At 41.3% G+C, this 128,261-nt stretch overlaps 1 protein-coding gene and 1 pseudogene across 8 annotated transcripts; both read left to right on the top strand.

The window, feature by feature from the left end:
* The first annotated feature begins 37,490 nt into the window (after positions 1-37,490).
* Positions 37,491-115,795, top strand: PHC3 (polyhomeotic homolog 3). Of its 8 annotated transcripts, none has more exons than XM_075547010.1 (17): positions 37,491-37,537; positions 40,403-40,568; positions 44,796-44,951; positions 46,900-46,977; positions 52,310-52,387; positions 68,045-68,203; positions 70,148-70,246; positions 75,943-76,189; positions 80,316-81,187; positions 81,475-81,522; positions 86,106-86,256; positions 89,792-90,045; positions 93,243-93,402; positions 100,903-101,017; positions 108,246-108,378; positions 108,470-108,701; positions 113,856-115,795. In XM_075547010.1, exons 1-17 carry the CDS (start codon positions 37,524-37,526, stop codon positions 114,008-114,010), a joined length of 3,117 nt encoding a protein of 1,038 aa, XP_075403125.1. In that variant the 5' UTR covers positions 37,491-37,523; the 3' UTR covers positions 114,011-115,795. The 8 variants fall into 8 exon arrangements, with proteins under 8 accessions (XP_075403125.1, XP_075403128.1, XP_075403129.1 ...); XM_075547011.1 differs by lacking the exon at positions 37,491-37,537 and adding an exon at positions 37,622-37,774; XM_075547013.1 differs by lacking the exon at positions 52,310-52,387.
* Positions 115,796-122,830: 7,035 nt separating this feature from the next.
* Positions 122,831-123,634, top strand: LOC142446116 (DNA polymerase eta-like; annotated as a pseudogene).
* The last annotated feature ends 4,627 nt before the right edge of the window (positions 123,635-128,261 follow it).

Here is a 128,261-nt window from a genome sequence, read left to right as displayed (position 1 = left end):
TCTGGAAGAAAAACAACGGGACTGAGAGTTCCGGGGGGACATGGGATAGGGGAAGGTGGGGGAAAAGGGAATGGTGTTAACAAGCCCAGGGACAAGGGAACAACAAGTGATCCAAATTGGTGGTGAGGTGGGTGTGGCGAGCATGGTAGGGCATGATCAAGGGTAATGTAACTGAGAGGTATAGCTGAAACCCAGGTGGAGACGGAGCATGATGGTGGGACAGGAGGAAAGTCTAGGGAAATAGAGGAAAGAGCTGGGAGGCAAAGGGCATTTATAGAGATCTAGATAAAGACATGTACGTATGCAAATATATATGAGGTTGGGGAAATAGATCTATGTGCCTATATTTATAGGTTTAGTATTAAGGTGGCGGAAGGACATTGGGCCTCCACTCAAGTACTCCCTCAATGCAAGAACACTTTCTTCTATTAAATTGACATTCTATGATGCTCACCGTCCCAACACAACCGCTGAAGACAAAGCGGGTGAACAAGCAAATGTGGTAAAGATATAGCGTCTGGGGTCTTAAAGGCTTGAAGGTAAACAAGTGGCCATCTAGCTCAGAAGCAACAAAGCCCACATGGAAGAACACACCAGTCTGTGTGATCACATGGTTCTGAAGGGATCAGTTGTCAGGCATCAAAGAACAAAAATTCAAATCATTGGGTGCACACCTCCAGGATACGATTGCTGAAGACAAACGGGTGCATAAGCAAATGTGGCGAAGAAAGCTGATGGTACCTAGCTATCCAAACATATAGCATCTGTGTCTTAAAGGCTTGAAGGTAAACAAGCGGCCATCTAGCTCAGAAGCAACAAAGCCCACATGGAAGAAGCACACCAGCCTGTGCAATCATGAGGTGTCAAAGGGATCAGGTAAAAGGCATCATAAGAACAAAAAAAATCTTACCATAATGAATGAAGGGGGAAGTGCAGAGTGGAGACCCAAAGCCCATTTGTCGGCCACTGGAGATCCCCTTGCAGAGGGGTCTAGGGGAGGAGATGAGTCAGTCAGGGTGCGATGTAGCACCGATGAAGAATACAGCTTTCCTCCAGTTCCTAAATGCTTCCTCGCCCCGGCCCCCCAATTACCATGATCCTAATTTTCCCTTGCAAATCTGGATCGAGCAGAGGATGTACACTGGTGCAGATAGGAGCTGGAGGCACAGGGAATCCAGGGTGGATGATTCCTTCAGGACGAGGGGTAGAGGGAGAGTGGGTTGGAAAGAGGGAACTGATTACAAGGATCTCCGAGTGACCTCCTCCCTGGGGGACAGACAACACAAAAGTGGGTGAAGGGAGACATCAGACAGGGCAAAATATGACAAAATAATAATTTATAAATTATCAAGGGCTCATGAGGGAGGGGGAATGGGGAGGGAGGGGGAGAAAAAGAGGACCTGATGCAAATGCTTTGAAAATGATGAGGGCAAAGAATGTATAGATGTGCTTTACACAATTGATGTATGTATGGATTGTGATAGAGTCGTAGGAGCCCCTAATAAAATGTTTGTTTTTTTTTTTTTGAGGGAAGTACATTTTATTGGAACCCTTAATAAAATGTTTTTAAAAAATTAAAAACAAGTTCATGAAAGCAAAAAATATGACCTTAAGTAAAAAACAAACAAATAAACCCCCTCATTTCTCTCTGGTTAATTCTGACTCATAGTGATGCCTAGGGCAGAGGAGAACTGCCTCTTTGGGTTTCTGAGGCTGTAAATCTTTCTCCTATGGCGGTTTCAAACTGCTGACCTTGTGGTTAGCAGCCCAGTAAATAGCCCTCTACACCACCAGAGCTCCTTAATGACTTTAAGTATATACCCCACCTAAATTTAGAGATTATCTCAAAAAGATTTGACATTACCAAAGCCTAAATTTGTTGTGGGATGACATCAAGAACATACATGAAGAAGGCAAAAGATCATTTTAAAAAGACCAAAATGGGTGTCAGAGAGAAACTGAAGCTCGTTCTTCAATACAGAGCATGTAAAGTGAATGGAAGAAAGGATGAAGTAAAAGAGCTGAATAAAAGGTTTAAGAGGGTGTCTTGAAACGACAGAGTATTGTTATAATGAAATGTGCACAGACCTTGAGTTAGAAAACCCAAAGGGAAGATCATATTTAGCATTCCTCAATCTGAAAACACTGGTAAAAATTCAACTCTCAAGTTTCAATATTGAAGGATTCTATGCATAAAATATTGACCATCAGAGAAGATGGAAGGAATACACAGAGTCCTTGTAGAAAAACAAAGGTCAGTGTTCGGGCTTTTCAAGAGCTAGATGTGATCAAGAATCAATGGTATTGAAAGAAGTTAAAGCTGCACAGACATTTTAAAAATAATTTTTACCTTTAATAGTTGTTTCACTGGTTAGAAGGTTTGTGGAGTTCCTCATGCCTTCATTCTGAAGTACTGCTTTTAGTTAACTTAAAAGATAAAATATGACAGAGCTTCAAAAAGTTTATGGAAAATGGAATTTCCCATGAACTTTTAAAAGCTCCCTCTTAGATATAAAACATAAACTTTAATAAGCATTATCTGGAGAATAGGATGAAGACTTCACGCAGAAAAAAGCCAAACATTTTTACACATCTTCTCATAGCTTTTATTTATGTCTTTTATTCATTTGGGGGAAATTCTAAGCCATTATCACTTCAAGTATTCGTTCTAACTCAATGCATATTAACATGCATGCTAGGTTATTTGAATGTGTTCTGAATATCTCTTGTATGCTGCCCTATTCTGTCTAGTTTTTAAATCTTTTTTTATTTTTATTTATCAAAAAATTCACTGCCATCAAGTCAGTTCTTTTTTTTTTGGTCAATTCTCACTCATAGCAATCCTATTGGACGAGGTAGAATTGGGCCCTGCCATCGATTCACTGCTGACTCATAGTTTACCCACTGTGGGTTTCTGAAACTATAACTGTTTACAGGAGTAGTAAGCCTCGCCTGTCTTCCTTGAAGCTATTGGTGGTTTCGAACTACTACCCATGAGGATTGCAGCCCAACGCATAACCACCAAGGCCCCTTTTATTTTGTTTATACATTGTATAATATACCATGATCCGTGCTTGTGAAAGGGATCTAAGCTTGAGTTTTCCACTACTTAAATAGCAAAGTTAGGCGGGGGGGGGGGGGGGGGGGAATCTGCTCCGTGCTTATAACTTTGCTTGATTGTTGAACTGAAAATCCAATTTGAAAAAACTTGTGCTGGCTGAGAGTGAGTCACGTGTCTTATCTCGCAGTGGACACAAAGGGGTGACAGTTCAGTCTAAGCACGGCTCTAACGTAGACAACATGGAGCGCTTGTATTATTATGTTAAAACATTTGTCTTTGTGGGTTTGTTGGTGCCTTGTTTGCGTAAAATATCGTAATCACAGCTCCAAAGCAAGTAAAGCTAAGAGGAACCTTGTGAGAACCACAAGAGTGTTAAAGAAGAAAATAAATTGTGAAATAAATATATATATAAAGAAAAAAGAAATTGTGAAATTTGAATCAGGTCACTGCATGTCTGATTTGGAGGCTTAAGACAACGGGGCTAAGTCAACATTATCAACACTTTTATTTAAGGCGGTTAAAGCGGCTAATATGATGCAGGTGTGAGATCATCAACCACGAAACAAAGAACTCAGATCATGGAAGAGTTTGGAAATTTACTATTAATTTGGACAAATCAGAAACAACAATGGTGATAGTGCATCTGAGACAATGGTATGCAAGAAGGCCAACGCCTTCATAGTGAATTTATAAGTGTAATTTGGGGGCCTCAGAACCAATTCATTGGTTTACTATTATTTTTCATGGGAAAAATATGTTCGGTTCTTGAACTTTTGGGTGTTTGAACACGAATCTGGAAAGAATTGAGGTATCACTGTGTGCTAGTTACATAATCTAGTGTCAACTTGTGAAGGGGTGGAGTCAAGCCTGTCAATCAGGTTGCAGCTTGATGACCTGATGTGGAGGCGCCAAGGAGGCCAGGTACACTCACTTCCTGCAAGACATTACTGAGGACTAGCCCGCCTGATGGAGCTACTCTGATGCAGCCACAGTCCTGGAGCTAGAGGAGCCTCGTGGAGACCAATGCCAGCGCTGAGATGCTTCTATCACCACTGGATCCACAAGAATGTCCATCCACTGACCTGTGATCTTCCTGCATTTGGCATCATTGCCTGTGTTTTGTGAGTCTGAAGAGGAATTTATAGATTGGTATTGGACATATGGGCTAATATTGGAATTATGGACTCAATCTGGAGTGGGTTGGGATGTTTTCGCAATACTCAATTGCTCTTCTATATAAAGCTCTTTTTTATACACATATGAATGTCTCTGGATATGTTTCTCTAGCCAACCCAGACTGACACACGCTGTATATAGTTTTAATGATCAGTTTTCAAGTTTCCCATCTTCTGTGTTTAGGCTGCTATTAAAATACACTTGATACAAATATTGTATTTTTTCAATTCCAGAATGTCCATAGATGCTCAAATTGTTTGCACCTTCACCCTTATATTTTCTTCTAAAAGGTGAATGGGTTTAGTTGTTACATTGGTTATTGTGGTGTCGGTGGTGGTGGTTAGCTGTCATTGAGTCAATTCTGATGCACAGAGACCAACAGGGAAAATACTGTAAACTAACCTCCTACAGTCCTTGTTCTTCTATTTTACTTTAAATAGTATTTACTAATACCCCCAAAGGACTCCTGGTGGCCCAGTGGTTCTGCATTAGGCTGCTAACTGCAAGGACAGCAGTTCAAGACAACCAGCCACTTAAGGAGAAAGACGAGGCTTTCTACTCTGGTAAAGAATTATAGTCTCACACCCCAGCCAGGGGAAAGAACAACAGAAACCAGAGGGGAAGGCAGACAGTGATTGATGTGAGATTTGAAAATAATTAACAATCTACTAGGGGATCACGAGGGTTGGGGGTGGGTGGGTGAAGAGGAGCTGATGACAAGGGCTCAAGGAAAGTAAATGTCTAGAAAAGAACGATGATATGTATGAATATGTCGGATAAAATTGATGTACGGTTTGTAACAAGAGTTGTAAGAGCCCCCAATAAAATGATTAAAAAAAAAGAATTACAGTCTCAGAAACCCACAGGGACAGTTGTACCTTGCTCTATCAGTTCAATAAGAGTTGGAATCATTTTGTTGCTTGGTTTTGCTCTGTCTTGTTTTTGTGCATGTTATTATCTCCACAGGTCTGTCTAAATAAGATAGGCTGGATGAACACTCTGGAGGAGACAACAACGGGTCCGACAGTTCCAGGGGGACATGGGAGAGGGGGAGGAGGGGGTAAGGGGCATGGTGTAAACAAACTCAGGGACAAAGGAACAACAAGTGATCCAAATCGGTGGTGAGGAGGGTGTAGGAGGCCTGTTAGGGCATGATTAAGGGTAATGTAACCAAGATGAATTGCTGAAACCCAAATGAAAACTAAGCATGATAGAGGGACAATAGGAAAGTCAAAGGAAATAGAGGAAAGAGCTAGGAGGCAAAGGGCATTTAGAGAGGTCTAAATAAAGGCATATACATATGCAAATATATTTATATATGAGGATGGAAATAGATCTATGTGCATATATTTATAGGTTTATTATTAAGGTAGCAGAAGGACATTGGGCCTCCACTCAAGTACTCCCTCAATGCAAGAATACTTTCTTTTGTTAAATTGACATTCTATGATATTCACCTTCCCAACACAACCGCTGAAGACAAAGCGGGTGCATAAGCAAATGTGGTGAAGAAAGCTGATGGTGCCCAGCTATCAAAAGATATAGCATTTGGGTCTTAAAGGCTTGAAGGTAAACAAGTGGCCATCTAGCTCAGAAGCAAAAAAAACCCACATGGAGGAAGTATATAAACCTGTGAGATCACGAGGTGTCGAAGGAATCAGGTATCGGGCATCATCAGAACAAAAAATCTTATCATAGTGAATGAGGGAGGGGGTGCGGAGTGGGAACCCAAAGCCCATTTGTAGGTCACTGGACATCCCCTTACAGAGGGTCTCAGGGAGGAGACCAGCCAGTCAGAGTGCAGTGCAGCAACGATGAAACAGACAACTTTCCTCTAGTTCCTAAATGCTTCCTCCTACCCCACTATCATGATCCCAATTCCACCTTACAAATCTGGCTAGACTAGAGGATATACAGATGGGAACTGTAAATGCAGGGAATCCAGGGCAGATGATTCCTTCAGGACCAGTGGTGTGAGTGGCAATACTGGGAGGGTAGAGGGAGGGTGGGTTGGAAAGGGGGAACCGATTACAAGGAACTACATGTGACCTCCTCCCTGGGGGATGGACAACAGAAAAGTGGGTGAAGGGAGATGTCAGACAGGGCAAGATATGACAAAATAATAATTTATAAATTATCAAGGGTTCATGAGGGAGCGGGGAGTGGGGAGGGAAGGGAAAACTGAGGAGCTGATGCCAGGGGCTTAGGTGGAGAGCAAATGTTTTGAGAATGATGAGGGCAATGAATGCACAAATGTGCTTTACACAATTGATGTATGTATGGATTGTGATAAGGGTTGTATGAGCCCCTAATAAAATGATTTTTTAAAAAACTTGGTTGCTAACCTGAAAATCGGTGGTTTAAACTCACTAGCCATGCCGTGGAGAAAGATGTGGTGGTTTGCTTCCACAAAGATCCACAGATTTGGAAGCCCTCTGAGGTACAGTCTGCTTCGTCCTGCAGGGCTGCTATGCTTCGGAATCCATGCCTCTACTTGTCCACAGTCTTGCATATTCTCCTCAAGTGCATTGTGAACTTTTGTCATTGCTTTTCTCTTGTTTGAATAAAAGGCATGTGTCAGGGGAAAAAAAAGAGTTGGAATCATGATAGTGGGGGCTGCGGGTGGGTGGGAAGAAGCATTAAAGAACTAGAGGAAAGTTTCATGTTTCATGGTTGCTACATCGCACCCTGACTGGCTCGTCTCCTCCCCATGACCCTTCTGTGAGGGGATGGCCAGTTGCCTACAGATAGACACTCCACACTCCCCCTCATTCACAGTGATATGATTTTTTGTTCTTTGATGTCCCACTATCATGGTCCCAATTCCACCTTACAAATCTGGTGAGACCAGAAGATATACACTGGTACAGATAGGAACTGGAAACACAGGGAATCCAGGACAGATGATCCCTTCAGGATCAGTAGTGAGAGTGATCATACTGGGAGGGTGGAGGGAAGGGGGAGTAGAAAGGGGGAACCGATCACAGGATCTACATATAACCCCCTCCCTGGGGGACAGACAACAGAAAAGTGGGTGAAGGGTAATGTTGGGCAGTGTGAGACATGACAAAATAATTTATGAATTATGAAGGGTTCATGAGGGATGGGGGAAAATGAGCTGATAACAAAGGCTCAAGTAGAAAGCAAATGTTTTGAGAATGATGTGGCAACAAATGTACACATGCGATTGACGCAATGGATAGATGGATGGATTGTGATTAGAGTTGGCAGTGAGATGAGGAAACCCTCACTTTGCCTCCCCTGCCACCTTCCTTCCACCCAGAGCCCTTAGCAGCTACACTGAGCACGTGATCATCTCAGCATACTGAAGGAGAGAAAAGTGTTTAAACTATGAGACTTGATCATTTGGAAGGGCTGTGACCTGTGGAGATAAGCGCTGGGCACTAGACTTAATTATACTTGCCCTTGACTTATCTCAGTACATTTAAAAGGAGAGAATTAATTAATGCTCCATTTCACCGACTTAATGATTTTAAAAGATTTGAGGGCAACTGCTCTCATTTTGTGATCATCAGAGAGCTTGTCCCAATGTGGAGCAAAGAAATCAGCTGCTTGGGGAATACCGAATGAGAGCATAAATAATAGAAGGCAATTGTTCGGTGTGACTGTTTCCTAATATCACATTCTTTATTATACTTAATCTTCAAGAGCAACAGCAATGACCCAAATCCTGGACTGGAGACCTCATCAGTCCAAGTTAGTGCCAGAGGCTAATATTTATTTGATTGGTCCTCTTACTACTTAGTATAGATAGCAAACAGTGTCCGCACAGTTTCTCCTGTTCCCCCCTCCTCCCCCTCCCCCCTTTCTCCTTTGAGACTTCCCCCTCCCATTCATCCGTAGGTTCTCCTTTCATTCCCTTCTGACAAGACATACTTGCATTCTCCTTCCCCAAGCTCACTGCCACATTACCCTATAGGGACACTGTGAGCTTTAATCTTGCTTCACTTTGAATTTTAAATAATTTAAAAATGAATGTTTTCTAATAATCATGGAAGGGGAACTCGGGGGTAAAGAAAGAGAGAGAGAGAGAGAGAGAGAGAGAGAGAGAGAGAGAGAGAGAGAGAGAGAGAGAGAGAGAGAGAGACTTATTTATTTATTTATTTATTTATTTATTTATTTATTTATTTATGTCCTCTGCTCAGTCTGAAGGCTCCCTGTGGCTGGAGTGGTTACATGTTAGGCTGCTAACTGCAAGTCGTCCATTTGAAAACACCAGCTGGTCTGTGGCAGAATGACCTCAGCTCTGCCCTGTCCTGTAGTGTCCGTACAATTCAGCCTGGACTCGGTAGTAATAACTGAGTGTGAGTGAAATGATTCCCTAACTCAGACCCACCTTCCCTGGCTGACTTACACCCTGCTGCTGTAGAAACGAAAAGCTAAATTACAAACCCACCGGGCCGTGAGATCCCCACTCTGTGCCCTCGCCGTAATCCAGTCACGGCGCTTAGTGCACCGTGTCATAGTGGTGCGCTTTTTCACTGGCATGTTTTAAAGACTGGAACTGTGATTTGCCCACCACTGTGTCCCCTTCACCCAGCACATAGTAGGGGCTCCGTCATGTCTGTGGAAACGACTGTGCAGTTGACCACATTGCTTCCTTTTCCTTATCTGTGCAACAAGAATAGTAAAGGTGAGTTACTTGGAAGAGGTTTGCAGAAGTTGTACTGTGTATTTATTTCCCGACTCATAGCAACCCCATGTACAACCAGAGGAGACACTGCCGGGTCCTGTCCTTCTGTTTGAGCCCATTCTTGCAGATATTGTGTCTGTCCATCTTGGGGAGGGCTCTCCTCTTTTCCATTCTTCGTCTATTCTGCCAAGTGTGATGTCCTTCTCCAGGGACCGGTCTCTCTTGAGAACATGTCCAAGGTAAGTGTGATGAGGCCTGGCCCTCCTTGCCTCCAAGGGGCATCCTGGCCATGCTTCTAATACGTAGATTTGTTTCTTGTGTTGGCAGTTCACGGTACTTTCAATATGCTTTGTCAGGACCATAATTCAGATGCACCGATTCTTCTTCGGCCTTCCATACTCAATGTGCAACTTTCACACGCCTCGGAAGCGATTGAAAATGCCATGGCTTGAGTGAGGGACACTCCAGTCCTCAGAGTAACCATCTTTCTGTTCAACACTTTAAAGGTGGCAGTGGATTGACCCAGTGCTATGTGTCCTTTGAGCTCTTGACTCCTGCTTCCCTGAGCATTGGTTGTGGACTCAAACAAGATGACATCCTTGGCAACTTCTCTCCATTCATCATGACGTGACCTCCTGTTCCACTTGTGAGGATTTTGAGTCGCCATCCACACTAAAGGCTGCCACCCTCGATCTTCATCAGCAAGGGCTTCAAGTCCTCCGCATTTTCAGCAACACGGTTGTGTCATCTGCACCATGCATAGGTAATAAGCCTTCCTCCAACTTGAAACCGCATTCCCTTTACTATAACCCAGCTGCTCTGATCTACTCAGCATACAGGCTGAATGAGTATGGTGGCAGGATACGGTGGTGGTGCCCACTGCTCCTGATTTCAGCCATGCAGTAGTCCCTCGATTCATGGAAAGCACAGGGAGACCTAAGCTGAACAAAAATAAGTGAAGGAAGGGGGTAATGTCGTAATTATTATTATTGTGACAAAAGAAGATTTTTGATGAACCATAAATGAAGAGCATTAAGAAAAAAAATATAAAACATTTAGTTAAACCGAGGTCGGAGCAAACTCACTATAATGATCTTCCCTGGAGTTAATTGGTGCCTGGCACCACACCTTCTCCTTCGGTCTTCACTATCTAGTGCTGCTACAACAGAAACACCCCCGCTGGCAGCACCACTCACAACAGTAAAATGATGGAAACAACCTCACTGTGGAAGAATGGATAATTAAATGCCACTGGGCACGCGTGCACACACGATGGAGTATTATGTGACATTAAAGAATAGCGTTGACTCTTTGAAGCACCTCATACTATGGCTGAACCAGAGGGACGTTTATGCTGCCTGAAATTAGTCCATCACAAAAGGACAGATGTTGTATGAGACCATTATTATAGAAAGTCAAGAAAAGGTTTTCACACTAAAAGAAACACTCTTTAATGGCTATTAGGCATGACAGGGGGAGGAAAGGAGGGCAAGCCATGGGCTAGCGTTAACCTGGGTGAAGGGGAGGCAACACACAAAAAGCGGAAGGTTAGGAAAAAGTGATGGAGGCAGTAGGAGACACTGGGCTGTATGCGAGAGTTGACGGCAAGACACACATACTGTTAACTATGATCCTGCAGTAATGGTAATGTGTCAGCTAAAAAACACAAAGGTTGATGGGTGTGGAAGGGAGAGTGAAAGTATACCCACAAGTATATTTACAGGTTTGATGGGGAATATTTGCATATGTGTACTTACATTTGCTAGAAATAGGTCTATGAATGTGGTGGGTGCTACAGGGGCAACGTTATGCCTACTTCTCAGACATCATCAGGCATGTGGGAAGAATGGGTTGCTGGGCCTTGGATAGTAGGACCTTTGTCTCAGGGATGCTGAGGCAACTGACATAACGGAGTTCCCAAGACAATGTTCCACATCCTACTTTGGTGATCAGTGACTGGGACATAAACGCTTCTGAGCAGCCATCTAAAGTCCAGCTATTGCTCTCTCTGCACATGGAGAGCAGAAGACTGATGAAAACCGAAAGACGCGTGGGACTAACAAATCCAACGGGCAAATGGACCACACCAATAGTAGTCTCACAACCCTTAGTCCAGAAGAACTTGAGGTACCCGGCTACCACTAGCAACTGCTAGAAAAAGGATCACATTAGAAAGTTCTGAAAAGAGGGGGGCGGGGATATGGAACAGAAATCCAACTCATATAAAAGCCCAGGCCTACTGGTTGAACAGAGACTAGTGAGACCCTGAAATGATGGCCCTTAGTCTCTGTTCAGTTCTTGCCCTGCCATCCTCCCATCCCCGTTAGAAAAACCAGCATTCAGATAAAAAAGGCAGCGCTTACCAAGGATAAAGTTCAGAGGGTTCAGAGAGAAGGAAGCATGTCAACAGGTGACACAGGGCGGAAGAGAGGAAGGGATGATACATGGGGGTGGGGGGGCGGTGACTGAGCTGGAAGACAATGGGTGTGAACTGTGGAATGTGAAACGGGTGATACGCTCTATAAACCTTCATCTGATTCACCCCGACTATTTAAAAGAATTCCACAAGTGAATGGCTTTAACAAACAAATTATTTCTCAGTTCAGGATGCTAGAAGTCTGAATTCAGGATGTGGCTCTAGGGAAAGGCTTTTTCTCTGTCTGCCCTCTTTTGAGCTTCTCAACCTGGGTTGCTTGCGTTTCTGTTCCTCATCTCCTTCTCTCGCTGTGTAATCTCTTTTGTGTGGTGAAAGAGACTTGACTGCAAGCACACCCTACGCGAATCTTGTCTCCTTAATTTAACAAAGACAGCCCAGTCCCTAACGAATTATAACCATTAAAGATAGAGGTTAGGGTTTCCAACACACATTTTAGGGGGTGGGTCACAATTAAATCCATATACCAGCCTTTATGTCACAGGCATATACCTCTGACGTTCATATATGTAAAGTAGTGCTAGCTATGTGTCAGTAAATGACAGAGAAAAATATCTATAACACATGACTACTCATCTTCTTGGGAAACCGGAAGAGTCCATTAGGATTGCTCCAGACTGAAAAGGTCAGCAGTTCAAAACCACGAGCAGCTGTACTAGAGGAAGACTGGGCTTTCCACTCCAATAAATAGTTACAGTCTCAGAAACCCCCAGGGGTCCGAAGGGTGAGCATTGACCGATGGCGGGGAGTGAGACTGGAAAGCAAAACAATGTTGCCTAGGAAAACGGCACATATGTTGAAATAGACTTCATTAGAACCTTTCATTTAAAAGTATCCTTGCTTAATGATGTGTGGACACCAACTATTCTGCCACTCAGAATAATCTGCCATTCCGTGTAAACTACCTTCCCATTTTAAAATGTAAGCCTGTTCTTTGATCGGCGTACTCACTGGGAAATACTCGCGTTCCCAATGGGATCTCCTTGCTCTGAGGGTCCCCCCACCAGCCTTGGCCTCATTCAGCGACTTAGTTCTTTCCCCACATCCAGTTCCTCCTCTTCCGAGTATGTTTCTCCCTCCTCCACAGGGTCGCTGACTCCTTTCCATTCCTCCCTTCCCTTAGAGACTAGCTCCTTTTCTCCACCGACTCCCTTTCCTTCCTACTAGACTCAAAATCTTTTCATACTGAGATCTGCTGACCTTGAATTAAACCATCTCCTCCTGGGAGAGCCACAGAGAAGTCCAGGAGAAAGGCAGAGCTCCTGGGCCATGGCGATTTCTGCTTGCTTAATCACGTGCAGAATGTCAGGGGAGCAGTGCTCCAGAGATAGACTCTGGCAGTTCACCTGCACACCGCGCTTTGCAGCACGCGATGTTCTACTGGGTGCAGAATGGCTTCCTGTGCTGCATAATCACAAATTATGCAGCATCCTATAATTAAATCAACACAGGACTCCTGACTCAGAGCCTACGAAAGTACGAACCTTCTCTTCGGGAGGGGCCTGTTGAAAGCAGGGATCTTGCCTCTGTTTTGGCCCTGTAAAACATTGTAAGGATTCAATAAACGTTAAATGTGCCCACGGTTTATGTCTACATGAGTACGAAAATTATTCTCAGTGTGATGGGAAGGAGGCTGCTGACACCAGCAAGCGGAGCGAGTCTGTCTTTCACACTTCCTTCCCTTCTCAAAAGCTGTGTCCTGAGAAGTTAGTGGAGCTGGTTCAGCAGTCTGTTTTCTCAAACCAAACCCAACTCCCAGGCGAGTGGCTGTCATTGTGCCTACCTTGGACTCTTCCCACTGGATTTGTGGATGGTAGAAGTTATAGCTGTACGTTATTTGCCATATCATCTAGGTCTGTCTTCTCAAAACTTAATATGTGTATCAGTTCAGTTGAGCTGTAGATTCTAACTCAGAAAGTCTAGGTTGGGGCCCCAGAGCCTGCATTCCTAACTAGTTCTCACGTGCTGCTCCTGCTGCGGGCCCACCCAGGACAGTTGGAAGAGCAACATCTGGAGGCCGACTCCCTAGAGAAGGGAAATGGCTTTGTCATTTTATAATTGTTTTCATTCTTTAGCATAGTTTTAAAATAGCACAAATCTGAAACCTGAACCAGTATGTTAAATTAAAATAATTATATTAAAATAGCATCCTCTCTGGTAGATGAAGAAAAAATTCTGTAACTCCATAAAATTCTTCAATTTCTGCCCACCCCCACCATGATGGAACCACATCTTAAATTGCTATTTATGTTCACTGCTAATAAGGGTATATATAGTATTTGGGGTAAGAGTTTGCACAGAAAATTAAGTGCCTCTTTTAGCCATTTTTATACAAATTATTCTGCTCCATGGGTGACATTTTTTACAATGTGTCAGCATTCTTCTTATTTCCTGACTATTATTTTGTTTCCATTGATCTGGCTTCCCTTCCTCTCCTTGCCTTCTCTTCTTAGCTTCAGGGTGCATGTTGACCATTGGTTTCATATAGTTGATTATTTAAGGAAACACATTCTCATGAGTGATAGTGTTTGTTTTATAAGCCAATCCATTAGCTGGTTGAAGTGTAATCTGCTGAGATAGCTTGCTTCATTTCTAAGTTCAAAGGCTATTTTAGGGTAATCTCAGGACTATTCCTATCAGTCTAGAAACAACAGATGATTTCAGTTCACATGAAGAAGCAAGACAAAGCAGGTCAAACAAGTGACCAAAACACAGAGTTAGAAGACCTTTCTCAGGAAGAAATAGCATTGGAACTACCCGTTAGGGAATTTAAAAGAATGAGAAAGAGAAATGAAGCAAAGAAAATACGTGGAAAAAAATCTTCAGAAGAATTCAGAAAAACACCATAAGAACTGAAATATATATATATATATATAGTTGAAAATTAAAAGCTTTAAAAGATAGCAAATATAAATCCAAATGATTGATATTAAGATTTCAGAAACAGATAAAACTTTGACAGAGTAAAGAAGTAGAATTTAATCAATGGAAGGCTGAAGTAGTGAACTTGAAGATGGACGAATCTCACAATACTAATTTGCTAGAGGCCCATACAAGGGAGTACTTCCCCCCTATCCCCCCAAAAATGGAAGAAGAAGAAAAGCTCCACTAGGCGGAGCTTTCAGAGTGCGCATTTTCCCCACTAGGGAAGCATCAAGCAATTGGCTCTGAGTTAGTGCACACCCAGTAGTGTCACCTGGGAAGGTTCTCTCTGGTCTCAGTGAATTTTTTTCATAAAAGCAGTTTCACTAGAACCTCTTTTTTGGGGGGATGGCTGATTTAAGAGAATAGTGTGCAACTGTGAAATAGTTTCCTGCTCAGAAAAAATGCTGCAGAAACTGTTGTGATGTTGAACACAACTTACAAGGACAGAACTGTGGGAACAACTCAAGTATACGAGTTACTTTCTCATTTTATTTTATTTTATTTTTTAACGTTTTATTAGGGGCTCATACAACTCTTATCACAATCCATTCATATACATACATCAATTGTATAAAGCACATCTGTACATTCTTTGCCCTAATCATTTTCTTTTCTTTTTTTACATTTTATTAGGGGCTCATACAACTCTTATCACAATCCACACATATACATACATCAATTGTATAAAGCACATCCATACATTCTTTGCCCTAATCACTCTCAAAGCATTTGCTCTCCACTTAAGCCCTCTGCATCAGGTCCTCTTTTTTATTTTTTCTTTCTCATTTTAAAAGAGGTGAAATGTCGATTGATGACAAACCTCATCTGGATGCCCGTCAACTTCTGGAATGGATGAAAATGTCGACAAAATTTGTGCATTTGGGCTTGAAGACTGACAAAGGGCCATTGAAGAGCTGGGACGTTATCTGCACTACCTTGGAGCTCAGTGAATTTTAATGGACAATATTGGAATGAGAAGAGTTGTTGTGAAATGTGTGCCTTGGGTTCTGACTGACCGGGAAAAAGAACGTCAACTGGAAACATGCCATGCTTTGAAAGAACAGCTCCAAAGTGACCCAGACTTTTCCCCAAGGTCCTTACTGGTGAGAAACATGGTGCTATTCTTACCACCTAGAAAGCAAACATCAATGAAGCCAGTGGAAGATGCCATTGTCACTGCCCCCCCAAAAAAAGCTCAAGTAAAATCAAAGATCAAGATGATGCCCATTTGTTTTTTTGATATGAGGGGGATAGTACATTTGGAGCTCGATCACCACCAGGTCAGACGGTTAATCAAGCTTTCTATTTAGAGGTTCTGAAAAGATTGCGCAGCAATGTGCCACCAAAAAAGGCCTGATTTGTGCCAGACAGGAGACTGGTTTGGCCACCACGACAAGGCACCTGCTCATTCAGCCATCTCAGTGCACCAGTCTTTTGGGCAAAAACTGGCATGCCTCTCTTGTCCCATGCACCTTACTCACCTGACTTTGCTCCATGGAACTTCTTTTTGTTTCTGCAAATGCAGAGGAACATGAAAGGACAGAGATTTGACAACATAGAAGAGATGAAGAAAAAATGAGGAGGTGCTGGCAGCCATCCAAACAGATGAGTTTGAAAAATGTTTTCCAAGAATGGAGTCACAGATTTGACAGATGTATTAAGGGTAATAGAGAGTACTTTGAAGTTGATAAGTTTGTTTGCTTAAAAAAAACTAAATACATAGCTTTGGGGGAAAATTCCATTTGGGGGTGTACCCCCTCATATATAAAATTCTGTACTTGATCTTAGCCAAAAGGCCAAGAAGTGATTCATATATAAAACTCTGAAAGAAAAAAATTTACCAACCAAAGATCATGTATCTAGCAAAAGTGTCCCTCAAATATTATAGGAAAATTAGGGAATTTCCAGATGAACAGGAATTAAAAAAAAAACATATTACCTTTACAAAAGGGAATTCTTTGGACAGGGAATTAACAGCAGACAGCAACCTGAGATTATCAGACATGACACCCCCATTCAGAAGTCAACTCGGATATGGACGTGTCCAAAGCAAACCCTACAAGACTCAAAATAGGGAACCAGAGATCATCAATTTTAATGAAGACAATTTATGAAGTAAAAAGAGGAAATAGAAAAAAACGGGGGGGCGGGGAATGGTATTGTTATACTACTTACTGCCATCAAGTAGATGCCAACTCATAGTGACACTGTAGAACAGGGTAGAACTGGCCCCTGTGATTTTCCAAGACTGTAATTCTTTATGGGAATTGAAAGCCCCATCTTCCTCCCACGTGACTGGTATTAAGACGCTGACCTGACAGCAGCCCAATGCATAGCCATGGCACCACCAGGGCTTCTAATATAAACTGTTAAGGTGTGAATGCAGGTCTAGCATGTTCTTATTGGAACAGAGCTTCCAAATGGAGAAAAAGTCAAGTAGATTTTATAAGCTTGGTAAATATGAAAAAATAACAATAATTTATAAATTATCAAGGGTTCATGAGTGAGGGAGGAGGAAGGAGCGAGGGAAAAAAGTGAGCTGATTCCAGGAGCCCAGGTGGAAAGCAAATGTTTTGAGAAGGATGAGGGCAACGAATGTACAAACGTGCTTTACACAATTGATGTATGTATAGATTGCGATAAGAGTTGTATGCGCCCCCAATAAAATGATGTTAAAAAAGGTTGGTAAGAAGGAGAATAATATTCAACTAAAGGGAGCTTGGCAAAGAATGAAAGAAGCGTGGAAAAAGTGCTAGAGTTAAAGGCAACAGAGGTAAATGGTGCTATATGCAGTCCCGCCATAATGGTGATCTATAAGTAGATGCATGACTGAGTGGGTGTAGAAGGCAGAATGGAGTATAAGTGTGTTTGTGTATGTGTCGTGCACATGCATGTCCGTGCATACGCAGTGGATATTGCTACATGAATATTTACCTTTGCTGCAAATTTATGCATGGATATGGTAGAATATACGGGGACCCAAGTTAAGAAAATTCTACAGACATAATCAAGCACCTTGGAGGAGTAAGCCACTGGACCTGGGACCTCAGAACCATAGTCTCAAGGGACACCAAGGAAAATTGGCATAACATAATTTACGAAGTCTATATCTTACTTTGGTGGGTAGTGACTGGGGTCTTCAAAGCGTTGAGCAGCCATCTAAGGTACAACAATTGGTTTCTCCCTCTGCATAGGAGAAAAGAGTGAGGAAACTCAAAAGACACATGCAATCTATTACTTCCATAGCAGACTGATGGAGCACACAAGCATCGGTCTCCATAACCCAGAAGAGCTGGTTGGTGCTCAGCTACTCCTACCAACTCCTCTGAAGGGCAGGTCCTGGATAGAGTGGGAGAAAGATGTAGAACAAACCTCAAAATCATGAAGGAGACAGGCTTGCTGGTCAGATAGAGAGCGGTGAAACCTCTGTTACCATGGTCCTTGGTCACTCTTGAGTCTGAGACTGACCTTTCTCTCTCATTCAATTGTCAGACAAACAATATGTGCACACGGTAAGATAATTGATCATTTGAGATCAAGATGCAGCTTTTACCCAAGGACAAAAGCTCAGAAGCATTAGCAAGGAGGGTGGAAGGAAGACAGGAAACACAAGAAGGAGATGGGACAGATGATGTTACATTGAAAAGATTGCAGTGAATTAGATAAAATAGAATAAGTATGAATTACTGAATGTAAACCTTTACCCAATTCACAATAAAAATAAAATAATGGATTTTTCCCCATGAACTTTTAGAAAAAATACAATAAACATATTTTATATGAGCAATTTCATAAACATCTTTAATGTCAATCATGTATAATAACTTATATGTTGTCTTATTTTATTTATTTTCAACAGTTTTATTGACAAGTTATTTCCATATCTTACAATTCAATAGTTCAGTCATCCAATCATATCTCAGAGAATTGTGCCATCATCCCCCACATCAGTTTTAGAGCTTTGCTCTTCTTCATGGTTAAATCACCTTTAAGATGATTTATGCAAGCACAATCATTCTAGTGTCCCTAGTTCTTTACTAGTGAACATTTGTTAAATATTGCTTTAAAAATGCCTTTACCTAAGGAAATACTACATTGAACATCTTTCTGTTAAAAGCTTTATTTCTAGAATTCAGGCCAGGAGGAGCAGCTCCCAGAACTCCCCCAGTGCCATTGGGGAGAGAGTCATAAAGGTCAGCGGACAGACCTGGAATTATGTGTTTTTTCTCCTTTTCTTTTTTAAATCTTTTGTTTTCTTTTTGTTTAGTTTATGTCATTGTCGGTTTGCCTACTTATATAAGAGAGGCATGTGAAAGCAAGCTGGAGGTGTAAGTAACAGAACCTACGGTCCAGGAGGGACTTGGGGGGAGAAGGTGGCAGGGGAGGGGTGCAGTGAGCAAACACGCCATAGACAGGGGAACAACTAGGGAATTAAAATGAACAACAAGGAAGAGAGAGATCCTGGGGGTGTCAGAGCAACAGTAAACCAGCTAGGAGAAAGTACTAAGAGGCGGAAATAAGGGGAATGTGATGGTGGGGCAGGAGGAAAATTAAAGGAAACAAAGGAAGGATCGAGGTCAGTGGTTCTCAACCTGTGGGTCGTGATGCCTTTGGGAGTCGATCGACACTTTCACAGGGGTTGTCTGATCCATAACAGTAGCAAAATTACAGTTATGAAGTAGCAACGAAAATAATTTTATGGTTGGGGGTCACCACAGCATGAGGTGCTATATTAAAGAGTGGTGGCATTAGGAAGGTTGAGAATCTTTGATCTAAGAAGTAAAGCAGTGAGTAGAGGTATAAGCATAGGTGTGTATATATGTAAATACATTAATCCAGAAAAATAGAGGTATTGGCCTATGTACATATATTTATATGGCAATACACTGAGGTAGTGGATGGACTTTGGGCCTCTGCTCACACCCTCCCTCAATACAAGAACACTTTGTTCAAACAAATTGGCATTCTGAGATGCTCCCCTCCCCAGTACAATCGTTGAAGACAAAATGGGTGCATAAGCAAATGTGTTGAAGAAGGCAGATGGTGCCTGGCTATTAAAATACAGCATCTGGGTCTTAAAGGATTGAAGTTAAACAAGTGGCCATCCAGCAGAGAAGCAACAAGCCTACATGGAAGAAGCATACTGCCGATGTGATCGTGGTGTCACCGGACTGGGTAACACCCATCAGAAAACCCCCTAGGAAATAAGCGAACAAAAACATATTGTTGAGAACGAGGGGGGTTGGAGCAGAGACCCAAAACCCATCTGCAGACAATGGAACATTGCCTCACAGAGGGGCCACAGGGAAGGGACGAGTCAACCAAGGTGCAGTAAAGCATTGATGAAACGCACAGTATTCCTCTGATTCCTTGAGGCTTCTTCATCCCCCACTACCATGACCCTAGTGCTGCTTCTCAATTCAGACTAGACTGGAGCATGTACACAGCTACACATAGATAAGAGATGGGAGCTCAAGACACACAGAATCCAGGAACGGGAGTAGGAATAGCGATCCCAGAAGGGTAGGGGGAAGTGAGGGAGAGGATGGGAGAGAGGGGGAAGCGATCACAATGACTGACACATCACCATACACCGCCCCCCTTCCAGGGGGAAGAACAACAGAAAACATGGGGGAAGGGAGACAGCGGTCGGTGTGAGGGATGAACATAATAATTTATAATTTATGAAGGGGTCATGACGGTGGGGGGGCAGAGGGACGGAAATAAAAGAGAAGCTGAAGACAAGGGCTCCAAAGAAAGCAAATGTCTAGAAAAGAATGGTGGCAACAGATGTACAAACATGCCTGATGCAATCGATGTATGGATTGTAATAAGAATTGTAAGAGCTCCCGGTAAAATGATCTTTTAATAACAAATAAAAAATAAATAGAAGCTTTATTTCCTACCTTAGGCATTTTTACTTTGCATACATTTATACAAGACTTATTGAGTCAAAGAAAAGTGTACAATAAGGCTCTTGATAAAAGTCACAAATGTTTTATTCAGAATAATTTGTCTTACATATTTCATGAGCTTTGAATAAGTGCATAAATGCATGCAGTAACATTAAAAATGAATTGAGTTCACAAATAATATCAAGTCATAGATGCTGTGTAACTACTGAATGCAAACCTTTGTATTTCATTTAATAAAATGTAAAAACCTATTTCTGCCCCAGAGTCTAGTTGGGGCAGACTGGTCAGGGAGACCACACAAACAACAATCCAAGCATGCACAATAACTCAAGCAACTGAGCAGTAAAAAACAAAATTGCCATTTTGCAGAAGAGCAAGTAAGTTCTATGGAAACCCAGATAAAGGAGTCATTATATACAAGTTAGGGCGGAGGAAGTTTTTTGAAAGAAAACCTTTTGATATCAGTTATCTCTGAAGATAAGTGTGGTATGAAACAGAAACAGTGCCTTTCATCTGGAAAGGACTTTATCTCGGGCTAACTGAAACAGGCTTCATCAAGGTCTAACTGGAAAAAATCCTTTGTGAATGCAGGCTGAAATTTCAGAGAGAGAGAGAGCTGGGACCCTCTGGCCTGGACCTGGACTATGTTTGCATGAGAAAGGTTGCTATTGGATTTGGGATTGTCTGCTTCTCCGCACGCATCAACCAGGGGTTGATGATCTCCAAGATTCATGCCAGTCTAGCCCTGTAAAGTGCTAGGACCCTGGAAAACTGACAGTTTAAGGCATTTAATAGATTGTGAGCCTTTTGTATAGAACTCCAGCAATTAGCAGAATCCCTGGCACTTGGTATGTGCTTGTTTTAAGCACATAATTCATGTAATTCACAAACCATACAATTCAATAATTCTACCATATTAAGAAGAGTTGTGCAATCATCACCACGATCAATCTTAGAGCATTTTTTTTCACTCTTACACTCATCATTATTAGCTCTCTATTTTCTCCCAACCTCCCCTGTCAGATCTCCAAGGGACCCTTAACCCAGATATTGTCTGTGTATATTTACCCATCCGGAGTTCCATACACAGGAAAACATTAAAACAAAAACTAACAAACACAACAACGTAAAACAGAGAAAAACCTCCGCTGAAAATAAAGCAGAACATACTAAAAACTAGAACAAATGTACAATGTGTCAAAAGGGAGATCAAGTGATAGGGTGTTCAATTTTAACCTGACTGCAACTGCAATAATCCACTTTCCAATGTTTTCTGCATGACAGCAAGGTTATTCCCAGCCCTGGTCTGTGGTCAGAGGGGGTTCACCAGAACCTTAATCCATGGGTATTTCCCCTTTACTTCTTTAAAAAACTGAAACAAAATGGATCAAAAGGGAGATCAAAGTATAAAATAAAACATTCTAACTATGTCTTCCACAAATGACTTTACAAGGTTCTTTATCTACTAACGAGGTTTTTCATATCCCTCAACTATGACCAAAAGAGACTCACCAAAGGCTTAATCCGTGTGTGGACCCTGAAAATGGATTTTGGGTTTCCATTGTCAGCCCATAGCCTTCTGCAAACCAGGTGTTCACAAATTAAATCCTGATACCATTCCCTCCTTTGGATTTGTTTTTGTTTTTTAATTTACAAACTTTGGATCACACCAGCTGGTGTGCTTCTTCCCTGTGGACATAGGTGATGTATCACTTAGATGGCTGCTTGTTTGAAGGCAAGCCTTTAAGATCCCAAATGCTATTCATTGTGATAGCAGAGCACCATCTAGTTTCTTCAACACTCTTTGCCCTAGCACTGATATCTTCAGTGATCTCTTTGTGAAGGTGAGCATCAAGCAGAGCCAGGTCATAAGAACAAATTATCCTTAGATTGGGGCTAGAATTAGTCACTTGCTATTTGTAATTTTCAATCAGTTGTTCAATCATGAAATGCGTTTGTTGAAAGTTTACTCTGTCACAGTCCTGATGCCAAGTAGGAAGAAAAATCCTTGCTTTTAAGTAGGCCACGGTAGCAGAAATTGTCAGCGTTTGTATGAAAACACACAGTAAGGGCCAACACAATTCAAAGGGAGAAAGAATAGCCTTTTTAACAAATAGTGCTGGGAATGAAGTTGGACTTTTATTTCAAACCATAAACAAAGATGAAGTCAAGATGATCAAAATACTAAGTGTAAGAGCTTAAATTCTAGAACTCTTAGAAGAAAATATAATAGGGAATTCTTGGGACCTACTATTAGGTAATGGTTTCTTATATACAACACCAAAACCACAAATTTCAAAAAAAAGAAATGGTAAGTCAGATTTCAAGAAAATGAAATTATTGTGCTTCATAAGACACAACGAAGAAAGCAAAAGAATGCATAGAATGGAGGAGAGCATTTATAAATCATTTATTTGATAAAGAACCAGTATCCAGAATATTAAACAACTCTTACAACTCAGCAATAAAGACAAACAACTGAATTCATCTTTGTAGGCAAAATATTTGAATAAACAGTTCTCAAAAAACATATGCAAATTGTCAATAAGCACACAAAAGATATTCTCACATATCATTTACAAACAAAACCAAAATAAATAAATAAATAAACCCGAAAACAAAACAAAAAAACTAATTGTCATTGTCTTTTCCAACTTCTAGGGTGCCTATCACTAGGGAACGCAGATCAAAACCATGGTGAAATACCTCTGCACATGCACTGGGTTGGCTATAGTAAAGGACAAATAACAACACATGTTGGCAGATTTGCAGAAATGGAGACCCTCCTACTTTGCTGGCGAGGTGTAAAGTGATCTGGTTGCAATGGAAAGTGGTTTGGCAGTTCCTTAAGAACAGTGAGTTACCATATGACTCAGCAATTCTACTCCTAGATATACATCCAAGAGAAATAAGAACATATGTCCACCCAAAAGCTTGGGTACAAATTCTCAGAACTAAAAAGTGGAAACTCCCTAAATGTCTATCAACTGTGGAAGACATAGGTTAGACATACTTATGAGTTTTCTGTGCAAATAGGATGAAATAAGATATGTAGAGCAGTCAATAAGTAGTCAGTGTATAATAACTTCTTTTCCCCCAGAACTACTTCTTACTATTTTATGCATAATTAATGATACTACAAAGAATTTTCAAAGAAAGGTGAGCCAACAAAAGTGGGAATTATTGAACAATATAATTAATATCATACGCAAGCAAAATTTTGCTGGAAGTAATTGGACATATAGCCCACCCCCAAGGGGATGAATAACAGAAATGTGGGTGAAGGGAGACCACAGACAGTGTAAGACAGGAAATAACAGCAATAATATATAATTGATCAAGGATTCAGGACAGGGAGGGAGGGGGAAAAAAGAGGAGCTGATACCAAGGCCTCAAGTAGAAAGAAAATGTTTTGGAAATGTTGATGACAACGTATTTGCAAGTGTGCTTAATACAATTGAATGACAGATTGTCCTGAGATTTGTAACAGTCCACCAATAAAATGGCAAATATTAATAAAAAAATAATGGCTTTAGAAGTACCTCAAAAAGAACTGCCCGAAACTGAAGCTGGATTCAAAAGAGGACATTGTGAATGTCAGCTGGATCTCACCTGAAAGCAGCGACAGCCAGAATGATGTTTACCTGAGTACACCCGACTGTGCAGATCATAAAACTTAAGGATAACGGTGGAAAAAAGCCAACGGGAATTCCAGAACCCTTAGTTGCCCTAATGCAGGACCTGTACATAGAGCAAGATGCAGCCATTCAAACACAATGAGAGGACACTGGACAGGTTGTAATCTGGAAATGTGTGCTTCGGAATTTTATCCTTTTACTATATTCATTTAGTCTTTATGCTGAGGAAGGAATCTGAGAGACGGGACCAGATGAAGCGGCATGTGGTATGGAGCCTGGAGGACGACTCCAAGCACTTGTGCTATGCAAAGGGCACACCTGCCGTGCTAAAGCAATGAGGACTTGAAGCCCCGAGGAAGCTCAAAGACTGCAGTCTTCAGTGTGGACTGCATCTCCACATAAAGAAAACAGGTCTCACAGCTTGCTGGATAGGTCACCTCGTGAGTACCTGTCAAGGATGTCCCTTCACTGGGAGTCACAATCAACGCCCATGGCAGGGGCAGTTGAGCATGCAGATGATTACAAAAGACCGTTTTCAAGGAAAGAAGTTGCTCTAAGAACCGTGGTGTGCCTGATCCAAGCCAAGTTTTTCCAACTGCCTCCAATGCATGGAAAAACTGGACAACAAGTAAGAAAGGCCACAGAAGAGTTGAAAACTTTGAATTAAGGTGTTGTTGAAAAATATCGACTACACCAGGGACTGCCAAAGGCATCTGTAAGTCTGTCTTGGAAGAAGTATAGTCAGAATGCTCCTTCGAAGCAAGGATGGCCAAACGTAGCCTCTTGTACTTTGGACGTGCGATCAGAAGGGGCAGTTCCCTAAACAAGGGCATCCTGCTAAGTAAAGTACAAGGTAAGCCACAAAGACCCACAATGACATGGATTGACACAATGGGCTCATACAGCAATTGCATTAGGGTCTGCTAACCATGCAATAACAAAAACAACACAAAAGCCCGGTACTGAAAAGGCCCAGCTTTGCTAGACTCAAAAGAGATTAGAGCAGAAAGGCCGTTTGGGAGCCAAGGAAAGCTGGAAGGGGTTTCAGAGTCAGAAATGAAGACGCTGTAACCTCCAGGTAAGAGCTTTGGATTTAGTCCTATGAGCTGTCGGAAGCAGCTGGACTTTTTAGAGATAAGGATGTGAAGATACTGGTTCTTTAGATAAGAGCAGACAAAAGGTGGCTCGGAATGGACAAGAATGTTAGCTTTGGAACCTCAGGAAACAATGTAGATTCCTGTTTGTTTGCTTGCTTTGGTTTTTTTTCTGGGTGCCAATGATTTTTAATAGGGTGCTTCGCTTTTATAGATACACAGAAAAATCATGCAATGCTCCCCGCATTAGATGCAATCCTGGGCCACAAGCCTGCACACTCCTTTGCGACTCGTGGTGTGATGGCAGAACCTTTCATCTTGCCTCTATTGTTTACTATGACCCCGGGCATTTTCTTCATCAACTTCCAAATGAAAGAACACACAATCTCTTCTCTGATATGACTTTCGTTGTGAAATCCCCACTGCAGGATGGACCTTCCTGAGCTCGAGTTTCCCTTTTGGGACTGTGGCCATCACCACGTCACCCACACGGCAGCAGGCAGTCTGCTCGGCTGGCCCTTTATTCCCAGCACAGAGGTGAAATGTAGATCTCTGCTCCCTTGTTGTTACACAGTCAGTCTATCTCAGCTCTTACAGGAAGATCCAGGAAATCCAGAATTTCACACCGGAGGACCCACCTTTTGTCTGGGGATGGACAGGGTGTTCAGAGAGGTTTAAATGATTTACCTAAAAGCACTCAGCTGGGAATAGGCAGGACAGGGCTTGAATTCAGATTTGCCTAAGTTCAAATTTCAAATTCTTCCCATTGTACTACATTGAACTAGATAAAGGTACACATACACACACACACACAAAGCACACACTCTACAAATTATAACTACTTACAAAATGTCCCATACTTGTAAATAGAAGCCTGAATTTGGCCTCCTTAAGTGCACTATATAGAGACAAAGGCTTTTGGGGGGTAAATTTAGTAGCATAGCATTAATTAAAAAAAAAAGTTTTCTAGTGTTTCACTTTATTTCCATGAAGCTTCTTCAAATAAGTAATTACAAGCATTTCCCAAGTATGGAGGGTCAGCAAAAAAGGAGGCCTTCAACAAGTTGGATTGATACAGTGGCTACAACAGTGGGCTCAAACCTAACAATAATTTTGAGGCTGACGCAGGATCACGTGGTTTTATTCTGGTGTACATGAGGTCACTATGAGTCGGAACCAACTCAGCGGCACCCAACAACAACATCACTACACAAAGTACTTGAGTAAGTTGAGTAAAGTTATATATGAAGCGGGTAGCCCCTTCCCCACACCCTACCCTCCCCCCAAAAAAACAAAATGGAAAAAGCTCTGTTGGGGGAACTTCCATAGGACACATTTTCCCCACTAGGCAAGCATCAAGCAACTCCCTCTGAGTTAGTGCACCCAGTGGTGTCACCTGGGAAGGTTCTCTCTGGTCACAGTGAATTTTTTTTGTAAAGCAGTTTCACTCGAACCTCATTTCGGGGGGATGGCCGATTTAGGAGAATAGCATGCTGCTGTGAAATTTTGTCACCTGTTCGGGAAAAATCCTGCAGAAACTGTTGTGATGTTGAACACAACTTACAAGGGCAGCGCTATGGGAAAAACTCAGTGCATGTGTGGTTTTCTCATTTCAGAAAAGGCGGTATGTCAAACCGTGTTCTGGACGCCTGTCAACTTCCAGAATGGATGAAAATGTTGACTCGTAGTGCCTTTGGAGTTTGTTCCACCAGGTCCGACTGTTAATCAAGCTTTCTACTGAGAGGTTCTGAAAAGATTGTGTAAGAATGTGTGGCAAAAAAGGCCTGATTTGTGGCGGTTGGGAACTGGTTTTGCACCCAATTTTGGAAAGAAACAGCACACCTCTTTCCCCACACACCTTACTCACTTGACCTAGCTCTGTGTGACGTCTTTTTGTTTCCACAACTGAAGAGGAACTTGAGAGGACAGTGATTTGAGGATGTAGAGAAGGTGATAAAAAAAATGAGGGAGGTGCTGTCAGCCATCCAAACAGATGAGTTTGAAAAATGTTTCCAAGAATGGAATTCCAGATTTGACAAATGTATGAAGTATAATGGAGAATATTATGCAGGTAATAAGGTTGTTTTGTAAAAAAATTAAAGACATAGCTTTGAGGGAAGTAGAATCCTATTTTTTGGGGGGAGGTGCCCCCTCATATACTACATGATCATAGCAGGAACCTCTTCCTAAATCAAGGTATAATTGTGCTTTTTATAAGTGAGCAGTGTATGCATTTAAAATACCACACAGTGGCAGTGATTTACAGCTCCCATCTAATGAATTTAATCAGTGAATGACTCTTCATAATACCCAAATCAGGTTTCAACAAGCGTAGGTATATTTCCTGGCTAAAAGCTGAAACCAGAGGGCAGTAATATTTCATCTATCATATACAAGAAGTGAAAGATGAAATCCTCTTTTTCCGGTACTTCCTTTTTAGAAAATTTATTCTCAACATGTAACTTACCAAGAGCTTACTAGGTCACCCGCACTGTGTTAAACACTGAATATGTGCTAATGAACAAAATGTAGTTGGTTCCTGTACTTGTGAAATTGGCAGCTTAAAGAAGGAAATAGGCAACAGAGCAAGTCTGTAAACAAAAACACCTTCCAATGGAAATGGAGATGGTGAGGTGGTACACAGTAGCAGGGCCTCTTTTGAGTGCTTGGTCTAGAAAGTCTACCCACGGAAGTGAGACTGAGGAAGAGAATCGAAGGAACACAAGGAACTGGATCGTCAAAGTGGGGCTAAGAGTATGCCAGGGGTGTATGGCGAGGTCCTGGGGGTAAGTCATGTTGCATTGTTTGAGGAATTGAAAGGAAGCCATGCACACCGACTTGGAAAGACAGATGGGTACTGCTGGGAAGTAGAAAAGGCTACAGAAGCGTATGCATAAACTAGTATCCTTTTCAGTTTATACATATACCAGGATAAGTGGAAGAAATATTGTTATTAAAGTTCCAGTTCACACATGCATGGATTCTATCTAAACAAAGCATTTTTTTTCTTTTTAGCTTTTTTGTTGCTAGACGAGACGTGTTGAAACGTGTCTCTGGAACCAGTGGATGGCTGCAGATAAGAAATTCCCTTGTCTTAGTCACGTTGGCATGCAACAACAAGGCTGCAATCAGAAGAGTGATTTTTTTTTTCCCCCAGAAGAGTGATTTCTAAGGAGGTATATTGGGGCCACTTAAATGCAAGGTGGAGAAATCAGCTCTGAAGGTCATGGTAACTGGCTGTTTTTTAAAATTATTATTCTAAAGAGGTAATATTGAAAATTTTCTCCAGAGTCATAGGATAACTGTCAAGAAATTTGTTCAAAATTGAAAACTGTAGCAGTGAGAAAACAGCCAGGAAAGTTTCACCAAGGGATTTCCCCCCCTCTGTCGAAGCAACGCATATGCTCATTCTTTCGAAGGTAGCAAGGGCTGCTGTCGGGGAATTTCTTCAGGAAACCTCACCCTGTCTGTCCTCCATCCCTGATTTTGCCCCTTCAAACTTCTTTTTGTTCTCCAGATTCAAAGACTTACACGAAACATGACTTGAATCCCTTCAGAATGCCCCAACTGCCCTTTTGACATGGTGTCTACTCAAGGGTGGATCTTTGGGGAGAAGGGCTACAGATCAGACATGCCACCTTCAGAAGTGCATGATAGGCTTGGATGGCCAACATGTCCACACACAGTAGCTTCACAGTTTGATATATCTGTTTAACAGAGGTGTCTATGGCTTTGAAGCAATACTTTCCCCTTACCCTCATATAGATACAATAAGACTATGAGAAGAGCCCTAGACTTAAGTGGAGAGCAAATGCTTTGAGAATGATTGGGGCAGGGAATGTGCGGATGTGCTTTATACAATTGATGTATGCATATGTATGGATTGTGATAAGAGTTGTATGAGCCCCTAATAAAATGTAAAAAAAGAAAAGAAAAAGAAAAGAGCCCTAGAGACAGACACACAGTTAAGCGCTAACTTACTGACTGAAAAGTCAGTGGTTCAAACCCACCATCAGCTCCTGAAAAGAAAGATGGGCCATTTGTATCAGAAAAGATTTGTAACCTTACAAACTATGGGGCAGTAGTTCTACCCTTTCTGATAGAGTCCACATGAGTTGGAATTGACTCCTCGGAAGTACATTTAGGGTTTATATGTACAACGCTTAAGAAATTTAGAAGAGCCAGGAGCCAGGAACTCCCCTTTTCCCCACCTGCTGCCAGTCTCCCCTCTGTTCTTCCGGCCTCCGGCCACCCCCGCCTGCCAGATTTTCCTGCTGTGATAGACAAGTCCTCTTATTATTTCCTTATGAAAGAAGATAAAGGGAAAAGGAAAATAGACAATTCCACTGTCTTGTTATCTGACTCTTTTAATAAAACAAAAACCTCTTCCTTTTTTGTTAATTGATGTTTAAATTGTACCATTCATTATCTCCCTCTTTTGATAGCTTTTCTAGGTAGCATATTCACTCATTAAAGTGTGATTGAAATTAAAAAAAAAGAAATCTAGAAGAATGAACAAACACACGGTAACTCATGATCGTTCATGGTCACGAGGATTAGAAAAGTGCACCATGGTGACGTATAAAGATACAAAATTTACTTTTACTATTTATCTTTAGTATTTCATGAATACAGAATTACAAAGAAAATATAATTATTGCAGAAATAGATACGTGTTTATATGTGTATTCCAGCCCCTCCCCCACTCAACCCCAATTCTGTACTCAGGAAGTACTGAAGAGAAATATTAAGAACAAGCTTTGTATCTTTGCATACTTCTAGGGAAAACTTCTCCTCTAAATTTTTCACTCCTGTTCCTTATCTTTGATTTTCCTATTGTTTACTTTATTCTGTTTCCTGCTTACTCTGATATATTATGCAACTGCTTTTTAAAGATTTATCTGCATCTAACCTTTAGGATTTGATAGAAGACTGATGTGAAGCTTTATTTTAATGCCTTAGGCATATTACATCCAAAACATTCTCGGAGACTAAAGCCAAAAGGAGGTGTCCCGGTGGCTCAATGAGTTAAGCTTGCATGGCTAACTGAAAGATTCGGACCCATCAGCCTCTGAGGGAGAACGCGGAGGCAGCCTGCTCTTACAAAGACCTATCGGCCGTGGAAACCCAGTAGAGCAGTTCTTCTCTGTGCTAGAGGGTTGGTAGGAATTGGAATTCACTGGGTGTCAGAAGTTTAAAACATAGTTCTTAAAGACAAAACAAATACATCCCACTGCCCTTACATTGAGTTGGACAAGTAGTGTCCCCACAGCACAGAGCAGGGCGACTCCTTGAGTTTTTCAGGAACTAAATCCTACCCGTCTTCATCTTTCTTCCACAGGGCGGCTGGTGGGTTTGAACTGCCCACCTTGCAGTTAGCAGCCCAACGTGTGTCCCACAGTACCAAGAAGCGCAAAAATTGGTATACAATTCTGAAAATGTATAATGTCAATTAACTTTCACAATTTGGATCTCATACTTTTTAAAAAATGTATGACCTTTGGAAATAGAGGAGGATCAGAAGATTATTTTTCTTTACTTCAAGCATAAACGGTAAAGCATCGTAACAAAAGGCGAGCAATAATAAGAACTACATTTGTTGAGAATGCAGTACGCTGTACTGTTTACGTTCTCGGATTTCATTAGTGAATGCTTTCATCAGGACAGTTGTTTGGCCTGCTGCAGAGTGAGTGAAGGAGAATTCCCCAGGGCCTTTCCTACAGGTTGTAATGACAAATGTGATGAGAAGCTACTAGAAGAATTGATCAGGATAGTCACGTGACTCGCTTTTAATTTTAAAAGCTCACGCAAGCTTTTAAAGGTGACCTATGAGGAGCCTATTGCAGTGCTCCAGGAGCGAGAGATGGCGGCTTGGGTGGGCATGCCAACGTTCCAACCTCACCTGCTCTGATTCTCAAGTCCTACTTTAAATAATGCTTCTCGGCTACCACAAACGCTAAGCAAACCCTAACCTTGTTTGTTTGTTTAACTTTTTATGGTGAATTAGCGGAAGGTCTACAGAGAAGATCATCAGCTTTCCATTCAGCCATTCATAGGCATTTTGATTCATCTCACTCGTTGCCCCGCTCTCAAAGTGCCACCCCTTATCCCGGTGCCTCCCTTGTTTGCATTTCTCCCTTCCTAACATTTGCCAACTTTCTCTCACTGCCACCGAGTTGACGCTGGCTCACAGTGACCTTACCGGACGGGGTAGAACCGTCCCTGCGAATCCTGACCTTTAAAGCAGAATGGAAATGGAAGAACGCAGCATCTGAAATGCTCGTACATCCACACTTGGAGTGAGACCTTGTTGCGCATGGCAAAAACAAAACAAAACAAGCAACAACCAAGAAACCACAACAGCTCTGCACTAGGTGGACAGGCAAGTTTTGCTTCTGTCCTGGATTTCTTCCCGAGACCCCTTTTCCTTACTCTGAGTCATGTGAAAGCTAAGGTCCTTTCCATCTTTTATGATCCCCTCTTTAGCACCTAGGGACAGAGGGCTGTGTATAGTGCCACCCACAGGAACACAAGGAAAGATAAGACTGATAAACTGTATGATTAATAATGCTTACTTCAGGAGTAGGTGAGAGGGGAGGGCTAGAGGCTGCTTTCAGGACTGTTGGGTTTTGGGAAAAGTAAGCCTTAGCAAATGGCATCAAGCGAAAGAGAAAGCAGGTCTATTGATTGCAGCGTTCCACTTTGTGGAATGGACTGCAATTTTATGCTTCATGAATCCAGTACTTTTTGTATTTATTCAACAGGGATTCATCTGTTCAATAAGTACTTAAACCTACTGGGCATTTAGGCACACTCAGTAACACTTATCCAGTAACACTCATCCAGTAACACTGGGTGAAGGAGGATCCTGGCGAAGTTAAAAAAAGAAAAAGGGTTTTCTGCATGATAAAACTCACATTTGAAGCAGCTGACTCACTTGCCCAATGCAGTTCATTTGGTCAAGTTGTGAGGCCAAGATTCTATGAGAACATCATGGTCTAGTTAAGACCTAGAACAGCGTGCTGGGGTTAATTATCAGGAAAGGACTCAGTGCTGGGTGATCTGGCGTGGGCGCTGGCAAACTGTTTCTGTGAAGGGTCTGATCACAAACATTTGAGGCTTTGTGGACCATTGACATCTCTACCTCAACTACTTACCTGCGCCTCTGTACCATGAAAGTGGCCATGGACTGCACATATCAAGTGATTGCAACTGTGTTCCAATACCACTTCATGTCTACTCACTGGCATTAGACTTTTACATCGTCCTCGTTATCTAGAGCTGCAGTAACAGAAATGCCACGAGTGAGACTTTTTCATGGATGGAAATTTATTGTCTCACAGTTTGGGAGACTAGACGTCTGAATTCAGGAAGCCTGCACTAGGGAACGCCTCTCTCTCTCTGCCAGCTCCTAGGGAAGGTCCTTGGTCCTTGGTCATCTTTGGGGAGGGCAGGCAGTGAATTATTTACTGTGGCTCTTCTGGCCAAAGTCTCTTAACTCCCACCAAATGACTTTCTTGGTCAGAAGGTGGGGGAGGATACTGATAGGATTTACCTGTGAGTGATTGGGAGCAGGATTCCCTGGAATGCTATCCTGCTGTGTATAAAATGAGTCCTATGAGAAGCAGGGAGAGGGATCTCATTATCAGCAAGAGCCAGGAATGGAGTGTCCTCTGGACCCAAGATCTCTGAGCAGGGAAACTCCTGGATCCAGAAGACAGGGCAGCAGCAGCAGAACCAGGAGCCAGAGCATGGGAACAGAGTGGTGGACTCCCCAACCCACAGAGCAGGTAAAACAGAGTGCTTTGGGGCAGGATGCGTCAGGGCACTTCATTCAGGAGCTGGGTTTGCCGACTCTCAAAGCTTGAACTGAATGCTTTCAGGTTGAGGCTTACACTGGTCTGGGATTCCCTTTTGGGCATTTATTACCAGACAGGAAAGAACTTGGCAACACTTGTTGATAAACAACTCTATCCTGAGCGCATTTTTTACTGGCATTACAACCTGTTAACTTCCTTCCTTCCTAAACCCTTTTATCATGAACATTGTCTTGAATTCTGTGTAGCCATTGCAATGGGTATTAGAACCGAGAAAGGTGAAATAGTGAAAACAAGACAACCTTGTGGTTTGACTTCTCCACATATCTGCCCCATCTCTGCTTGCTTGTCTCATTGTGTGATCAATCTGCTTTTAAAAAAAATATTTCAAAAGAGCTTGACTTAAAACATATCCTCCATGAATACTGCCTTATTGACATGATAAAGAAAACCCATTCCCAAATGGGATTAAACCAGTGTTGGGATTTGCAATATGTAGTTTTGGGAACACAACTCAATCCATAACACATAGTTTTCACGTCACAAAATCTTAGACTTCTTTTTATTCTTTTTTTAAGCTAGACGCTGCCTTTTCTTACTGTGTTGTTGTTGTTAGAGGTGGTTGTAACCCATGCGTAACAGAGCAAAACCTTGCCTGATTCGGTGCTATCCTGATCATTATTGCTAGGTTTCATCTCCATTCCCGTAGCCCTTCTAATTTCAAGGACGAATGTACAGTTCCCCAATCATTTCCCTTTCTTTAGTTTTACTTTCCTCCAATTCATCCTTTATAAATGGTCTCCCAGCACTTACCCAAGGGAACAGTTTTGAAACTTCAGAAAGAAGTTTCAAGCAGCAAACTGCTGGTATGCCCTTTGCATACCTTCCTTGTTGTTGTTAAGTGTTAAATGTCTGTCTTAGGTGGAGCTGATTCCGACTCATAGCGAACCTGTGTACAACAAAATGAAACACTGCCTGGTCCTGGGCCTTCGCACCATCGATGGCCATTCTGGCAGCCAGTGTACCAATCCGTCTTGTCCCAGGGTCTTCTGCTTTTTCCTTAGGAAACAAAAAGAAGGAAGCACTTTCCCCTGCTTGGTCAGTCAGGTAATTGTAACCTTCCTGAATAGTCCCTCATCACCTGTGCCTTCTAAAGTTTTGCCCAGTGGTTTGCTGAATGATGCCGTGAAGAAAATGGGGCTTTGAAGATGGAGCCTTAGTGAGAACTCCACTTCTGGCTAATTCTAGCAAGGTTTTGATTACCTTGAGTTTTACTGTGCATGGTAGTTAGGTTTATGTCAACTGGGCTGGGCCAAGTTGACAGTGGTTTCGTAGTTAAGCATTATTGTTACTGACGAGAACTATACAGCATGGGGGTGGAGAATGAAGGAACTGGTGGACACCCTTAGCAATTAGTAAAAGGCTACAGAAACATCAGTGGCTTTATAATAAATGTTGAGGTTTGACATGTTTTGAAAAAGCAACACTGATCTGATTTTACCTAACAGTTTGTGTGTTCTGACTTTTCAAGTCTATCTGCATGAGGTGAAAAACAGGCATCAGCCGGAAGTGTTCATAGGAAAGGGGGATTGATGGAAAGGGAACAACAGGGTCTTATTTACCTCTACCACTCCTTTGAATTGAATTACACATTTTCTATTTTTAAGCCTGAGATTCTGCTTTTTTCCTGTTTTTTTTTCCCTAAACAAAATAGTTCTAGCCTACCAAAGAGAGAGATTTGAGGTTTTGATTGCAATAGATTTTCTTCAAAGAAAGGGCTCACACAATTGTAATGTCAGGCAAGTCCCAAATCCCTTGGTCAGAAGACAGAAGACCTCAACTGGGTCCCTGGATTGTGGTGAGAAGGGAGGGGCCTGCGAAATCCTAAATCCTTAGGCCAGTCTGCAGGCTTACAACCCAAGCACCCAGAGTTAGATGACAAAAAGAGGGCAGGGTCCAGAGACACTCTGAGTGCTGCCAGAAGGTTTATTTGTATCTGAAGCCAGGCTCCACCCCCAAGGAAGCACATTTTCAACGAACTGGCTGATTGCTTTAGATGACATCATGGAAGGTGATTAGAGTACATTATTAGATTACATTACAGTATGGAGAAGCAACCTGTCTAGTACCTGCCAAAAGAGTGAGAAGCATCGGTTAGTGGACACACAAAATGAACCACCACAGTGGTTCCCAAGATTTTGCACTTGTAATACATCCCTAGCTGATCCTGATGGCATTGGTCTGTAGGCCATCCTTGAGCACTAAGACTTACAGCATCAGAGGAGGATGGAGGTATGGTAGCAGGTATGGTCTAAATTAGGGAGGACCAGTTTTACTGACTCCATGGTGTCAACCTGAAACCAGATGCTTTAAAAATGTAAGGCTGTAAGTTTGGAGCCCTGCTGGTATAGTGGTTATACACTGGGCTGTGCTCCTTGGGAGAAAGACAGGGTTTTTTTGTTTTGTTTTTTTTTAACTTGTGTAAAGAATTAGTCTCAGAAACCGCCAGGGGGAAGTTCTACTCTGTTCTATAAGGTCGCTCTGAGTCGGTATAAACTCCATGGCTGTGAGTTCTTTTGAGTTTGTGAATAGTCATTCTCTCAGACTTTGTGCCTTCTAAAGTTTTGCCCCGTGGCTTGATGCAGTGACGAAAATGTGGCTTTGAAGATGGAAACTTAAGTTAGAACTTCACTTCAGATTAATTCTAACAAGGTTTTAAATTACCTTGAGCTTTACTATGTGTAGTAGTTAGGTTTCCATGTCAACTTGGCTGGACCAATATTCTCAGTAGTTTGATAGTTAAGACCTAGTAATGAGAAAATAACAGTAACTCTATGGCATGGCTGTGAAGGCCAAAGGAGTTTGTAGAATGCCGTCGCATTTCGTGAAAAGCTGCTTTATAATAAACGTTGAGGTTTGACATGTTTTGCAAAAGCAACAATGACCAGATTTTATATAACAGTTTATGTCTATCTGCATGAGGCGAAAGATCGGCATAGGCCTGAGGTGTTCATGGGAAAGGGGGATTAACTGAAAGGGCTCTTATTTAACTCTACCACGTCTTTGAACTAAATTATACATTTTCCATCTTTAGGTCTCAGATTTTGCTTTTTTGCTTGTTGTTTTTCTAAAAAAAAAAAAAAGTTCCAGAATCAAGTGACATTGATTCTTGCGAGTTGATGACAATAATACACGAACAAGTTAGAAAGTAGTTATAAAGTATATTTAAGATTCTTCGGGGACTTCATCAGTGGATTCTCCTAGGAACAGTAGGAAAGACACATTATTTGATAATAGGTAGAAGAGGTGAAGGAACAATGTTTTCAAGTGGGCAAGGAAGGAAAGAAGGAATGTACGAAAAAATGTTCTTTTCCCTCTACAAAGATCTGGGACGACAGGTTTTCTAATAGTAAGCACACTTGTCATGAGCCCACATTACATTGTTAAGATAGAGTTACATCAATACTTTATTTTTAGTTCTGGAAATTAGTGGGGTTGCACTTTCTTACGAAATAAACAGGAGAAAGACACGGTTCATGACTGCTAAGCTTTTTTGGGTTTTGTTTTGCAAAGAGCAGTTTAGATGCACCATCTCTTAAGGTTTGCAAAACACTTGGTAGATCTGTTTCAGAACACTTACAAATCTCTGTAAAAGTCACTCCAGATTACACTTCTTAGAAGACAGGCACTCTTTACATGCAGTCTAGCGCAGCCTCAGCTCAGTTAGTATGCCGTAAACCACCCTGGGCTGGTCGGTTGAGCCCGATCCCGTGACTCACATGGGGCAGAGCAGAACCGACCCAGAGGGCCTCCAAGGCGTCACATCCTTATGGAAGCCGGCTGCCGCTTCTTTTGCAGAGCAGTTCCTGGAGGATTTGAACCACTGACTCTTCAATCAGCAGCTGGAGCACTTTAACAACGGTGCCACCAAAGCTCTGTTACCACCCACCTGTTAGCAAACTGAGGCATCTTGGTGGCAATAGTGGGTTAGGTGTTGAGCTACTAGCCGCCAGGTCAGTGGTTCAAATCCCTTCGAGAGAAAGACGAGGCTGTTTGCTCCTGTGAAGATGTAACGCTCAAGAGCAGCTCTCTTCTGTCCCGTGAGTTCTATTGACCTGAGGGCTGTGGGTTTGGTTCGCATTTGGTGGCAAACTGTTGCCTTTCCCGCTGGGCAAAGAGGTCAGTTTCATGTTGCCAACCTTCCTTAATTCTTCAGTAAACTGATGCTGAGAGCATGGATCATATCCTTCGGGTAATCAGGAATAATTCCTTAACCACCCATTTTGCTGCTACCTCCGAAAGCCCGGCGCGAGACTGCTGGTTCGAGTCCCCAAATTCTTGAGCACCCAAGTCCGGTAAGCAGCCCCGCAGCTAGCACGGCGTTGCCTTTCTCTGAAACCTCCGTCTGCCTGGGCGCGTTTTCTCTGCAGAGATCTTCGTGCATTTTGAGTGTTCTTCACATTTCTAATGATTAAAACCAAACCGAACCAAATAAACCAACCACAAAACCTCCCTCAACAGTCTGACAGCACGTTGTCTCTCTTGGTTACAGCTCCCTCCCCGCCTCCCCCAGGAAGAAGACCCTGGACCGTGCTAACGCAGAGCTGGGAAGGAGAAACTGGCCTTTAAGTGGCGGGAAAGGCGCTCACTCGCGCGCACTTCGAAGGCCCGTGGGGGAGAAAGCGGGAAACCGAGGGCCCACGTGACCTAGGCCCCGCCCCCGAGCCGAGCCGGCCCCGCCCCCGCCCTCCGCGGGGGGGGGGGGGCGTCGGCGCATGCGCAGCCAACGGTAGTGATGGGGGAGAGAAGATGGCGGAAGCGGAGTGAGTGACTTGCTGGTGACTGATGTCGCAGCTGCGGGGCGAGGACGGGTGTCCGTGCTGGGGAGCTCTCGGGGCGCTTTCCCGAGCAGCGCGGCGCGGAGGGAAGCCCGAGAGCCTCCTTGCGGCGGGGGAGCCCGCGTGGCCCGTGTCGGGGTGCAGACATCCTGCGCGGGTTCAGTTACGCACCGGGCGGGAGCGTCCCTGCCGCTGGCCGAAGCGCGCTCGCTGCGGCCCCAGGTGCCTCGTCCGCGCCGAGGGCCGGTGGGGCTCCCTCAGCGAGGAGCCCGGTGGGCGCCTCAGGCGCTGTCAACCCCCGGGGCCCGGCGGGCAGCTTGTGGCGGCCGGGGAGGCTGGGCGGGCGGCGGGCACTGTCAGGCCTCTCGCGCGCCCCTCTGCCTGCCCGGGGCCCCGGCGACTGGAGAGCCGTGGGCTCCCGGCCCCTCAGGCGCCAGCCCGGGGGCGTGGACGAGGCGTCCGCGCGGGCCTGCGCACGGCACGCACGGGGTCGGCCGGGGTCTGCGAGGCGGGAGACCCTGTGCGATGGAGCGCTTCCTCGGAGGGCGCCGGCTGCAGGGTGGGTGCCTCCCCGGAGGGCGACGTGCTGGTGTGGCGGTGTGCTCGCTTAGCGACTCCCAAACTCACTGCTTCCTGGTAGGCCTCGGTGCCTCGTATTGTGCAGGCTTTGGCCGTGCCCAGACGGCCGAGTGCACCAAAATTGTTCTTTTGTGTCAGGCCTCCAAATGCAATGCGATGGTTCATTCGGGCAGTTCCACTCACCGGAGTGTAGACCTTGTGTCTGAAATTTGGATGCTCGGTGACCATTTCTAGTTGGTAGTGCCAACTGCTTGCCGCGGGGCTTGGGTTCGAACCGGATCAGCACTCCAAAAGAACCCGACTTGCACCTGGCTTGTGGCCCCTAAGTGGTATCGGGGTGCAGAAGTGTTAGGGCGCGCAGTAGTTTGGTAAAAACTTTACCTTCTCTACCACTAATACTGTGTGACGCCGAGCAATAATGACTATTTGATACTATGACTTGTTGGTTGGAAGACAGTGCGAAAATCCGTGGCGAAAGAGATAGAAGTAATTACTAATTTACAAAGTTAGAAGTTGGCCTCTCTCCATCAAGTCCAACCCCCCCCCCCATTGAATCCAGTGTTTTACCTTGGTTCCTTTAAGAGCATGTACACCCTGCTTACATATATGACATAAAGGACAAAGAAAATTTGTATATACGGGATAAATGTGTACCTACACAATTAATGCCAAATTCCTTTTGTCTTTCTGTAAAAAAGGACGTGTTCTTTTTGCATTCTTGTCAATGCTACTAATGTGAGGTGGGTCTGATTCTGTTTCTCAGAAGACAAGAAAAAGTAGATACCACTAAAGCCGTATAATCTCAACTTTGCTTTTAACCATCGCGGTGCATTTCAGACGCTACAAAAATACTTTAGTTCTAGGGTCTAACACCACTGAGGGCTGCAGAATTGGCGGAAAAAGTTTGAGTTGAATGAATTGTACATTTAACACAGTTTTGTGCCACAACCCGAGTGAAGTGCGACAGTACCATTGGGAGGAGAATAATCAGAGAGCCCAATTGAAAAATACGCTTTACTGTGGACACGTGGGGGGAATGACAATGCTGTTTTCAAAAATGTGGAGCAATTCTTTATAAAATTTGGGGAGAATGTGAAAAGTTGCTGTCAGCTGCTTCTCATTTCCTCAGAGTAATCTGCTCATAAGTATAAACCAGAGTTATTATATATAGTAAGTACAGTTGTGGACTCATTAGGGGAAAAGCCAGTGGAACTAATAAAAAATATAGAAGTTATGTTTTAAGCAAAATAGATGTAGTAACCGAAACTAAGCTAAAATGTACAAGTCGTTAGGCATTCTCTTAGTGTAGAGCTAGGAATGATTTTAATTTGCAATTAATATGGCTGTCAGAATGTCAAGAAATGCTTTAAGGTACCCTGGTGTAATGTTTGATTACTCCCGGTAGCTTAGTATTTTTTGGTCAAACTCTTGGTTTCAGAATCCTCCACTTCTTTCCACCACGCCATGATACATTTTGTCCATCCAGTGGGCTTCCACTCAGAGTAACCCACGTTCAACAGAATGAGACACCGCCGAGTCTTGCGCCATGCTCACTCACTGTCCTTGCTCTAGTTGAGCTCATCGCTGCAACTGCGGTGTCGATTCGCCTCATTGAGGACCTTCCCCTTTCACTTACCCTCTCCTTTACTGAGCATGGTGGAGCTCTTTTCCAGGGCTTGGGTCTGCCTGAAAACATGCCCAAAGTACTTGAGACATCTTGCTTCTAAGGGACATTCTGGCTGTACTTCTTCCAAGACGGGTTTATTTGTTCTTCTGGCATTCCATGATACATTCTTGGGTAGCATATTTGGCCACTGCTATTTACTTGTTTTTTTTTTTTTTTTTGACTACTGCTTCCATTTTGTGGATCTCCGTAAAATGAAACCCTCCACAACCTCAGTCTTTAGTTTTTTCATGTTGTTGCTTATTGGCCCCATTGTGGGGGTTCTTGTATTTATATTGTTGCCTTATCCATACTGACGCATACTTTGGTACTTAACAGTAAGTGCTCTAAGATAAACTTTAGGTCAGTATTTATCTGCATTATATACTTTGAATTATCATTTGAAGTTTTCTAGGTGTTAAGTTATTAAATATACTAAATCTATGCGGGGTGCTTTTTCCTGCCAATTGTTTATGGTAGGTGTGTGCTATGTGTGTCTGAATGAGGATCTCCTTATGAGTATTGCTGATAATTTCTTTGGAGCAATTAGTCTATAAAAATCATAAGATACTGCTTTACCAATACAAACCCTTTGTGTTATCTGCCAGATTTAAGGACCACAGTGCCGCTATGGATAGTGAACCAAACCCTGGAGCATCTTCTGTGTCAACAACAGCCAGTAGCACCACCACCACGACCATTACCACGTCCTCTTCTCGGATGCAGCAGCCACAGATATCTGTGTACAGTGGCTCAGACCGACATGCCGTACAGGTAGGCCAGCTATAAAGATGGGTAGGGTAAGACCTTTTGCTGACCCCCCCCATCTGCCACCATCATTTCTGAGTCATAGTGACCTGGCAGGACAGAGCAGAACTGCCCCATAGCGTTCCCAAGGCTATAATATTTACAGAAATTGGCTGCCACATCTTTTTCCTGGCGCATGGCAATCGCATTGGAGCCACCTGACCTTTTGTTTAGCAGCCAATCGTTTAACCACAGTGCTGTCAGGGCTTGCTAATCAGACTGCGGATTTGGCATATGGCATATATAGCCTGGGCGTCAGGAACATTCTGTATGGAAGGTTACTAGTGCTGCTAGAATATGGGAACATTAGCCAACATACACGGTGGCTCTAGGTTTTTATGGACTGTTGTAGGAACACATACCTGAACCCAAAGTATAGGCTTGGGGATATCTTTTTAGATGCATTAAGAGATTAATTTTAACCTTCAGTGCTCTTAGGGGCAGAAGGAGAGGGAATACTTCACTTGCAAATCTAAGTCTTTTCATTTAGTTGAGAAAGTTAAGTTTATGTAGTTAACCTTGGTAATGTCGGAAGTTCAGGCAATATGGAACTATCTAAAGAAACTGGGCATCACTGTCTGAGATGCCCTTTGTTGGGATGTCAGCAGCTATGTAGCCTAAAGGAGACCTGGTGGCACTGTTGGGTAGGCGTTGGGTTGCTAATTGCAGGGTTGGTGGTTCAAAACCACCAGTTGCTCCATGAGAGAAAGAGGAAGTGATCTGCTTCCGGAAATATTTATATCCTCATAAACCCTGTGTGGAGTGTCTGTGAGTTGGAATCAAATCTTGGACAGTGGGGATGCAGCCGGAGGTGAGAGGCATAATCTCCTTGAGTCTTAGACCAAAGCAAGCATATGCCATCCAGTTGAGGCAGACTCAGCGACCCAATAGGATGGACTAGAGTTGCCCCTGTACGTTTTCTGAGGCTGTAACTCTTTATGGAGGAGAAAGCCTCGTCTTTCTTCCTCAGAGGTGGTTTCGATCTGCTGACCTTGTGGTAAGCAGCCCAACTCATAACCACTTACGCCACAAAGACTCCCAGAATCTTGGGAACCTGTAAAATGAAGATGAGTCCAGCTGATTCATTAATTCTTTATGAGCATTAAATGAAGTCTCCAAAGTTGGGTGTATGAAATACCTAATTAAAAAAGCTATTATTTATTGAATAATTGCCATGTGCCAATCATTTCATAAATGCTTCACATTAGATGACCTCAGTTAATCCTCACTACATTTCTCAAAACTTATTACCATCAAATTGATTCCAACTCATAGTGACCCTGGGAGACAGGGTAGAATTGCCCCGTATCTCTTTTTTATACCCACCAAACAAACCCACATCAAGTAGTTTTTTAACGCATAGCGATTCTATAGGACAGAGTAGAACTTCTCCTTTGTGTTTCTAAGATTGTAAATTTCTGTGGTAGCACAGCGCCTCATCTCTCTGAGGAGGGACTGGTGGTATGAACTACTGACCTTATCGTTAGCTGTTCAACTCTTAACCCCCTATGCCACCAGGTCTCCTTTGTAAAATAGGCTGTTATGGATTGAATTATATACACCTTCTGCTTCCCCACAAATGTGTTGTAAATCTGAACCTCAGTGCCTGTGTAGATATCATCTCATTAGGGAAGGGACTGTCTTTTGATATATTGAAGCAAAATTATTTTGTATAGGGCATATCTTGAGTCTGTTTCTTTTGAAAAGAGATTAAATGCAAACTATCTCGGAAGATTTACATGAAAACTACACAGGAATAGAAGCTCAGAAGAGACAAGATCTTCTGTCTTGAACTGACAGCGGAGAAAGCCTTCCCTAGGGCTGGCACCCTGAGTTCAGACTGCTAGCCACCTGTGCAAAAGCTCACTGGTTCAATCCACCCACTAGATAGCTACGACACGAAATAACTGTCCCAGACTCCCATAGCTCCTATATTCCTGGACTCCAGAATTTGTACCCTCAGTCACTTTTCTTCTTTTTTTTCTGTACCTGCGTTCTATAGAATCTTCAAAACAACTCACTTATGTGCTCTAGAACCCCACCCTGCTTTTAAGAGGGCCTGTCCTAGTGCTCTGTTTCCCTGCCCCGTGGGTTTGCACCAAATGCTCTGAAGGGTCTGCAGGGTGGAGGCAGAGCTGTTGGAAACGCAGCCAGGTCAGCAGAAATTCAAGCTGGAATGCCGTGCATGCTGCTAATGTCCTTCACTCGCCCAGGTCTTTGAGCAGATGGATGATGTGGGATTTTAATATAAAATGCCCTCTTGCTTTCCAGATTTTTTCCTTAAGCTGGATGTGCTAGCAAAAAATAAGGTGTTTCTGGATTGGCGTAGATAAAAGATACATTTCACAAATAGAATGAACTCTGGTTCCTATGAGATCTTAGAATTGCTTTCTTTAAAATGCCACCAAGTCGATAGTTATTGAATTACTTAAGTAGTTCTTGTATCCTCCAGCTTTTGTTTTCAGTCCTTTGAATTCTCAACTTTCTCTGCTTTCCTCATTCTTTAGAGGCACAAAGTAAAGACAACGTGCTGTACCTTTAATTAGTACTTGAGGAATGTTGCTCCTGTGAGTACAACAGTGAAAGACCATGGATGACAGAAAAAATGTAACATCAAAAAATGTGTGTCAAGTAGACGATGATTTCAGTTTGACTTTAGAATGTTGTTGTGGAATTACAAGAATATGTATAGATTTATCTGACCCAAAAGGCCTATCATTTTAATTCTTTGTCACTTAAGGCTGGCCTGTAGTCTCTTGCAACCAGGGGTCAAAAGCCTCTATTGATTTTTGTGACAGGCGTTGTAGCAGGCTTAGCAGACTGCAGTTGCAGAGAGAAATGAGCTATGACTACATGAAAGTAAACAGTAACACAGGAAATGTTTTTGTGTGGTTTTTAAAAAAATTTGAATAAAGGGAATTAGGTGTTCCAGTTCAAGATGTCCTGACTTACACCCTCACATGGTGTAAGATTATGTTCAGTTCTTCATTCCCTGGAGCCTTTGAGAACTTACTGGGATCCTCCCGTGTGAGACTAAGGTTAGAGTTCTGAGTCTCAGTTGGGCATGAGAGGCCCTGGGGATGCCCTTGTAGAGGACTGGCGCAGTCTGCCTTTTGGACCAATAGGGAATTTTTCTCTTAGTAGAATACTTAACTTTTTCCGTGAACTTTCAGGCTCAGATTTTACTAGTTATTAATAAATTCAGTAATTAGCACTTCTTCAGGATTATTTCTTTAGAAAGAATAGTTGCTGTGTTGACATTATTGAAGCAAGGAATCTGAGACTGTAAAAACATTTAAAAATAATTACTTAGTAATTAAGAATTAGCTTTACAATTTTATGTCATTATTAATATGCCACCAACTCATTTTAAGAGTCTCAGACATTAATAGAAAAGTTCAAACTAAGAAGTAAAAATAACCTCTAATCTCGCCTCTTTTGGATGTCTTTTCTTGCTTTCCTGCATAGTCTTCAAATATCTTAATATTGAAATGAAATCTTACTCCATACACTGCTAACCTAATTTTTTTCATCTAATGATTATTTGGGTACTTCTTTTTGTTAATAAATACAGATCTCGATCTGCAGTGCCCAGTATCAATAGCCACTAACTATATGTGGCTGTCTACATGAAAATGAATTAAAATTCTATAAAATAAAAGTTGAATTTCTTAATTCTGTTCGCCACATGTTCAATGCTCAGTAGATACAGGTGGACATTGGCTCCCACACTGGCTGGGCAGTTCTGATCTACATCACTGTTTGCAGTGGCTCTGTGATCAGAGTATCCCTGTCTGTGTCCAAGCCCTGAATTCTTCCCAGCTCTACCCAAAGGTCTACCAGTTTACAGTCTTATCAACACATGTAGGAGAGTACCTGTTTCCCCAGGTAGCAGTTGTTTGACACTGTAGCCATCTGGAACCTGGGAAATAGTGTTTTGCTTTCGCTTGACTACAACTGTGTGATTGAACCTCTTTTCAGTTGTTCATCCTCTCGTACATCATTTTAATGTGAGTAAATTAGTGAATCCAGGAGATATAGAATCAGGAGAGAACTGTGTTCATGAGCTAAGTGACAAGGAGTATTACCAATGGAGTGGAAGTTCAGACCACCACCTTTTGTTATGCTTAATTTTTATGATGAAGATTAAGGTAAAGACGCTGGTTTGACAATGGTTCGATTGGCTTATCACAGGTCATCCAACAGGCGTTGCACCGCCCCCCCAGCTCAGCTGCGCAGTACCTTCAGCAGATGTACGCAGCTCAACAGCAGCACTTGATGCTGCACACAGCAGCTCTTCAGCAGCAGCATTTAAGCAGCTCCCAGCTTCAGAGCCTTGCAGCTGTCCAGGTGAGACTCGCAGAGATGCAGACCTTAGCTTAAGCTGTTTGCAGATGACAATGGAAAATAAACATATGACGCCAGAGTTCACAGAGATCCTGTGATTCGTTTTCCTTAAGGAAAGGAATTAATAGGCCGTCAGAGAATTTAATTAGAAAAAAAATGTATAATATGCTCTGTTGCTAGCATTGACCCCATTACTTTTTATCTGCACTGTGGAAATGTGCTGATGGCATAGGGTTGTGTATAAAATTCTAGAAACAATAGTTAAAAGTCAAGGTTATATGAATGATACTTACATTTGAATTAAAAGGTTTTTTGATTATGTAAATTATTTTCACTAATTAAAATAACGAACTGTGGTACACAAAAGGCAACTAGAGATGATCCTTTCTATCCCCACTGTGGTTTTCCACTTTTATATGGTGGTCACTGTAACAGTTTAATATGTTGTCCTTAGTTGCCATTGAATTCACTGCAGTTCATGACCTCCTCATGTTGGCAGCGTAGTACTGCCCCACAGGGATTTCAAGTACGACCTTTGACAAGGAGAGCTTCTAACCTACTTTGAGGTGCCTCTGAGTGACCTTGAAATGCCAGCCTTTGGGCTAGTGGCTAGTAGTTGACCCCTTAATGGTTTGTGCCACTCATGGACTCCATTGAAAATGTATTCCTCCAGGGGGAAGAAAAAATTTAATTGTGTTTAAAGTGAAAGATTACACAGCAATTAGATTTCAGCACAAGTTATTCAGTAGTATTGGTTACGTTTCTCACAATGTGCTGTGGTCTTCCTGCGTGGTTCCTCTTGCACCACTTCCAGTACTCTTAAGTTTCCCTGCTTTCTTTCCTGCTCACCTTTGCTTTAGAGTAATGTTTGACCATTAATCTCAGATAGATGATTTTTAAAAGACACTCATCACTCATGGCTGGCGTTCTTTCTTTTGAGTCCTTTGAGTCAATCTGTTCCTTAGCTTAAAAGGTGACGACGACGGCAAGCAGTCATTTTGATTTAAAGTCCAGAGTCTCTCGGGGGATGGTCTCCGGAGTTCTTTAGTCTCAATTGGTCTAGTAAATTTGTACTTCTCAATTACTTGAGTTCTGTTTTACTTTTTTTCTCCCATCTATGAAGATCCTTCTACTGCTGCCCTGATCAGAGTGGTTGGTGGTAGCAGCTGGGCCTCCTTTGGTTCTTTTGGTCTCAGAATAAGAGGCGGCCATAGGTTTTTAAGGCTTACTAGTTTGGTCAGTTACTTTCTAGTCTGGGTTTTTGGTTTTTTTCTTCCTCTTTTGCTCCTGATGAGTAGAGACCAATAGTTGTGAAGCAGAAAAGTTTTTACTTACAAATGCGTATATGTACCTTTCTAAAATTGAATTATACTATTTTTCACTGATAATGGTGGTTTTATGATTATAATTTAAAAAATCATTAACTGTTGTATTGCCATTTAAATAAAACTATATGTGAGAATCAATCCTAAATCTCTTCAGTAGATTAATCTCCGGTTTCTAGAGACTTGTCCTGAAAAAGGCTTATTTCAGTTATCAATAGGTGATAAGCTGTTGCTTCTTCTTGATAATGTGATAGTAAATAGCATCCTGTTTGCAGTACAGGTTAGGAAACAAACCTATTGGCACTTCATGTAGCTCCGGTTTCTTTTTCTTATTGACGGAGGGGTGATTGTTTCCAAAGACCTGTAGATGACAAGCCTGTAGAGTGGAATTGACAATGGGTACAGCCAAAGAAAAGAAAAAAAATCTTTTGGTCATCTGTTTTCCCCATTCAATTTTTCTCTTTTGAAAATCTGTTTAACCAAAGCTTAGGTCATTTTGACCATAAACTGCATTGGTTCATATGTGGGTATTTTCAATTGTTCTGATTTTGTGTTACCCTGATACTGAAAAGCTTTGAACTTCAGGCTTTTGTAGACCTAGTCTTATGAAGGTCTTTTTGTTTTAGGCAAGTTTGTCCAGTGGAAGACCACCTACTTCCCCCACAGGAACTGTCACACAACAGTCAAGTATGTCTCAGACATCTGTAAGTGCTCTAACATTTTTTAAAATTAAAAATTTTAAATTAACATTACCCCAAAATAAACAATTAATGATATTTATGAAGCTGCTATTGTATATTTGTTGATTGCTACTTAAATAATATTAGAGTCCTCTTATTCAAGACATAGGAATACGTTTTAAAATTCAGAGCTAATGTTAAACTTCTGAAAATATGAATCTCAAAATATCTATTTGTATTTTTTATTTTTTTACTATGTTATTTTTTTACAATGTTCAGATCTTATGTGATTCTAAATGATTTCAGTATATGGAAAGCCTGAAATACCTAATAATGCAATGATTTTAGGCTATGTTCTTTCTGTGATGTCTGAAAATATGTCATGTCTTTTGGAAGACATCTGCATATTTCTAGCTTTGTCTATTCAGTTCATATTTTTAAAATTATACCTTTTAGCTTATTTGGGTTATCTCAGTCAAACTTTTAAATAACTACCAGAGATAATGTGACATAATTTGGGGAAGGAATAAAGTTATTTTCCCGTGTTCCACAGATACACTGGAAAAGTTGCCCAGTTGGTAGACAGTTGCAGGAGTGGTATAGTAAATAAATACTATATTTATTTATACATAGGAATAGTAAGAAAAACACTATTATTTTGATGTAACTTCAAATTGCAGAAGTAACAAAAAGAATCTGTATAGCTTTTTTTTTTTTAATCTCTCTGAATCATTTGCAGGTAAGTTGACACAAGCTGTATATCTTAGATACTTTGATATGTATTCTTAGAAACAAAAGTCCTTCTGTTAACAAATCACAGGGAAATGATCAGGAAATTCAACATTGATATAGTGCTGTTCATATTCGAGTTGCATCATTGTCGAAGGTTTCACAGTATTATCATTTTCACATTTGCACCTGATCATCCCATGTTGTACCACATGATACATACTTAGCTATATTCTTGCCGTCTGCCTATTAAATGCTAGTAGATTCTAGCCTTTCTCCTTGCCTCTCTGAGACAACCAAAATGTCTCTAGTTGCTGCAGAATGTCTCCTGGGGACAGAGTCACTGCAGTTGAGAACCAAGGGCTTATCCCAGTACTGCTCCGTCCGGCAATTTTTTTTCTTTTCTAGGATGGTAATATTTTTAATATTTTATAAACCTGACTTTAATAGATTATACTTTGTAGGTCGGTTAAAGAATCAAAGATGAGCTTGTACTATGTTTGTTTATCTGAGAGTATAATCTTGGCTAACTCAGTAAATGCTGTGGTCAGCAGGTAGCTATAGTTGTGGCTCCCAGCCTGACGTTTTTAATTAAGAAAATTCTCTTTTGGTATGGTAATATCCTGAAGTATAGGCAAAATTAGCTTAAAAAGAAATTACTTACGACTTGATGTTAGACCGAAGACAATTAAAAGCTTAAGTCATGCTATCTAGCCTGTACCATCAATACTAGAGCATTGATATGTAAATATCAGCTATTGCATTAATTAAGGTGCATTATTAGTCAAGGGATAGACTGGCAGACATTTTTGTAGTCTTGTTGAAAAGTTTACAGACATTGCTTATTTGGGGATATTCTGAAATAATATTTAAATGCATGTCACATGTATGAAGGGGCTTCCGAAAAGTGGTGGAAAATTAGAATTGAAACATAATGGAATTTTGACCAACTTTTGATGGTCCTCATATATATATTTTTTCACAATGAAAAATATACTTTTATACCGTTTTCCTCGATGTCTCCAACATTCACAGAAAGGACTTCAAATAATCAAACGCTTGCTTTTTATGACAGCGCTAGTGTTAGTGGTCATGAGTCAGACAGCCTTGCCTCATGCAGGCTAGTAGGGCCTGTGACTGGCTGGTGGGGAAAGGGAAGTAAGTGGGGAGAAACTAAAGCAGACCCATTGCCGCTGAGTTGGTTTCCACGTCCTAGCCACCAACAGCACGAGTCGGCCTGCTCTGCTGCACTTCCAAGGCTCTAAGTCTCGGAGAAGCAGATGACCACTTCTTTCTCCTGCCTAGTATCTTTTCGTGTTTGAACTCCCAACCTTTCCACCAGGTCACTTTCCTTTGAGAGGAGCTGCTTAGAAAAAAGAGAACAACATGCTGATTTATTTTCTATTTTGTGTTAACTACTATTCAGGTAGGTTGAATAGCAGCCAAATCATGATGTCCAGTGTAGTTGTGTAAATTTGGATGGACATCCCAAAGAGGAGAGAAAACGTTAGCTGCAATCTCTTAGTGATCATCATGAACCCTCGGGTGCAGTCACATAGGTTTCAGTTTGGGTTATTTTGAGGTGGGTTTCCTGATGACAGTGAAACCTGTGGGCAAGGGGACAACCTCTAGGAGGGAAAATGGCTCCTGCTCGTCAGGTCACTACCTCGCCTCCTAGGAATGTTATGAAGCGAAGAATTCATGGCACGGTCTGGGGGAACTCTGCGGTATGTGAAGGAGACTATTGTTAGTGACTGTAGAGGCAGCTAGTGGGTGCCAGCATGTCCCTGTCTGCTCATTGGAGCACAGTACTAACCCTAGGCTTCTATCAAGAGCAAGGGTGGTGACTGTGATTGTTGGCTCTGAAACGAATTAGAAGGGAGCCTTTAGAATGGTGTCTTCATGATCTCATCTGAGGGGGGCTAGCATTTAGTGAACTTTGACTATAGCGAAATAAAAAACCAAGCCTTTGAACGAGTTCATTCCTGTTTGTCCCTCTGCTGAGAATTTGCACTTTTACTCTAGATACACTGAATTGAAACCTATATTTTTAACAGGATCCTCTGGTGATTCTTATATATCCATAAGCATCACCCAGGACTCTTGTTCAGCTGTGAGTTCTGATTCAGTGCATGTGGAGTGGAAAGGCAGCTATCTCAGTGAACCAGATTGAAGTCTGTCAAAGCCCTGGTCCAAACCAATGAAAAACTGCTGCAGCCAAACCCTGGTGGCTTTCAAATGAGGCCTGGGCATTTTGAGTCTGACGTTATAAGATTGGGGCTACTTTTTAAACATTTGCTTTAGCCAAGTGCTGCTGCTTCAGGGAAGGGGAGGTGTGCACTTTACTGTCAGTTTTGGGAGAAGTTCAGTTTCCCCATTTGGCCCCTGCTCAACCCTGAGGAGGTTTTCTTCCTGACTGCTCCTGGTGACAGTTCTGGCTCCTCCGTAGGCCTCCAGTGATTGCCCTCTCTGGCCCCCACTGATAAATGGGAGTAGAGGGAAGAGATGGGTGTCGATGAGGATGAGATGAAGTTCCCTACGTGGCTACTCTGCCATGGACTTAGTCCAGGCACTCGGGGGAGTGGAGTAGTTCTTGCAGTCTGGTTAGAGTGGATGGAAATCCAGATTCTCCACAGGAGCTCTGCTGGTGGGGGAGGAGCCACCATTTTTTTTTTCTTTCTTGTGGTCTTTGGCTGGAATAGAGCAATTATTTTTTTAAAAAAGAACAATTATTGTGTAAAAGCTTTTTGTCTTGCTAGGCTGCCCTCTTTCCCGGCCCTTATTGCCAGAAAGAATGAGTTTTTGTTTTGGAGTAGCTTCTGGCTGTGCACATTGATGTTCGGGGTTACTGGCTCCTCCTGCAAGTCTGAGTGATGTGAACCAGGGAACTCACCCCTCACCCCCCGCCCCCCTGCTTTCAGTGGGCCTCAGATCTCTGGCTGGTCTGCCTCTGCTCTCTGCCTTTTGAAGTTTCATGTTTATATGTAGGCACCCAGCGCTTTTAGTTATATTTAAAATGAGGAATAGCGAAAAGTAAGTATTTCATCTTCCAGGAAACAGAATTCCTCTTATTTAACTTTTTTCCTAAAAAGTTGTATCTATAGTCTGCCTGATTATGAAGGGGGGAGAAATCCGTCATGATACAAAATGAAGTGTAATCAGTAGTTATCTCTGAGAAAGGAGGTTGGAGAGTTATTTTGTAAATCTTTAGATTGCCTCAGTTAATAGCAGTATTGTCTGGTAGATGGCACAGATGTATAGTTTAAAAGTGACACTGTAGTCCTGTTGGCCCTGACAAAATTTTATGTAAAGCTTTCTGGTTTTTTAAAAACCTTTATTCATTTTCTATTAAAAAACCCCCACCTAATTCACAATTTAAAAGCAACCATTTACTTTATTAAATTTTCTCATATTGTACAACAACAAAATAAGTGTAAAAAACCCCAAGTCCTCTTCCTCCACAGAGTGGCCGCTGGCTGTGAATTGCCCGCCTTGCTGTTAGCAGTCCAGTGCCTAACATACAATACAACACGGGCTCTTTGTGTACTTTTCTTCATGGATGTAGATAGATAAGCCTGTGTTCATTTTGTTTCTTTAAGTGTTACCATGTTCTAAGTATGCTTCCTCTTCTAGGTCTTGGGCATTTTCAGCTGGTGTGGATTATGTGGCTGGGAACTGCAATTGTTTAAATCTCTGAATAACTCAGGGGCTGCCTGACCTCATTCCCTTACCTTGTTTTTTGGCCCTGGAATCTACCCTAATCCCAGATGTCTTGACTGTAATTCACTGTACTGTTCTGCCAAAAAAAGAGAAAAATCTTGCTTTTGAGAGCTTTCTAGTTATGGTGCTACATAAGATGGGTTTTTGAAATCTTAACTCAGTTTTACACATTTATTTACTCATTCATTCAGCAAATAATATTGAGTATTCATTGTGTGCCCAGCATTCTTCTGCATGCTGGAGATAGAACACAACAGACAAAACTCTGGCTGCTTGGAGCTGGGAAGGCACAGACAGAACAATGATGTAATGTGTAATGTGTCTGATGGTGATGAGTGCTATGGAGGAAAACAAAACCAGCCAACCGGGTGGGTGGGACAGGGGATATTTTAGATAGAGTGGCTAGGGAGACCTTTCTGATTAGAGGTAGCATTCGAAGGAGGGTTAGGAAGGCAGCCCTGTTGAATGAACAGAAAAGAGGGTATTGTGGCTGGAGTGGAGTGTGGTTCGGAGTGGAGGGTGGCAGTATAGTTCAGAGATGATTTAGAAAGGTCACTGGGATCCTGATCTAGACTTAGTATTTTACAGGCGATTATGAATCACAGAAACCCGTTGCTGTTGCGGGAGTCTTATTCACAGCCACCCCACATGTAATTTGTAATGGTGCAATGATCTAGTTGTCTAAAGTGTATGAGTGAGTACAACTTGCATAATTCTAAGCAGTTCATCGTTAACTGGGGGGCTACCTGTATTACTGTACTCTGCTTCTGCCTTTCCCCTGACCGTCAGTTCCTAACTTTGTAGTTAAGTTAATGTCAGCTCATGTAACTTTTTCCACTCAAACAGCTCACTGTTAGCGTCACAACTCAAACCAAGTAAAACCCAAGGGTTTTATAATCTTTTATAGGTCCCTGGGTGGCACAAACAGTTTGCTCTTGGCTGCTACCCCAAAGGTTGGCAGTTGGAATCCATCCTGTGGCATCGGGTAAGAAAGGTTTGTCGATCTACTTCCTTAAGATTACCGCCATTGAAACGCCCTGGAGTGCCGTCTGCTCATTCACGAGAGTACGTGATGGTGTCACTACCACTGTGGTGTACCATGAGAAAAGGCTTGGCAGAATGGAGGAGATGATGGACTAGGTGCTAGTCTTTAATTCTGTGACTTGAGTAGAGGTGCCTGCACCCCAACTTTTTTCTTCTGTAAAACTGAGTTGTCCAATTAGTTCACTTAGTCTTCATTGAAAGCGGACCAGGGTTCTGGAAGATTGAAGAAGAATATATATATTTAAATTATGATGTTGGTGAAGATTACTGAATATATTACGGACTGCCCAAAGAATGAAAAAAGCCTGTCTTAGAAGAAGTACTGCCAGGATGCTCCTGAGAAGTGAAGAGGGCTACATTTTGTTTCATGGGTTTTGGGCGTTTTATTTTGTTATTATTATTAAAAAATAATTTTATTGGGAGCTCTCTCAGATATTATAGCAATCCATAATTCAATTAAACCAAGCATAATTGTACAATTGCTGCCACTGTCAACTGCAACACATTTTCTTCTTGAGCTCCTTGTGGACATATTATCAGGAAAAGGAACTCAAGGCTGATACAGTAACTACCTGCTCTCCACTGCCATCACGTCATTTCAACTCACAGCAACCCTACAGGACAGGGTAGAACTGCCTCTGTGAGTTTCTGAGCCTGTTCTCCCAAGGAGTGACTGGTGGCTTTGATCTGCAGACCTTGTGGATTGTAGCCCAGTGCATAGCCACCACTCCATCAAAGGTTCGCAGGGACAGCAGCGTCAGCAAAAGAAGGAACACCCTCACCAAGCTGGATTGACACAGGGCTCACAACAGTGGACTCAGACAACCGTGATTGTGAGGAGGGCGCAGGGCTGAGCAGTGTTTCGTTCTGTTGACGAGTTGGAACTGATTGATGCCCCCTCACAACCACAAACACCTTTTCATCCCAGGTCTCCCCAGAGCTGGATCAAGGAAAGGTTAATAGATTGGGCTCTGGGATCTGCTCTTAAGCTTTCAGATGAGCCTTCCGTGGTGTTAGACGTAGAGAATTCAGAATTAAGATTATATTTGAAGAAAGTGTTATTTGTGTTAAAGCCCTATAGTTTTAAAACCATCTCTGTGACCCAAACGGTCAACAGTTACTCTGAAGCAAAGTTGAGATCAAAGGACAGGGAAACTAGAGTTCTGGAATCAAACAACCAGAACACAAAAGAGAATGTTGACTTACTGTGAACAATATTACTAGTATCACTGAACATTTTTGCATAGAAATGGTCAGATGAGGACATAATGTGCCTTTAAACTTTCACAAAATATGAAATAGAATATAAACAAGCCAAACAAAAGTCCTGTGGTTTTTCTGAGGAGACTCCTTACTGGTCTCTTTAGCAGTGTGTACGTGCTGTGGACAGAGCCTGTTATACATGAGCGGGAGAGAGGCGGTGGGGCTTCCTAACAGCCCCATACACCGTGAGCAGTAATGGTCCTACAGGGGCAGTTCTGCAGGGCCATGGTGAGTTGGTGTGGACTCCATGGCGGAGGCATGTTACCAATATTTATTAAATGATGAATGGTTGTTGTTAGGTGCCATCCAATCAACTCCGACCCATAGTGATCCTATCTAGGCACAACAGGAAAAAACACTGCACCGTCCTGCTCCCTCTTCACAATTGTTGGTAGACCTGAGCCTGTTGATGAAGCCACTGTGTCCGTCTATCTCGTTGAGGACCTTCCTCTTTTTCTCTGCCCTCCACTTTACCACACTTGATGGCCTTCTCTAGGGACTGCTCTCTCCTGACAACATGCCCAAAGTCTGCAAGACGAAGGCTGACCATCCTTGCCTCTAAGGAGCACTCTGACGGTACTTCTTCCAATACAGATAGTTTGTCCTTTTAGAAGTCCGTAGGACTTTCGATATTCTTCTCCAGCACCCCAACTCAAATGCACCAATTCTTCTACAGTCTTCCTTACTCAGTGTCCAACCATTACATGCTTATGATGCAGTAGAGAATTCCATAGTGTGGGCCAGGTGCACCTTAGTTGTCAAATTAACATTCTTGCTCTTCAATGCGCTAAAGTGGTCTTTTGTGATAGATTTACCTAATCTAATATGCCCTTTCATCTCTTGAATGCTGCTTCCATGAGCATTGATTGTGGATCCAAGTAAGAAAAAAATCCTTGACAACTTCAGCCTTCTCTCCATTTATCATAAAAAATGAATTCTGGTTAATTATTATAACCCTTATCTAATGATGAGTAATAGGAGTTATAATAATTGACTAGAATATGTAATGCATAATATTCTTGATTAGGATATATCCTGCTTGCCTGATATTAGGTTGTAGAATAATAGTTTAATCCTGCGTTCTTTGTCAATTACATGCAGGCAGCCAATTAACAGGTATATCTGTGCTTCTGCTGGAGGTGCATGAGTCCAAGTTCCTTCCCTCAGTGACATTACTATCCATTTGAAGAGCCATGCCTAGGCCTATCGGTTAATCATCATATTGTTAATAAATATGATAATCAAGTGATAAAGGCTGTAGAAACTAATAGAAAAGAGCTTTGGTATTTGGAGAGCGCTTCGAGTATGGGACATAACTAGCTGCCTTTGAGTTGGGTTGATTCTTAGTGACCCTATAGGACAGGGTTTTCCTGGGAGTTTCTAAGATAGTAACGCTTTAAGAGAGTAGAAACCCCTTTCTCCAGCAGAGCACCTGGTGGTTTCGAACTGATGACCATGCAGCTTATGAGACATAAGCTGAGTTCTGAAAATGAGTAGAGTTTTCTGAGCAGAGGATTCATCATGAGGCTGAGATCCTGAAACAGCAGTTTGATTTCAGGGCTTCATACCTGAGCGGGATTCTGTATTAGCCTTCCATCCTTGCAGGTGAGGTCCCTTATAGAGTGTCTACAGCTGCCCGGCCCCGTGTTAAATGCTGAGGATTCAACAGTGATCAATATACAGGGGGACATAGACAAGTAAATAATCAAAGGACACTATGATAAGACTTGTTTTTTTTTTTTTTTTTTGGCTTGCTGGAGTATCTTCAAACAACTTCCTTCTCAGGGACACATGGAAGATAATCTTTGAATCTTTGTTGGCCTGGAAATTCCCACCCTGTACTTTATTTATTATTGCTATATAAATTCAGTGTAAAAATAACTTTTTATGGGAAATGTGAAACAGAGACCATTGTTCTCAAATACCAGTATTGCAGACAAAAAGCTGATGTCAGTCTCATTATCGTTCTTCTCTGAGAAACTCGTTCTTTCTGTGGAATCTTCTAGGCATGACATTTTTCTTTAGTTCTTTTGGAGTTTCTTGTATGTGTGTCTAAGTGTCCCTGTAGGGCATTTGCTGGGCTCTTCAGTCTGAAAATTAAGTGTTTAGTGTGCATGTAAGGAGGTGGTGCAGTAGTTTAAACACTTAGCTGCTAGCCAACAGGATGGTCCTTCACACTCACCAGACGCTCCACAAGAGAAAGACACTTATAGAGAGAAAGATAGGCCGTCTGTTGTTAGGGCCATTTGTAGTCTTTGGAACCCAGTGGAGCAGTTCAACTCTGCCCTTGGTATTGAGTCTTTGGCTGTCGGAGTGTTTACGCATATGAAATAAAAAAAGAAAGAAGTCCTTTCTACTTCTACGTTCTCCTGCTCTGGAGCTCCTTTTTTTCCCCAGTCATTGGGGGCTCATACAACTCTTATCACAATCTATATATACATCCATGTATCAAGCACATTTCTACATTTGTTGCCATCATCATTCTCACAACATTTGCTTTCTACTTGAGCCTTTGGTATCAACTCATTTTAAAAAAATCATTTTATTAGGGGCTCATACAACTCCTATCACAATCCATACAGACATCAATTGTGTAAAGCACATTTGTACATTCATTGCCCTCATCATTCTCAAAACATTTGCTCTCCACCCAAGCCCCTGGCATCGGGTCCTCATTTTTTTCTCCTCCCTCCATTCTCCCCCCTCCCTCATGAACCCTTGATAATTTATAAATTATTATTTTGTCATATCTTGCTCTGTCCCACGTCTCCCTTCCCCCACTTTTCTGTTGTCTGTCCCCCAGGGAGGAGGTCACATGTAGATCCTTGAAATAGGCTCCCCCTTTCCATCCCACCCTCCCTCCACCCTCCCAGTATCGCCACTCACACCACTGGTCCTGAGGGGATCATCCGCCCTGGCTTCCCTGTGTTTCCAGTTCCCATCTGTACCAGTGTATATCCTCTGGTCTAGTCAGATTTGCAAGGTAGGATTCGGATCATGACAGTGGGGCGTGGGGTGGGTAGCATTTAGGAACCAGAGGAAAGTTGTATTTTTCATCGTTGCTATATCGCACTCTGACTGTCTCATCTCCTCCCCAAGACCCTTCTGTAAGGGGATGTCCAGTGGCCTACAAATGGGCTTGGGTCTCCACTCCACGTTCCCCTGGCCATTCACTATAGTAAGATTTTTTTGTTCTGATGATGCCTGATACCTGATCCCTTGGCACCTTGAGATCGCACATCATTTTTTGCCTTATCTTTTTACTCTGGGTTGGGGGTTTTTCTGTGACTTTTTCTGTTTTCATTGATTGTTTTTTTAGCTTATTCATTGTATTTCTAAGCTCTCGTAACTTCTTGTTTTCTACGTGTTATTTCTTCATAAGAGACTGTGTTATGAGGGAAATATATTCAGTCTCTACTCTGATACTTAAAATATGAAAAAAAAAGTTGTTTTATTTCCTGGGAAATTTCTTTTCAGTGGATATTACCTTGAACCTTTGTTTACATTGCTGCTGATGGCTTTCTTCTCTAAAGCCTAGATTTTCTGCTAATAATTTTAGAGTGATGATTTTAGATGTGTCAAGGTAGGCTTTCCCCACCGCTGGGAAGATAGGTCTGCTCCCTTATAAACTTGTGCCCTTGGTGGAGATGCCGACTGGATCCGTGAGGAAGTAGCACAGAGGCTACATCTGATATCCTTTGGCTTCAGTGAAAAGAAAGAGACTCCATCTCCACAGCATCCCCAGGCCAGTTGCAAGCGCAGAGGCTAGATGTTCCTCTACCTTTATCCTTCCTCCCACAACGTTCTTCTGAGGGGTTTATTGCAATGCCTGCACAGAGCTCAGAAAATACTCAAGTCTAAGAGAGGTTTTTCTAGAAGTTAACGGGTTACCACAAGCCAGGTTCAGAAACTATTAAGGATGGAGTGATTGGTCCACAACACTATCTCTCCTCAGCCAACAGCCAAACCTCTCTCCGATTCTCCAACTGTCAGCACATGGTTCTTTGACATCTGCTTCTGTGTGTTAGGAAGCCCACCTGCCACTTCACTTGATCCACACAGTCCCTCTGCTATGTGGGTGTGGCTCCTTTGCTTTGTCCCAGGGGCTCCAGTACAATAGTCTCTGGTACCTCTAGGCTCAGCCTCTGCTACTTCAAGCAGGAGCCTCAAACATGCTTCAACAGTGGCTTTTTTCTGTTCCTGCTTCTGACATGGCTCAATCTTACAGTCAGGGCTGTGGCAACCAACACTGACAAGGCCCCTCTATTAGTGCTTCACACAACCTAGTTCCAAAGTTGAGTCCAGTCATCTGGTGGGAGTTACAGAGACATGGATAGAAGAGCCATATTAAGAAATGTCCTATCACCACAAATGTAAGCATCATGTGTGCTGCTGGTGGGGAAGGGTATCTCTTTGACAGTTTTAGGGAGTTAGTGACTTGGCTGCATGGGGACAATTTCAAAATAAAGATTTTACTTCAAGGTATCAGTACCTACTCTTTCATGCCTCTCTCTGGTCCTTGGCCCTCTGCCACCAAGCCTCTTGGTCTCTGCTCAGTTCAGACAATGTTACAGAGTTCTTTTATGGAGTACAGATAAATGCCCAAAGGGCACAGCACTCTACCATAAGGCTTAGCCCAAAGGCATTTAGCTCCAGTTCCCTGTGTGGGTCCAGAAGACCGGCTGACAGGAAGAGATCCTCATTTGTGACCCATTCCAAAGAAAGTTGACTCAACAGAATGCTTAAATTATAGAACCGTATTATTAATATCACATGCATGTAAAATTTTGCAGAAGATCATCCATGAATGGTTGCAGCAGTACATTGACAGAGAGCTGCTAGAGGTTCAGGTCGGACTCAGAAGAGGATGTGGAACAGGGATATCATTGCTGACGTCAGATGGATCTTGGTCAAAAGTAGAGAATATCAGAAACAATTTACTTTTGTTTTATTGATTATGCACAGGCATCTGTTATGGATCGTAAACTATGAATATCCTTGAGAACAGCGGGAATTCCAGAACACGTCATTGTGCTCATGCAGAACCTGTCCATGGATCAGGAGGCAGCTGTGCAAGCAGAACAAGAGAATACTGTCTATTTTAAAATTAGGTTGTATCCTCTCAGCATACTTACTCAGTTTGTATACCAAGCAGATGATCAGAGAAGCTGGATTGTATGAAGAAGGATGTGGCATCAGGATTGGAGGAAGCCTTAACAACCTGTGATCTGCAGATGACACAGCCTTGCTTGCTGAAAGTTAGGAGGACTTGAAGCACTTGCTGATGAAGATCAAGGATTATAGCCTTCAGTATGGATTACAACTCAATGTGAGGAAGATCAAAATCCTCACACCAGGACACATAGTTAATCTTATGATAAAGAGAAAAGGTTGAAGTTGTCAAAGATTTTGTCTTGCTTGGCTCCACAATCAGTGCTCATGGGAGCAGCAGTCAAGAGATAAAGTGATGTATTGAGTCATTCTGCTGCACAAGACCAATTTAAAGTGATGAGATGCAAGGATGTTACTTTGAAGACTAAGGTGTCCTTGACTCAAGCCATGGTATTTTCAGTGACTCCCTGTGCATGCAAAAGTTGGAGACTGAATAAGGGAAACTGGAGAAGAAATGGTCAGTTTGAATTATGGTGCTGGCCAAGAATATTGAAAAGAGCAGACAAGTCTGCCTTGGAAGAAGCACAGCCAGAATGCTCCTTAGAGGGACAGATGGGGAGGCTTTGTCTCACATACTTTGGACATGTCAGGAAAGACCAGTGCCTGGAGAAGGACTTCAATGCTTGATAAAGGGGCAGTGAAAGAGAGAGAGGAAGACTGGGCAGGATGGACTGACACAGTGAGTACACAGCAATGGGCTCAAGCACAGGAACAGTTGTCGGGGTGGCCCAGGACCAGGCAGGGCTTCTTCCTGTTGTGTGAGTCAGAACCAACTTGATGGCATCTAACAACAACAACGAGTGCCTGAAAGAACCTACCCTCAGGCCAGGAAGCCTACTTCTCTGTCTGTGCTTTGGCTCTGGGTTATGGTGTTGCCCTTCCTGCGGTGCTGCTTTGGTGTCACAGTTTTCTGCCCCCGGGATCTCAGAGGTCCAATGTGCAGGATATCTTAGTCAAAAAGACATGCTCTACTCCTGGGTCTTCATTCCGCACGGTAGTGAGATCCCTTTTACTGCTCCAAGATGGTTTAGTGGAAGCCCAGCAGGATGGCAAAACAGACCAATCTATGGATTTCCAAGTTTGTCTAATAACAATTTGCTTTAACAATGACTCAGAACGGAATCATATAATCCTATCAGTATCTTCCCTCACCTTATGCAAGCCCATCAAGAATAAGTCATTTGGTGGGAGTTACAGGACTGGAAGAGCCTTGTTAAAGATCACACTGTACGTCGTGATCAGTGAGAATGTTCAGCTTTTTCTTGAAACTTCTGATTTTCATCAACTGGAGACTTTATGAATGAATCATTGTGAATTTATCTGAGAAAATGAGTTCCTTAAAACCAATCATTTCCAGTATTTTATAACTTATGCCCTTATTTATCATCTCTTTTAGGAGGTACTTTTTAAGTCTAAAAACACAGTCTTTAAAGCATTTAAAAAAATGTAATCTCAAGTGGTTGAACTCAGATGCATTTTGCAAGACTTAATACTAGTTTAAGATTTCCACTGTTACAAAGTGGGTGCATAAGCAAATGTAGTGGAGATAGCTGATGGTGCCCAGCTATCAAAAGCTATAGCATCTGGGGTCTTAAAGACTTGAAAACTGACAAGTGTCCATCTAGCTGAGAAACAACAAAGCCCACATGGAAGAAGCACACCAGCCTGTGTGATCACGAGGTGTCGATGGGATCAGGTATCGGGCATCAAAGAACAAAAACTCATACATATCATTGTGAATGAGGGAGAGTGCGGAGTACAGACCTAAAGCCCATCTGCAGGCAACTGGACATCTGCTTGCAGAAGGTTCATGGGGAGGAGATGAGCCAGGGTGCAGTATAACACTGATGAGACATACAACTTACCTCTAGTTCGTTAATGCTTCCTTCCCCCCCACTATCATAATCCCAATTCTACCTTACAAATCCCCCTAGGCCAGAAGATGTACACTGTACAGATAAGAGCTGGAAACAGGGAATCCAGGACAGATAAACCCCTCAGGACCAATAATGAGAGTAGAGATACCAGGAGGGTAAGGAAAAGGTGGAGGAGAAAGGGGAAACCCGAAGCTGGTTGCACACAATTAAACATTCTCATTGTATTTCCTACAGTCATCCCCCCTGCCGTTCTACCTTTAGCATTTTCAAAATTTTAATTGTCTCAGTGTTATTTTCAAAAGTTTACTTGTGACGGGGTCAAAATCTGAAAGGTGTGCGTGTGTTGGTCAGTCTTGTCACAGTTTATGAGGATGCATTTGTGTGTACAATTTAATCATTTCTCAACATATTCACATGTGAGGTATGAGGGGGCTTCAAAACTTTTTTCCACTGTAGCATTTTCTTTTTTTTTAATCGTTTTATTAGGGGCTCATACAACTCATCACAATCCATGCATACATCAATTGTGTAAAGCACATTTGTATATTCATTGCCCTCATCATTCTCAAAACATTTGCTCTCCACCTAAGCCCCTGGCATCAGCTCCTCAGTTTTCCCCCTCCCTCCCCACTACCCCCTCCCTCATGAACCCTTGATAATTTATAAATTATTATTTTGTCATATCTTGTCCTGTCCGATGTCCCCCTTCACCCACTTTTCTGTTGTCCGTCCCCCAGGGAGGAGATCACATGTTGATCCTTGTAATCGGTCTCCTTTCCAACGCACTCTCCCTGTGCCCTCCCAGTATCGCCACTCACACCACTGGTCCTGAAGGGATCATCCGCCCTGGATTCCCTGTGTTTCCAGTTCCTATCTGTACCAGTGTCCATCCTCTGGTCTAGCCAGACTTGAAAGGTAGAATTGGGATTATGATAGTGGAAGAGGGGCGAAAAGAAGCATTGAGGAACTAGAGGAAAGTTGTATGTTTCATCGTTACTATGTCGCACCCTGACCGTCTCGTCTCCTCCTCAAGACCCTTCTGTAAGGGGATGTCCAGTGGCCTACAAATGGGCTTTGGGTCTCCAGGGGGCTACAAAACTGTGGAAAATTTTTGTTAACTTTTAATATCATTATCCCACAAACTGATGTGTCTTTCTGTTGAGTGTATGCATTTGTATATACATACGTATGTGTATGTATACGAACACACACATAGTCGTTAGATGCTGTCAAGTTAGTTGTAACTCATAGGGCTCCTATGCATAAAAACACTGATAGTCCTGCGCCATCCTCACAATTGTTTTTATATTTGAGCTCGTTGTTGCAGCCACTGTCAGCGCATCTCACTGAGGGCCTTCCCGTTTGTCGCTGCCCTTCCATGTACCAAGCATGATGTCGTCTCCAGCAGTTGGCCTTTCCTCAAAGCATGTCCAAAGTACATGCGACAAAGTCTTGCCATCTGCATTTGTGACTATACTTCTTCCAGAACAGATTTGTTCTTTCAAGATATTTTTAATATTCTTTTGTCAGTTCAAGATACTTTTAATGTTCCTCACCATCACTACAATTCAAATGCTTCAGTTCTTATTGTATGCATATTTAGAAATGTATGGGTACCATACATTTGTGTGTGCACTAATGGGATAGAATGGGAAAATTCCTTCTTCATTCCTAACTACAATGGTCAGGACCAGCTTGTGTCAAATTTCCAAGGTGTGAAAATGGATCCACTTCGTATCTTCCATCCTCCATCCTTGTCACCAGTTGTTCACACGGCACACTCTCTGAGCAAAGCGGGTCATAACTCACAAGTTAACCTGACATCGTCTTGGAGTCCAGCCTGACCCTTGGCATTTCTCAGACCCCCGCCTTCTGGAACCACATTTTATGTGTTAGAAGTATGCCTTCTTTCAGATTGCTAAATTTTTAGGTTCCCACTGGCTCTCGCTGCCCTTGTTGGTTTGTTAATTCACGGAGGGTGTACCATCCTATAGACACAACCTTCTTTTAACAAAAGACAAAATGAAGAGATGTGAGTCTTTGTAGAGTTCACAGTGTGGGGTTTCCATGCCCCAAAGAGGGATTCACGTTTGTCTCTGGTACATGGTCACCTACTAGGCTGTCCTCAGCTGCCAACCCCACAGCTCCTCTCTCCCCAAACATTCAGGTTCAGGGTTCTTATTGGTCTTGCCATCTGACCATGATAGATTACATCAAGCCTTAGGAAGTTTAGCCAAATTCCAGCTCCAGATTGTCCCTCTTGGTATGGCTAGCCCACATTAGCTCAGGTGTTAGTATGAGGAAACGGAGAACAAAGGGCAAATTGCTCTCGGCTAGTTGATCCACATGCCGGACAGTATGTATATACACTGCAATCTTATTCTGTAGTCCTTTTTCTGAAAGCCCTAATGTGGCTTAGAGATATTTCCGTGCTGATGACTGCACATACATCATCCTCGTACTATATAATAGTGTTTCTTCCTTTGGCTCTACCTGCTTGAGTCAGGTTAGCCAAATGGCAGAGGTAGCTCTGAAATGGGTTTTGTCTGTAGGGAGTACTCTGAGGCAGATTCTTTTGGGGACACCAAGAGGTAGTTGAGCTCAGTGGATTTTCGTGGCAGACCTGGATTTCTGTAGTGAATCCTGGAATCAGTAGCAGTGGGGAGAGAGCTTCCCAATAGGGCTCAGGGAGCGACTTCTTTGTGAAGCAGAGGGCTTGAAGAATGAGAGGACAGAATTGACTTTAAGACTTTTAGTGAAAGCAAATTAGGAGTGTTGAGGTGGAGAAAATACTGGAGAACTGTGAGAGCATCTGGCTCAGGTAAGTAGAGTGAAGCAGAAAATAAAAGCCTTATCAATTACGGACAACACACACTACCTGCCATCAAGTCAATTCAGACTCATGAGGACAGTGCCCCTGGAGGCGCTGTAGTGAGACTGTGTAGCTCTTCTCGGGTGGAAAGAAAACCTGCCTTTCTCCCACAGAAATGAGCAGGCCAAGTTGTAGCCCCTCCAGCAGGGAGTGGATTTCTTGCAGAGATAGTTACTGCTTTTTTGGCTCATAGGGCAGACACTAGTAAACACTTCCTGAAATGTTGCTTGCTAGAAACATATGACATGTTTGCTTCTAGTTCCACATGGGTGAGACATTGGTTCTTTGATCTCATAATTTACACAAAGCAGAATACAGGTGGTCAGGAAATTACTATGTAGTGGTTTTTTCATACTTCCCTTTTTCTTTTGTTCTCAAATACAGCTTGTATGAAAATACATAATGTACAGATGTGTTCTTTGTTTTACTTCCTTAAAGAGACAGTGTCTTAAGTATTTTAATATTCAACCAATAATTTCTTCAAGATTGTTTCTGTGGTTTTTTAAAAAAGATAATCGATTATCTTTACCAGAGTTCCTGCCTTGCCTCCTTCCTCCTCCTGCCCTGGGTCCAATTATGCTATAAGTGGTTTCGTTCTTAGAGTAAGGCTTTATCCCAAATGCCTTTGTAATATGGTAGAGAAAAGGAAGACTCATTTTTGAAGAGCTTCTTAATAACTTACTATCAGATCTCAAAGATAAAATTGAACTAAGATTACCACACCAACCCTGCATTTATACTCTCCTCTGTTAGACACAGAAGCACTGGGGGTGCAGTGGTTCAAGCATTGTATTTTTAATGAGAAAATTGACAGTTCAGACCTACCAGCTTCTCCATGGTGGGAGATGGAGCTGTGTGCACCAGTGGAGATCTCCAGCCTCAGACACTCTACTCTGCCCTTTCAGGCCCCTGAGTTTGAACCAACTTGTTAGGGACTATAAAACTGATTCCTTCTTTCCACTTTTCATGCATTCTCACTCTCTGTCGTGCGCTTAATTATTAATAATATAATTTTCCCACGAACTCTTTGAAGTCTCCTTGTATGAAGATTACCTTTGTAGATAGTTCCAGCCCTTAAAGAGTTTAGTGTTTAGAAGAGATGGAAATGTATGGAAGACTAATTAGGTTAAAAAGGGGGAGTAGTCACTTCCACTTTGGGATGGATTCTGTTAACCTGGAAACACTAATTAGAGTGAATGAATTTTGAGGAGCAGTTCGTAATATAGGTGAGGGTGGGTTGGGGGGATGCTGTATTGTTACTTTTGCTGTTGGGAAGCCTGAGACATCATGGAAACAGCAAATAACTTCCGGTGTCTACTGCATGGAGGAGTGGGAGAGGAGGCAACGCTAAAGCGGGCGACAGGGGCTGTTGAACATTATCCTGAATGGGAGTGATTTTTAAATGTAATTAATATTAATAAAATTAGGAAAAATGATCTGGCATTTAGAAAGAGATAAGATAATGATTTTAAAATAGGAATTAATATTAATAAAATCAGGGAAGGATGATCTGGCAGTCAAGGAGATCCTTCTGCAGCTGTTAAAGTAATCTAACTGGCAGTGCCATGGGCCCGGACTCTTAACCCAAGTCGGGGGTCCTCAAACTATGGCCCGCGGGCCACATGCGGCCCACTGAGACATTTATCCAGCCCGTTGGGTGTTTTGCCCCCTTTTTTTCCCTCTAAAATATGTGCATAGGAATTTATTTATAGATTTTTTTAAAACTATAGTCCGGTCCTCTAACGGGTCTGAGGCACAGTGAACTGGCCCCCTGTTTAAAACGTTTGAGGACCCCTGTCCCAAGTGATTAGAAATCAAAATGTATATGATGAGAAAAAGGTACAGATTTTGAGCCTGTGGCCAAGAAGAGTGAAGAATCAAGGATGACATTCAGTCCGTCTGCCCTGGGGAATTCCGAAGATGCCTGTTTCATTTGTGAGATAGGGACTAGATGGGGGAGCTGGTTTAGGAGGAATAGTAATGAATTTGGCCTTTGAGCATGTTGAGTGGGAGTTGGCACCAGCTAGAGAGGTGTGTTCTGGATCTGGAACTCAGAATAAGGGTTTGCAGTCACGGAATGAGAGTCACCAGGATCAAATCAGTTGAAACCATGGGAGTAGAGGAGACAACCTCTGCATTCAAGAAGAAGGAAAAAGCTAGGATGATGTGAACATTTAGGGAAGGCCAGACAGAGAAACTGGCCTTAAAACCTAAGAGAAAGAAGGGCTGGTCTGAAAAGATTGCATTTGCTTTTCGTAGTCAGAGGTCATTTGTTGATAAGGAGATTGAAGAGATAGGTGTCCTTGAATCTGTTCCAACCCACATTGAGCTTCCACACAGCATAACAAACATTGCCTGGCCCTGCACTGTCCTTAAACAATTGTTAGGTTTGAGCCCATCGTTGTGCCCGCCGTGTCATTCCCTTCATTGAAGGCCTTCCTCTTTTCTGATGCCCCGCTATTGTACTGTGCACCATGTCCTTGTCCAGGGACTGGTCTCTCCTAATAACATGGCCGAAGTATGTGAAATGAAATCTCACCATTCTATCCCCTCTTCTAAGGAGCATTCTAGTCATACTTCTTCTAAGACAGATTTGTTGTTCTTTTGGCAGTCCACAGTACTTTCAATATCCTTCCCCAGTACCATAATTCAAATGAGCCCTTTCTTCTTCAGTCTTCCTTATTCAGTGGTGTAGTAGGAGTCAAAGTCAGATTACAGATCAATTCTGTATTATTTTAGTTATGTTCATGCACATAACTATTGGTTTAAACATCATTAAATGATGAAATATTTATTGAAAAGATGCATATATCTTTAGTGAAGTATCTAATTCTATATCCATTCCTTTTTAAATAATTCTCTAGTTTTAAATACTTATATACACCTAAGAAGTTGCACAACTATTATAGAGAGGTCCTATGTATCCCTCTCTCAGCTTCCTCCAGTCACTACTCAGGTTAAACAAGTGACTCACGCTAGTTCTTATGTTAACCGTGGGCCCAGCATCTGCTCCTTTACTGTAGACTCTGTTTCTGTATGTTCCTGTGACTCAAGCCTCGGGCTTTGCTTTCTCACAGGGGCCTCTCTCGTCCTCTACTCAGGGAGGACTGGACTGCGAGCGTCACTGTTGCTTCTCTGAGCTTCAGAGCAGAGTTTTGCCAGCTCTCTTCTCAAGTGTTGAGCAGCCTTTTTGAATATCTTCACTCTAAATGGGGGTTTCACTTCTCGCTATCCTGGAAATGGGCACTATGTGAGATCTTTGGTTTCTGTAGGCCCAGGCCCAGTTGTTCCCTTGATGACCTTGGTGTTTTGACTTTGAGTTTCTTCCTCTATGGCACCTAGGGATTTTGCTTTCCTTCCATGTTTTTGTGTTCAGCTATATACCCTAATTTTTAAAAAATCATTTTATTAGGGGTTCATGCAACTCATCACAATCCATACATACATCAATTGTATAAAGCACATTTAAACATTCGTTATCCTCATCATTCTCAAAACATTTGCTCTCCATGTATACCCTAATTTTTTAACACTGATCTAGGATATTAGTGAGTTTGTGTATGTGGGTGTATTAATCTAGTCCTCCTTGTTCTGAATCAGAAGTCTAATGAATTTTTTTGGTTTATTATTGTTTTCCCCAAAAGGATTAGACATCAGATTATATTATTCTTTTTAAGAATTATATTTATTTTTAACCCAGGTAGTCCATATGCTACTGAAAAGATGAAGAAGGGTGTAGATGCCTTCCTTCGTTCTGACCCTGCCCAGCCCAGCCCAGTTTCCTTCCCTTGACTGCCAACTACTGGTTCCTTCTGGGAGAATAGGCTTATAGAGACTAAGCTGCTTCTTGTAGGAGCAGTTTTAAACTTACAAGCAGGATTTATAAGTTAATTTTGTAACCAATATTTAGGAGTTTTCTGTTTGACAAGTAGCAATTGTATTTTTTTCTATTTGAAGTTCCTTTGAGTTAGAACTATAATGATATGTTACATGTTTTATATACATGACTAGGTTATCTATTTTCATTTTTGTTCACTTTAGAAACTCTTCAAAATGTGACAGACAATATATGCCAAAATTGTGCAAACTATTTGGTAGAATGCTTTAAGTTAGTATGTGGAATATGAAAATAATGGAACATTAGCTAGTGCAAATGACATTTTAAGGAAGATGCTAGGAGTTTTATTTAAACACATTGTGCATATCCTGAAAAATTGTCCTGGTACTGACTAGTCCATGCTGTTTTCTGCCTGTGTGCAAATAGTTTACCAAAGAAGTAAAGGGTCTATCAGAGATTAAGTTCTCTTCATGGGTTCCTTAGTCACAATTTATGTTCATTGATTGGCTGATGGCAACTTGGTGACATGGAAGCAAGAAATGGAAGCCTGTAACCTAATATTCTTTCCATCCTTAGATCAACCTCTCCACCTCACCTACACCTGCACAGTTAATAAGCCGATCCCAGGCTTCCAGTTCTACCAGCGGCAGTATTACTCAACAGACTATGTTACTAGGGAGTACCTCGCCTACCTTAACAGCAAGTCAAGCTCAAATGTATCTCCGAGCTCAAATGGTAAGACTAAACCGAGTGTTTATGGACTTAAGAGTGATCAAAAAGTTTGTTGATTTAATGCAATAGCAGGCATTTAAAATAATGTTTTGAGTGTGTGTGTGTGTGTGTGTGTGTGTGTGCATGTGCACACCCAATTCCCATACATTATGTCATGGAAAATTCTACCGTTAATAGGTAAGTCTTCTTGGTGTCTCAAATAGAAATTTTTAGCATTGGGAAGCTGTCAGAGGTTTTTAAATATTGGAGTGATTTATAAAAATAATCAAATTTCCTCAATGTAAAACTGTTTTTTCCATCTTTTAACATCTCTGAAATTAGGATGCATTTTAGTATGGTATCTTACAGCTATAATTGGTACTTACAGTGATAACATAAAATTATTGTATGCCTTTTACAATCTAGAGTTGATAAAATGATAATTACAAATATTAAAATTTTTGTTAATTATAAATTAAAATTTATATCCTGAGATCTTCTGAAATCTGAATTGAATATCCTGATAAGAAGTCATCAGATACTTTTTAACTGGTTATTTCTCCCATCTCAACTCTGCAAGATTAATTTGTGTTTTCACTTTGATCGTAGATTAATATGTGTGAATTTGATTATTTGTATTTATGTACCTACTGCTCTTCTAACTTGCCTTCTTAAGTTTATTTGATATGTTCACAAAAAAAGACAAAATTGGCCCTGTTATATATTTATTTTCTTTTTTGAGTAGTCAACCTGAACGTATATCTAGATCTCCAGCTTTCTGTGTAAAATTACAAAGAAGGTTTCTAATTATACTTCCAGCAAGAGATAGTGACATGGCCTCCCTTGTAGTTAGAGGCTATTGAGTGCACATTACCACATTTCTAGTCTCTGCATGCACCCTCTCCCCTTGGCAATTATTTAACCAGTAATGTGCTTTAACTAGGTCAAACTATTTAAAATCTTGTTATTTGACTATCTTTTTAAAATCTTTGAAGCAGGCAGTTTAATGTGACTCAAACGAAATAGACTGTCTTAATAAAATTTGAGGTTTAGAGCTTTCAAGTAGTTTGTCATGAAAATTGCATTTTTGTGAAAATTGTCCTTGGCTGCTGAATTTATGTAAGTCTAGTAACTAAACAACTGAAGTTTAAAAATATCCCATAGTTGGTCATTTTCATTTGAATAGTAGTAGGGTGAGTGTTAATAGAACTTTGAAACAGTTGCCATAATTTACAAAGTTAAATACTATCTTCTCTGAGTGGATTTGCACTACCTTAAAAATCAGTGACATTCAATTTCAGTATTGAAAACATTTGAGAAAAGATAGTGATGAATAAATAGTTTTTCTGTTTTTTGATGTGAAGATTTTCACAGATGGTTTTGATGCTGAATTTGGACATGTGTGATGTTTGCGTTCTTTGCAAGTAGTTTTAAAATCAAGAGTTACCTAGGTTTGTCTTATTGGTGTAGCTGAGCGAAAGACCGTGATGTCATTTGGGTATAGTTTTCCTCTGTGGCAAGGAGGGTTTAAAAGACTTGTTGGTGCTTCTTTTCATGTTTCTCACAGAAGTGTAATTTGTGTCCAAGAATAGTAACTGGTGGTCTTTCAGACTTCCCACTGAAGGAACCCTGCTGCAGTTGTGAACTGGGAAAGGTTTAAGTATAGTAGTTTTAGTTGGGAAAACTATGGTCTGAGGATTTTGCATGACCAAACCATACTTTCTCTTTTGAGTACTGATTTATTTCTCTACACATTAGAAGCACAAGCTATTTCAAATATGTTCATGAGAATTTTAGTTCTCGAATATTAGTAACCTTTCTTTGTCCTGTAAAAACCTTTTGCTTAGAAGATGATTCTAAACTGCACTGTCTCTCTGTCACAGATTTCAGTCTTTCTTGCCTGCTATACATTGTGTGTGGGACATGTTCTTTTGTCTTAGGGTATTTTTTGGTTTTCTGTCTGTACAGCTGATTTTCACACCCGCTACCACTGTGGCTGCTGTACAGTCTGACATTCCTGTTGTCTCGTCGTCATCGTCATCTTCCTGTCAGTCTGCAGCGACTCAGGTGAGCTTGTCTAGCTTCATAATGTGGTGCTGGAGGTCTGGATCTTAGGCTAAAGACAAACAAGCACTTGGTTCAGTGCTCTGTGCTTGCATCTCTGGTGGAAATTTAATTAACCCATGAGAACTTGAAGAAAGTGCTTTCTGTTTGATAGAAACAACATCATTTGACATGGATATCGATCTAGGTTATTTGACAGGACTGACGGTTAGTGAAGACTCTGCAAATGATGTTCAGTATTTAGTTTTATAGGGAGGCAGAATTATTTCTCTGATGTGAGATGCGTTCTTTGTGTTGATTGCTTTGTATTCAGTTATACTATAACTTCAAGTTGATTTTAATTTTTAAAATGAATTAAATTTAATAATTTTAAATTTTAAAAATTGAGTGGAATACTACCTTGCTTGGGTGTATGGAAAACTGAATTTTAACTCTCTCCTCACCCCCTTTACAAAGTAAAGTAGAAGTAGAATGTAGACCTAAAGGTAAAAGCCAAAACTAAAATGTCTACATGGAAACATAGAATATCTTTGTGGCTTTAGGGGAGGCACGATCTCTTAACTTTTAGGGTCATTTGAAGGATGGTTAGTATGTCTGCTTAGTGTCTAGAACATAGACACTAAATTAATTATTTTTTGCAGAAAGGGCAGGCAAAAGGAAGTCATTAAAATACAGTCCTTACAAACTTAAGCATTGCGGTAAAGCTGAACTGAGTTCCACTTCTGATTTCAGGAGCAGTAATTGTCACTGACGAGGCCATGGTTTAGCACAGTGTGTCAGGGCCCTGGATCCAGGTTCTAGGTCTAAGTGCTTGCTCTACCACTTAGTACTTACTTAGCACTTACACTTAGTACTCCTCAACCTTTTGCCTTATGTGTTAGTCTGAGTACTTAAGAAACTCATATATATAAGAGAGAGTTTTATATAAAGGTTAAGTACACATCAAGAAAACATCCCAACCCAGTGCTGCCCAAGCCCACAAGTCAACATTAACCCATATGTCCAACACGAGTCCACAAAGTCCTCCTCCATCTCACAAAACACACGCAACGATGCCAACTGCAGGAGGAAAGCCAAGTCAGTGAATATGTAAGCATCCCAGCGCTGGCAGGGGTCTCTACACGCCTGCTCCATCACCCAGGGCTGCATCGGGGTAGGTCCATGTGGCTTTTCCTCAGGGATGTCTTGCAGGAAGTGAGACTTGCCAGCTGAAGCAGGGATCTGGCTTATGAAGCTGCACTCTGGTCCGACCATCAGAAAGCAAGAGACCCGAGAACTAGAAAGGCGAGGCTCACTGAGCCATTTATCCCTCCGCCCTTCAATTAACCCCACTTGTGTTTATCGGACAGGTTGGCACAATAAACTACCTCACTGTAGTTCCAGATAGAACTGGCATATGGCTAGATCTCTTTATAAGTCTCCAAACAGTTATAATATAGGATTAATTAGTGCTTACTTCACAGGGTTGTTATCAGGATTAAACATATTAATAACTATAAAGCAGAACAGTATCTGATGCTCAATAAATTTTAGCTGTTACTACAATTAATCCTGTTTAGCCTCATTTTCTTCACTGAAAATCAGAAGTGATAGTTCAGAGCTATGAAAAGGAATCATAACATATTTAGAATAGTGCCTGTCACAAAATGAGATAGCACATGTGACTGATTATTATTTTTGCTCCACAGTGGTAGAGCTGAGTCACAAATTTTAGTTCTTAGTTTTCAAATAGCTAACAGTGAACAGAGAAAAACACAACCATTTACGGTATTTCTGGTTCCCAGGGTGCAACTGCTTAGAGAATCACAATTCAGGAGCACATTTTATCTTGTGAACTATCATGTAGCCTTTAAACAGCATCTCTGCTCTGTGTCTCCTCAGTATCTCTTCAGGAGCCAAGTGTGTGGCTCTGTCATGGGGTGATGTAATTCATGGATGAACTTGTGAGGAACTAGGGTGAATAGACTGACCTTTAGGCATTTCTCTCTGAAGGGTTTTTGTTTTTTTCGCCTGTGGTTTGTCAGTGAGGGAGGCTTGCATCCTCAAGGTCATAAAGGGCTGTTGGTCTTGAAAATGTCCTGTTCTATTTTGTTGACTTTAAAAAAATAATAGTTGCAGCTTAAAACATTTTTGTTTATAATAAACACCACATTTAAAGTTTTGTTTGAATAATTGTTGATCTTCTGATATCATCCTACTAGTTTATTTTTTCTCAGTTTTAAACATTACTTACAGTATATTGTCAAAAAATGAGAAATTTGGAATAACTCACTTTAAGTTCTGCCCCTTCCTCCACCCTGCAAGTAAATCTGATTTTCAGAAAGATATCAGTACAAAGAATGAGTATGTTTGTAGAGGCGTAAGAAATCCTACCAGGCTGTCTCGCAAATACGGTTTGAGTTGAAGGGAAAAAAGTGTTTGCTGGAGTTGGAGACGAGAAGTCAGCTTTGCTGCCACTGGTGCCGTATTAGCTCCTGCAGTTTCTCTGCAAAGAGAGGCTTTACGACACACCACACGGGATTTGTTAGTCTGAAGTCAAGTAACTGTTATGAGAACGTTTTGGTGGGGAAATTGCCAAAGGCTACTAGGTGTGAAATTAGCAAAAATTATCAAATCACCTTTTTTGTAGACTTACAAAAGCTAGACAGTTTATATTATTCCATTATGGGGAAGATTCTGAAATGCTAGTACATGAAAGTTGGACATTTGAGTACCTTAATATTCTTTATCTTAGAAAGGTGGGGTTCTCTCTCCTCAAAAGTGAAATTTTGTCAAGGAGAACGGAATATGTGATCTCTGTGTTAGCAACTAAATTACCTTTGTAGTATACTTAAGCAGTACAGTTGACATGTTTGAAATTTGTTATGTATAAGCCAGAATACCTTTAGATATTGCAGCCCTACTTTAAAATGCATATATAAGTAATACTCATAGAATATATTTTGTTATGTACCACAAGGGGACGTAAAAAAATTTGGAAAAATTCTATTGTTTTCTTTTGACTTAACAGATTTTAGTTAAAGCTTAATTTACTCCTGATCCATAAGTTTTTGCTTCTTCAGTTTTTGGGGGGAGATCTCTTTCTTCTGTATAACCTCTTCTTCTGTTTAGGAGCAGTTTGTTCCTCTTCAGTCAGGATCATTTTGATGTGGCAGGGGAAGGTCAGGCATGGGTTGATCCAACTATGAGCTCTGTAAGTCCAGGGACGCATCTTGGGGGCTTTGTTCACCTGGATGTGCTCAATGGCCAGAGAATCCACATTGAAACCCTTCAGCATGACTCTGCATTTTAAGCATGTGCAATAAGCATTCACCACTTTTTGGCCCACCGACCCTGGTTCCAACCCCACTGTTTGGCCTGGGCACACGTACCAGCTCCACCGTTGGGCACACACTGTCTCTGCAAAGTGATGACTTTCACTTATTTCAAATCTTTGGTGGCTTTCCGGATGTGCAAACCCTTGATGACCTGGGCAGTTTCACAGATGTTCTTAAAGTGGACCCAGAGCTTTGACCCTCGTGATTTGCATGATGCTGTGGGTTTTCTGGGTCAAGTGAGAGCGAACCACTTTAGCAGATCACCTCAGGCAGCTCTGGGAAGAGGATGAGCAGTCCCTCTGGGGAGAATTCATGGTACTCTTTTTAGTTAAAAATTCTCACAAACTTTTATGAATATACTTTTGATTTGAAGATAAATGTCCAGGTTTTTAAGTAGTTCAGATATTCTTCAGTCTCTGGTTGTCACTATTATGGTGGTCTGCTTTATAGATAATTTGTGTGTCAAATATTAAGTTTTATGTTATCTTCTTTTTGTTTGCTGGAAGATTTTAATGTACCTCCAGAGTTGTGTGGTAAATTGAGATAAATGATAAATGATGTATCTTAATGTTTCCTTCATAAAATCATAGATATAATTAAATAGCTACCCAACCCATGGCCCCAAATAGTAAAAGTCATGTAATGTATAACCAGAATCAGACATAGGCGAATCCCACAGAGCCGTGGAGCTTTCTGCATGTCTACAGCACTGCAGCACTGTGAATGCCAGAAGGGAGGGCCTGCCCACTGGGGACTCAGTGTTAAGAGTGACATGCATTCATGATTTGAAAATAGACATGTGTCAGTGCCATAGGCTACTGTGGTTCAAATTGTGTGGGAAAAACAAACTCGAGAGGAGGGAAACTGTATCTTTAACTAGGGACTCTGGGAAGGTTTCTTAGGGAAGGAGTGGGATTTTAGCCAAGCATGGATTGGGTTTCAGGAGACAGCTTTGAAGAAGAAAGGTGTCTTAGTTAGCGTAGAAGATTTGCGCAGAGGTGTCCATGAAGGAAGATGAGCTGTGAGTAACAGGCTGGCTGGAACGTGCGTGTTGTGCACTGGAGTGGTGGAAAGTTAACGCCTCACAGTGATTTGGACCTAGCTTGTGAGGGCCTTGAGTGGCAATTGACTATTCTAGGTTTCATTATGTTTTATTTTTGTAGTAAAGGTTACATTGCTACAAAAACTTTGAGAAAAATCAGAGAAGATACTCCCTGTGTATATTTTAGAATGGAACTGGACACTTAGTCATGGTCGTCGTCGTTGTAGCAGTAACAGTAGCTGCTATTGGCTGAGAACTGCATCTGGCACTGGGAAAGTGAAGGTGGTGTGTCACTTCGAGCCCCAGTAATGAAGCAGTTATAGACAGAACTCTCATGAAGTGGGAGAACATTAATTAAGCAGCAGTATAGTTTTGTTTGTTACCTTAGACTCTCTTTTACTTCCTTTTCTAACCAGCACCAGGCTAACAAAAATGTATTTGGTTCATTTATTCTCCCTCCAAACCAAATCCATTGTCATTGCTCACTGTGCCCCACAGGAGAGAGTCGACCTGCTCTGTGAATCTCTCCACGCAGGCGATAGTCGCCTTTCTCTTGCAGGGTGGATGCTGGGCTCACACAGCTGATCTTTTTTAGTTAGCAGCTGAGTACTTTAGGGCTGCCCTATCAAGAGCTCTTTTGCATTCATTCCAACTAGAAAGCCAAGGAGTTATTGGAGAAGCATTTTCTGCTTTGCTGCATAGGAATGTTATAAATCTCAGGTGAGAGTCATTGGCATGGTCCTTGCTGTGATCCAAGACTGCCTGTGTGTTTATCATAGTCCTTTCTAAGGTGGAGCTAGAAGGAACCATTACACAAACCCGTTTCAAGACCATGCACAATCTTTGCAGTCCATGAAATACAGTCTTCAGAAGACAAGGGCGTGTTTAATAGCAACAGCAAGATGAAACTGCAAAAAAAATGTCACCATAAATAATTTTCATGATATATAATAACAAGGGATAGGTGATTTGATGAATTCCTTTACTTAAACACCTAGTGTTCCTTTATAATCTGTACAGTTAGGACTGGTACCATTAAAATAAGAGTATGCTGTAATTTCCTCTTATTCACAATTCATTTGCAGAACATATACACACATTCTGTTTTCATTAAACTCTTTAAGACTCTCTTAATGGTTTTGTGAAAAATTCCACTTTAAAATATGGCTACTCAGACTAACCACTCCACTTTTCTGCAGGGTTGATCATATGTATCCAGTGCTTGGAGTTTCATGTCTGTAAAGCAGATGTCAATGTACTGCTGTCGTGACAGTGGTAATGATTGCCACTCTGTTGAAAACCACCTGTCTCTTCCTAATTTTCTGTTATGTGGTTCTTAGGTACAGAATTTGACATTGCGCAGCCAGAAGTTGGGTGTATTATCTAGCTCACAGAATGGTCCACCAAAAAGCGTTGGTCAAACTCAGTCATTGACGGTTTGCCATAACAAAACAACCGTGACCAGTTCTAGGGTCAGCCAACGTGATCCTTCTCCAGAATGTAACAAGAAAGGAGAAAGTTCAAGTCTGGAGTCAAGAAGCACAGCTGTCACCCGAACATCAAGTATTCACCAATTAATAGCACCAGGTGGGATAAACTTTTTTTGCAAATGGTCGCATTATTAATTTTCTTAGTAAGCAGAGAAAAAGAAATAAGATCTTGAGTAAGGATAGTACTTTTAAAGCAGTTTAAAATATGAATTCTGTCAATTATCAAAGTGTAGCTCAGTATTGTTGCTTGTAAAACTTGGAAAAATCCAACAGCTAAAACAAATGAAACAGTAGACATTTGTTTTGGAACTTGACATTTGGTTAACATCTTCAGTATATGCTGGTCTCACATTTGTAAGTAGTAGCATGTTTTATCATAGCAATGAATTATTACAGATTTTTAAAAAGATTTGCCTATAGTTTTAGTCAAATGAAATGAAAAGCTTGTTCAAAACATTATTTCTCATCAGTGGAAAGGATTGGTCACTTTTAAAAAATAAGGGCTATGTGTTCATTTTCCTTGCCAGGTGTGGTGATGGTGGCTTTTCTTATCTCTGATTTCATCTTAGAGAGGAAGATGTCAAGAAATCAGTTAAAACCTTTTTTTTTTTAACTTTTGACTGAGTTAGGTGGGAATTTACATGTCAGATAATCAATTTTGTATCCAACAACTTAAACCTACTTATCAAACCTCCCAGTAGCTTGCTCTGTACCCCCCTTTGTTTTCTCTTCTCCCTCTTGTAGAACACGATCTTCTTCATCCCAGTTAAGACCAGTACTCCTCCCTTTGAAAGTGCATGCCTAGTGGGCTTCGGATTTCACTTGCTCTCTCTTTGACAGTCTACAGATCGCCTTGCCTCATGGTTCTCACATGGGAAATTCTGGAATTGTGCAGGGCAAGCTTCCTTTCTGGTAGTCTTGTCTATTCCTCACAGAATTTCTCAGCGCTGAGATTTCTTTGCTTCTAGTAATAGAGGGAACAATCTGTTTTGTTTTTTCTTTAATAGTGTTATTTGACTGTCTCATTGGTCCTGCTCTCTTTTAGAGCTTGCCAGCAGTCATAATATCTTTAGTCATTCTCATGCTGGACTCTCCTTTAATCTCACGCATACCCTATATTCCTTAGTCTTAATAGATCTGCATGTGTTTTCATACGAGGAGACCTATTCTTTAAAGAGAGCGTGTGCATGTGTGAGTCACTGTGTGTGCATGCCATCTCACATATATGTCATTAAAAAAGAAACCCTCCTTTGAGCCAGCAGTATCAGGTAGGCATCTTCTGTGAGATCTTTATAACTGCTCTACTTTTAAAAAGATTTGCTTCACATTAGTGCAGCCTGCTTGTCTCTACCTACACTTGTTTCCCTTTTCATGTTTCTTCAGTGTGTTAATATTCCCAAGTATTTCAGCATTAACACCTTGCCATGGTTTGATTTGTCTAGTTGAGATCTCTTATTCTGAATGTCTTTAGCATTTCTGGGCCTCCTTGGGGTACTTTTTCTTTCTTTTTTGTGGGGGTGGTGGGGTGGTGGGTGGGACTTGTTCGTTTATAGTTGCTTATGTAACCCTAACTTCTGGGGAGTAAGCTCACTGAGGGTCTGATACTATTGGGCATTTATATGTCAATTATGATTTTAGCACTTTATACTTAACTCTTTTAATGCTTTCTGAGGGCCACATTTTTTGCCTTTGCATCTGTCAGCATTTGTATCTACCTCATACAATTAAAAAAACCCAAAACAAACCTCACCGCCATCTAGCTGATTCCGACTCATAGGTACCGTACCCTCCTCGACAGAGTAGAACTGCTCTGCGGGTGTGTGAGACCGTAACTCTTTATGAGGATAGAAAGGCTCTTTAAAGAGCGCCTTCCTCCAAAGGCTGGTGGTTTCAAAATGCCGAGTTTGCAGCTAGCAGCCCAAGTGACCGATTCACCACTAGGGCTCATTTTCTTACCTATAAGAGGTAGGAGTAAATATTTTGTTTAGGATTATTTTTTCCTTATGAACCACTGATAATTTATAAATCATTATTATTTTGTCATATCTTACACTGTCCGACGTCTACCTTCACCCACTTTTCTGTTGTCCGTCCCCCAGGGAGGAGGTCACATGTAGATCCTTGTAACCGGTTTCCCCTTTCTACCCCACCCTCCCTCCACCCTCTTGGTATCACCACTCTCACCACTGGTCCTGAAGGGATCATCCGCCCTGGATACCCTGTGTTTCCAGTTCCTGTCTGTCTTGTACAGTATTTTCAAAGGTTCTCATAATTGTTCTCTCGTATATACACTGGATAGTTGATTTCTAATGCAAGGTGATTTAATTTATTTGGAAAAACAGCCTCCAAACCAAATCGATTGCCATAAAGTTGATTCCTAATTATAGCAACCTCAGCAGCCTGAATAGTGCTGTTCCGGCGGGTCTCTGTCAGAGCCCAGCAGCCGGTGGATTGAATTGCTGGCCTGTGGTTAGCAGCCCACCTGTCACTCACTATGAATTTATATGGAAAAGAGATTTCATCTATCAGTTATGTTAAAAGATTGCTTACTTCCCAGAGCACAGAAAGAATTTCTATTCTATTGAATAAAATATCATTGTGCTTCAAGAATATGCTAAATTTCAGTGATATCTTTAAAAAAATGAATCAAAATATGCCTATGCTGTTATTCTGGCAAGAAGTCAATTCTCTTATCTGTAAAAGGGGAGTAATTAGGCTGGCATAGTCGTCAGGCATTTTCTGCAGACAAATGAAAGAGATAGGAAAGTCCTTTGTTGAGTTCCTTGGAGGGAAAGCTCTTTATCGAATCCCAAAATTTTATTATTTCACCTTTTCTTGGAATGCTCTCTAATACAGAGTATCTATTTGCACAGTTATAAAGTGCTGACATAAAAATTTCGGTCCTAATTTGAAATATTAGTTAGTCTATGAAAATTATTTTGTTAGACCTAGTTTCCATTTTTTGGCATAGTTAAGGGTATACCTTTTCAATTTTTGAAATACCCGTCTCTTGAGATGTTAATCAGATGTTAATTTCTTTAAAAGAGATAAAAAATTTAAACAATAACAAATACAAAAAAATAATAAATTTGTTGGAAGATTTTTTACTGGGCTACTGTCAAAAATATGGTTGACTAGAAAAATAAATGCAAAGTGTTTTAATCTTTATTTTAACAATCTGAAATTAAGGAAAAAGTTTTTCCTGTCATTAGACCCATTTTTAAACGTGTATGATTTTTACGTGCTGTTTAAATGTACACATTTTAATATTAAGCTGTCATTTTAGGTTTTCTTGTTGTGACCCCAGTGTCCATTATTACATAGATAGGGATGCTTTCACCAGGAGAATCTCCCCTGTGAAAACACAATAAGCACCAGTCTCTGGGAGAGGCAAATGATGGAGTAACTACTTACAACTGGATCATTGCTAATTCTTAACCTTTATTAGCCCTAGTGTGAGTAGCTTTTCTTTGTAGAACACAATATGACCACTTAGATTACTGGAGGATTTTTTTCCCCCTCCAGGAAGGCAGAGGAGTGAGCAGGATCCTTTATTCTTTATGAAGCATATGCTTCTGGTTGCCTCCTTCTATAAGTAAAGCTGGCCCTCTCCTAGAAGTCTCCGCTCTCAGTTACTGCCTTTGTTCACTCACATGCAGGATTTACCCTGTGTCTTTTGCTTAATTCGTTGAATTAAACGTTACACAAAACGTTTGCTAGTTCAGATAATACCAGGCTCACTGTCTCAACTCAAGAGAATTTATTTGGAAAACTTTATAAGCAATTACCGTAATTATTGGTTGGAAGCATGTTGACACATAGATTCAAAAGTATGAGACATTTAGTTTCTGATTTTTACTGTAGCAGTTTTGATTTTAAAATTATCTTAAATATGTCTTATTTGTTCAGTAATACTCTTCTTCCCAAAGAAACATCTTGAGTGGATAAACTTTACCAAAAATTAATTCTGTTATCTTAGAGACTTATAAAATTTAATTGGAATAATTATGTGCAGATTCAGATTTGTGAATTGTTTCATGAGATTTTCTTTTGCACTTTATAACAATGCAGCTTGATTCTTCAAATTACTCTTGTGTGGAAGACTTGCAATAGATTTATGATGATGGTGATGATCACCTTTTGATGTGAAAACTTTCCTCTTTTAGATTTATTTTTAATGTCTGATTTTTTGAAATACTAATTTTTATTTTTTTCCCTCACAGCATCATATTCTCCAATTCAACCTCATTCTCTAATAAGACATCAACAAATTCCCCTTCACTCACCACCTCCCAAGGTTTCTCACCATCAGCTGATATTACAACAGCAGCAACAGCAAATTCAGCCAATCACACTTCAAAATCCAACTCAAGACCCACCCCCATCCCAACACTGTCTACCACTCCAAAACCACGGCCTTCCCCCCGCCCCCAGTAATGCCCAGTCACAACATTGTTCTCCAATTCAGAGTCACCCCCCTCCTTTAACAATGTCTCCTAGCCCGTCACAGTCGGCACAGCAGTCTGTAGTGGTGTCTCCTCCACCACCTCACTCACCAAGTCAGTCTCCTACCATAATTATCCATCCACAAGCACTTATTCAGCCACACCCACTCGTCTCATCAGCTCTCCAGCCAGGGCCAAACTTGCAACAGTCCACTGCCAGTCAGGTGCAGCCGACATCACAGCTGAATCTTCCATCCCATCTTCCACTCCCGGCTTCCCCAGTCGTACACATTGGCCCAGTTCAGCAGTCTGCCTTGGTGTCCCCAGGCCAGCAGATTGTCTCTCCAACATCACACCAGCAATATTCAACCCTGCAGTCCTCTCCAATCCCAATTGCGACCCCTCCACAGATGTCAGCATCTCCTCCAGCTCAGATTCCACCACTGCCCTTGCAGTCTATGCAGTCTTTACAAGTGCAGCCTGAAATTCTGTCCCAGGGCCAGGTTTTGATGCAGAATGCCTTGGTGTCAGAAGAGGAGCTTCCAGCTGCAGAAGCTTTGGTCCAGTTGCCATTTCAGACTCTTCCTCCTCCTCAAACTGTTGCGGTAAACCTACAAGTACAACCACCAGCACCTGTTGATCCACCAGTGGTAAGCCCTCGGAAGCTCTTTGCCTTTCTTGCTGAACTGAAAGACTGTTCTTTCTTCTGTTAGATCACTAGATCAAGTGCCTATGAATTTAAAAAGTTTCAAATCTTCAGATGCCAGTGTCTGACAAACATGCTGTATGGGAAAAAAAGAAATGCCATTGTTTGTTAAAGTGTGGTTGCATGCTTGATAATTTGTGGTTTGGTGGTTATTAAAGACCCTCGTTAATTTTATTACTATTTAAACAAATCCATCTGCTATCTTTACAGAGTTGATTTTTTTTCCCCAAGGGAATGCATTTGAACCAGTGTCATCTGCACAAAGTTTTTTCTCTTAAGGTGATTATCCTTCATAGATCCCTTCTGTTGGCTTGTATGTTCTTAAATTTATAGTTTCTGTAGCTAACCTTTCGCTTGTATGCAATCTGAAATTCTGGGCCTTAAGGGGCATTTCTTTCAAGGTGGAGGTATAGTAGTATGGTGTATTTTATTGGTAAAATTGTGTTTCGTTATTAAAATTTTGTAAGGAACATTCTAGGAAAGAGTTCAACTTTGCAAAAACACAGTAAGTGTAGACCCCTTTTTACAAGTGTCAAACTTCTAATTTTTTCATTTCTAAAGGAAAACCTATACTTAAAATATTTCTGATTTAAAAAGCTCAAAAATTCAATGGCTAAATTTAATGCAAAGGATTTAAGGATCCATTAGTAAAAATGTTGGTAATTGAGATGATTGTAAAATTTATCAGAATAAGTCTCTAAAGCCATGCATCTTGAGAAATTTGTGCTTTACACATTCCCTGAAGGATTTGTTAAATTATAAAATATTTCCAATGAAAACAGAAATAAAGCTTGTAAATATTTTTCAGAATGATCAAATTTGTCATGAATTTGTAACTGAGGAAAAGAATCGTCTTTAAGGAAGGAGAAGGAGGTATTGTATCAAATCCTATTGGAAGACATTTACCTCTTAAAAGTTAAAAACCATTAGCTCATAAAGAGAGGAGTTTTAAAGTTTGTTCCCTAATGGGAAAGGTTCCTGCTCTCAGTTTGAAAACATAGATTTTTCATTCTTATCATTCTACTGATCTATTTAATAGATGTAAAGAGATTGAATTCCACTTCCCATTCAGTTCTGTTAAAAAAAAGAACTTATAAACAACAGTGGCAATGCAGAAATATTTGTCATTTCATCCTGTCTATATATTTACTTTCAAAGAGTTTTTGATAAGAGTTGTATGAACCCCCAATAAAATGATTTTTTTAAAAAGAGTTTTTGAAACATTTACAGTGGATATTATACCAAAAACATGGCCTGAAGAAGTTTATAGTACCTTTAAATAAAATATAATTTAATTTTCTCATTTTCTAGTGTAGTGATTTGACTAGCTAAAAATGAAATATCTCTCTACTGCTTATCTATTTCTGATTGTTTTGACTAGGGGAACACTGGGGGAAAGCTATTTAGAATGGGAATATCTCAAATATTATGACATTTAAAACTAATTAAATCGAACCTTTTAAATGGAAATATTTAATGTCCATTTTTGTTGTTTCCCACTGTCTTTTTTTAAATAAAAAATTAATGTTATCCCACTTTGAATTTTTTGGTGAAAATAATAATCACTGCTCATTAGACTTGCTGCAGATATTCTCATGCTATCTTTAGATTCCCTGACTTTCCTAGCTTTGCATATTACATTGCCGTATCCTTGCTTTATTGTCTTAAGAGATGTGACATTTCAGAAGGTAAGGGGGAATTTTCATTGGCATTTGACTGTGCTAAGTAGTACTATGTGATGAGGTAGCTAGACAATACAGAATAAGCAAATGTTATGCAGTTTATTTAGGAAAGGGAGACAGATGGACCTAATGTATTGAGACAAGTTTGATAGGCTTTGCTATCTTGAAAATAGTTATGAGCTAAACAAATTGTTCTTGTGAGCAAATTCTCCTTTTGTCTCTTTGTTCAATACGTTAGTTGTTGTGTTTAGACTTTTTTTTTCTTTTAATGCTGATGGCGCCAGATGTCTCTGATGGATTTTATTTGCCTTTTTCTCATTCTTTTAATCAGTAACTAATTTTACTTTAACTTGGGAAATTTAGAAAAAAAATATGAACATTCAGGCTTGTGACTTTTTAAAGGATGAAAAGTATTCAAACATTCTTTCATATTATTTAATTCTTTTAACAATTTTTAAACATATTCTTGAACAAATTCCTTACTTTAAAATACATTATTTGTGCTATGATTTTCAATTTTCAAATACTCTTTTGGTATTTAAAAATATATATCGGAATTGTATGCATGATCAAACTTTGAATCTTTAAAAGGTCCTCTAGCAGATATTTTAACAACAAGTGACATTATGATTGAGGAGTTTAAGTATTTTAGGAACAGGTAATGATTTCAAAAAGACAGTATCTCATAAAGAAATGCTATGTAGCTTGGTTGACAGAATCAGACTTGCCTAATTACATCCAAATCAACATCCTGCTCACTCTTGGTCAGACTGAGCCAACTCAATAAATGGCTCACAACGACAGCAAATGCCCCTCCCTAGAAGGTCTTTTCACTCTTTAATCTCAAAGACACTTTTTGGGGGAGGGTGACTTGGCCCCTTTTAGATATCATCATCATCATCATCAAAACCAAGCTCACTGCCATCGAGTCCATGCTAACTCATAGCAACCCCTGTGAGTTTCCACATCTGTAACTGTTTAGGAGGAGTGTGTGTAAGTCTGGGTAGACTAGAGAAACGAATTCATAAACATGCATATGTATATAAGGGAGAGGTTTATATACAAGAGGAGTTGAACATTGAGAAAACATCCCAACCCAGTCCAGTCCAAGGCCATAAGTCTGATACTAGCCCATATGTCCGATACCACTCTGTAAAGTCCTCTTCCGACTCATGAAACACATGCAATGATGCCAAATGCAGGACGATCACAAGCCAGTGGATAGAAAGTCTTTGGGTCCAGTAGCCTTGTAAGCATCTCAGCGCTGTCAAGGGTGTCTTCGAGGCTTCTCGGGCTTCTGAGGTCTGGTTGCGTCCATGTTGATTGTCTTCTGCAATGTCTCCCAGGGAGTGGCAGAGAGGGAGGTGTCTTCCACCTCCAAGGAGGAAGTACCAGATTTCCCAGAATTCTCAGGAGAAGGTCATGCCCACAGAAGCCCCATTGGCTAACTCCAGATTGACAGCCTAGACACTCCACCCCTACACTCCGAATCCTTAAATTGACACCAGATTAGGTGACTGCCAGAGTAGAAAGCCCAGTCTTTCTCCTGCGGAGCTGTGATGATTTTCAAACTGCTGACCATGAGGATCGCAGCCCAATGTGCACCATCTACACTCCCAGAGCTCCTTCATGAACAGATAGTGGCCACGATCATTTGGCACAGTAGCATACTGACTACCTTTACTTTTAAGGTTCCAGACAGAGAAGAGGTCTATTTTGGTGAAAAAGGTTCTCAGGTGTAGCATTGTAAACAATAACTTTAAAGGATGTTGCCTCATTAATAGATGTTTTGGATTACAGTTCTAGAGACTGTAGTTGATTAAAAATAATGATCAGTACCAGTAAGATTTGTAAGTCTAGAAAAGGCAACAAAGTATTATTTTATTCTTTCTAGAGCATTGGAAATTTAAAAATGTCTTCCTTTGTTAATATTCCTTTGTAGATGAGACTGTACAGTCCCTTTCATAGCACCTGTTTTAAGAAGTCTTGATTATTTTTATGTTTAATTTTATATACTTCAAATAGTCAAGCTTTTATAGCTTGATTGAAAAATAAAAATTTTAGAAAAACCTCAAAGTTTTCTGTGTGAATGTTAAGAAGTTTTAGTTTCATTACAATTTGTTGGAAATAAAGAAGCTAATAAAAAAACTTGTAAATTTATATAATAAGCTTTGCATCTAAAAGAAAGGAGGTAAACAGTTTTGTAGCTTTGTTCCTAGTCACCTATCATCTTTTATCAGTAATAGTTAAGTACATTTAAAATAATAAAATATACGTGCCAGTCTCTAGAAGTGCACTTTGAGAAATAAGCTGCTTTATAATGAAGCATTAATAATAAGGTCAGATTTTTTGGTTAGGTAACTCCTTCCTAAAGTACCTTTTTATTTCATCTTTGTAATGCAAACTTTATAATTGGATAACAGGGGAGTTAAGTTAAACACTTCAAAGCTTTTCCTTATGAGTACAGAATAATTAAAAAACTGAAAAACAGTTTTCTAAATGGCTTAGGGTGTTTGTGTGGGTGTATATGTAGATTGCATTTCAAGAACCAGGTACTTTAGATACCTGATAGTAACTTGACAGCATCTTGATTAGCATGAAAAGGATGAAAGAGAGGGTCAGGGGTAAAGATAAAGTTATATACCTTTTTTAGGAGGCACTTAGAACATTACTTTTGATAATTTAATTTTGATTACATAATAATATAAAGAAGAAAAACCTGAGTACAGTCCCCAAAACAGTACGCTTTTTGATATATAATGTGTCATTTTATTGATTTACTTAGTGTCCCTATGAAAAATATTAATGTGTATTTTTATTTATGACCATTAGAAATTAACATAAATAATAGTATGATCCCCCAAATAGTTCTTTGAATATACAAAATCAGATTGTATTTTAATTTTCAATATGAAAAAAAATGTTCTGAGTATACCGTCTTTTCAGAAACCTTTGTTCATTTTACCCTAGGTAGTGATCCTCAGCTCACTTTTTGCATAAGATTGCCAAGTCTTCGGGAAAACTTCATTTGGACAGTTTTAGTTCTATTTTCCACTTAGCAGAATAGTCTTTTTTTTTTTTTTAATTGAAAACATTTAGACTTAAAAAAAATTAAGTTAAGAATACTTCCTTAAATGTCTTTTTGGAAACATTTTAAGGCAGTATGGCTTGTCTTCGCAGGTTTATCAAGTAGAAGATGTGTGTGAAGAAGAAATGCCAGAAGAGACAGATGAATGTGTTCGCATGGACAGAACCCCCCCACCACCCACACTGTCCCCAGCAGCTATCACTGTGGGCAGAGAAGATGTTACTGCTGAACATCCTCTGTTAGGTGAGGCAGTTCCTAGCTTTGGGGGGAATATTCTACTCAGTGAATGTTAGTAATGGGAATGTTTTTCTTCACTGTGTGTGTGCGCGCGCTAAAGGGTTTTCCTTTTATTTCTTAAATGTATTTGTTGGTGTTGAAGATATACATAGCAGTACCTACACCGAATCAACATTTCTCCAGTGGACAAATTAGTGCCGTTAATTACTTTCTTCTAGCTGTACAGTTTTCTAACTCTCCTTTGTTGAGTTCTTCCTCCCTCATTAACATCAGCTCACTGCCCCCTTCACTTCCTGTCTAAGCTTTAGGTTGCTGCTATCAGTTTGATCTCATATAGAGTTCTTAAAAGAGCAAAATGCTCAAGGCAGACTTTTTTTACTAGTTGAACTATACTATTTCAGTTTTCTCATGACATGAGGGGATATTTTGTGATTTCTGGTGTAAACATTTCCCCAAGGTAGTAGTTTTGGGTCCATGCCACATTTCATGGCTCCAGGAATAGGGAGTCCAGAAAAGGTGAAATTGTGTTCTGTATTTTCCTCCTCTTGATCAGGAAGGAGTCTTCTATAGAGTCTTGGGTCGAAGTGATGACTGATGGTTGCTGGGCACCGTCCACTTGTTTGGATCCTAAGACAAAGAAGCCAGTGGCTTAAAGAGGCAGTCCATCATGCTCTGCACCCTCCTCTTACTCCTAACTCTCTAGGCCAGCTGACATAAGATCAAGGAGTAGGCCTTGGATGCCCACTTGCAAGCTTTAGCAATCCCAGAAACTATGCAATGGATTAGAGCAGAACGAAACGTGTTATTATGCTGATTAATTGGGATGTTCCATGAAATCATTACCATGAACTCCAAACCAGGGAAACAGATACTATGAGGTGTTTGGTTATACATAATCAACCCTGACAGCTACTCAGTTTTTATAAAAAATATTTCTCTCACATAACTTTGGCCAATCAAATGCTTAAAGGTTTAATCTTATTAGCAATTACAGTAATTGGCTATGTAACCCTTCCCTTAACCAATGTGATTTTCCCATGAGTATTAACCCCTTTTTCCCCCCTCCCCGCTTTCTTCTTAGGAGCAATAGTGATGCAGTGATTAAGTGCTTGGCTGCTCACCAAAAGGTTGGCAGTTTCAGCGGCACTGTGGGAAAGATGCACAGTCTGCTTCAGTGAAGAGTACACGCTGAGACACACTATAGATAGGGTCACAGAGTTAGGTTGGGCTCTAGAAATACATTCTGGTTTTCTTGCCCCCTGGTAACCACTAATAAACATTGGTTACTATACATTGACCTTTTATGTAAGTACAGTCATGTGGTATATGATTTTTGGTGATTAGTTTATTTTGCTCAGCATAATGTCTTGTATCAAGATTTCATTTCTTCTACAGTTGTATGTACCACATTTTGTTCATCCATTCATTTTGTTTTCACTTTCTGATTATTGTGAATAGTACTCTAATGAACACTGATATAAAAGGGGGGAAGTATAAGTATATATATATATATATATATATATATATATATATATACATACACATTTTTTTAAAGGGGAAATCTTTTTTAAAAATCGGTTCCCTACTGAAACTCAGTCCTGCCATCAAGTTGAATCTGACTCTAGACTGTAAATCTGTACAGGAGCAATTAACTTCATCTTTCTCCTGTGGAGTCTGCTGGGTTTGAATCACTGACATGTGGTTATTGGTTCGACACTTCACAGACAGTGCCACCAATGCCCCTTTTTTCTATGAAAGATGGACGTAAGCTACGTTGTTATTGTAGTTCATTGCAACAAAGGGTAGGTTAGAATTCAAGACTCTTTGGATGGCTAACAACTAGTTTTTTAAAGAGTGAATAAGAACTACTTAGGTTAAAAAATGTTAAAATACCAGACAAGTCCAATTGTGTATAATTTTCTAACGAAATATAAACCTGTTGCTGTGGAAGTGATTCTGAATCATTACAATCTTATAGGAGAGAGTAGACCTGCCTGCTTCTCCCCAGTGGTCTAAAGTTCCCTAGGCGGCAAATCTTACGTCGGACAGTGCAGCGCCACTAACAGTGTTGTAGTTTAGCATGGATCTTCAGATGTCCTTTTTGACCATGAATGGATGCCGTTTGTCATTGTCATTGCAGCATAGTAGATACGATTGTCCGACTCAGAGTGGCCAGTACTAATCCATTTCAGCTTACTTACTGCTTAGTATACCGAGTTTTATACATTCCATTTGTTTTTGACAACTCTCGGGCTTCACACAGTTCACGTTCTAATTTTTCATGGGTGTCTACAGCTGTTGTGCTTTCTCCCCCTTAATTTGAGTCATGCCACATCAGCAAATGAAGACTGTAAAAGTCTTACTGCATCCATATAATTATGGTCAATTCTGCTTGGATGAAGAAGACGAAGCCTTCTGGCACAGTGAGTTAAGTGTTGGGCTGCTCAGTGCAGAGTCGGCGATTCAGACCCACCAGCTGCTCTGTGGTAGAAAGAGGGGGGATCTGCGCCTGTAAAGATGTACTCTTGGAAACAAACCTTCAGAAGCAGCTCTGCCCTCCTCCAGTGTCCTTAGGAATTAGAAGTGGCTCCATAGCAGTGAGTTCTGATTTAAGGAGGCAGCACTTCCCTAGTCACATGTTGAGTGCAGTCCAGCCCGAGGGTCTCACCTTTGGGCACTAGCTATATCAGTGTTCCCACTTAAGGGATTCGGTGGCCAGTTTGATAGAATTGTATTGCCAGGTCCTTTTCCCTAGTCTTTCTTAGTCTGGAATTGCTGCTGAAACTTGTCCATTATGGGATCTTTCTGGTGTTTAAATACCAGTGGAAAGCCTCCAGTGCCATGGCAACACAGAAACTACTACAGTATAAACAGACAGACAGATACACTGATGCAAGTAAAATCTTGCTGAAGGTAATTAAAAAATGATCACAGCAGTGCTTCAACAGGGAACCGCCAGACATCCAAGGCAAATTTAGAAGAGGGTATGGATTAGGGCAGCGGTTCTCAACCTGGGGGTTGCGACTCCTTTGGGGGTCGAATGACCCTTTTACAGGTGTTGCCCAATTCATAACAGTAGCAAAATGACAGTGATGAAATAGCAACCAAAATGTTTTTATGGTCGGGGGGTCGGTCACCACCACATCTTTTCATTCTATTTTTCCATGAACTTTTCAAGTCTCCCTCAAATAAACAAAAACAAGTAATTTAATGTTACAAAAACAAGCAACCATTTTAGTAATTATTCTTAAATTGATATTCCAAAAGTTTTCCTTGTCGATAGTTCTTTTTAACTGAGGTCTGAATGAAAACTTTGAACATCAATCCCTCTTCTCTGGTATAGTGGGGTTTGTAGTAGTATGTAACTCTCTAAGAATCTTGGGCAGATTAAAGGAGGCAACAAGTACAAATTTCTTAGAACAGTGTTATAAACAACCAGGTATTATTTTCCATTGAGTTTAGGATACCCCTTTATTCTCTTTTATATTTACCCTGAAAAATGCTAAATATAAAATTTCGAATGACTCTTTTTCCCCCACAGAACAAGTGGAATTACCTGCCGTGGCCTCAGTGAGTGCTTCAGTGATTAAATCCCCATCAGATCCCTCACATGCTTCTGTCCCTCCGCCTCCACTTTTACTTCCAGCGGCCACTACAAGGAACCACAGTGGCACACCTATGCCCAGTAGCATTCCCAGCATGGAAAACAAGCTACCACAGGCGATTGTTAAACCGCAGATCTTGACCCATGTCATTGAAGGCTTTGTGATTCAGGAGGGATTGGAACCATTTCCTGTGAGTAGCCAGCACATTTCTCCTTTAAAAATATTATCCATGTAACCTGGCTTTTGTGTAGTGTCTTAGTCTCTACTAAAAAGCTTATAATTTTATTTATTTAAGGTATAAAAATTTTATCTAGACTATCTTTCTCTTTTCCAAACATATTTATAGGATTTTAGACTACTGTATAAATAAAAAAATATATAAGAACTTTCAGGATACATGGATAACAATTTCAGAAATTTAGAAAATGATAGTTGGAAGCTTACGAACCCAGATAAGTAAGCCTTCCTCTCTTGTTAAAGGGGACTGAAATGACACCTAAAGTGTATGATTTTAAAAGTGGTCTTGTTTACATAATGTGATGTGTGGTGAGAGCTTAAACTGGATTGGAAACAATATTAACTTTCCCATGACCTGGAGAAATAATATGAAGTGGCTTGATAAAGTCCATGGGAATGTTTTTGAACTTTTTGAAGCTTCCTTATTGTACAGCAAAAGCTACCCAACTGTTAGCCTAGAACGAACTAATAGAATTCTCATTGTTCTTAAATCTCAGCCTTCATCAGATTTTTTAAGCACTTTACAGTTCTATCTATAGTCTCATCAGCAACATAAAAACATCAAATGTTTTGAGAATGATGAGGGCAATGAATGTGTACAAATGTGCTTTACACAACTGATGTACGCATGGATTGTGATAGGAGTTGTATGAGCCCCTAATAAAATGATTTTTTAAAAAGTATCTTAGAATAAGGAAAGGGAGCAACACAACTATACTTCTTAGGGTTAGAAAACTTTTATAAGTTCATAAAACTTTTTGAAGAATCAACTGAAAAAAAGTCTTCTAAGAAAATGTTGAACAAAGTACTAATGTGTTGTTGTTGAAGAGGACAGTTGTATTGTGATACTTTCTTCCATTGTGATTAAAGTTCACTTTAAAAAATAAACCCTCTCTCATTTTCCCCTTTTCCAACCTGTCACTTATGTGGAACATACTTTCATATGGTCAGTAAAATACATAAATTCAAAAAAACCCAAAACAAAACATAGAATTGTACAGCCACTATGGAAATCAATATAACAGTTCTTTAAACAAATGCAAATACAAGCACCCTATGATCCAGCAATCTCTCTACTGGGTGTATACCCTAAAGAAATTCAGAATAGAACACAAACAGACATGTGTACATTTATATTTATTGCAGCATTTTCCACACGTGCAAAAGCATGGAAACAACCCAAAACTCCCAACTCTTGAGGAACAGATAAGGAAGCTCTGGTACATTTATTTTATTATGGAATTTCATGCATGATTGAAAAACAATGATAAACTCTTAAACACTGCAGGAAATGGACAAAACTAGAGAACATTATGCTTAGCACACTCAGTCAGTCTCGCAAAGATAAATATTTAATAACACCATTATTGTAAGGAAGACAAGGAGATAGGTGGTCTGTACACCAAGAGACAAGACTTTGATGACCCTGAGGAGGCCAGGGACATTGTGGGGAACAGGGCAAGGGGAGGGGTACAGAGATGAGGACATAATAATAATAATAAGCACTTTAAAATGTTCAACTCAAAGTGGAAATGTTGTATCTACTATTAAAAGTGTTGTGAAAATAAAAATAATTTATAATCTATCAAGGGGTCACGAGGTTGGGGGGGATAAAGAGGAACTGATGCCAAGGGCTCAATAGAAACTATATCTACGAAAGAATGATGGCACCATATATACAAATATGCCTGATACAATTGATGAGTGGATTATAATAAGAGTTGTAAGAACCCCAATTAAATGATCTTTTAATTAAAATAAATAAATAAAAGTGTTGTGATTTGAGACTAGCATTAAATGATCTATATGATATTTGGAGATGAACAGTTTCCCTTAGAAGATAAAAGAAAAATTTTAGAAAGTGGAAAAATAAAACTGAAATAGACTTGGAGTCTTTAGTGACAAACAAGTTCATCTCAAATCCAAAAGAAAATAAGTCTAAGAGAATTAGACAAATAATTAATTTGCAGACCGTTGGGTCCCTTGACTCTTAGGTTCATGGGTACAAAACTATTTTGCATTGTGGTGATTGGTTTACTTGCATTTGTGTTGCTGGTTGTGGGACTCTTGGATCTCCTATAAGATAAATGAGAAAGGCACACGGAGGGTTTTGTGTGGCATCATCACAATGCAGTTGCTCATTCTTGGATAGCAAGCGCTGTCCTGGGAGAATTCAATTGGGAAACCTTATCCCATCAGCCCTGACCTTGCCCCTTGGGAATTTTTGTTCTCCAAACTCTAAAAATATTTAAAAGGAACTTGGTTTAAATTCCTCAAGGATGCCAACCCTACCGTTTAGACATGGCATCAAAGAGCATAGACCTCTTGAAGGAAGGGCTAGAGGGCTGGAAGTATCCTGAACATAGTGAATATTCTCTGTTATCGGTTTTACTCTGAGGATTTTATCTATAAAATGTATTCCTCTGTTGGAGAAAACCAAACGTCCCTGTTCCTTTAAAAGCCTTTCAAGGGACCTGACAGTGTTGCATTCTGAGTTATCCGAGACTCCAAATGAATCATTCCTTTGTGGAGGCTATCCTTGCAAGTGAAAGTCCTTGAGCTTGAAGAAATAAAATAAAGATTGGTTTTCAGAAAACATAAAACTCATTGAGAACACAGGCTGATTAAAGCTTTATTGCTCTTATTTATGTTGTACTCATATGGAGAGAAACAAAAGTTTTTGAAGGAAAATAATTGATCAAGCAGTTCTTTGAGAGAGGAACTTCTTAATTAAATTGTATTCTTAAAGGTTAAAAAAAAAATTTAAAAAAAACCTCCCTCCTACATATTCTGGTGTTTGTTGCCTTTGTTTTTAGTGGTGGGCTTAGCTACTGAGATATTCACAGTGTAGAGTAACTGGATTAGTATTCATTTTGGCCATTACTAAAATTTAAGACTTTTTTCCTAACTACTTACTTGGACTAGAACCCTAAATTCCACTTGACTAAGACTTTGCTGGTGTCCTGAGAAAAAGCACTTGTATCCAAATTGCCTAACGTTTCCTCAAGGAATAACCCCTTTAATGAATGGCTCTGATTAGCGAAACAAGTAAATTGTCATAGATAACATGCCCTTTAAGAGGGTTTATAAAATAAGTTATTTCCTAATGTATTTTTAAACTTTTAATTTTCTTCTCTCTTCCCTTTAAAGGTGAGTCGTTCATCTTTACTAATAGAACAGCCCGTGAAGAAAAGACCTCTTTTGGATAGTCAGGTGATAAATTCAGTGTGCGCTCAGCCAGAGCTACAGAACAACACAAAGCATGCGGACAATTCATCTGACACGGAGATGGAAGACATGATTGCTGAGGGTGTGTGGTTTTCACGTCAGATACCTTTCAGTTAAGCTGACTGCCCCTTTTAGTGTTTGAGCAGCGACTTGGAGTTTTAGCCTACACAGATTTTTTCATTTGTATTTTTTTTACTGTTTTAGTCTAATATTTTGTATAATTTGCCCCAAACAACAGGAAAGCAGGTTTACCTAGTGAAGTTCATTTTTTGATCTCTTGCTTACTGCTTCCATGAGCAGTGATTGTGGATCCAAGCAAGGCAAAGTCCTTGACAACTGAGCCTTCTCTCCATTTTTCATGATGTCGGGTCAATTTGTGAGGACTTGATCTTCTTCACAGTGAGTTGTAATCCACAATGAAAGCAGCATCCTTTGATCTTCATCAGCAAGAGCTTCAAGCCCTCCTCACTTTCAGCAAGCAAGGTTGTGTCATCTGAATCCTTAAGGTTGTTAGTAAGCCTTCTTCCAATCCTGGTGGTACAATTCTATCAATGTACTGCTGTAACCATTGCTGGATGAACTTCAGCAAAATTTTACTTGCATATGTATCAATGATATTGTTCTGTAGTTGAGAATTCTCTTGGGTCATCTTTCTTTGGAGTGGGTATAAATAAAGATCATTTCCAGTCCATTGGCCAAGTAGCTGTCTTACAGTTTTCCTGGCACAGCTGAGTAAGTGCTCCTGGGGCTTCATTAGCTTGTTGAAATATTTCAGTAGGTGTACCATCAATTCCTAGACCCTTGTTTTGGGCTGATGTTTGCAGTGCAGCTTGAACTTTTTCCTTCAGTACCATTGGTTCTTGCTCATATGCTACCTCTTGAAAAGGTGGAATGCGGACTAGTTCTTTTGGGTAAAGTGACTGTATTCTTTCCATCTTCTTGTTGCTTGATACATCATTCAATATTTTGCCTATAGAATCTTTCAATATTACAACTTGAGGCTTAACTTTTTTCTTGAGTTCTTTCAGTTTACGATATGCTGATCATGTTCTTCCTTTTTGGCTTTCTAACTCTAGATCTTTGCCCATTCTATTAAAACATTTTACTTTGTCTTTTCAAGCTGCCCTTTAACATGTTCTATTCAGGTCTTTGTTTTCATCATGTGTTCTATTTGCTTTAGCTACTCTAGGATTTCAGAGTCTTTTCTGACACCCACTTGGATCTTTTCTTTCTTTCCTGTCTTTTTAATGACCTTTTGCTTTCGTCATGAATGATGTTCTTGATGTCCTCCCACAGCTCATCAGGTCTTCTGCAATTAGTGTTCAATGTGTTAAATATGTTCTTGAGATGTTCTCAAAATTCAGGTGGAATAGACTCAAGGTCACATTTTGACTCTCACAGACTTGTTTCAATTTTCTTCAGCTTTAGCCTGAATGTGCGTATGAACAATTGGTGGTCTGTTCCATAGTTGGCCCCTGGCCTGGTTTTAGCTGCTGACACTGAGGTTTTCCAGCATCTCTTCCACAGATGTAGTCAATTTGATTTCTCTGTATGCCACCTGGAGAAGTCCATTTTGAGTTGTGCAAAGGTATCTGCTCTGAACACGTAGCTGGTTTTCCAGAATTCTATCCTGTGATCTCCAGCTTCTCATTTCTATTTTCAAGTCCATATTTTCCAATTGTTCTTTTCTCTTTGTTTCCAACTTTTGTATTCCAATCGATAATAATTATCATTGCATCTTGGTTGCATATTTGATCAACTTCTGATGATGTTGGCAGAATTCTTTAAGTTCTTCATCACTAGCTTTTGTGATTGGTCCATAAATTTGAATAATATTATATTGATTGGATTTCCTTGAAAACAGACAGATACAATCCTATCACAGACAGCTTTATCTTTCAAGATTGATTTTGAAATGTTCTTCCTCTTGTCTGTGTTATTCCTGGAATAGTAAATCACATTTTTTAATGAAAGTGGCCAATATCAGTCCATTTCAGCTCACGAATTTATAAGATATTGATCTTTATGTGTTCTATTTCTTTTTTGACAACTTCCAATTTTCCTAAATCCATACTTCTTCACACATTCCAGGTTGTGATCATTTGCAGCTTTTTTGCAGCTGTTTCTCCTTACCTTGTTATGTGCCCCGTCGGCAATGGAAAATTCTAGAGTTTCCACTTTCACAGGCTTTACCCCACTCACGGCACCTTGGTCGACTCCACCCCAGGAAAGTAGCTCCTTTTCAGTCACATTTTGAATGCCCTCTGACCTGAGGTGCTCATCCTCGGGCATACCACCAACAATGTTCTGTCTCTACTCATTAGGCCTTGAATAGCTGATAAGGTTTTGAAGGTATGCATAAGGTTTTCATCAGTTACTTCGCTGAAGTGGGTAGCTGATTCCTTTTTCATAGTCCGTCTTAGTCTGGAAGCTCTGCTGAAAACTGTTCACTTATTATTATTTTTAATCATTTTATTAGGGGCTCATACCATATTCAATTGTGTAAAGCCACACCTGGACATTCATTGTCCTCATCATTCTCAGAACATTTACTCTCCACTTAAGCCCCTGGCATCAGCTCCTCATTTTCCCCTCCCTCCTCGCCTCCACCCTCCCTCATGAACCCTTGATAATTTATAAATTATTATTTTGTCATATTTTGCACTGTCTGATACCTCCCCTCACCCACCCTTCTGCTGTCCGTTCCCCAGGGAGCAGGTTACATGTAGAGCCTTGTAATCGGTTCCCCCTTTCCAACTCACCCTCCCAGTATAAACTGTTCACTTATAGTGACCCTGCTGGCATTTGAAATGCCAATGACCTCGCTTCCAGCTTCACAGCAACACACAGGCCACCACAGTGTGACAAACTGAGAGACCAATGGTATTGCTGAGTGAGAATTTCATTTAAAGAGTTCCTGGTGGTGCAGTGATTAAGCAGTCCGCTATCTGAAACCTACCCGCCCCTTAAAAGGAGAAAAATGAGACCGTTTGCATCTGTGAAGGTTTACAATCTTAGGAAATATATGGTGCAGGTCTATCTTGTCCTACAGGGTTGTAATGAGTCAGAATGGTTGGCATTAAAAACATATATTTAGTATAGGTTCTATAGTAGTGCATTAATTAACAATTAAGTCATAATCCTTCGGTATATTTCATCTAAAATGAACTTTTTGACAAATCCTTACTAAGCATGTATTGTCTGCCTGTATTTTGCTAAATTAAGCAAAATAGGCATTTGGTAAGGCAAATAGATATTTATTGCCTCTGTTCACATTTTTCATAACTCTTTAAAGGAATATACATCTATCATTGTAAACTGTCACAAGGTTTTAATTACTCGCCATTCACTAATTGAATAGTAGAGTATGATAGTGTGAACTTTGAGTTTTACTGTTTCTACTGAGTTCACTTTAATATTAATATTTACAGGAATGTTGACCGTGAGAATTTTCAATTGCGCATACAAGCTGAATTGAATCACGAGTCTGTGTTCCAGCAGACTCGGCATTAGCACCGATTCTAGCAGTAGTTTGCTGCCGCACTTGCTTCATCCATGCATTTCGGCGCTCCTGCCTTCTCTCAGTCTTTCTCTCTAGTGTTTTTAAGTCTGTAGCCCTTGTTTCACTTCTCCACTGTGTACGTCACTGTGCATCTCTCCAAACACGTGTGTTTTCTTAACATAACTGAAATGTTATCTCACATATAACAATACTAACTCCATACTCAGATTTCCCATGATCTTTTTAAAATGCCCCTTTATAGGTATTTGGTTCTTAAGATCCAATCAAGGTCTATATTTTACCTCTTGTTATTATTAAGTAAATCTTATTTAATCCCTGAATGCTTGCTTTTAGTTTCAAATACTAATTTATCTGAGAAATGTTTTTATTTGAAATGAAAATGTACAAGCATTCTTTTTTTTCTTGCTTATATCTATAGTATTTGTGGAATTGAAAATTCTAGGCTTAAAAGTGGTTGTAATATGCCACCTGGTGCTCACACAGGGGCAGGACATGGAATAGAAAGCTGCTAAGAAGTTTCCTGGGATATATCATGATTGGCAAAAACTGCCATAGAGTTGATTCCAACTTAGAGGAGAGAGTAGAACTGCCCCTTTGGGTTTCCCAAACTATAACCCACAGAGCCGCTGGTGGTTTCAAAGCATAATCCATGACGTCACCGGAGTTCCTTATATATCATGATACTCAAAGCTATAATAGTTATATGTAGCAAGCTAAGAACTATTTTATAGAAGTATAAGATAGAGCTCCGTCCCCTGAAAGAGCTTTTAATTTCTTGTGGAATTAGAGAATTTCCATAGTAAAAAGATTAACTAAGGAGCGGTAACTAAGTTAATTATACAGACAGATGGTTTTAGAACTTTAAAACTGGCCGAGACTTCCCAATTGGTTGGCATGTGCTTTACCCCGAGTCGTGGGCAATAAAGCGTAGATTTAAAGCAACAGGAACATTGTTGGCTGGAGTGCCATGCGTGAGCATACAAAGGCTAGCTGATCTGTTAGGCTTCAATCTCTTAGAAGAAATAAAGTCTTTTTATCTTTTTATTGCGAATTAGGTGGAGGATTGCAGAAGCACCAATTTTCCATTGAACAATTCATAAATATTTTGTTTCATGTAATTGATTGCAATTCCCACAAGGTAACACCATCTAGCCTGTTTCCTCCTTACATTTCTAGCTTCCATTCTTCCTTCTTTCCTGACCCTTCTGAACTTTGTCCTAGAGTAAACGCTGCCCTTGCGACCCCAAATCCCTGATTATTGTAATATGTGTAGGGACCTGCATCGTATTACTGTTGCCCCATGGATCTGTTTATTGTTTGGCTGAAAATTGAGCCATAGAAATGAGTTCATTTCAGACCCTGAAAGGTGATTAAGGACCATAGACTCAGGAGTTTCAACAGTTTCTTTATGTGACCAGTAGGATAGTTTTGTGTTTTTAAGTGGGTTTTAAAAATGTTTTGCTCTATATTTTCCTCCCATTCTATCCACTCCCTGTCAAGGTCCTTTCCAGAGCACTTGGTGTAGTGGTAGCCAGGCACCATCTCATTCTTCTGACCTCACAGACAGTCTGTTAGTCCGTTGGACTAATTATTTCCATGCATCTTCAAGTTTCTTCACTCTTTTGTGTGGACACAGAGAGAGACCAATAGTTGTACTTCAGATGGCAACTCACAAACTTTTAAGACCCCAGCTGCTGCTCACCAGAGTAGGATGCAAAACATTGTCTTTTGGGACTATGCTCTGCTCATTGGCCGTGACGTCCCCTGTGTCTGTGGTCCACCAGATCCAGGGACTCATTCCTTTAAGGTGCTTGGTTATATCTAACAAGTATTCATAGCTTTGCTCCCTAGATGCTTCATACTACATTCATGTATATATTTTCAGCAAAGAGAACTTCAAATGTACAAATATGCTCTGTCATACTTATGTATATTCATTGGTGTACTCCTCCCCTCCCTCTCACTCCTATCATCTTTATGAGAAATTCAGCAGATGCTGAATTTCCTTAGAAAGTATGTGCTTGGCCTCTCTGTCATCAACAAGAACAATTCTTTGTCCTTCATGAAGCCTCATAACCTCCATATGTTGCACAGTGCTGTACTAACTAATAAAACCTTTGTAACAAAATGCTTAGTGTAGCCTAGACGTGGAGCTGGAGGAGTGGACTCTTTAGGGCTGAATTGGTAGCGGTGTTGGAGTGAGAGGGAGGGTCTGTGTCAGGCTGAGACTTTGGCTTTTCACGATCAGGGGTATGACAGTACTTCTGGGAGTCAGGACATCGGGTCCCACGGCTGTGTTGGCCGATGTCTGACTCGGTTGGTATAGGGAGCCTGGTATAAGTCCTCTTTCACTCAAGGGAAGGGGCTTTTGTCATTTTACTTGGTGAGACGATTCCGAGTACTTTCCATCTGTGCCCCTGTCTTCTTGTTAACCTGCCTTGTTGGAGGAGTGGTTTTGTTACATACACTTCATATGATTTGGCATGGGAGTTATGCTGATGTAAGAAAGTGACAAAATAGAGTTGTTTAAAGAATGTGACAGCGTTCGCGTAAGTAGTCCTTGAGCACTTGTTTTAGGTCCTAGCACTCGTTCAGTTCTTGTGTGGAAAGGGAACTGTCACTTGCTTCTGACCGCTACCCACTGCCCACCCGTTGACCTTCACTGCAGCTCATTAGAAAGGCATGGTCAACCTTACCGGACCCGTGAGAAAGCTCAGTCACGAAGATGAAGCCACTTGCTTTTTGGTGACTGCTGAGGAGCACTGAGGATTATATAGCACTTAGGATGGAGGTTTCTTCCTAGGACCTGACGAAAGTAATGGATGTGGATTTAGAGGAAAGATATTTGAACACGGAACACCCTGAAAGGGACGTCAGGGAATGCAAATTACAAAGCTACAAGTGATTTTTAACATTAGTCAGTCCAAAGTAATTTTTGTTGTAATAGAACTAAAAAGGACTTTTGTACTTAACCATATGTTGCCGCTGCTAGGTGCCAGGGAGTGGATTCTGTCTCACAGTGACTCACTCTTCAAAGCCCAGCTTTATCCTCTCTGTTCCTGCTGTGTTGGAGCCCCGCGTTGCAGACCTGCTTATTAATTCTGTGTGTTCCGTGGGTTGTAACTCGGAACCCCGCTGCCATCAAGCCCATTCCAACTGCTAGCTACACTCCAGATTACCGGTGTGGGTTTCTAAGACACTAACTCTTTGCTAGTAGAAAGCCTTGTCTTTCTACCTTGAAGCCACTGGTAGTTTTGAACTGTTGATCTTGTGGTGAGCAGCCCAAGCATAACCACAACCTGATCAGGACTCCAGTCCATGGAATATAATTAGGTACATACATATATGTATATCTTCCACCGCATAAGCACATATATGTTTACATATACATGCATTGTACATTATGTGCTATATCTATCTCTCTAAAACCAAACTCCAAAAACTCACTGCCACCGAGTCAATTCTGACTCAGAGACCAGGTTGGAACCGCCCCTGTGGGTTTCCAAGACTGCAAATCTTTACAGGGGCAGAAGCCCTGGTCTTTCTCCCAGAGAGCAGCTGTGGGTTTGAACAGTTGATTCTGCAGTTAGGAGCCCGACAGAATTAGAAACATATCTTCATATATTCATGGGATATAGTATGTAAAGATACATTTAATCAATATTTGATATGTGCCTCTAAAGCCAGACTGTCAGAATCTCTTTGAAGTCATCCTCATTCCCTGCCATATACATCCAACCCCCAGAGCCCGCACTCTACGAGTATTTGAAAGTGTCTCTGGAGGGTAGTGGCTGTGCCTTACTCAGCTTCATTCCTCTCTCATCGTGATTGCACATTTATTTATATGGACAGTTTTTATGTGCAGAGGCAGGGAAAGATACAGGGATTTGGTGGAGTTGGTTGTTACATGGAGGTGAACCGGACCAGAGTAGTTATGAATTGAAAAGTTAAAGAGCCAGTTGGTGTGAACCAGCATATCTAACCAAACTAGCGACTAAAAGAAGACTTGTTACAATTAAAACTTTGGATCTTTCCCCCTTTGCTTCCTTCCTTTTTTAGAGACGTTAGAAGAAATGGACAGTGAGTTGCTCAAGTGTGAATTCTGTGGGAAGATGGGATATGCGAGTGAATTTCTGCGGTCAAAACGATTCTGCACTATGTCATGTGCCAAAAGGTATTTCTGTTCTTTTGAATTTCATATTGTACAAGCCCACAACCGCTGCAGTGAGGTGGAAAGCTCATCTAGCCGAGGTTGTGACCATAATCTAGAGGAGTCATGTAAACGAGACATCATCTCGAGAACTTGTTTATTAAATTTGCTCTGTGAAAATTCCTTACGCCCAGCACAATGAGTTTTACAGTATCATCTAATATCGAAGTAGAAGTCTTCTGATGGGCAGTGTTTAGACATATCCCACTTGTGAAAAGATTGGGTATTATAAAATATTAGTCTTTAAGGTATCCAAACCGTGATTTATTTTAATTAATCATTTTTTGCACTGCTGTAACAAATAGGGGCCCTTGGTGGCACAGTGGCTAAAGCGCTTTGATGCTAAAGATGGGGTAATACAAATCCAGCAGCTGGTCCGTAAAGAAAAATGTGACTGTGTCTCTCTGTGAGAACGCTAGCCTTGGAAACTGTGGGCAGCAGTTCTTGTCTGTCTCATAGGCCCTATGATTGGGAGTAGACTTGACGGCAGTGGGTTTTAGGTTGGTAGTTGTTTTTTCCTTAACTAATACTGCTATGAGTGGATGTATTTTAAAGAACAGGATTCTGTGCATCTCAGTTTTCGAGGCTAAGAGTCCAGTTTCAGGATGTTGACAGGTTTAGATTCTCTCTCTCTCTCTCTCTCTCTCTCTCTCTCTCTCTCTCTCTCTGCTCAAGGGCAGACTCTTGTTCCTCTCTGCTCCTGTGGCTCTGAGCTGAGCATTCGTCGTCTGTTCATGGGCTTCTCTTCCATGACATCTCTCTTCCCCCATTTATGTCTCTCTGTGTGCTACTGTTTTCATAAGCCATCACCCAGATGCCATTAGGTTTAGGACCCACTTTACTTTGGTATAATATCATTAACATAACCAACTCTCTATTTCTTTACCATGTCATATAAATAGGTACAGGGGCTAGACCTTTAACATAACTTTGAGGTGGGGTGGGGCATAATTCACGGAATTATTTTGTTTTACAAGTGTTGCTTGAACTATTAGGTTTTTAAGTGGGATAGCTTTGGCAATAAATCCCCCTACACTGATTTTAGTAGACAGTAAAATGCATCTTTTTAAAATCAGTATTTTTAATAGTATCATATATACTCAAGTATATGCCGACCCGAATATCAGCAGAGGCACCTGATTTTACCACAAAAACGACATTAAAAATGTGCTGAAAACCTCGGCTTATACACACACGAGTATACACGGTATTTATTATAGATGAATAAGAGAGTTCACTGGTGCTGTTGTGTAAGCATTGGACTGCTAATCAGAAAGTCAGTGGTTCAAACTCACCAACTGCTCTGCAGGAGCTAGTTGGGAGTCTCTGCTCCTGTAAAGAGTTGCAGCCTTGCGAACTCTATATAGAGTTGCCATGAGTCAGAATTGACTTGATGGCAGTGGGCTTGGGATTATAGATAAAAAATAGTACTCCTTGGTGATTCAAACGAGTAATGCAATTGGCTGTTAACCAGGCCCACCAGAGGTGTCTTGGAGCAAAGGCGTGGCACTCTACTTCTGAAATATCTGCCGTTGAAAATCTGAAGGAACACGGTTCTGCACTGACACACAGTGGGTTGCCGTGAGTCAGAATCAACTCCACAGCAACTAGTAAAATTAGAGACTGATAGTATAAATAACAAAATAAATGTTTGGCCTCTTCATTAATTTTATAATTTCCAAGTTTAGTTTTCATTGAAAAAACCTACTCTGATTTTTTTAATGATAAGACCTAATTATATAACTATTTATTTATCACTAATTTTGAAGTATTCATACAGGTTGATTGTTTTGAAATTTGCTCTGTGCTAAAAAAGAAAAAAAAAGATGATTCCCTGAAAGAATTTAAGATCTTGATTGTACATTTTTAGGGAATATCTTGCTTGAACATTTTATTTGGATGGATTCCACTAAACTTTGTAAAACATAAATTATGTAAGTAATAGTATTACCTCCGAAAACGGGTTCATTGGTTTCTCGGTAGTCAAGCTGCCATTCTCATGGTCTTTCCTGGTTTGAGTGGCTCTACCTCAAAGTGATGAAAACTTCTGAGTTGAAGCGACTTCAAAAAATCCAATGAAAAATGGATTTAAAACATAAAAATCCCATGAACTTTAGGGAGCATGCTTATATTTTAAGCATTTAATTATTTGAAAATACTTCACACTTAACATTGAATTCTTACCTGTAGTCACCTTCTCATGGTAATTTTTCTTGCAGTAACACTAGGTAGAAACACAGAATTTGGTTCTAGGAGCAGAGTGTTGTTCTAACAAATACCTGTAGTGTAGAAGAGGTTTTGGAGGAATTTCAGTGTGCTTAGATAGTCTTAAAGGAATTGTTGGTTGAATTATGAGTGTTGGGTCATCTGGTGAGACCTCAGTGTGAAATGAAGCATCTTCATTTACCTCTCAGGCGAGTTTTTCTAGAGGGGTGTTGTTTCTGTTGTCATTGTTGGCTGCGTGGCAGTTCCCGCTCTGGTGACCCTCTGTGCAACACAGGACGGTCCTGTGCCACCCTTACTGTTCTTCTGTGTGAGCCTGTTGGTATAGCCGTGTGTCAATCCATCTTATTGAGGGCCTTCCTCTTTTTCACTATCCTTCCACTTCACCAAGCATGATGTCCTTCTGCAGGGACTGGTCTCTTCTGACAACATGTCTAAAGTACGGGAGATGAACTTCCGTCATCCTTGCCTCTGGAGCAATCTGCTTCTACTTCCAAGACAGATTTGTTTGTTCTTTAAGCCTGAGCCTGTGACAGTTCCCTGTCATGGCACTGCTGCAACTGTTGTTGCGTGATGGTCAGCAAGGCTTTACTTGTGTGTAATACCAGTGATACTGTTCTATAATGTGTGCATTCTGTTGGGCCGTCTTTCTTTGGAATGGGTAAAGATAGAGATTGCCGTGTTAGTTGACCAAGGAGTTGTCTTCCAGATTTTGGGTCACAGAGTGAGTGCTTCTGGTGCTTCATCAGCTTGTTGAACTATTTCAGTGGGTATTCCACCCACTCCTGGAGGTTTGCTTTTGGTTACTGTTTTCAGTCCAGTTTGGACTTCTTTCTTCAGTACCATTGGCTCTTGATCACATGTTATCTCTTGAAATGGTTCACTATTCTTTTTGGTACAGTGACTGTATATTTTTTCTATCTTTTTTGTTGTTGTTGGAATACTTCCTACATCGTTGAATGTTTTGCCCATAGAATCTTTCAGAGTTAAAAGTCTAGGTTTGAATTTTTCTTTAGTTCTTTCCTTTTCAAACACATTGAGCGTGCTCTTCCTTTTTGGTTTTCTACTTGTCATTTTTGCACATTATAATACCTTATCTTGTCTCCTCCAAATTCCCCCTCTGGGATCCCAATAATCTCTCCAACCTTCTGCTTACCTCTGTACCTTGAAATGAACTGGCCCAGCAGATCCCCGTGCCATTCGTTATGATTGGAAGTTGCTCTCTTCGTTCCATACAGTAGTATTCATTAGCTTCAGTTTTGCTTAAAAGTCTGGTGGAAAGATCAGCTATTTGAGTTAGCTGGTCTTTACATAACATTTTGCCATCCATTGAGCTGACAGCTTGCTGAGACCAAGATAATGGTTTAAAATTTAAAAAGCAGAACCGTGTGAGATCCTGGCTTCAGTAGTTATTGTATCAGTGGTCGTTCTATGGTCTTCTTCCACCGGTTTCTGGACTTCAGACAGTTTCTCTATTCGTCAAAGTTGACATTCCTTGAGGTCTTCCCCATCTTTCTTAAAACACTAGATCCATATAAAAATTGTTATTTTTTGTGGGTCAGCATTTCCATAAAATTGCTGCAAAGCTTTAATGAGTTTGGAGTAGTTTTGTTATAATTGTGTTAACAGACCTGGTCATAAAATAATTTTATTCCCATGGAACAAAATACCTTGTTTTTAAGGCACCATAAAGAAACTAAGGCAAGTGTATTACTGAGAGAACTTGTCTGCAGCCATCCATTCATTGATCACAGAGACACATTTAAACACACATTATCAATAAAAAGTTAAAACAAAACAACAAATAACAGATATTTGTTAGAATAAACCAAAAATTCTGGTTCTGCTGTATGTATAGACCAGACTAGCAATAGCAGTCTGGACTCCCCTCATATTGTATCTGGCTGCCTTTGTACTACAGTAGTGGTCTTGCAGTGCTGGTGAAAGAATCCATGTGGCCCACAAAGCCTACAATCTTGACTAATGTGGATCCTTAAAAATGTTTGAGCCCTCATTCTAGGGGTTTACAAAAATCCAAGGAGCCCTGGTTGGCATAGTGGCTACCAGTGGCCTGCTAGCTGCAGGATCAGCAATTCGAAACCACCAGCCAATCTAAGGGAGAAACCTGGGGCTTTCTACTCCCATAATGAGCTAGAAGTCCTTCCATTTATTTAAGAGTTCAACCGGTACAAGTCAACAATTCATGTATTGCAGTTCATAGCTGGCCTGATATGACTGTTCAAATTAATGACACTGTCAATGCATAGTGGGTTACACATTGGACTGCTAACGACAAGGTCAGCAGTTTGAAACCACCAGGCAGCTCTGCAGGCAGGCTCCCTCACAGAGGTAGTTCTACCCTGCTTTATAGAGTCACTATGACTATGAGTCAGCATTACCTGCTGGCGGTGGAAGGGATGCCCCAGGGGGTGATTGGTAATGATCTCTGACATGAAATGACAATGATGCCTCTAAGGTGAACCAGAGACACATCTAAACCATAGATGCATGAGTGGATTTGAGATTGGCACTTAATTCTAGCCCCAGTCTAAGATCAATTGGTTCTTATTACATGGCCCTCTTGAGGATCACCTTTATAGAGATCACTGAACGTATGATTATGGTAGCTGGTGAAGAAAGTAGATGGTGCCCAGCTATCAGAAGAATTAGCATTTGGGGTCTGTGTTAGTCCGCGTTGACTAGAGAAACAAATCCATAGAAACTCATATGTGTATAAGAAAATTTTATATAAAGGGTAATTGTACATTAAGAAAGCATCCCAACCCAGTCCAGTCCAAGCCCATGAGTCTGATATTAGCCCATATGTCAGATACCAGTCTATAAAGTCCTCTGCAGACTCATGAAACACATGCAATGACGCCTAATGCAGGACGATCACAGGCCAGTGAGTAGAAAGTTTCGCTCCAGTGGTGTGGTAAGCATCTCAGTGGATCTCCACATGGCTTCTCCAGGTCCAGGGTTCTGGCTGCATCAGGGTTGGTCCATGTGACTTCTCCTCAGGGATGTCTCACAGGGCGTCAGTCTTCTCAGTAGAGCGTCTCCAATGGGAGTGAGAAGATGCCTCCTGCCTCCTAGGAGGAAAATCCAGAGTTCCCAGAATTCTCAGGAGAAAGGCCATACCCACACATTGGTTATATCTTGATTGACAGGCCAGATTCCACCCCTTCACTCATAATCCTCTCAAATTGACACCAGATTATGTAACTACCACCGGGTCTTAAAGGCTTGTTTTCAGATAAGCAGCCATCAAAGTGAGGCATGAACTAAGTCCACGTGAAAGAAGCATACCACCCTGAGTTACCCAAAGCTTGTAAATAATGTCATACAAATCTAAGGGAGGGAATTGTATCAGAGCCTAAATGGTGAATCTTTGGTCTGCAGAAGGCGGTGGATGACAGTGGAAGTCCAAAATCCACATGAAGTAAGCCTCTGGCAAATCCCTCCCTTCGTAGTTGACGGGTGTGAGTAAGCCTAGGGATCTGCCCCTGTGAATGAGGCTGCAAATTAAAGGGAGAAAAAGTGAAGGGGAAATACACACAGGTTAACCCTGGTGAGCCCCTCTGTCCATGGACCAGGGATGGGAGCAGCCTTGCTGTGCTGCAGAGCGCATTGCAAACCGGATTGCTGCCGGTGCAGTTAGGTGAACACTAGCCCCCTGCCATTTGACCTCCCTCATGAGTCATTACGTTTTTTTCTAGTTTCTGATATTTTCTGTCTTTTCAATTGAGTCTTTTCTCTTTTAGTTTGCTAGTTGTTGTTTAAAAAACAACAACCGTGTTTTTGCATATGAAATTCAGGATAGACAAATTTACAGAGATAGTAACTGGATTAATGGTTCCTTAGGTATGGTTGGGGGGGTTGAGGGAATTGGGAAACTAATAACAAAGAGTTACAAGAATGAAGAAAATGTTTCAAAATGGATGGTGGTGATGCTTGCACAGTTCTTGATGTGATTGAATTATTGAATTGTATAATATAGAAATTCTATGCCAATGAAACTTAGGGGCAGTTCTACCCTGCCTTACTGGGTTGCTATGAGCTGACATCAACTCTGTTCTAGTGGTTGGGAACCCTATAAATGGTATAGAACTCTTTAAAATGTTTATCATGCTTTATAAGATTCTCTGTCCATGACCCACACCCACACCCTCCCTCCCTCCCTCCCTCCCTGCCTGCCTGACATTGCAAAAAAAAAAGAAAAGATTCTCTGTCCACAACCACTAGGCAATCTGTTTTGATAAAATGAAAATAACCATTTAGCCAATTTTGAAGAACTGTAGAATTATGTACTTCTGAACTTTTTGAATAGTGAGAGCAATGAATCCCTAGTGCAACTTGGTAGTCTCCTCTTTCAATTTTCACTTTGAGATAATATTTTCACTTTCAATAATACTTGAAAAATATTTTACTAGTTATTTGAGATTTTCCTCTCCTTACTATTCTATCCATTTTCATTAATCTTTTCAGAAATGATCACTTAAGAAATGATCTCTTTGAGTATACATATTTAGTACAAAACTTATTTCTCCTGGGACTAGGGTTATTTTGCTGCTATACTTTGCATAAAAACTCCCACTACCAAAGAAAATGTTCTAGAACTGACTGCACAACTCATTTTTAAAAGAACTCTTTAATACGACTTAACTGTGGAAGTGTATGATGTGTGAACCATATGTCAATAAAACTATTTAAAAATAAAAAAGACTTAATTGGGGAAAGCATCAATACCTTGGTAAGGGCAGTCAGTACTGGGTTAAGATACGATATGCACAGGGGCCATGGTTTTACCATCAGCATAAGTAAATCCATTGAACACTTTGGCTTCTTTTAAGAGCTATTGACGTCCCTACTGAATATGTAGCAGAGTTGCAATTTAAAGTCATAATTGAATATTAAATGCCATGTTCCATGTACCATTTAATGTTTTTTTCTTACTTGAAATTTTTAGGTACAATGTTAGCTGTTCTAAAAAATTTGCACTTAGTCGTTGGAATCGTAAGCCTGATAATCAAAGTCTTGGGCATCGTGGCCGTCGTCCGAGTGGCCCTGATGGGGCAGCAAGAGAGCATCTCCTTAGGCAGGTCTGTAGAAACCTTGTTTCAATATACAATACCCTTTTCAGAAATGCAAGGAAAGTGCAATGCTGTATTTTACTTGTACTACATTTTCCAGCTTCCAATTACTTATCCATCTGCAGAAGAAGACTTGGCTTCTCATGAAGATTCTGTGCCATCTGCTATGACAACTCGTTTGCGCAGGCAGAGCGAGCGGGAACGAGAGCGTGAGCTTCGGGACGGGAGGATCCGGAAAATGCCAGAGAACAGTGACTTGCTGCCCGTCGCACAAACAGAGCCATCCATATGGACCATTGATGATGTCTGGGCCTTCATCCATTCGCTGCCTGGTATGTAGTTCACCGCCTCAGCCTAGTGTTTGTCTTGTGCACTCACACACAGGAATGATGCTAGATCAGCCCGCACCTGTTGCCCAAAAGGATGAGGAACGTGCTGTATCTATTTTAGTCAAATGGCCTTTGCTATTGAAATGTGATCTGTTTCCTCTTGCTTATTCCCTCAGCACAACTGGGTATTTTTTCATACCCCCCAAGTCGATAAAAACTGACTAGTCCTGCTTCCACTGTGACAGCTCAGCCGTGAAGATATTAAAGGTGCTCTCTCCTCTTCAGTCTGATTTCTCTCGGAGGTCAGTAGAGAGACGGAATCAGACACTTCCTTCTGGTCTTCGATTTTCCTATTCTAGCTCCTCCTGGTTTCCGAATTTAACTTTTAAAAAATGAACTGAGAGACTTTTTTTAAATAAACATTTTTGAAAGCTAATGCAGACCTTCTAGGCTAGGATAAAATTTTGATATTCTTTTTTAAAATCAAGCTGGTTCTTTTTAAAGAAGCTGCATTCTGGATTCCTTGCTATAAGTAAACATCAAGGGCACTTTTGAAGTTTTACCTTTTTAAGTCGTAGTGGAAAATTCAGTTATGAGACTGTTGCAGTAGTGGAGTAACTGTGTTTTCCTGCGCTTAGTTCTCTTTTTGGTAGTCTTTCCAACAACCTAGGTCTTCACCTTCTATTTTTTCTCAATGCAAGAATTGTCTTCCACGCTCCCTGTTTCTGAAGGGCTGGCTGTTTGAGACAGCTGTACCTTTGCTTACCCACAGTTCTGTGTATGAAGATAATGTATATTTTTAAGTTGGCAAATCTTATCAAACACTTTGACCTTATGAATAGGAAAAACAAGATGATTTTATTGTTGTGCTTTAACACTTCTTCTATTTTGTTTTATTGTGAATCATACCATTTCTCTTGACACAGCTTTTCAGAAGAATTCATCTAATTTGGATTTGTTTACCAGACATACTGAACGTAACCTAGCTGTTGTCGCTAGTCAATCTTTCTGTGAAGGTGACCAAAGTCCCAAAGCAAACTGGCAGTGAATGTTCTGCGACAGTGGAGAGAATATTCCAGAGGAATCACTGCTTTAGAGAGCCGTGTCAGCTGTTTGCCTTTAGGGATGTGCTCTTGTCTGTTTATTCATAGCTTGTTTTAAAATGCTAAATAGGTTTTTTCTGGTCCTTTTGAAAGAATGATAAGGACATGTTTTAAAGGGGCATACATTTTTCATGGGGAAGGCATTTAAGCACATGTCTAAGAAGACATAGGGTTTAAATAGCTATCAAACCATGTGGATTTAGAATCTGCTTTAAAACTCATGTGTTAAGAGGATGGCGAGTCTTCGCTGGTTGTGGTTTTAATATTTAATAAAATAACAAAAGTTGACTTTGAGGTTGGTGCCTGCCTCTTGAGAATCAACAATGAATTTCTACCGTCACCTGTGGCTGGGCTTTGATTCTGGCAGTTTCTAAAACAGCGTGAATCTTCCAAATGGACACGGCTTATTTTGAGCCTGATATCTCATTTGGGGAAAGTATTTCTCATCCATTTGGGGTCTGAGGGCATTGGCTTTTTGCTTGAAGAAGGTAATTGCCAGCACAGTGATATTGTTGATTCTTTGTTCCCTGGAGCTTTTTCAGGTCTAGTTTTCTTATTTCCCCTGTACCCAGTTGCTTTAACACTCTTAGTTGCTGTATTAGAACAAAGTCTTATTCCTTCATTTGAGTTAGAAAAGTTTTGTTTGCCTTATTGGGTTCCTCTCAACAATGCTGTTGGCAGTTAAAGAACATTGCATTCAATAAAAGGGGTGTGCTTCTTCATTTAGAATTCACCTGTCCAGTTTGCTTAATATAATTCTCTTTCTAATGAAATTATCTCCACCTTGCTGTGGCAGACCAAATAACCAATGTTTGTAATTATTTGGATATTCTTTCTCAACATTTTTCTCTTAGTAAAATCTCGGCAGCTTATGGTAAATCTTGTATCAGAAATCATCTTCATAAGTTCATTTTGAACTCTCTTTGAGCCCATTCTGGTTATTCCCGTTGAGTGCTTTCTTCATCCTCTCTGAGTAGTCACTGTCCTGTCCCCAAGCTGTTCTTATCAGAGGAGCATCTTTGTGACTCATGTGTTCCCTGGGTCACTTGTCATCTCTGGTCCTCCGACAGTGCTCCGCTCTCTGTATGCTGCCATCTTGAGCTCCATTCTCTTGGGACTCTGTGAGAGCTAATATGTAGCACCCCTGAATTTCAAAACTCTCGTCAGAGTGAAAATTTATTTTCTCCTAATTTTTTAATGCAGCAAAATGATCAATACAGGCACAATTTGTACTTTTAGGTTGTTTTCTTTAACTTACTTATTATAGTGAATTACCATTTGCAAAGATTTGCTTATTCTGTATTATCTGTGAGTCTGCAGATCTAGTTTCTTGGTAGGCATAAGAAAGACTACTTTCTAAAAAATATGACTATTTCCTTGTTTCCATAATAATATTGGGACTTCCTTTTCTCTGTTGTATTGAGAGGCAGGTGATACTGTTGCACTATTTTTCAGTCCCATTTTCATGCGAGATGCTCCAAGGTTGGGAGTGGTAGGGTTGTGGTGTTCGGCTGGATAGGTGATGCCGGATGCTTGGCAAGGTCGAGGGGACCTGTGCGCACAGGCCTGCGCCAGACTGAGAGCTGCACTGCACTGAGTGACTGTGAGCCGCAGCCAGCAGGGCTTGGGGACTCGGGGGCGGGCATCACTTCAGCGGGTGTGTGCTTTGTGTGGGCCCTTAGAGCTGCCGTAGTTCATAGAACTAGATGCTAACGTCAGAAACTCCAGAACATTAGCTCCATATACTGTGAGCACTCTTAGGGTTGTTTCCTAAAAAGTTTCTAGAAATATACTTATTTTCTTTTTTTCTCTGAAGTAACTTTTCTCATTTTTATACTAATGTAACCACCCTTCTCTGTAGTTGTCAAATTTATCTAAAATGTCAATGATAATGTATTCCTATTCGATTATGCTATTGACCAAAAACCACTTTATTTTGCTAATATATTTACTGTCCAGCTACAAAACATATTTGAGAGGAATCTCTCACACACAAAAAGAACAAAAACGTACTATGTATTTTCCTCATGGAAAATTCCTTGTTTCTATTCCCAAATGTAGCTCTTATGATCCTGTTTTCTGACTCTAAGTAAGTCCTACTCTATCTTTCTCTCTCTTCTTTTCTTTCCTGTGTTCTTGTAAGTAAGACTGAAGAGAGAAGAATATTAGTTCTTTCATAAAAAGGAGGATGAAGTCACAACTAGATGCAAGATTAGTCAGTTTTGTCTACCCAGTTTGGTTGAGAGCTACCTCTGGGAAAAGGAAAGGGGCTTTTCTGTGGTGAGTAATCCCATTTTAACTATATAGTTTTTTTTTGGTGGTAAATGGGCAAAACCATAAAATTTTGTAGAGAAGTACTGAAACACCAATATTTAAAAGCCTGGGAAATTATTAAAATGAATTACAAAGCTGGCTGGGACGTGGGAAACAGGAAAGACACACCACACAGGGGAGCTAGGGAAAAGAAATAACCAAAAGAAAATGTGCCACGTAATCACACACAGGAAGACATGCTCATGTTACTCCTATAGGTAACTCTTCTGTCAATCATAGTCCACCTGTTTTTAAAATTGCCTTTTAGCACCTGTGTGTTACGTGCACTGAGGGTGATTAATTTGCAAATAGAAAGGATAATCATTCTAGCAAAGTTGTAATAACCATTTTCACTTTTCATTATTTGTCTGTGTTTTCCCTTAGAATGCTGACTTGAATAAAATTAGAAGACTTGATGCTGTTACTTTTTACTGTGATTTTGCTCTTAATGAGGAAACTTTCACACTTTCCACCTTCTTTTCAGTTTTGGCTCCTTAATGCATTGCTTTTCCAACTGGTTTCTTTAACCTCAAAGGTGAAGTTTATTGAGTAACCTGGATGTGCAAAATTTGGCAGGCAGAGGGGATGCTAGAACCTTGTGGCCTGCTAAAGTACCTGGTTTCAGCTGCTGATTAAAACATTGGTTGGTTGGAACCTACAAAATGATTAGCCAGCAGACTCATCATTTCAATGAGAATGTGTTTTCTTATCAAACGTTAGGACAAGGCGGTTCCTAGCAGTGCCACTGAGTTAAGGCACAGGTGACGCCGTGCTGCCTGACGGGTCAGTGTGGCAGAGAACAGTAATCTTGACGGCTCTGCTCTGCTCTGTGTGAGCAGAACACATGTTCTCGACGTGCTTATCAATCGAAGGTTTTAAATTAGACTAGCCGTACAAGTAATACTGAACACGACACCCTGGCCCTTGAGAACATGTTTCTAAGCTGTTACTTAATGGCAGAACAGCGTTCAGTGAGACCTGTGAGAAGCAGAGCGCGTCAGTCCTGCCTGGTGGTGCTGCTTTTCACTAGTTGTCCGCCTTTGACAGAATGCAGCCTTGCCGCTGGCCTGTCCCTGTTTGGTGGGAAAGTGTGTGTTTTCTCTCTGACCCGTTTCCACCTTGCACAGGTTCTGACTTGCCCGGGATGCGCTGTGTCTCGTTCCACTGTGCTTTCCTCTAGCGGGAGCCGTGGCAGCATCGTGGTTATGTGCTGGCCTGCGCGCTGCAAGATCGGCAGTCAGAGTCGACCCACCAGTTCCTACAAGGGGGAAGGCGAGGCTTTCTGTTCCTGTAAAGAGTTAGCAGTCTCGGGAGCCTCCGGGGCATCGACTGGCTGGCAGGGAGTTTGAGTCCTTTGACGTCAAGGCGATTGCTAAGCAAAGTGACATTCCTGAGGCATTAGAACTAGTTCATCCAGACCTGCTGTATGTTATGGAATTCTTTGGGATGACATCATAGTCCTTTCCATGAAGAAAATGTTCTTTATACTGATTTAATTAATTACTAATGAATAATTTTATAATGCTACCCTTAGAATAAGAATTCCAATTAAATTTCCTTTCCTAGATTTTGAATTCTTACTTTCCTTCAGGGTCAGTGAACCCCAAGACTACCGTAATAAATTCCATTCCCGTCTCAGCCTGTATTTCAGACTTCGCCCCAGTGAGTGCATAGAGTGACTGAACGTGACGCCTGGTTGCTGGGTGTCACTTCTAACTTCCTTCCACTGCTTCAATTCCAGGCTGCCAGGATATTGCAGATGAGTTCAGAGCACAGGAGATTGATGGACAGGCCCTTCTTCTGCTGAAAGAAGACCACCTCATGAGTGCCATGAACATCAAGCTGGGCCCAGCCCTAAAGATCTGTGCGCGCATCAACTCTCTGAAGGATTCGTAACAGGCCTGTGAGGCCCTGCGGCCAGTACAGTTGTACTCTTCTCAAATAGACTGACAAAGTAAAGAAAGGCTGAGTCTGCCTAGAATGTGACCCTGGTGGTAGACAGCCAGCACACTGGGATATCTTCATCAAATAAATGTTGGCATTTCTTCTCCAGGTAAAATAATTCATTGTACGTTTTAATAACTAGTCAACATTAGTGAGATTCATTTTACAGGTTTCATGCAAAATCATAAGAGACTTGTTAGAGCAGGTCACGATATTTTTCAAACAAGCTCATTGTATTAGATAATTTTTTGAAAGTAATGTTTGCATTAATATAATCGTTTGAAAAGTAATTTAATGATTTAAATTTCTCCTCTTCTGGTTTGTTTTTATTATACAGTTTTGTATCCTATTTACTTATTTTTCTAAAGGTCATGTTACGAACAATTAGGAGTCCAGTGGCTGGAATTGTAAACACGTGTCAGTGTGCATTTGAAACAAACTCATCCTTTAGGCAAATGCTCTGCCTATTTTAAGGACTGCATTCTAGAATGAACAATACTGATCTGGAAGCCAATAGTTGGAAGTTGGTCTGTATTCTGAATTTGACTGAGATTTTGGTTTTGACTGTATATTGGTGTTCTCTCATTTTTTGTACATGGGAAGCAGTGGTTCCCCACACGAGAGGACATACGACACCTGGAAACATTTTCATGTTAGTTTGTCATTCCGGGTAAGGCTTGGGGCTGGGAGGGGCAGAGTTGCTACGAACATTTAGTGGGTTGAAGCTAGGGGTGTTAAAGCCCCCACAATGCGCAGGCAGCCCCCACAACAGAGGCTAACCCATTTAATATGCCCGTAGTGCCAAAGTTGAGAAACCCTGATGTAAAATGAAGACTGTTAAGTCTTGCTCGTTTTCACCCAAGGAGAGATTTATAATGGTGAAGCCTACTAAGAAATACATACAATGGAAGTATTATTCAGGCAACATTAATGGTCTGCAAGTCTGCTAACGTACTGTTTTCAACTTTATGCAACTCGGACAAAAGGGGAGGTCTCTGTTGAATTGGCTACAAAATGAAACCTAGCTTCCAAATAACTTGACTCTCAGAAAGTACTGCTTCATGTTAATTATTGTTCATATCTCTGTTGTGCTCCTCTGCACTGATGGTCATTCTATTGTGAACCAGTGCCCAGCCTTTACCGACAAGGAAATCATTTGTGAAGACACAGGATGGCTCTTGGTTAGCCCAAACATTGAACACACTGGGTCTGGCTAGCATGCACATTCCTTCTTCCTTTACTTAAGCCCTTGCATGTTTCCTGAAATGCACTTACCAAGTGATACCTCTTGGGAGGAAGGATCTCATTTTGCCAAATATGTTTTAGGAAAAATCTTAAAGCAAAATCTTTGACTGAGCAGTTAGACTTACGATGCTTAGACAAAGTCATTTGTGGTAGCTCTGGGAGCTTTCTAGTCCTGGATGTCAGAGAGTTTATTTGTGAAGATGACGCAGGTTTCGGTTCATTTGTTGTGTATCATTGATTCTACACCGCATCGTGAGATATTTTGATAATTGAAGGCACACACACAGACACTTGGCAGAAGTGCAGTCGGGAGGGAGGGAGTCCCGGAGGTTCAGTCATTTCCACTGCTCTTTGCAGAAAGATTGTGTTGAGCTAGAAGACGACTAAAGATGTCAATGAAGACGTCACAGATATTTATCTTTTGGCTTTGTGTACATTAGAGATTGTTGATTATTTTTATACAGAAATACAGCGGGTAATTTTTTTAATCTTTTAGATGCCTCTTGTTTGAATGTATGCTTTGTGAGATTCTTTTGTGTAGCACTGTTTAAGAGAAAAAGATGTTTGCTAATAGTTATGTGTAGGGTTAGAAAGTATAATTAATACAAGGCTCATGTTCCAGACCTACAGTAAATTGTATCTGTGTTACATATTTCTTTATGTCCCATTTTCAAATGTGGGATTAACATTTCAACGCAAGGCAGGCACTCTGCAGTCAGTTTTCACTCATTAGTTGTCAGATGTTTGACTTTAGAATACAGTGTCCTCTCACCATCTTGTCAACTTCAGAACACAAACCTGCCCCAAGCCTTAGTGGGAGATAGCCCAGTGCGGGTGGGCTGCACAGAGGAAACCCTTCCCGGGAGTTAAAACGTCCGCCGAGGTAACCCACTAGTTGACTCCCGCAGGGTGACTGTGGACCATCACTGTGTTACCAGTGGCCTTTAAGGCTTCTCTCTGCAGGGTGTTGCAGGTCCTCCTTTTCTTGACCTGCTCGTGGACCAGTCATTAGGTACTTGTCCAAAGGCCCGTGCCCACTGACTACAGTGTTAATTATCCAGGATGGGCTTTCATGAGAAGTTGCTGTTTCAGAGTTGATGTATCATTAATTTGTAATCATAAGAACAGTCTAGATCACCTGTTGTCCCCACTCAGAACATACCCCACGAAGACACTTGCTTTTTCCGAGTGATCTGGGTTAGCTACAAGCAGCTCCTTTGCTTTCTTCATCTGGTTTCAGAGCTTCCGTTCTGCTGAATGACCACGTAGATGCCAAGCCTGCTGTCCACCTCACACCGCAGCCTGCAGCACAGCTGTTGCAATTTACTGGGGGAAAGAGGCAAGAAGGGTGGTGCGGATTTTTCTTTATTACTGGTTTTTTGTTGTTTCTTGGGTTTTTGATTTAGGAGAGAGTGATGGGTAGAGGGATTTTTTTTTTCTCTTTAAATTAGCATTTTCTGATTAACTAATGCACTTTTTTTTCCCATTGGGAGGGAAACACAAACTTGACATTTACTTTTAAGCCCTTCTTTTCCTGGGAAAGGAAACTAACTTGAGTGAGCTGGTTTGTAATTTTCACCTTTTCCTTGACCTTAATGTAGCTGTAGGTAAAGCACAGCGGTGCAGCGGGCACAGCGCCGCCCCAGCACCTGTCACCTACTTCCATGATACTTTCCATTTTCATGGCATCGTCTAAGTTGGTGTTTTTGTTTTTTCTCGGGGGCGAGAAGGTGGGGTGAGTGGCAAGGAATGTTGGCGGGCAGTGTGGGGGAGGGAGGGAGGGAGGGAGAGAGGCAGGAAGCCCGCCACTTCACTTGGTCTAGCCCACTTCAGCGTGACTGTATGCACTTTTGACATGAGTATTTTAGTTTTTCGTAGAAATTATTTTCTCTGTCAGGTGTACACTGTGTATTTTTGGTTTGGGTCTGCTGAAACACTAGCACTGTATGAAGCCAGTCCTGTGACCATGCCTCAAAGAGCTGGCCCTGTAACAAGTCAGAATTGGGTGTAGTCAGAGATGAGCGGCCACCATTTGGGGAATTACAAACTACTCTGGGTGTATGCAAATGAGGCTGGCCTAATAGCCAGAGCCCGGGGTGAAATGAACTCCTGTCGGGACACACGGCTACGCCTTTTTGCAAGAGACATTTTGGTTTGAAGGTTTGTACCCGTGGGGAGTCCCAGAGCAAATGCTGTCTGAACAGAGCCTGGCAGGGAACATCACCTGATGGCGCCACGGGCCCCACGTGCTCTTCGCGCCTCACTGTCCTCTCCCTGGCCGAGGACTCTGCAGGTAGACTGTCTTCAGTGAGAGACGTTGAGTGAGAGGGCAGTGAGGCCTGGCCGGTGGAGACTGGCCCATGGATGCAAAAGGTGGGCTGGGCCCACTATCTATAAAAATAGGTGGGCTGGAGAGGGCATGGGATGGCGTGGGGGTGCGCCACATAATAAAAGAGTTAATTTAAGACGAGGAGGAGGGGATTAGAAGGAGAAGCATTTCAGCCCCCAGAGGCCCGTACAGTGAACTGAGGTCACACGGCCATCGCTGTTATCAGCAGTGCAAAGTAAGAGTGTATTTGTTGGACATCAGTTATAGTGACAAACAGGGCACAGCTTTTATTTTGTCATGATTCACTTAGTATCTTGCTCTCTCTGTCGAGTGACCCTGCCCTTTGAACTATTGATGAAGGAGCTTCAAAAAGTTTGTGGGAGGAAAAATGGATCGAAAATGGAATTTCTGCCAAACTTTCAAAGTCCCTTTACGTAGCTCTAATGATGTTGGTAATGTTGTATAATCAGAATTCTAGAAAAATCCCATTTTCAGATATCACAATTGAATCAGCCTTGTAGACTGTTATAAAGAAAGGCATTTGAAATAAAAAATAGTATTTCATTTGTCATGTTGGGCCTCAGTGGGAAATCGGGGCTTAACGAGTCTGGGTTTCAGTCAGCACAAGCTTCCCTGCAGGAGTGTGACTCGGGGCGGGCACGAGGGGTTTCACCACATTCATCAAGGTTGGACTTTTGTAAAACTTGGACATTTGATTTCATCACCAAGATTGTGATTCGATTTAGATAAGCACAAATTCAGGATTAAAGTAAGCATGCTGAAATTTACTGAACTCTAATCTCAGCCTGTTAAGCTGTACATCGTTAAAAAGGCATTTCCTTGGGAAGACCGTCCTCTGGTGTTAGAGATTCATAAAACACGTCAGTATACAGTTTCCTTCATAGCAGCAATACAAGCCTTTTTCTGAAACTAAGAAGTTTTAAATAACATTCTCTCCTTTGAGAAAACATTTCCTAAATTTCTAAGAATTTTCAAAGTTTTACCATGTAGTTTGTAGAACTTAACCTATTTTAAAATTAAACTACAAGAAAATGTTTAAGCTGTAAAGCCTTAATACAATGATCACCAGCCTATCCCAGCAGAAGTACTTTTCTGAACTTTGTGGTAAAAGCAGATTCGAAGGGAGTTTGCCCCCTCCCTTCTGTATCGGTCAGAAGCTCTCTGTACTTTCGGAGGGCATTTTAAACACACCCTCCTCCGCTGTAAGGTCCACATTTGTAGATCCTTTGGGGAAAGCTTTTCAATAAATGTTATTACTTACTCCCTTTTTATAGCGTTTGTACTTTTAATGGGAAACAAAAGTGACAGTTTTCATCTCAGAAGCGTAGAAAAGCAGTACAAAATGAGATTGTGGGCTAATGCTTTACACTTTAGAAAAAATTTCCTACTGTCTTTCCAAAGTTACCATTATTGTTCTGTGATACGGGGGCATTCCATATGAATCCAGAGAAAGGACACTTGTGCAAGTGTTTCTAAATTCAGTCTTCAAAATTAGTAGTAATGAATGAACCTTAATTGGAAGAAATCCAAACAGCTATATAGTAACATGGTACAGCTTTAAATACAAGAGCAATCTAGCAAGTCCTTTTAAACCTACTCTTTAAAGCGAGTCCAGGTGTCTTAGGGATTGAGAACAGCCATCGTTTATTGGCCTAAAAGTTATACTGCACACACCACTAATCAATCTTAAACCCATGTTCAGTGGCACTTTAATTGAGGTAGAAAGTTGGTGTTTATAAAAAGCCACGTGGCTTTGACATTTGTGAAATAAACGTCCACCTGTTTTAGAAAGGAGTTTTTAAGTCTTGCCTCTAGTAAACCAGAAGTGTCACCTGTTTAAAGTCTTCGTTTAGATTGCTTTCTTAAAAGTAATAAGCTACTTGAGTAGTCAACAGTAGATACATGTAAATCGTGAATTAACTTGAAGAGTGAAGAAGAAACCCATTGCCCTGGAGGCCAGTTGGTTCGCTGTTTGACACCCTGGGGCGGTAGTTACTTCGTTTTTTTGCGTCCGCCTTCACTCCCATATGTACCGTCTGGTGACTCTGCTACTCAGACTTTTGTTTATTTTAAATCATTAGGAACCATTCAGTTCTAAAGCTTTGATTCTAGGCTCCGAGTGGGGGCGTTCCTCCAGTTGCTTCTGCGTAGTTCTCTCTTCCCATCTACCGCTTCAGTGTTTATAGTTAAAGAGCTTTTGCTAAAAGATACTTAAGTGTCTATTCCCAAGATCTCAGTCTTTGTTCTCTAAGAATTAAGATTCACCCAGTTTGGCCAATGAGGGCAGTTTTCTAAACCTACTTGCTAGTATGCACCAAGCATCTGGACATTTCTGTCCCTGCAGTATTCACTCCTCTGGCAGACCCGCTGAGGACTTCCCTGTGTGCAGTGTGTGCTGTATGTGAGTGAAGGAACGAGAAAAGTGTCAAGAAAAGCTTCCCATGCATGATTAGGGGAGGGGTCTGCGGGTATCCCACCACAGTCCCTAGAACACGTCACCTGAGAGAGTCAGCTCTGTGCCAACGACGTTCCGAGAGTAGGGGCAGGACTTGCCAGACCGCTGTAATAGGTAGTATCTGATGGCATTATCGTGCACTTTAGTCTGCTCCGGGGGTGTTGCTATACCAGGGGAGTGACCCAACAATAGGAAGCAGGCGGTATTGACTTAATCGAACATTTTGCACCTCAAAGGTTTTATATTGAATATTGCCAATGTAGCAACTTCTAAAAACAACAAAAGATTGCTGGGATAGGATTGTTTTTAAAGCAAGAAAACTGCCTGCATTTTACTGTATTTTTAAGGTTGATGCAAACGTACCACATAGGAAAGGGGTGGGTGTTCTTTAAAGTGCAGACCTGGCCGCATAAATGAGTCCCATGCTTGAATGGCCTGGTATTTGGGGCGTGCACGGTGCCAGGAGGAACGTGGACTGAACTGGGCCAAGGTCTCTCTCTTCGTGCTCTGGGAGTCTGTGACTCTGACTGCAATTCCTCTTGACACAACTTTACATATGAAGGTCCCCATAAAGATACAAAATGAAAGAGTCAGTCAGACACAATTGTTGCAGCTTTTTAAAGCAAGAAAATGTCCAAATAAGCCTATGCCAAACTGAAAAGAGGAACCGAAACCCATGGAGCCAGATAGGGGTTTTAAACACTAGTTACCTGACATTTGGTAAAAGTTACTTCTAAAACAGGCTAATATACCTGACATTTCACGTATCTCATGCTGTTAAAATAGCCATTGCATAAACACCTTCTGTGTGTGTATTCTTAAACTTTGCACAGTGACCTGAGGGTGTAGACAGTGTTTTGGACGATGCCGCGTTTCTGACGTAGATGTAGGTCCACGCTGGCCGTTTGCACTCAAGCTGCGTTGCTGTGTGTTTCCCTGGAGCGGGGCCCAGGTGCCACAGGGATTGCAGGCAGTGTTCAGAGTTGGCCAGTAGTTCTGGCGGTGAAGGCAGCCACGTGGATGGTGTGGAGGGGCGGCTGTGCACAGTGATGGCCCGCATTGCAAACACCTTTGTTGAAAAGGGCTTTTTGTCTTCTTCCTTGCTAAATTTCGAAAATTAACAAAGGCAAATTGTGTGGTTATTTATTTTTAATTGCTTCAAACACGTTAACTTTCATATTCCTCATGGTTCCTCGTCATTATTCTGAGACGTACATGATGACGTCCTCAAGATGGTACGGCCAGAATGAGCAAAGGTATCACCAGGGGGAGAAAGCACGTCTTTCTCTTCACAGGACACAGATGTTGAGATTATGTGTACAGTCTCCTGTTGCTTGAACATTGTATTTTAGCCCTCCTAACAAGAAATGGAATAGTTTTAGCACCCTTAGCATTAGAGTTCCTAGACTGGTGTCGATAGCTACAGTTTTAAAATGGAGAACCTTAAACAAAAAACAAAAAACCATGAAGTTAATTTTACATGATAAGAGCACACCAGGATCTATGTAAAAATATTGTCCATTTGGTGTATTTTTTTTTTAAAAAAGAAAGCACTTTCATATTAACAAGTCGCATGTGTACGGAGTTTAGATTTTCATATTTGTTGTGTCTGTATTAAGTGAAGTAAAATTGAACATTTAAATGTTTGTCGATGGCAACATTAACTATTAAATTAAAGCACCTTATACTCTGCTGCTTAAACCTGCTTGTAATTGCACCTTTGTTACCCGCACATTTTCACATAGAGTATCGTTACAACATTGCTTCATGTGGGTCTGGATGGAAGAGTTAGTGGGCCTACAGGATCTCATTTATTTATATTGTTTATATTACAATAATATATTGTAGATCTGTTGTAAGTTCATTTCTTTACAAATAAAAGCCTCTTCCGTTTGAATGGTGTACAGAATGATTTTTTGCTTTAAGCTTATGGGGAATCCTTTTTCTAAATGAACAAGCGAGTAAGACTCCAACGGAGGTCGGAAACCGTTGTAAATTTCCTGGGTTAAAATGTACAGTATAGGATCTGTTGGAAGCACTCGCCATATAGGGCCTGGGCCTGGGTTGGACCCCTTCCGTGAGAACGCCTGCTGGGCAGGGGCCCTTGGTGCCTCCGGGTCCATTTCCACAGATTGCTGTTCAGACCCACTGGACTAGCCTGGGAAAGGCGACAAGAAATTCAAGACCCGTCCATCATCCTTGCACAGGCCGCCACGCCCAGCGATGGCTTCTGCCTGGGACAGTTCTGACAGGTGCTTATCACCGCGGTAAGAGAACATAGCACTGTTTCTCGTGCTGCCTGTTGGCCTTCACGTTAAAGCGGTGGCTGGGAACAAGTTTGGGCTCGAAGTTAAGTCACTGGTATTGTCCTGAGGGTGGCCGCCAGCTACCCTGGACACGACTGGGGGCTTGCTCTGGGGACGTGGACTGCTTTTGTCCAAGTGGAGCGAGCACAGAACCCTCACTTAAGGAATATGCCTTGGGCAGTTGCGCAGGACAAATCTCGGAAGGGTGGGGGGATAATTGCAGTGAGTTGTGAAGCTCGTGCTCACGGGGTCACTAGAAACGTGGGCAAACGATGAGAAGAAGTTGTGTCCCAGCCCGCTGCTGGCACGAGTTCCTGAGGCCCGGGGGGAAGCCAGTGTTGAAGTGATGGAAGTAATGTCTCGCTTTGCTGTGATGGAACGTGCCAGCATCGATGAGGCTTCTGTAGATCTGACCAATGCTGTCCGAGAGAGACTACAAACACTCGAAGGTAGCAGACTTGAGCAGTGACCCAAGCTCTCTGCCAAAGGCGTCACGTGCCAGTTCAGAAGCTCAGACCCAGGGGAGTGGCCCGTCCGTAGCAGCCCCCAAGAAAGCACCCAATTCTCTGGACTCCGCCTTCCAAAAAACTGCAGAGAAGCAGAAAGGCAAAGAAGCTTCTCTCTCACCTCTGGCCGCCACCACCCAGGCCCCGTGACCAAATCGCCATCCAAACCCGCACTGTCTTAACAGACCAGTCAGGCTAAAGGGACTGAGCCCTTCTTTAAGCAAGAGTCTGGAAGCCCTAAAACAAACAGTTTAGTAATCCTTCAGTTTCCTATTCTCCACGAAAGCCCAGCTCCAGCCCCCAAGGGTTCTCAAACCACTTTCTGACTGATTCCCCAGGCCGTGTGCAGGCTTGTGGAGAGGTGTTGAACCCAGGAAGGACCCACCCACGCGGCTCCGAGCAGGTCCCACACGCTCGCTTCATAACCACCCCGTCAGCGTTGGGTGCGCCTCATGAGGCAGTGCCCGCTCTGAGTCTCCTGGACGCCGAAGAGCCGGTGCCGTGTGAGCAGTGCGGCTCCCTGGTGCCAGTGTGGGAGATGCGGGAACATGCGGACTATCATTTTGCAGAAATCCATTGTGCAGCCCTGGGGTTCCCACCCTTTTCTCCTCAAGGCAAAGGAAACTCCAGGAGCCCTGAGGCCTCCAGTTCCAAACAGCCCAGGGCCGAGGGCAGGCAGAAGCGGGAGTCTTTTTCAAACCATTAGCACATTAGGGCTGCCCTAAGGCGTTCACATTTTCTCTATTCCCTTGGAGATGGAAATGTATTCACTTCTCCAGGGAATTCATAACTTAAGACGTTTTTAATAAGCAAATGAGTGGCTGAAGGGCGATACCAGACAGTATATGATATGACAAATAATAATTTATAAATTATCAAGGGTTCATGAGGGAGGGGGAAAATGAGCTAATACCAGGGACTTATGTGAAGAGCAAATGTTTTGAGGATGAGGGTAACGAATGTATAAATGTGCTTTATACAATTGACGTATGTATGGATTGTGATAAGAGTTGTATGAGCCCCCCAAAAAATGATTTAGAAAAAAACAAAAAAATGAATCCAGTTAGGTGCTGAGTTACAGCTCCTATCTTCCCAGCTATGGAATCTAATCCCTTCGCCAGTAGAGACCTAAGAATCCATCTTCCAGGGGGAACGGCTCTGAATCTTTGAGCTGCCACACTTAGGGAGGCAGACTGTGCCACACAAGGAGAAGGCGGTGCTCCCTGGGGCCCAAGAGGCCTGGTTCCGCCCCTCGCTCTGCTTCTGGGGCTGTGGCTGTGAGCAGGCTTCTTTCCTCCTTCGTACAATTAAGAATGCTTTATAGGCTATTAAAGCTTCGAAAGAATGCAGTGCCTAGCTTGAAAAGTTGGCACAGAGAAGGTATGAGCTGGTAAGGATTTTTTTAAGTTTCCCATCAGCCCTGAGATGGTGCAGGTGATACTCTGCTCCAAACTCCATCAGATGGAGCCTTACAGAAACAGTTAGTTGTCGAAGCAGGGCTGTGCACAGCAAAGCTGCTCAAATCCTGAACTCGGCTCCTGTGAACCCTAGTATAAAGAGCCCTGCTGGCGCCATGGCTACGTGCTCACCTGCTAACTGAAAGGTTAGCAGTTCAAATCCATCCAGTGGCTCAAGGGAGAAAGACCTGGCGCTCGATTTCCATAAAGGTTATTATGAACTGATGGTAACTTTACACGTCTCCACCCTGTGACAGAGGGGACCTGTCCCCGCGGGCTTCCTCGGAGGGCCCCTTTACAAATTCAAACCGCCAGATCTTTCGCCCATGGTGAGCTCGAGCCATTTTGCCAGCAAGCTCCTTCCCTTCCTTAAAAATTATAGGCCAGAAAGCCCTCAGGGGACAGTTGTGCTTGAAAATGGAATCACGGGCACCTAACTACAAACCTGAGAGTGACAACGGGGGCAGCAGCCTGCCAGCCCTGTCTCCTCTCCTATGTATGCAGAAGGAGGTTGCTATGACCCAGTTCAGAAATGTCTTCTTGCTGAAGTGTGAGTTTCGAGAGTTTTAACTCCACTATTTTAAATTCACTATTGTAGCACTTTCAACTTGTCCAGTATGACACTGAATTCTTAATCTCCATTCTTATGTACGGGAAGTCAACTCTTGGCTTTTCTGACATCTCACGGGAAACCTGGAGTTGTAAAGATAAACTGAGTAGGGTGGGGTAAGGGTAAATAGGAAGGGAAAATGGTGTGTACCCATGTACCCCACCCCAGACCTGTACACAAACCAACCTCTACTTTTTGGCTTATTTATAAATTAGGGAGGAGTCTATATTTAGCTCAAAGAGAAGTTTGAAAATCATTTCTTCCTCTTTGTGTTCTACCCTCATGGAAATAAAATCAGCACTCTAATTTAAAATTTTTTGCAGTATCTTTACTAATTTAAGTACAATTTATGTAAACACTTCAGTCCCATGTTGTATCCAATTGGAGAGACGTAGCATGCCAAGGAAACCACCGCACAAGTGGCCCAGGGTTAGACATTGGGGAGCAGTGAGGCCTTCTCATCTGGCTCCCCTTCAACCAAAGGATGCGCTTTGACTCTTAGACGCTGTCGGCTCTCTATAGGCATTTGCTTTCATAAGACAGTCTGATTTTATCCCTGTTTTCGCTAAGAATTAGAGCTGTTCAGTACTTTCACAGGGGTCATTTCTTTGCCCAGAGTGGCCATTACCAGACTCTGAGCAGTAGTCAGCATATGACTCAAGCTGCCCCAAGCACTGACTGACCTCCAGGGAGCCTGTATTTGGAACTCGGAGCAAAATGCTGTACATAGCAACCATACAGACGCCCCACTCTGACTCGCTGCCACGAAGTCAGTGCCAACGCCAAGAACCCCTACAGGACAGCGTAGAAGCGACCCTGTGGATTGCCGCGACTAACTCTTTACAGGAGCAGCCAGCCTCCTCTTTCTGCAACTGTACATGATTCATAGTAACCAAAACGACTGGTGTCGAGGAGGGTAAGCATCTTTTTAACTCCATGGTGTTTAAAACAGGTGCCTTCATGATTTGCTCTTTTGAGTACACTGAGTGGGACCAACAAAGGGCAGCATGGCCCAGTGGTAAAAACAGAACCTCAAGGACCAGAGTTCCTAGGCTTGAATCCCAGGTCCCCAGTTATGCACTGAGGGAGCTACCTACCGTATATACTCAGGTATAAGCCGAGTTTTTCAGCACAAAAAATGTGCTGAAAAACTGGGGTTCGGCTTATACACGGGTCAGTGGTACCCCAGCGAGGTGTAACATCTTGCTGGTGCCCCCTCTCCCCCGAGGTAACGGGAGGAGCGCCTGTTATCTCGTGGGTGATTGCTGTTTCTCCGCTATTCATTCAAAGCCGCGCTGACACTGCAGGGCTTTGAATGTTTGTTTACTCACATCTAACCAATCAGAGTCGTCCTATGACGTGGATGGCTCCAATTCACAGAAGCACCCGTAGTGATTCACTTACACCTGCAGCTGAACTGGTAAGGATGTGTCTGTCTGTGGCTGCGCTCCGTCTCTCCCCTCTGGTCTCTGTTAATTCACATACAGCATTCCCTGGATTCCCCCTCCCTCCCCCCCTCCCAGCTAACAAGTCACGGAGGAGCATTATCATGAAAGTTCTTTTTCAAAGTCTTCTTGTTTTATCCTATTAGAAATGGATGCTCTTGAACCAAAACAAAAATGCTGGTCATATGAGGCTGGTTTCAAAATGAAGGTTGTGTCAAGAGCAGAAGAGAGCAATAATAGTATTGCAAGTAGGGAATTCTTTGTTGACGAGAAGCAAGTGAGGGAGTGGCAGAAAATGAAGGCTGACTTGGAACAGGTTCCAAAAGCTTAAAAAGCTCATCGTGGTTTAATGTCTTATTAATTTTTTTGGTTTAATGTCTTTTTATGGGGCTCTAGAGAGTGAATTGCATAAATGGGTTATGGAGTGTTGTCAAAATGCTTACGGCGTAACCCACATGGGAATCCACATACGTGCTCTACAAATGGCCAAGGATGACAAATATAAAGCACCAGGCATTGAAAGATTTGCTGCGTCCGCAGGATGGTGTACCCGCTTCATGAATAGGTTTGACCTACCGGTATGTTTGAGACAAAGAACAAAGATTTCCCAGAAATTGCCACAAGACCTTGAAGAAAAAAATATATCATTCCAGTCATTTATTATAAAACAAAGAAGGAGTTATAATTATGACCTGGTAGATATTGGGAATATGGATGAGACTGCCATGACTTTTGATCTTCCAAGCAACAGAACTGTGGCAAGTTTAGGATTAAAAACCATTTTTCTCAAAACCACAGGAAATGAAAAAAAAAAAACCCAACACTTTACAGTTGTTCTGTCATGTTTGGCTAATGGAACTAAGCTGCGTCCTGTCATTATTTTTAAAAGAAAGACCTTGCCTAAAAGGATCAATTTCCCACCAAGAATTACTGTGCGTACACATGTTAAAGGCTGGATGGATGAAGACGGAACAAAAAAATGGCTGGAAGAAATTTGGAACCGACGACCAGGAGCAGCCTTAAAGAAAAAGTCATCATTACTTGTTTGGGATATGTTCAGAGCCCACCTATCAGAGGACATAACAAAATTGGCAAAATCTAGTAAAGTTACTTTAGCCGTTATTCCAGGTGGGCTTACATCTGTACTGCAGCCTCTGGATGTATCTTTGAATAAGCCTTTTAAAGACCGTGTTCGAAGTATGTGGCATGAATGGATGTCATCTGGTCAAGCCCGACTAACAAAAGGAGGAACTCTCATGAAGCCTGACATAGAGTTAATAGCACAGTGGGTTCGAGATCCATGGGAAGACATTCCAGAAGACATGGTGCGACGTGCCTTCCAGAAATGTAGTATTAGTAATGCTATGGATGGCAGTGAAGACTGCGCTTTGTATGAAAATGACAGCAGTGATGGTGATGACGGTGATCTCAGTGAGGACAGCGTCTATGATGACCTCACACCAGCTGATGCTCTGCACTGGGATATGGATGATGATGAGGAATCCAGTTTTGAAGGATTTTAACTCTTTACATTTTAGCTTGGTTGCTGATTGAGCTCAGGGAATAGTACTCTTAAAGTATCATTATTGGTACCTTATTGTTTTTGTTGAGCCTATTTTCCACTTACTGTGCTAGCTTACTAATGTTAAATGACTTTTATTTATGTTTTTTACTTAAAATAAATATTTAAATACATTACCCCACTGATGTCTGTTTTTAGTTATTTTCATTTGTTTTGATTATTGAAACTCACCAGTAGCTTCTGCATTTTCCACCCTAGGCTTATACTCGAATCAGTGTTTCTGGTTTCCCAGGTAATAATTAGGTAA

Source organism: Tenrec ecaudatus, chromosome 4, assembly GCF_050624435.1.
Source record: "Tenrec ecaudatus isolate mTenEca1 chromosome 4, mTenEca1.hap1, whole genome shotgun sequence".
NCBI lineage: Eukaryota > Metazoa > Chordata > Mammalia > Afrosoricida > Tenrecidae > Tenrec > Tenrec ecaudatus.
The sequence above is the reverse complement of the archived record's forward strand: the minus strand, read 5'-3'. Positions and strand labels throughout refer to the sequence as shown.

Coding starts and splice junctions, on each gene's coding strand:
- PHC3 (XM_075547010.1), top strand. Junction 40,569..44,795: donor CAGACCGACATGCCGTACAG/GTAGGCCAGCTA, acceptor GGCTTATCACAG/GTCATCCAACAGGCGTTGCA. Junction 76,190..80,315: donor TCACCAATTAATAGCACCAG/GTGGGATAAACT, acceptor TTTCCCTCACAG/CATCATATTCTCCAATTCAA.